We start from the raw sequence: 114789 nt of genomic DNA, 5'->3' as shown, positions 1-114789 counted from the left end.
GGTCCGTCCGATCGCGCTCGCTACGCGTTTTCGCACGCCGCACGCTCCGCAGTTCCGGTGTCGTCGCGTTTGCTTTTTTTCTTGTGTCGGTTCAATCGGTTTTTTTTCTCCATAAAACCAATACCGTCGCGGTCGCAGTGCGCCGATCGCCCGGACATCCGGCCCGTCCGGCGATGGCGCGGGTACAACGCGTTTTGGTTTTGTTCTCCGACGCCGCGACGACCTTGCAGCCGCCAGCGAGCGAAAACCTTTGCGGATACCGATCGCGTGACACGAGTTATATTTTAATTGATCCGGCGCGATATGAACGCAGCCATTAGTGTGTTGCTGCAGGTACCGCGCGCGACGGAAGTCAGTAATTTGCCCGTCGCCGCAAAAGAGTCGCGCAAGGAATTTATATAAAGTACCTGCCGGAAAAATGACGAGTCGAGCGTGGTCGATGAATCGCGTTACAAGTCGAAGAATGACTTCGTGTCGCGAACCGACGATGACCGCGACGGTCTTATAGGAAGTGTACGGTATAGTGCGTATAAGCTTTCGTATTTAAACCGTACGCTACATCTCGCTTTCGTATATTTTTCCGCACTCGCCGTTTTCAGTTTTTGTTCGTAGAATAGAAGTCGAAATAATTTCTTTTTAATGATTTCTAAGATATATTTGCGGTTTATTCTCGATAGGATCGTTCTGTAATATACGTATTTTCGTACACAAGTTTTCGATGTTAAAATCATTATTCGTCGTGTACCTACTACATGATATATGTACATATATGTGCATCTGTCAGACTTGTGATTCGGTGATCGTTTTCAGGCCGACGCTGGACACTTGGTGCACGTTTTCGACGTGTTCGACGTTTACGGGTACACGAGAAGACCGTTCGACAAAAAAGTAGATTGGGACGTCATATGGGCTCACGAGTATCCGTTCAAAACGTACGCCGACAAGATTACGTTTTCCGATTTGAAACCTCACCAAAAAGTAAGAGATTATTATTTATTTATTCGAGTTTTATCACGTCGCTTGCGTATCTACCTACAACCTACGATCTCTCATCAATAGAAAACGACGCGCGAAGTGTAGGTACATTCAAACTTTCTACACGCCGTGTTTACGCGCGTTTAACAGTGTTGTACAGTATAGTTTTTATTTAGATACAAATTATCATCCTCAAATATTATTTTTAATATATCCATCACAAGAGTATAAGGTAAATAAGTTTACTGAGTAAATAATTTTTTTTTTTTTGTGAGGCGAATGAGTGAGTTATATTTTCCTATGTTTAAAAAGTGGGTAATTTTTTAGTTTTTTAAAATTATTATAATAATTTTAGTTATTAATATTATACTAATTCTCAATAGTATACACAGTATGTATTTTATCATTGTAAAGATTTATGACATTTTTCAAAATATTTTTGTCAGATAGGTATATATTATTTTGTCGTTATCGAGAGATTGATACACGACATCATAATCAATTAATGAAATTCACGATTGTCTATTCTATCAATGTTTATTTCGAAACATGGAATTCGTCCCAAATAAGTTTTGCAAACTATTAACGATATATTATGTACGAAATTGTTTGTTTTTTTCATACTATTACGTTTTTTTTATGTTATAGTTCTTTTTTGTAAATTTTTATACATTGATAGTTATTTTTCTAACTTTGGATTTCAAAAAAACATTTTATTAACTTTACCCGTGTAAAAAAAAAAGTTGTAAAATACTACTAAAAATCATTAGTTATTGTTAAAAATATATAATGAAAAATTAAAAATAAACATTTTTTTAACGCATATTTTAATATCATATTTCATTATTGTTTTATTGATATAGGTACCTACTTTGAAATAATAACTGTTACTGTATACAATTTCAAAAGCTAAACTTAAGTTTTAAATATATTATAATCGATAGTTTATTTGCAATTTAATATTATATTATCTTTATCTACAACGTTTATTTGTTTTGTTTAAGGTCAACCATTTTCCTGGCGTAGGTTTTATAACCAACAAAATTGATTTGGCGATATCGGACATAAAATATGTACCTCCAGCTTTTCAAATGCCGCAAGAAAAATCAAAATTTTTCACATTTGTCAGTCATGTTTTAGATATTTGAGTATAAATGGATCCTTTAGACCGAAGGTCAGAAATTCAATTCTATGGCGATTGGCGGTTTAGATAATTTGAAAGACAATTTTTGAGGGCCAGAAAAAACCTAAATATTAGTTAATAACTATCGTGTATCGTGAATATTATGGTAAACAGCGATAATAAGCGACCAACGCTATCGAAATCTCCAAATACATTATGAAGATATAGGTCAAATGCAGGGGTGGATTTAACAATATGTCATCCCTATGTCAAAAAAAAAAAAAAAATTGCTGCCTTTATTTAAAAAAAATCACCATTGTACAACAAAATTTCCTTAACATAATAACAATTTCTACGTATGCAATTGTTTTTTTCATTTAACTAAAGTTCAATAAAAACGTTTTAATTCAAATACAATATTTTCTCTTTATTTTTATTAAATAAGAAAAAATAAATAAATTTATTAAATAATTATTTAGTTATGTAAGTAGTTTTAATGTTAATTATTTATTTTGAAATTGAAAAATTCAAGAAAAAAATATTAAGTATTTTTTTATACAAAAACAAAATAAATATTAAATACAATTTTGTTGCGCATAAAAAGCCACTCTCCAAAAATTTGCCGCCTAATGCGGCTGCATATTTTGTAGTATCTCAAATATCAAATGTCTATTGTGTGCAGAAAATCAACATTAAAAAAACAATATTAATTGATGGTTCGGTTTAGTATTTTCTTTTCACGGGCCGCCTATTGCCGACCTCTACATTAAACATGTATATGATAACGATATCATAATATTTTGATAGATAACAAAACCAATAACTTTTAAAATGTACAGTGTAGAGTTAGTAAACCTATTTTAATATATTTTTTTTTTCATTGAAATCAACTTCTAACAACTAACTATTATTAATTAATAAAATTTGTTTGTATATATTTTTCGACTTACATAGAGTTACATAAATGGCTACAAGAAAATAGTTATTTAATATACGGCAAATGTTTTTTTAAGATCTATAAGTAATTAAAAATAATATATAAGTAAATAATAATAATAGGTAATAATAATAATAAAAAAAAAAATGAATAATTGAAGAGATCGACCAAAAAGCGGGGCATATAATATTATAATAGTTATTGATTTCTCCGCATTTACATTTATGTTGATTAACTGACGTTATGCATGTGTTTAATATATTTATTGAGCGCTATTATCTCCGATAATAATTAGGCTCGATTGTTTTACTATTGTTTCAGGTCAAAAAAAATCCTCATAAATTGTTCGTTCAAAAGCAAAACAACCACCGCGGCATAAAAATTAAATCAATCGGAGGATTGGACTTCAATTCATCTGGGACATTTATTCAGGAGTATATTGATAATCCCCTGTTGATTGATGGATATAAATTTGATATCGGAGTGTATACAATCATTACGTCCATAGATCCTCTTAGGGTTTACATGTACAACGGGGATATTTTATTCAGGTACATAGTATTACGTTTCGGATTGTTTTATTTAACTAATAATGTGTTCGACGTTTGCAGTATTACATACGGACTTACAGATTATAAAATGTACAATGCGTTTATTATTACCTGTACGTGCGAGCGTCGCGTTCGTTTCGAAAAGCGTTTGTTTCCATCGACTTTAGTACTTAAATTAACTTGAAGTGTTCGATCGCATTTGTCGTGCTTTTTGTTTTCTTGGAACATGACAGTGACATAATATTTTGTCGTGTATCACGCCGTCACCTAAAGAAAACGGCAATTCACGCAAAAAAGAAAAAAAAGAAAAAAATTTAAATTTAAATTATAATTTCATAATGTTTGAAAATTTGTTGTTTTCCAGACAATTTAATTTAAATTTTAAATCAGTTTGAATGCTCTTTTTGTGTCATAAAAAGCTTGTTGGATCACCAGTTGAGTTTGGCTGTTGTATTATAGTGCTACGGTTTTTTTTTTCGATTAATCAAATTAATATTTATTATTTATTTATTTTTTTTTTTATATTTAATTACCAAATTACTGAAAAAATACAAGCTATCAAAAAAAAAAAAAAAAAAAAAAAAATCTACATAAAAAGATTACAAAACTCTGTCCAATAAATAAACTTTTTAAATAAATATAATTAAGTGATCATGTTCGCAAGACTAATATTAAACAATTCAAATTAAAAAATATACTTTCACCAATTTCTATAAAATAATAATGTAATGATATAATATGATCAAATTACATTGAACTATAGTATATTATACCAATACTTACGTTTCTTATGACAAAATTTATCATTTTATAATGGAAAACTTTGTATTTAATTTAGGTGATACAAAAAAACACTTACATATTTTTAATTAATTTAATTTATTATTTTTTTTCCAATGAGTAAATTTTTAATAGATTCAACTACAGTAAAATATTTTAAGCATCAAATAAAATACATATACTATTTATAATTAAATAATAAACTTAAGATTAAAAACTACAATGCAAATAAAAAATAAACTATAGGTAAATATTGTATTTTAAACTATTAAACAAACATCAATATAACTTATCATAAAATACTCTAATAACATAATTAATTTTATAAACTTAATGGTAATTCTATAGGTATAGGGTATTTGATCGGACGATGTTTCCTGTTCAAAATAGGTACTATCTCTGATTTGAACTGATGTTCAGTCTCATTCTAAACATAGTCGGCTGTTGCCACCCTAGAGTTATAATAAAGCAATAATATAGAATAATTGGCTAATACGAATAAAATTAAATCTATTAAAATATGAACTATGTACTATAAACTATATTATATTATATACTAATTATAGCTATTATTAATCACGCAACATAATATAACTCCGAGTAATTTATAATATAGTTTTATACGAAATAAATATAATATTTGGTCCTTCGCAGTTGAACCGTAAGCTTAATAATTATTATAATATGTATAGGCGAAGCAAAAAAAAAAAAAAAGTAAATTTCCACAATAACATCATGATCCGTATGTGAGGTTGATTTTTTAGTTTACCTATACATGTCAATTTTAAAAGTGATCATAAATTATTTAATTTTACACCACAATCAAGATCAGTAAACTATTTATGATTAATATACTATTATTCATCTCGACATCTCGAAGGACATCTAGTATTTACTGTTTTCACTTCAATCGTTTCTTAATGCACGTATTTTGTAATCTCTTAGATGAGTTGTGGAATTCAAAACTAAATATGATACCTTGAACGATATGGATCATGTGTGGTTATTTGCAAGATTAATTTTTATTTTAATTATAACGAGTAAAAAAAAACGTATACGCAAGAACGTTTTTTGTATTGTTTGTAACAAAAGTGGTTATTGATTTGAAAACTAAAAATAAAAGTTTTCTGTTGATTTTTCGTATGTATAGTAGGAAACGCAACTTAAAATTAATTTTAAATTAAATTATTATGTAAGAATTTATACGTTCAAATAGATGGCAAAATAAAATATCTTACTCTCAGCTAGAATTTCTATGTACCTATTAATCGAGTATCTGCTACCTATTTCATAAATCCATTTATTTAATGTAAATGAAGTTTTGTATACTCCCAGTAAGTCAACGAATAATTATCATTCCAGTTTAATTATGATATATTAATTAAAATAAATCATGAATTGTTTTACTTATCATATTTAAGAAGTTTTTAAAAATTCAATTTATTCACTTAAAACAGATGATGGAGTTTAGATGCCCTAAAATAATGTAATTTGAAAAAAATTATAAATCTGACTTTTTTTAGTGTGATTTAAAGTTTAGGAAACTTGATCGCTTTCTACTTTGTTTATAATTATTTATGTGTTTTTAATGTAACTATACGTATGTGGGACGTAGCGCAGTTTGTTGCAAAATTTATATTTTTAAATGTATTTTTAGATTTTGCCCAGAAAAATATCATCCATTTAATCCCGACAATATAGACAAATACGTAATAGGAGATGACTATTTACCAACGTGGGAAGTTCCGTCTCTAAAAAAATACTACGTCGACCAAGGCGCTTCTATGAAAGCTTCTGTTGAATCTCATTTGAAAGCTCAAGGTGACCAACATCGTTCTATGAAACTATATACTGTTGAATTGGATTGATTATTGAAATATCGCTTTTTTACTGTTTAAAGGAAGAGATGCCACAAAAATATGGGACCAACTGGAAGATGCCATACGAGTTGTATGTTTAGAAAAAGAATCAAAGATAAGAAATCTAATGAGAAATTACAAGTCGAAAACTAATTTTTTTGAAATGGCACGTTTTGATTTTGTTGTTGATAATGATCTAAAAGTGTATATAATGGAGGTGAGTAGTTAATAGGATTCAAGTTAATCTAACGATAATTTGTTTTGAAATTCAAATAAATGACCAACTATGCATTATTTTAATTTGTTTTTTAGGTCAACATGTCGCCAAATTTGTCATCGGCTCATTACCGACCAAATCGTTTGCTTTACGAACAAGTGTTATTCAATCTATTTGCTATTGTTGGCTTGACTTATTTTGAACGGTAATAATGGTTATTTTTTTCTGTTATTAAATCGATAACTACTCATTAATACCACTAAAAGATTCTATTGGAACAGCGACATTTTTTAATCACGTATTAAGCATACAATTGTTACAGTTATTTAGAACAATTATTAATTATTATTTTTGTAAAAATGTGAGCAAGTCGGGTTTAGAGTAAATTTTAATTAGGCATATAGAAATAATACTTAATATATTTAAATACTTAAAGAAGATATAATTACTCGATAAAAGTAGTAAAAACGATATTATATAATTAAGTGGATTGGTACATTAATGATCTACCTGTAAAATGTCTCAAGCCTTAATAATTGTAACAAGCCGGTCGGGTTAAATAATTAGAGAAAATTTTAGTGTAGAGATTGCAAACAAGGTCGATGCGTGTTCACTGCTCACGCCTCACTTGGTTGTATGTATTTTAATAATAAATGGTTGAACATATTTATTCCTAGGAAAAGTTTAGAATAAATAAAATGTGGTATCATTTTCGTTTTACGCACTTAATAATTATAACGAATGATGAAATCATTATTGTATTTTGTATATTATTATGACGCGTTATACTACGGCTTATCGTTTAAATAATATAAACAATAATATTTTAATTTTTTCATCGACATTGCGTTTTAATCTTAGATATTTTCTAATATATTGTATGCACTATTTGTATGTTTAGTAGAGAAGACAGTATTAATATGGCAGTGTCCACGAAAAATATCGTGGCGTATCCGGAAACGTGCGCTAAAATGAATTGTAATTCGTGCAATTCGGAAGACTGTCTGCTATGCAGTCCTTGCATGGACAGTTACACGAAAGTTCAACTGACAAACGCTTATCGGGAACATATTGATAGGCACGACTGCAAAAGAGTATTTCCGCCGAAATTTGTAAGTTACAATGATAATAATAATTATTATAAATAGGATTTATAAACTACGATAGATTTGTTGCATCGTCATCGGCTATATTATATTATATTCGTACATTTTACGCCAAACATTGATCAATAAAATGTTATGAATTGATATTAATTAGCTACGCGAAAAAAAAATTATAAAATACAAAGCATAAATGAAATGGTAGTCATAGAAAGTTACATTGAAATCGAGTGTCTGAAATGTGTATTTATAATATTAGATTATATAGATTATATTATAGCATTTAAATTGATTAATAAACGAACAATTAATTTTTGTTTCAGGACCCGAACTTTTTGAACAATTCTGTAGACCTTAGCGGTTATAGTTTGAATACGCGTTTGATGTATAAATGGTTTAAAGGAAAATGCATCGCAGATAGAGAATGGTGTTAATAATTAAAAAAAAAGTGTTTCCTAAGAAACCACGTCAAGAGACCAGTCAGTTATACTTTTAATCAAAAAAAAAGCCATATTTATTTTTATATATTACTATGTTTTTTTTTTTATTGTTTTTTATATTATTATGTAATATTTTAATTTAAATTTACAAAAAGCTAATTTATTTACGTGACCTAGTTGGTTTTACCAAGTAAAATTGAATTATTAAATTCAGTCTGTATCGTCATAAAATATTTAATATTCGCGATCATGGAATTTCTAATAGTTTAATGTTACATATAAATTTTAAAACTATAATATTACAGTATAAAGGTAGAGGTAGACCTAAGCTAAAATAGTTTTAGGAATTTGTAATCCTCTACAACAATAAAATATATCATTCGCGCTCTATATATGATATATGTATGTGTGGTAAATTTAACTCATAAATTATAATGTAATCTTAAAATCAATTTTATATTATTTATTATTTCGTAATAATATAATATTTAAAAAACATCAATAGTTCGAATAATAGTTCTAACAAGTCTAGGACACTTATCAATAAATATCAAGAATTACGGGTTAAATATAATATAGTGATTTGTTTTAATATAAACGTGTTAATAAGATAGAATTCTTTCGATAACTAATATGGTGTTTAAGACTATGGAAATGTTTCAAAGATTTGAAGTAAATATTCCGTTATGGCAAGGGCATATGGAACTATGGAACTGAGATTTCCGATGTATACAGAGCCCGTCGAGCGGACGAACCGTTTGTAAATATAAATAAATATAGTGTATTTGTATTGGTTCAGTATAATTTCTAGTAATACAACCGTGAAAACTTTGATAATGTTATTATGTAATAGAATATTTGTTAATGATTATGAATTATTATTAATAATAAATAGTTTTTTATGATTAATTTAAAACAGACAGCGTTTCCCGATGGTCACGCCTAGTGGATTTCAATCGGGTCGATATTTTGTAAACTAGAATTATATTAAAATCAAAAACAGTAGTGACGTAGCTCAACGTTGTATCGTGCCCGACTAGCACGCGTTTCGTTGCAGATCATTTATAATATTATGCGCGTATATTAGCTCTAACGGCTCATACGTTTATACGTATTATTACGTCGTGTGTTGTACAATATGATACAATATTATTGTGGTGTTGCTATCAGTGGCGCACTCGCGTGTGTTTGGACGGCACCCGTTGGGACCAGAGTGACGAATTTTGTCTTATAAGCGATTATCTATCTACAATATTATTGTTTGCAACAGACAGTGGCAGCTCACGGCTGTTCAAAAACCGTCGAAAAAGCTCACGTAGACCGCTGTGTGGATTACCCATCGAATGTCGATATTCGATAGTTGTAATAACGTTGGCATTCGACGAAACGTCTGGTTTCGAATTTTTGAGATTAATTTAAAGTGATCCGCGGACAGAAGGATACAGTAGTCAATACAGATACACTTGACACAAATACTTATAGTTATCACTATATCGTTAAACAAAATATACATACTTGAGTTCAAAATCGGTATCGTATTGTGTAATAGACGGGCCACGCGAATTCAAAACGGATCCATTTCGATCACTCGGTCAGCGCGAGATCATAATAAATGCGCCCTCAGACTCGGCCCACGACATGGAATTATAATAATATAATACGAAACACGATCAAACGGGCGTGCATTATAATTAGTTAATTCCAACGAAATTGGGGAAAGGGGGAAATCGTTAGATCCTAAACACAGCATTGATCATTATGATACACAGCTATAATGTGTACAAACTAATATTATAATATAATATAATATTATTGTCGTAAAGGTTAAACACGCGTCGCAATATTACGCGTTTACGATTCGATTTGAATTGATCTTAACGCAAGCAAATCGATTTAGCGATTGACTGAAGCGAATTATTCGCGTTGAAAACTCTTAAAGATTTTCGATTGTTGTTTAATCTCAATAAAATAATTGTAATAATATTTAAAAAAAAGTGTAAAAACACAGCACAATATTGCGGTTTGTGTGACGATGATGTCGGTAAACGTACCGGTGATATAAAATAAATAATAATAAATTAATATAATAATAAAAATAATAATAAAAAGAAGAAGAATATGACGATGAATTAGTATTGTATTAATAACAGGTAGGTACGTGTATTATATAATCGAATAATGATGGTTTAAGAACTTTAACAAGAATTATTAGCTGATGTTTTCATGAATTTATTTTTGTTTGTTTCTGTCGAATCGCTTGGTTTTGTATGATAAATTATGTGGAGCATGAACACGTCATAATAAATTATGTTGTACGTCACGTGTTTTATGGAGTGATAAAAGATCCGAAGTCAGACTGTGTGTGTTTGTGAAGCGGGGAGGAAGGAAGAAGATCTATTAGCTATACACACACATACACACACACACACACACACATATATATAAACAATATAATATGGAAAAAATAGAGTGGGTGCAAGTAATGAAACATTACATGTCATAATGATCGATAGAAAATGGGAAAACTAAAATTAAGAAATCGATAATAACATAAATAACGCGTAATTAATATGTTAAAATTTTGACGGGGGAGGGGGTGCATTGCGAAATGTATATTATATGACACGCCAGATAATGCGGATAGCGTATGATTATCGGAGACGCACACGTGGGATAATGATATTATTATATAGCTAATGCATGTTATGCGAGCGAAACTGAAATTTAAAGGCGTAAGTATAAATAATAATATATTGTTTAGGTGCTGATTTATTTTTATGTGAATATTATATTTTACGATAACTAGAGGTTTTAGACGATTCGGATAATAATTACGCGTTTCTAATTGTTTGTGAACCGATCGCCGGTGATGATTCGGATCGATAGTACCTAGTCTGTTGGAAAATATAACACACAATGTTATATTGTTATATTATACAATCATACCGATTGTTGAATCGACGCCGACGATTGCAGTAATATTTAGCTATGTAATATATAATAAGTGTAATGCGATAACTGTAAATAATAATAATAATAAAAATAATAATAATGATAAAAATGATAATGATAATAATAATAATAATAATAGTAGATTATTGTCGGATGTTTTTCAATCAGGGCTGTGGCAACGTCAACGACAATGTGTGTTTGTGCATCGGAGTTAAACGTTGGGTGTTGTTGGTTTGCGTTGAATAAATCACTTTATATTCTTTCTCATTCTCCAAACAGAGACCGAACCTATAGTGGAGTAAAAAAAAAAAACAGAAACAAAACACAGCAGAGGTATAATAAACATCATAGCAACAATACAATATTAAACTTATTGTAACGTGCAAGTCTTACATATCTAATGCTTAGTTATTATTTTACGTATATATATATATATATACGTATATTATGGTTAAGTAGTATACATAATACATAAACGAATACCTAAGAGGCGGTTAGTAACAAGCAATATTAGATATGTTGTAAAAGTTTTACCAACGATTCTCGGAGAAGAATAAAAAATGGCATGCAATGTACGCGTGCATATAAGTAAATAGTGCAGATGCACTGAATGGCGAATGATACGTAGGTATATTATATTATGCACGTTAAGCATTGGCGTGTACAGCGGAAGTGTTGCGGGTTCTCGAAGTCTTATGACGAGCCATCGCTAAAAGTTTTTTTGTTTTATAAAATTACACAAAATATGCATTTATTCATTTAGTAGAATTTTTTTGATTAATTCAACATTAAATAGCATCGCTGTTATAATACTTAGCTAAACTTAAAGCACCACGTCAACGAATGTGCACTTAGTCGTGTTAAATAATACAAAGCGAATAATCATGATATTTATGCCATCGTCATTCCATTATAATAATTCGTAGTGCACTACGACCGAAACTTAAAGTATAGTTTTGTGGGATGATTTTATCTTTGTATAAGTGTGTAGGAAGGATTTGACATCTCCCGTCGGAATAGTCGGTGGTCGGATGTTTGTCATTTCACGTCACTACCGAGAGTATTATTTTAAGTAATACTTATTGCAGGTAGACAGGACGGGAAATAGGGTCAGAAAGAATTTTTCAAGTCAATACAATTTTTCAAACTATATTATATTATACCCGCGTGGTTCACGCATAGACAAACGACTCGGGCGTATTACCAACGGTAATTTATGGTGAAATAAATCAAAATTGCTCTCGTAATAATCGAGTTTCATGCGTACCAACGAGTTGTCGGATTATTATGCGTGGTAACATTTGTTTAATAAACTAAATACGCGCTTAAAACAAAAACCCGCGTAATTCCCGGACCTTGCATGTTCAATGAACGTATTTAAAAACAATGCACACACCTCAATATTAATTATTAACCATGAATGTTTATATTCATAGAAAGTTCACCATGTGCTGACGACAATAGCTCCGACGACAAATAGATGGAAAAAATCAATATTACATTATTATTCGAATTCCTCGAAAGTACCGTACCCGGATCGATTCCATGTGTAATTTATCCAAAAATTTGGGACAGTCCATCTCGGGTAATCCGATAGTTGTATACACAATACATATCACGATATTATTACATACGCCATATATAATATTTATGTAATCTAGTTCTCGAGTTTATGGGTCACACACTCATACATACTAAGGGAATTATTGTTTGGGTCCTTTTGTAGATTATTACTCGGTAGTATAAGAAACGATAGCTTTAATTATTCATCAGCAGAGAAAAGATACATATGAATTAAACGAAAATCAAAAATTTCTTGAAATGTATAATGTAGACACACATCTTTTATTATATTATTATTATGGTGAAATAATAATAATATTATGTTCGTTGTAAATTACTATTCATTTGTGCATAAAAATCGATCGGCTGACAGAATTGAGAGTGTACATGGTATACTGGTATTTTATCGGTAAAATCGGTTCGAGCGTGGGAAAATATTGAAATAGCTGATGATTAGAAGAATTAAAACGACGAAGTTTCGCGATTAGTATTATTTATGAAAAAAATATAGATAACAATTATTAAAAAATCTGGCAAAAGCGTTTATGATGGTATGTGGGGGCAATAGTTCCTGTGCGTATCCCACCTTTTCATAGATTATAAGTTTTGTTTTGTACATTGAGATCGAGTTAATTTCTTAGGATAACTGACAGAGTTGAGCATATTATTGAAATTTGAATGAGATTTTTAGTTAATAATTGTCTATATTATTTGAACGTGGACGATTTAAAAGCGGAAAAATTCATCATTATTGTCCCTCGACAGCTATACGCAACAGTTAATGCGTCCTGCGAAAAATGGCTCGGATGACAAACCGACGCGACAAAAACAGCATAGAAGACGATTTACAAACAGGCGCGTCGTGACAATTATTTCAAAACATTTAACTTTGCCAAATAAATTAATTGTGCTGTATGTACGCACTCGAATAAATTAACTTAAATGTGCGGGACGCATAATAAAAATAAATTACGTTTGGAAATATAAATGGTAATATCACCTGTATATGGAAAATTGATATATATCTGCAGTTATGTATACATGGATCCTAAGTCATAATAATGTTATGAAAATCTAAAACATGGAAAACACCTTAAACACCTCACATACATGTGGCAGTAAACGAAATGTATAAATATTGGTATGAAAGCTTGGTTTAAGTTAGGTTACATAAACAAAGAGTGAAAATATTGATTAAAATTTTTATTTTCCAAACTTAACACAACCATACTGACGTCTGTTGAATTATTTGAGCTGAAAACTCTGAGGAGAGAATTAGTATAGATATCGTTCCATATGATATTATTATTATTTGAAATATTTTACAACTGAACTGTATGGTGTAGTTATTTATTTATCCATGTTTTAACGGACGATGTAATTTTTAACATAATTAATAATACTGTGTACAATTTTAGTTAATTAAATTAACATTATTATAGTATGCCTTTAAGTTACAATACATATAATATATATTCAAATTAATATTGTTAAAATATAAGTATTGATCAACTAAATCATTTTACATATCAATCATAAATGTAAGGAAAAATATAAATTTAAATTGGAAAACCTAATATGTTTATGCGATATATTGTTTTAACAGGTGATATGCGTCATTTGATTGATACAATCGTTTTGTACAGGTCAGTAAGGTGCAAATTATACCTGTGGGACATAGTTAAAAAATTTCTAGTTTGATTTCATACAACGTCATCAAAAGTGTTAACCAGCAGGTTATTGACTCGTGGCGGTGTATTGTCGTTTAAATGCTGTCCTATAAAATTCTATAAATACGCGTGTCTCGACGGTTTTGTGAAAATTAATTATGAATAAAAAAAAATATGTCAAAAGCAATTTTATTATTTTCACAAAATTATTGATTTAATTATAATTTACTTTTATAAATAAATATTAAAATTGGTAAAATATAATGTAGTGTTATAATAAATATTTCGCACACGTTGTTATAATTATAATAGTTCTATGAAGCAGTCGCGCGAGCGCCGTAAAGCCATTGAAATGTTTTACGTTAAAATATTCAATTTAATATACTCATGTAATAAATTATTATAAATTCAACATTTTTTTGAATAATTACACCGATATTAATAATATAGTCGCAAATAACACGTCGAACTATGTCTTTTAGTGTTTCTCGAAAATATCTTATAGTGTTTCTCGAAAAAATAAAACCGTCTGGATGCAAAAATTCAAGTTAAAGAAAAAGAAAATATCTGATTAAAATTAATATTACAAAACTCGTTGTGAACACTGATATCACGTACTTTGCTTAAATTTAGTGGTATACCATAATTTTTTTATTGATTACGTTAAAAAAGACTAGGGTTATATGAAAATAAAATACAGAACTTTCAAATAATCAAAACATGGTAGTTCAATTGTCTGTCATCCTTCAATATCGCCGTGATTTTAGTTTAATAAATTTGGTAGCGTTCCACTCAATAATATTATATTTTATTATGTTCGGACTTATCACTGGTCTGCGTTTTGATGTGCAGTGTAATTCGATATACGATCGTTCGAATTATTGTACTTGATGTTTTATTAGGATTTTTTTTCGCGGAATTCAAAGAAGAAGCGTGGAAGGTTTTTTCGAAATCAATAAAAACTGTATATTATGTTATATATAACAGCGAAGTGCCCAAGCCGCGACTATCTAACTTAGTAGCTCGTTATATGTCTTATTTCTAAAATTAAAAACGAACATTTAAAAAATTAATATTAACTAACTAATATGTATTTATGTGCACAATGTGCATTGTTTCAATAGGACACTGATAAAATTAAGCAACTACGATTTGCGTATATTTTCCAATTGAAATAAAAGATAATAAAAACAGGACAAGTCTAATATGATTTTCTAATAAACATGGGAAGAATTGTGATTATTCGTATTTTTATATTTGGTGGCTTGTTCATTGATAATTTTGAACTAAAGTGGCGGTCCACAAATAAAAAAAAAATGAGCATCACTGTCATTATATAATATTATGTATCAATTATCAAATTAGAATATTATATCACTGTAATGATAACATATGCATATAGGTATATCTATATCATTTGTAGCATCACCTACAGATTTTCTAGTGGAGATTTTAATGGATGTTTATTGACGTCATAGGTAATTTAAGATTAGGAATTAGGAATATGGCATTGAAATAATACGGATTAAGCAACTGTTATTTTAATTATATATTTTTTTTATTTTTTTTTGGAAGATATTTAATGCTTGCTGTAGCGTTGTAATAATAGGATTGATTGATCTGTTTGAAACTTTTTATCGATACGAGCACATAATTTAATAAATTGAGTATAAAAATTGATCTACTACTTTAGGTGAATTATTATGAACACAATTTCTCCCTTATGTCTCCGAATCGATCTTACCTATCGCGCAAATGTTCAGCTTAAATTGTCAGAAAGTCATTATTATTATGTGGAATGCTTTAAATATATATGTGTATGGTTAAACCTTATGGAGAGATTGCGATAGTACTGGTGGTTTTTGGTTTTAGAGATGGTTTTGTTTTTCAAGAATGAAATTGTTCTCTAATGGAGACGACATAAGAGAGAACGTAATTTTCAGAAATGTTAAATATACCTATATAGTAGACTATTGAAAACAAAATAAGATAATTTCACGACATATCCGCACTAGTACCTAAATTATAGTTTTATGGTTAGGTCGGGTCGAACGTCTGTAGTCAGTCTACTCCACTTCATCTTATTTTTATGAATAAATATTGTCTATATTGAAAAACTCGAAAAAATAAACTACAGGTACTTCAGTGTATGAGATAAAAAATTTTAACCGTTATTCTAACTAATAGAAAACTTATAAAATTAATAGCTATAAAAATATAGTTCTTGTTTGACCAATGAATATGGAAATTGTAAAAAAAAATCTTTTCCAAATAGTAATTATTTTCAAAAAAATCTAGTGGCTTGTTAAGAAAAGAATCACCTTTTGAATAATATATTATATATTTTGAACAACACTTGTGTAACAGACGATTAGTGTATAACAAATTACAACGATGTTTTCTGTGATTGTGCGCGAGTGGATATAATGGTGTTAGTCGTATATTAAATTGCAGATATAATTCGCGTGCTTGAATAGCAATAATCGATCACGCGTGAGGTTTTCCAAAGACAAAGAATGTCAATTCGCATTCTAAATCGGCGACGGAATAACACCTACTTGTTGTCGCGTCACTCAGATTTGATAATGTGATATCAATACAAAGATCCGCAACAGAGACAATATATGTATAAACATATATGTAGAGAAAATGATTAACCAAGCATGCTCGTCCCCTTTTTCATTAAACCAATTGAAAGGACAATGGCCGGAGTCAAACGAAAACAGTTTTCATTTAATTTTCATTTGCTTGTATCGTAGTACAATTTCCTAGCAATAACAATACACAGACTCGAAAGAGGAAACGCCATAATGTTAAAGATGTTGTTTTATATTGAAAATAAATAAATAGGTATGGAAACCACAGAAGATTCAAATGTTTTTCCATATCCATTACTGGAAAGTGATCGCACCTATTGTATTTTAATTAATAAATTGAGCAAGATGAGTACATATACTCGTATTATTGTAATATCAAGTGTAATATGTTAATACTGTTATTAGTATCATTATGATTAATATTGAAGTTTAGTGTCATCAGTTAGTTATTAACTTATCCAGAAGAATACAATATATATATATTCATATAGTATATAGAGTAATTAACCAAGCATACTTGCTTCTGTTTTCTTCTTCAATAATGCAATTATTTAAAATTTTATGTAAGGAATTTTTAAATACACTTAAATTCTTGAGTTTTTTTTATACTACTCGAGGAGTATCCTGCGGAGTCACAAATTTTATTTTTCAATTGACAACTCTCTTTTGATACAATAAATTATTTAGCGGATAATTTTTAAAAACTTTGGCATATCATAATCATGATTCGAACGAGTAGTTTTTGAATTATTTCACTTTATATATCCATGATAATAACCATATAATTATAAGTTTAAAGAAATGGCGAGTTAAAAATTTTAGTAAATTTATTTATTATCGTTTTCAATTTTTAAAAGTGGTCAGAGAATAATAAGCAGTAGATCCAATATATAACATATTCATATTATATTTATATATGATATTCATACTTTTGCAAAACCATTTTCAAAAACAATTATATTTTGAATATGTATATATTATTAAATGAAAATGGGGGTGATCATAGTTGGTAAATCATGTTATAGGTAGGTAGGTGGATAGCCATTACTGGGAAGTAATTGCTCGAACTGTTTAATGCTTAGTCGCATTCCTCATACGACACTCCTTCGTGTTGGATCCAATTTTTACACGGTGACTGGGTTTGTTTGCGTCACACATTCACTTAGTCAATTTTCCCAGTGTGTTATGCATTATTAGAATTCTACAATGGATCCACAATTTCACCATTATACTCGCACGAATTTATACTATATAGTGCTATACTACACCCGATTATAATCTGTCATACTCGACCTTTTAGATTTTGCAGAATAGTTTTCATGTATATTTGTGTATGTGTATTTCATATGCGTCTGACGAGATGTTTGCTTCGATTTTCAATTTATATTGTAGATAGGTTAAGTTAGGTAGAAAATTGTAACTAGTACTTTGAATAAATTTCCATTACTTTTCTTATTATACTTGAGTAAAATTTAGTTAAAACGAAAATATCTACATATTACCTGTAGTTTTTGATAAAATTAATTTTTATTTTTTACAATAATCTCAGCAATAATAAATTATCATAATAACTTGAAATTTTCACAAAATGTTTGTTTTATCGTATTACATCATTCAAAATATACATAGACTATTTTTAAGCTATTCGTACAGGTTTAATTTTTTATCTTTAAGAAAAATATATTATTTAATCAAATTTTTATTTCTTGAGCTAATATATTAAACATTTAATACAAGCTTCTTTATAAGTAATTAATGGCTATTATAGATTTAAAAATTTTCTGAAATAAAAGGCATTTTTTTATTTTTTATGAAGCGCTTAAAATTATTTATCACATTTACATTTATAATTATACAATAAATTTCTAAAACCGAAATGATAAGTTATAAATAATGATTCCACAAAAGCATAAGTAGAATTAAGATTTGAATGCCTTAAAAATTGCAAAAACGTTTTACAAATGTTATTGGAAACTACAATTTATTCTTTTTCGTCATACAAAATTATTTGATAACACGGCGTTATGTATAGGCAATATAGGTACTTAGCGGTCATGAGAGATGTTTTTTCCATATTTTAGAAGTACGGTATATAAAAATAACTTTATTGTGTATGTAAGTAAAATGAAAAATATTAATCTACATTGTTAAGTATTATTAAAATACCATAAAAAACCATATTATGTAACCTTATATGACCAATAATGAAATAACTATCGATGACTTACATTTTTTAGCACAATCTGCAATTTAGATTGGTAAAAAAATAAGAAGTTTTATTAAAATATACGCTATACGTCTATAACTAAGCTTAAATTGTAGTGAACTTGATTAAGGGATAGTGTACATATAATAAGTTCTATACAAACTAATTACCGCGGTTTGGGTTTTTAATTAAAGGATAGTGTACATGTAATAAATACTATACAAACTAATTACCACAGTTAGTTATCTAAAATATATGTTATTTCTGAGTACTAACCAATGAATTTTCACACAAATAATATTATTCTTTCGTTTAAAAATAAAAACAAAAGATGTAATTTAAGAAGTATTGCAAAGACCTTTATTGAATTCAACGATATAACTATAGGTTATATAGAAATAAATCGATACGCACGATTATCGTACAGAGTACTCACATATGTCTTCTCTTTTTGAAAGTGATTCCTCCTCACTCAAAAAAATAATCAAGTAAGTATTTTATAATACTCGTATTATAATAATATTACTATCATTATTTTTACTATAAGTAATTAAATAATTTTACCATTTAATTATTTTAATAATATAATACAAATTTCTATATTAAATAATAAATACTTAATTTTATTAAATAAAAAGATTATTTTAAAATTTAAATCAATTTCTTATTTTCCTATTGTTATTAGTTTTGGACAGTGACCCAATTTTGGGTCACGACTCATGGAAAACATTGATCTATGTTATGTTCCTATCTATTTTTATCAATGGTTACATATACACAAGGATCATTTAGTTTGAAAAAAACTACGCCACCACAAAAAATTATATGTACCAGCTGCCTAAACCCTACACGGTAACTGGCAGTACTTGCGGCGCCGAAAATGAGTGTATGCATCATTATTATATATTACACCGTATGCCTATAAACGCTTAAATGTTTAAGATAATATTATTTCAAGTGTGGGCAGACAACAAGCTGTACGCACTTATTTCTCGAAAGAAATTGGCTCCTTTCACAAAACGTTCTGCCATTTAACGTGTATATTATCATAACCAAGTCCACAGTTCGTTGATCACAACGGTCGCATTAGCCACTATACCGTTATATTCAATTACGCAATAAAGCCTTGAAAAATAACCATCAGAAGGACTTAAAGGAATTGTTATTATTGTTTAAATCTATCTTTTCGTGAAGCATATTGTAATTATTGTTATTGTTTCCATCGTCATCATTGATCTCGCTGGCCACCCAACGGCTTACAAATGTTTTTCAATAGTCAAACAGTTGTTCAAACAGTTGGTACATGTAATATATGTGTAAAATGTGGTATCGCGTATCTTATGAGATAGGTTTAATGGTAGTGTTGTTATAATTAAGCTACGATCAAAAGCTTGTGTTCCTATGTTTTATTTTTTTAACAAGGATTTTTTAGGTCATCATAATAAACCATATCTTATACTACAAGGCAAACCATTGATGTGTCATTATTTCAAAAAGTTTTATTTTATGTAATAAAAAAAGCAACTTTGTCGAAAAAATATAATTTTTTATAGTTATCATTTAAAATAAAAATTTATATTTTTAATATATTTTTTAAAACAAAATATCTTTCACAGTGCTTTGATATATAAAAACTAAGTTTAATTTCTGAGTAGTTAACTGATGATAATAGTTAATGAGTAGTGGGTTAACATTTTTTGAGGTAGACTTGTTTTGTTCGTTTGAATTTTAAATACCTAATGAAAAACTTGTTATAAATTTTATTTTAATAAGTATTAAGTAAGAATATGATAGTATTCTGCTTTTAAACATAAATTAAAAATGTTTGTTAATTACTGGGCCATTTAAAACAGTAAAAACTAAAAAATGATAGCAACAACAAATTGAATAAATATAGTTTTGTCAGGAAATTAAATTATGCAACTTTATAAAAAAAACATTTAAACAGTTAAATTTGAGTTTTTTCTAATTTAAAACAGTGTAATTTTATCCAAAATCGAATAATTAAAAAAATCGTTCGCAAAACCTAAACTAAAACAGTAAAATATAATAATGGCTTTAACCAATATTTTATAGTCTTCAATTCTCGTTATAGTCCTCCATATTAGTTATTAGAGTAGGGTTGTATTTAGAATTTAAAAATAAATATTAAGTTAATAAATTTTAATGAACTAAGTCTATTTTTATACGAAGTGCACATGTTTAAATTTATCAATAATTTTAACTGTGGGACTGTAAGAATTAAATTTATTAAAAACTGTATAATACATATCAATAGAATGATAAGAATATATGACAAATTAACTATTGAAATTATTTTAAATATTAAATTATTCTATAAGGTAACATTCACAGCCAACAAATTATTATTTTAGATTTAAATTAAATATTATATTGTTTATATTATACCTAATAAAATAAAATTGAAATTTAATTATATTATTATTGTAAAAAAAAAAAAAAAAACAAACATTCAAATAATAATATTTCTTATTTTTTTTTTTTCTTGTTGTCTATAATAATGTGTATTTAAATTAAAATATGAAATTAAAAATTATCTAAATAATATGGAACTTAATATTTTTTATTAGAATAAAAATCATAATTTTTCATTTTAATAATGTTAAATAATATAAAATATTATATTTAATGATTTTAGGATATAATAAAACATTTCAACAGTGCTTTCAAATAAATGTTTTTTATTATACTAAATAACGGTTAATTAAACTCGAACTACTTGAAGAGACGATGACCCAAGCCGAAGGAAAACAATTTTCATTTAATTTATATTTATATCGTAGTACAATTTTTTTCAATTAATAATAATAAAACACAGGCTTCATTGAGGAAATGCCATAGCACTAAAAATGTTATTTTTTTTTTTTTGAAAATAATATGTTAAAAGGTTTGAAAATCGTTAAAAATTTAAATGGTTTTCCGTAACCATGATTGGAAAACGGTCGTATCTTATTTTAATCAAGAAGTCAAACTAGATGTATACATATTATATTATGTGTTGATAATGCTATTACGGTGTATATCAAAGTTTACTGCCATCGGTCAGCTATTAACCTGATCAGCTAATATTTCTGGAGTTTGTTATTATCATTGTCGTCTGACAGAAAAGTAACAACTTTTGAGAAATAGTTCAAAAAACGAGAACATAATAATACCTATTATTATTATTAAAAGAGTCATTAAACTGATTAGAGGAATAGAGAAAAAGTATTAATAATGTATTCTGACATATAATTTGGCAAATGGATTTTTTTTAATCAGACATTCATTAAGTATTTAGTTATTTTAAAAGAAACAAACGTATTTGTCAAATTGATGTAAAAATACATCATATTGTAAATTTACTAGGTTAAACTAAATAAATATATATATATATATATATATAAATATACATATTTGTGTAATTTTAATATAGATTAATAAAAAAAAAAAAAAAAAAATGATTTCTATAACTTATAAGTTTAAGAATATATTTTAAATTGGCATGTTTTCCACTCTATATTTGCCCTCAAAAACCTTAAATTATGGGTTATAGTATATTTACTAGATATAAAATATTGTTATATTAATTGTGTGTGAAATTATAGAAGAATAGACCATACTATTAATGCCAAGTGAACAATTTTTCAGAATAATTGATAGTGTACTAAAACGATATTACACATAATATTATGAAGTATGCATGTCCTAAAATATTTGAGATCATGCAAATTCGTAGCTCAGTCTCGCACCCTCAGATTTTTGTTAATAAATTCTAACAGGTTATAAATTATCATATTTATTTTATAGCTATAATATTGTTTAATTTATGCTTAAAAGTATTCATTTAATTTAAAATATCAATAAAAAATACAATCAAATACGATTAAATCATATTTAAGTAACGACATCAAAAATAATAATAACTTTAGAAATAATATTCATATATTATATTTATAATTATATTTATTACAACACGTTTCAAACATTTCCCATCTCAAAAATCATAACGGTCAGCATTTTTACGAAAACATAGATAGATTTGTGGTTTTTACATAGATGTTTAATAATTCCAGATATTTAACCAAATTATATTTATCAAAAACTGCTTCGAAGGTATCTAACCTAACCTACCTAAAGACCTAAAGTGTATACAAAGTCTTAGAGTCAAAAATAATTTTTAATAAAAATTAAAGATGATGATCAAGTTATATTTTGCACTAGTGATGGAGATAAAATTATTATCATAAATATATAAAATATAATATGTAATAAACTTATAAAGTTATAACTTTTTTGAGAGCTGTCGAACAATTAGGTTAAAATAATTATTATTATCAAGGATAACAATATTATAGTGTGTTGCACCATGAAATTACAATATTATATTATAAAGTTTACTGTCAATATAGATACTTGGTGTCGTCCTGTAAGTTCATAGTTGTGAATAATAGTAATAATTATAATAATAATAATACTCATTTGTTAATAATTTATATTTAAGTGTCACGTTTGGTGTGAAAAAATTAATTATTTAATATTTATGCATTAAACACTTTAATACTGTCATGTAACTATATCCAATAATCAATTACATATCACTAAACATGTTGAAAAATAATGATAAAATAATTTTTTTTTAAACATGTTGATTTGAAAGTTTTTATTGTATTTTGTTTTCATTTAATTCATTTTTTTTCTCAAAATTCATAATAAAATCAAGTTTCTTTGTTTTTTTAAATAAATTTAAAATTTAAATTTTTTAAATTTTTCTTAAAGAAATTTAAGTACAAATGCCCATGCTGCAATACTACGTACTAAACCTAAGTGCTACGCTACCTTTTTTAAAATTTCAACAATGATTTTCTAAATTTGTTAAAAATACAATCTTTAATTTTGATTTTTAACGAATCAACATAACATTGACAGATTTTTACAACGCCAATCGGAACAGTTTAATTTAAGCTATTAAATTAATGAAACATGTGCAACAGTGTCATATAAAAGTGAGTGAATTTTTTAATATAAAAATCAACAATGCTTTATATTTGTTGACTTTTATGACGATTTAATGCTTTTACAAAAAGAATGTTTGAATTTTGAACACATTAAAAAAACAAAAATAAAATAAAAATATTTGAAACATAAATCATACTAAAGTATTGAATTTATTTTTGCAAAATTAGATCAGGAATTCAAAAGAAATATTTTCAAGGGTATTTTATTTACTGACTAGACGATTCTGTGTATGTTGTTGATTTTCTTATAATGTTTGTTTTTTGCTTAGTGTAAGGGAAAAACTTTCCAAAGAAATAGAATAGAGAAAAATATTTTTGAAAACAAACAAAAGCCATGAATTATAACATGTAATGAAAGAAAAATGGATGCTGCGTATAGAATAATGCCTGAAACCAAAGTTCTGTTTTATAACATAAATGTTTAATATTTGAGCAATTATTAGGATAAAATTGATAGATTTTCAGACATTTTAAATAAAAACCAAACCATCGTAAATAATAACAACGTAATAAAATGTAAGTTATTTAATTATTTTGAACATTTTTTGTATTTTACGCATTCATTCCATACAAATTTAAATAATACCAAAACGTACTAAGAAAAAGATAAATATTATCTGCACAATAGATAAAATTATATGAAATCTGGCGATAAATAGTAAACGTATGATGAGCAAGTATATCGCTTCACTATCGTTTTGGCACAAGACAGTGATAGTGATGAATATAGTAATTATTATTTATTGGTATATGTATAATGGATATTGCACTATACCCCTATAACAAATCGAAATAATTTGCGGCGAAAATCAATTTATTATAATATTTAGAGGTTAAACGTTTTTAAATTATCTATTATCTATTAACTAACAATACTAGTTTATGTTTAAAGACTATATTTAGTACTATTTATTAGGTACTACATTTTTTTATACGATTACGGACTAATATTAGTTATTTAAGAATCTTATAATTTACAAATTTATTCAAAAAAAATAAAAATAAAAATATATATCAACAAATAACACCATTAGGTATAAATAATATAAACGTAAAAATTGAAAATATTTTTAATCTTTGAATTTCTAAACAAAACATTGGTTGATATATAGTTTTTTGAATAATTATAATGATTTAAAATCGTTATTATTTATAAATTTATTGAAACTTGTAATTAAATTGTATAATATCTAAAGATTCTATAAATTTTAAACCACATAAATTAAATACCTAATTATAATTCATATTCAAATTTAATAATGTATAGCTATTAATTGTTATTTATTAATAACCTTTCAATAATTTATATAGATAATCTCGTAAAAATTTGATCATTATACCTTGGTAAAAGTAATATAATAATTTTTTTAATTTTTTCTTTAATCCATATATATATCATTTATTAGAAAGATTTTATTGTTATTATTATTTATATTCTTCAAACAGTTCAAACTATGTCCGCTATAATTTTTAAAACACTAATCAAGTATTGAAAGCAAACATTAAATATTGGTATCATTATAATATAATACCTACCTATATTACTATGTTAATATCTTTTTCATTAGGATTGCATACCTATAATGTAATTTATAAACAGGGCTTTAGAAAAAAAAGAATTAAAACCATGACATATATGTTATGTATATACATTTTTATGCTAATAACATATGGGAATATGCACCCCGATAATTTTAAAATTTTCAAAATAAAATTTTAGTTGAATAAATACTAACTGTTATTATGCTCATGTATTAAAATATATTAATGAAAAATATATATAAAATATTAAAATTAAATTTTTACTTCTATTAGTATACCTATATATTTTCTACTCAATTATTTTTGAAAACTTTATGAACAATAAAAAATAATACTCGTATGTATCGACGACAGTGAAATAATTAGTAAATCGTATAAATGTATGTAGAAAATTTATTGGTATACTTAAGCACAAATCAAACAGACCATAGGTTTTAGACTTAAACACGTATTGGAGTGATTTTTAGATAGTGCGAATTGCAAGTTACGACGGTGCACGAGTAACCAGAGATGGACTGCTAAACCGTGTACTACATATATAGTATATATAATACTCACGAAACACTATTGTAGAATCGTTTACCTAACCTAACAATGGAGAAACGAGTCTACGAATATACGAAATCGAATACATTATGAAATATTACTCTCGTACATAAATTATTGTTCGAGCACATGCATAGCTTTACCAAAGTACCTATTATGTATATTATCATCGTTTTTGAAGATTTTGTAATGCTTGTGCGCCGTTATTAAAATATTCAAACGAGGGCGTGTGGAAAGTAAAATAAATAACACTTCAACAGCAAACAGAGTATTTGATTTTGGTCGACACCATCGACAACAACATAATGGTGGCGTTTATCATATTTTCGTTTATTTTTGGCAGCTGTAGCGGTGGTGTCGCGACAGTTCGGTTATGCCGGGTATAATTGAATATGTGAAATTAAAACCAAACGAAATACATTAAATCGCTCGAAACGAAATGGCGGAAATACACCGCAAATAATGCACGTGCTCGCAAATGTATACTATATTATAGTGTACAGTTTAGGAGAACGAGAATATTAATTAATTAGAAAATTAAAGGTTCCGCTCGTGTATATTTAATAAGGGACAATATGCAATCTCGTCATCGTCGCTGCCCGTGGCCTTTGTTTTGGTCGTCGATGTTATAATTAATGCGAATACGGTTGTATTATTATACGGGTACACGGCTATCTATGCACGCGTTGCAGACAAGCACAATATGTCAACAGCACCGCCGACCAAAAATAAAGAACATGATTTTTTACTCGAAACAAAGTCTACAGGAAATGCTTACTCTCGCGTCTTCTAAAAGTAGTGATCTGATTTCGTCACTTATTCATTTTTTGCTTTTAAAAAGAGAAAAATGTTCTACAGGTAAATTGGATTTTGATTCTTGATTATGTTGTTTAAAACAAAAACAATAAAAAAGTAGACAAGTAGATACCACTCTGCTGTACGTTGTATGTCAATAATACGTATATCGTTGTAAAACGAAAACGATTCTGAGCGGTCAGAAACAATATTCATGAATATTTTTATATGAACCCTTGTATATTCATAGCTAAAGTAATTTATTTTAGTTTTTATATTACAGTATACCTAGGTTGTTATAATTTTTTCGCGAAAATATTGAATTTATCACAGTATATTAGTATTTAATTATTATAAAAATATACGAGTATATTTTTACCATATTATATTAATTTGCATAACTAAAAATTTAATACAACTTTTCTATATTTTTCGTAAAACAGTAAAAAAATAATTGATAATATAATAAAATAAATCAAAAATATCATTGTGTATATTTAAGTTCATAATAAAATAATATTCATAAAAGTTGTATCTTGCCACGAATATTTTTTTAAAATAATTATAACAAAATAATTAACATCGTCGTTTATCTTTTAATAAGGAATTTAGTCCAATTTTAATTTAAAATGTTTATATAAAATAATTATATTTTTATATTCTTTAAATTTTATGGTTTCAACATGAACTATTTATGAGAAATGTATTAAATTTAAATTTTCAAAACTTAAAAATAAAATGAAAAAACTTTATGAATTTTAACTATAAAATAGTTTGCAGTTGTTTGTTATTTTGACGAATTTCATTAAAATTTCAACTCCAAATATATTTATATAAACATTTTATAAAAATGTAATAATTTTTTATATATATAAGACCCACTTATATAGAACCTTCTATTAAAATTTCAAAATTTTAGATCCAACAAATAATTTTTTATCGATATTTATAAAAAAAAAACTAAATTCAATTAAAAATTTGGCATGCCTGAAACTGTTAAAATATTTTGAAAATTATACCATACATAAAAAAAAAAATAGTATAAATACGTAGTAAAAATTTTGAGTTTCTGTGATTAATTATTTTTGAATTAAAGCAAAATAAAGAAATCAATTTAGTCAAATACTGGTTTGGCGTAAAAATTCCCGTTTCCCCTTAATTTTTGTTTATTTTTCCTGATTATGAAAAAGTTTAAGCATTTTTAATTATGATGCTTTTTAAATTCAAACAAGATCTAATTATCTATACAATACCACCCAAAAGTTAAAAATCGAAGTATTTTATTGTCAACGTATCTTGTGTTCATTCACACACAGCAACACAAAATCATTGTAGAATAAATATATTAATTGCTCCGCTTAGAATTTAAAATTGTGAAAATTAGTCATATTCATAATCAAATTATTTTGTTTACTAATAGAATTTTGAAAACCAAAGTTCAAAATCGGATCGTTCTACAATAAGGCGTGATGATTTTTTTTCTATATATCTATATGGCACCTTTTTGAACAAAAAAAAAAAAAACAAGTTACGTGCAGGCCTTTCAAATGTTCGTTATTTTATTGCGACTCATTTACTCATATTGAACACAACAAGATTGCCTATATTTTTCTAATCAAATAAATATAATAAACTATAAACTTGATGGTTTTCTTAACATAATATTTTATATTTTTATAGTTGAATTATGAAAGTTATTAAGATTTTAATTTTAGAATTTATTTTTAATGTGCCTTCTATTTATGAATATTTCAAACAAAAACGAATGTGTTGGCATAATGCGTGTATGAATAAAAAGTAATATGATTCACCGAGTGAAGAACCTCTTGTTAAGCAACTATGACTTTTCAGTTTTCAGAAAATTTAATTTCTTATCTTAAACGCTCTATTGCTGTTTTCAATAAAATTATATTCCCTGCATTAGAGTCACTAACGAGACTATGTTCTTTAACACAAATTATTGGCCTACGAACAGAGGTCAGAATTCGATTGAGCAATAATAGTTACGCGTCCTCAGTATAAAATTCTGCTAGAAATATTATATACGCCCCGCCGATACTTTGTTCAAAAGACTTTTCATACGAAATACGTAGGTGAGGTAGAGATTTTACATTTTCACTTCAAGGCTGTAGAGCAATAGACGGCGGCGGTTCAATAATTCTTACGTTTTCTTACCGTCGAGTTATTTTTGGCAATTGAACTGTTATGAAATAATATTATACTCGTGCTTTGAAAGCGAAAAATCAATTTGAATATTTTATTATTCTTTATTACACACACGCACTGATTTTTTTTTCAACGACAGAATTATTGCAAACCATCCAAACCCTGAATTTATAGTTTATTTACAGACAACAAATTTTACTACGTATACCACCCGAGGGAAGAGCCATTGATTTAGTGTGCTCGCATGCAAGGGATACAGGTGTGGGATTGCGACAAGACGATTGACGACCATTCGTCTTACGGGATTCTCTGGGTATTTATTATATATATATACGTATATATACATAATAAAAATTTATTATTTTCTTTTTGGGATTGACAGGGCTGTGGGCTATGGCGGACAAAAGTTACGCAAATATAAATACGATGAGTATATATAATATATCCACGAATATACAACTTGAATATATTATATTTAAATGCGAATTTCTATAAATAAACGTATAACATAATATGTTTACCTATGTGTATTAGGGTCCTGCAAGTTTGGTGAGTTTTTTTTTCGCAACAAAACTGATGGTTTGAGTACGATGAAATAAAATACCCAACAACTGATATTGGGATAATTTCGATTATATATAGTATTCAATCGTATATATTTTATACGCTGTATTATCCAGGGTGACAAAAATATTATTCGCAACGTAAATACACTACTTTCATCATAACGCACTGAAAGAAAAATTTCCATTCCGACGTTCGAAGACCGTACACAATTAAATGTTCTTGACGCTATCGGCTATCGCGAGTAAGTAATAAAATAAGTTTCGTATGCATTGTCCGCTCTCGGAAAAGACGACAAATAATAAAGCGAAATAATAATGGATTAACGACTATATTATTACACGATATATTGTTCATATTAGTTTTTATAATTTTGTTTTTTTGGCTTTATATTTACAAATCCCCAAACACAGCATTCTGCAGGACCGTATTTTATGATAGTACAAAAAATTGCACTGCTGTTTTCAGCAGAAAAAAAATATTTTATTAACTATCATTCGCATCTTAGTTCTTTTAAATTGAAAATTTTATCTCGTATGTATGAATGTATGTATGTATCATATTGATAAGTTAAAAAGTATTTTAAGAATTATCTTATTATTTTATAAGATACCTAAGTTCTATGAATGTAATAAATTATTAAAGAATAATATTATACATAGGTAAGCAATTATACAGAGTTATCAGATGGAGGAAATTGAACTTCTTTAGGGATGGTAGATTGTGTGACAATAATTTGTTTTAATTTTACTTGAATATCTCAAATATGGCTCAGAAAATGTGAGAATACAAGGGTTGGTACATCGTACAAAACGGGAGGTCAATAGCGATTGAGAAAATAACCTATAATATAATAAATAAGATGAAGCGTCATTTAGATAGGGCGTAGATATGTGTATGACCAATATTATTGTTAAACAGAATTTAACTACCTTATTTTAAAATTCATCAAACATTTCCATGTTTGGTATTGACGATTGAGCGTTGATTAATATAGTCTACATGGCGTGAACATCAATTTGCATCTTACATATTTGTTAGTATATTTTTAATTATTTAAAAATAATATTTAAAAAAATATTTTTATCCGTAATTTTTTTTCTTTAGGAGTTGGTATATAAAATTGCATTTTTTAAATTATTATTTTTTTATGTTTTTAAACTTAAATAAAAATTATTTTTGTAATATAAAAAAAAACACACACACACACTGCAATATTACAATAAATTTTGTTATCTATAATATATTATCATGTATAAATTTGGTTTCTTAACTACTTCTTTATTTGAGCAGTCTTTTTATTGAAAAACTAATTTTCTTTAGAGAAATTTATGATTACGTAACAGCTAAAAATAGTATTGACATGAAGCCACTTATAAATAACCTTAAATGAGTAGTATTTTTTAAAATTATATTATTGAATATTTAAAATTTTAATTTTTCTAAAAATGTCAACAACACTGTTTAAACGGAATCCCATAAATATAAAAATACTTTAACTACGGGCTACGATCTGGGTCATTTAAAGTTAAAATAATTGATTATGTATAAATTATGTTAATAATTAGTTCATTCGTTATTTGTTTTTTTTCTGGAAAACACCCTTAATAATTACTAAATATAGACATAACTGCAGTGTAAAAATGGTAAAATACTTTTGAAAATCATTTGGAATAAATACCAAAATATTTATGAAACACAGTAGTCAGAATATATATTGGAATATTTTATAAATATAACATTCAAAATAAACTATTTAAAATACTACAAACATAATCCAAATACTTTTAAACTCGTTTTTGTTTCATGTGTATTGTTTGGTAAATATTTTAAATCATAGCTAATTCAGCTAACGTTAAAATATTACTTTGTATATTGTAGTACGTAACCGCGTTAATTTAGTAGATAGTATATTTTTAACAAATATTTCAAATACTACTTGGTGGTCTACCAACGAGTACATATTATTTATGCATATGCGCGTAAATACAGGGTTATTCAAAGCTAATAAATGACGATCAGGTGACTAATTTCATCGATCACGTGGTCACAGTGTAACAATTATAAACTACAACGAATAAATATGCTCGTAGGTATTATGAAATGCTAATTGAGTCGTTCATGCAATCAAGAGGGGAAGTGACGCATATGACGTTAAAAAATTGTATTATAACTTATAATTATAACAGGTTGTGTGATAATCAAATCGAATCAAAATATATTGTTGCGTTTTATTTGGTTGTAAACGTATAATAACTAAAAAATAAGAAACGTTTAAGCACTTAGAACCGGAATTCGTTTTGGACGGTACATATAGTCCAATGCGTATTAAAATAGTTAGTAATAATTATGGCTGGGATTTTGATGCAAAGGTATCTTTTTTCTGGTGTTTCGAAACGTTGGTTCATAAGTATAAAATGTGTTTTCAGTGATACTGATTATTTTAAAGTATTTATTTTTTTTTTTGCATCTTTTGACTAAATCAATCTTAAATGCATTTTTTAATGATTTTAGGGCATTTCTTATTTTTCAGAGTATTTTTCACAATTTGTTTATAAAATGAACAAAGATTGTCGCGATAAACAAGACATTTTTAACGAACTACTGGAAGTACAAATAATAAATTATGCCTACAGAACGACAAATATTTGATCATAGGTCTTTTTGCTAATGATTAAGAAAAAACAGAAAAACATCAAATAAGTATTTTTTTTTTCAGCAGCATTTTTTGAGATTTTTTTATTACATTAAAATCCCAGCCCTAATAATAACGTTTAAGTTACATCCGTATACTGCAGTGCAAGGGACGTGTACGCAATAATAATAATAATAATAATAAAAATAATATCGTGACGTTAGTCGAACTCACTTGGTGACGGTGGAGAAGGCTTCGCGTCTGAAACTGGCCGTGAGTATGGTGTAGAGGAATGGGTTGGCGCAGGAGTTGATGGGGTAGAAGAAGACGAGCAGTATTTTAGACTTGGTGACGTCGATGAGCGGATAGCCTAGAAGTGCGGTGAAGCCGAAGAAGATGACGGGGGCGGTGCACGCGAAGTTCGTGCCGATCAACACGGATATCTTGCGGGCCACGGACGCTTCGCCCTTGGCCGCGTGTCGGGTCTCGTAGCTCAGGGACATGTAGATCTGCACGTAACAAAACAGCATCAGCAGGAACGCGGCCGCAGCGAACGACAACAGAGTGAATACGTAGCACATGCCGCTCGGGCGCGCGGTGTCCATCGGCAGGCAGATGCTGTGCACGGGAAAAACACATAATGTAGATATTACAAACGACGACAACAAACTGTGTACCTATACAATAGTATTATGTCGATGACGATTTAATTTGTCTTACGTATCGGTACATTTAAACATTATGGTATACCGTAGTTGGTATATCATACGTATATACCTGTATAATATATGATGTACAGGTACGATAATAATATGATTATAATATGCGTGTAGGTAATATGATGGAGACGAAAAAATTCACCCTAGCAAATAATCAACCATCGTAAGGCACTTAAGAGATTTCAAGCGAATCGATGTAATGATTTGCGTGTGTGTGTTTATTTTGAAAAACTTCGTATTTTATTGCTAGACAAAAAAGATGTTAAAAAAAAAAATCACTTTTGTTTTTTGCTGTAACTAAAAAACAAATGACCGGGCAGATACTTAAAATTTTCATTGAATGTTTTAAATTATCATTTTATACACACGGTATAATTACGACTCTGTTACAGAGTTATTAATAGATACTTGAAATATGAAATTTTTTTCAAAGGTACAATGTGTTGATTTAAATTTTTTCGCTGAATCAAAAATCTTGAAAATATGATAACAATAGGATCTTTATAAATTTTTATTATAGCTATTTAAAAATATTTAGAATACACAGTCATTTTAAACAAAAATTTCGGAAAAATTCGTTATAATTAGGGTTCAGATTTAAAGGAAATTTTTTTTTTCTAATATTTATAATAGAAAAATAGTTTTTAAATAAAAATGTGTTTCATTTAATATCTAACACAGTGGATGTATTTTATTTTTGCCTTTTTTGTTTTTTTCCTTTTTTTTAACTTATAAATGCATTTTTGTTTTTATTTTGCCTACGGTACAAATATATTATGAGCTATGAAGACAGTGCATTGTTGATGTTATGTTTAAAATTATTTAGAATGGATTAACAATTAGAATGGAGAAACAACAAGTGAAGACGATTCAATAAGCAGTAATCATAATTTAGATAATTATTACCTAATGTATAAAATACACCCAAATAACTTCGATGGACGTAGGAAGATCATTTTCTATGTACAAAAATATTTTGAACCCAAACCGTCAACGTTTTATTGAAAATAGTTTATCTGAGTACATGGTAATGAATTTTTTTTTATACGCACATTTGTGATTATCACATGTCCAGGTCTACCCCTATACCTACAATAATTTAGCTTTAAATTGTGCATCAAACAACGGTGTAACTAGGATTTTTTTTGATTTTTTAGGAGGGAGAGAGTTAATAATTTGCTGTAATGAGGAGGTTTAACTATGATCCCTCATAATTTATATCCGATTATACTTTGAGTACCTACATAATATTTTAATCTTTCACAGCAAATTTCATACAAATCATATTTTTAATATATATAATTAAATACGATGTACCTAATCGTGATATGTTTAAAGAATATGATACACAAAAATATTTTTAAATTTTCCTAGCATTTCAAAGAGGACTGCATCTATCTCCCCTCACCCATATTACCCATATACACAGATATATTTTAGGCTATAAAAAACATAATGTTTATTTTCTGTAATATCTTGAATTGGCCCGTAGATAAAATATTTGAATTTTTGTAATGTTATTGGTTGATAACGACCTTGAACACAGCTTTCAATATTTTTCGGTAAGGTATTTTCGTCAATGCCGGTCAATGGTCGTACTACGGAGTGGATACCGGCTGATAAATATAAGCTCGGTGGCATGTACGTAACAGTTGTGTTAAATACATGATCACTGTACACACAGATGCGAAAGTAAAATCAAGGAGTATAATATTATGTTGAATGGAAAACAAAATCAATTTTTATAAAAATGGCATTAAATTTAACTTCAATTTCGGTGAATTTGTTGTTCCCGTCGCTCTGTGTAAGTGTTTTTTCACTTAACTCACAATAATGTAATTTTGAAAAATTTTAGTGATCATAATCATGAAAAGTGTTATGAAAAAATGATTGATAGACAAATAATATACAACTGAGTAAAGAAAAGCTATATAGGACATTAGAGGATAAACCAAAATATACATTGATTCCATCACAAAGAGCAACAGTATAAAATTATAACTATACATTATTCAATTAGTGCATATCTAAAATTATTCAGACTGAACACTTGAATTTTGATTAAATAATAAAATTAGAAGAAACTGACATGACTAAAAATACGGTAGGTAACTGAATAGATATAAATTATTTATAAAACTACTTGTACTTTAGTAACCAGTGGCTTATTTACGGGGGAGGGGAGTCAAGGGGATAAATACTCCCTCATAGACTGTACACACACAAATAATTATAGTCATCATATTATTCACATTTATTTAAGCATTCGATTTTGTATCAATAAAACATTTAATCTCAAGTAATGTGTAACATATATTATAATTTTGGCAATATATTTAAACATAGAACATATTATATTTAATAGCTACTAATTTATTATAAAAAGCTATTATAATTCCTGGAAATTTAAGAAAGTGAGGGGGGCATAGCTCCCTTCGAGTTGGTAATTGCCGTATAAAGTTATACCCCCCCCCCATAACAAAAACTTAAATACGCCACAGTCAGTAACCCTGCAGAAGAACAAGGAATATGATGGATTTGATGCTATATTTGCAAAATCAATAAGTCCTCTCGCATAGTTGCATCTATAGCAATATGATAATTAATACTTTTGCAACAGCAGTAATAACAACATTGTATTATTGTTTATATACGTTTATATATAAGGTTATACACAAGTACTTGCTACACCACAGACCGTTCGGTTGGACCGCAAATTTTTAACCACCATGGTGGTTTTCTCTGGAAAACTAACCATTTTCAATCCTAACCCGCTTTAAACTCCAACAACCCCTTCAATCAACTCTCAGAATTCACTCTCGACAAATTCCATCAATATCAGAAACAATACACTATTACAGAGTGCCTATATATATATTATGTATTTATACCTTCGAGTAGATGTGTACATAGTATTTATTTATGCGATGTAGGTACCTACTATTAAAGTGTTATACACTCGTGCGCGCGCCTATCTCTACACGACTACACGTATATTGTATAAGTTTATTGATACTCGACACGGTAATATTATCAGCTAACCGTTCGTACAGTCTAGTTTTAAATACCTTATACATTATTATTACAATGTACGATACACTGGCATTTGGCAATGTTATTGTTGTGGATGTTGTTACTGTAATACTGTTATTGTTACATGTGTGATCGATGACAGATTTGTGCTTTAAGATTGTTTAATAATAATAAAATACTAATGTTAGATGAATAAGTTTTAAATAATAAAATATTAAAATACTAGTTTTAATTAGACTAAATTTTAATTTTATGAGATGGATAAAATTGCTTTTTATTAATACAAATATTCTTAATATTGGGCTTATTGATGAAAGTTGTAGAAACATTTTTTTTTTCCTAATAGCCGCTACTAATCTTCAATTAGATATTTTAAAATAAATTTCTTGAAAATTTTGAAAAAAATTACTTAAGCTCCACAGAACCTTGGGGTTAGGTTAAAAAACGCTGGTATACACTATATATAGTGCCTAGTGCCTTAGAGTTTATTACATATACCTACAAATAAATTTTATGAATTAAACAGTTATAATTTCACGAAAACTTAAATGATATTATTATTATAGCTACTATTCGCACAAATCTGAATTCTAACAATGCAATAATATTATAGGTTCTTATTTGACACTCAGATATTAGATGAGATACAAACTCTAAGATTACTAACAGGTATATAACTGCACAGTAATTTGCATACTCGCGGACGAGGACTTATAAACACTTCGGTTTTTAAAGTGATTTTTTTTTTAATTTATCATACTATAATATCGGTATAGAATCGGAAATTACTTATGTAGCTATTATACAGTTCATTACAACGTTTTTTATTGTACCTATAAATGAAATATGTATTTTACAATAAAAAAACGTTTTGACTGATATTTTTAATGCTTGATTAAGAACTAATAATTATTATCTAACAATATTTTGAACACGATAGTTTCTTTCTTTTTTTTTTATTTCAACTCCATGTATTATCATAAAAGACTTAATTAATAATTTTCTCTTACGTGTTCAATATTGATGACTATTATAAATATGCAATATATTTTTTTATGACTTATGCCACGAAAACATTATTTTTACGGTAGGCATTAAAAGAGTTATGTTTAGTCTATCTATAAAAATATTAAACAGATTTCATAGCTATTTAGTATTTATACATAAATATAATATGATAAATTATATTTAATATGAAATTTAATAAATTATTTGGTATTTTTTTTCTGCAACTCGTTTAAAATATTGGCGTATAGTTAATATGTGAAAAATGTTCCTTTTTAAAACATTTGATTATTTTTAATTTATAAACATCAATGTTCAGTACACAATTAAGGTTTGAATCTTACTTAAATAATATTAACCTTAATATCATTTAAAGTGGATACATATTCATATTTTTTCGTTTAATAACAACAAAAATAAAAAATAAAAACGCATCCTTCGTTTTTTATTAATAGTTATAATTTTAATTTTTTTTTTTTTTTTTTATTGTTTCATACCAATTATTTTGGAAATATTAATTACGAAAAAAAATTTAATAGTTATCATTGGTTGTATCAGGTACCTAAAGGCTAAGGTACATCAGATTAAGTTACCTAAAATGTTTACTGGTTCGTTCATTATTTAATACGTCTTCATATACCTACTCATAAATTATCTAAAAAATACTAAATGTTTGACACAATTATGAAATCATTACATACTTTAGATTGTATAGGTGCAATATATTGTAACGTAAACTGAAATAACTTTTAAGATTATGTCAAACAATATATTATGAACGCTTGAATTGCCTTTGACGTCAAATCCATTGACATGAGACATCATTTTCATATTCAAATCACGTTTTGAAAATAACTAACTAAAATTAATTTTGAATAAATTATGATATTATAATCCTTATGAAAATTGAAAATAAGCCGATTTTAAATATTTACAATTTTAATTTAGATATTTTGGGTCATTTTGTCAGTTATATGATATTTAATATACTACTTTCAAAAATTTATCGTAATAGAATATTAGCATGTTTAAAAGTATAGCATTACTAAAACTGTTTGCATTTACTTATAAATAGAAAACTATACGTGTAAATGCTGTGGTAATATTTTTAAAACTATGTGTTGTAACTCAATTGATTTAGTTAAATAATAATGGCATTTTGCTCCGTACTCTAAGATTTGTATTTTATTTTATTTGAAATCTCAAACGTATTTGCTTACTTATAATCTCTATAATAATATATTTATTTAAAATTATTAATACACGATTTCGATAGAGCGCCTTGTGTTTACCTGGTAGTAGAATAACTTGAAATGCCCAACAACGGCATGGTTGCCATTACAATTGAATACACCCAACCAAAAGCCATTATTCTCACAGTTGAAGCGAACGTCATTTTGTTTGTGTACAGTGCCCTGCGTATTGAGTACCACCGTTCAAGCGTTAACAAGCATAACGCGAAAACCGATAGTTGAGACGAAAAAACCGTCAAGAAACCTCCGATTTTACATCCAACGCCTGTGTAAAAATATCATAACCTTTATAATTTAGTATAGCTAAATAGGTATGTATAATTATTATCTACAATGAAAAATACACAATAATATTATGTGTACATTACACCATATATAATAATAATTCTATTTTCATTAAATATTTAATCGTTCTTGATGATATTATTTATAACTATTATTAATATTTAAATTAATTAGCACGTTAAATTATACACGTTTTTTAATCCAATCATATAATAATAGTATTATTTATCACACATAACAACTCTTGAAATCACTCAAAAAATTAAAATTTTAATAGGTATTTATAATATATATATCACATAATATGTGAAATTAAACCAATTATTATAATTGTTATGATACTAAATTACATTTAAAGATGGTCCATTTTATATAGACATATTATACCTATGGTTGGTTATCAATGTGAACACATAATATCTTTAATGATTTATTTTATTGTAATTGACCCAAAAGCATTTTGATTAAAATAGGTTATTACTTTTTTTAATTGGGTTGAATTATGAATTATAATTATAGCACATATATCTAAATTTAGTGTATTGTTACATGTGACTTTCAATAAAAAAAATATACGCATAATCATACGCTGATCACATTATTACTGTATACGCGCATAGTGACTTTACAAATTATTATTAGGTACAAGTTAACTAAAATATAGTAAAATAGCTGATGAAAATTAGAATAAATAATACTTAATAAAAACGTAATTAATTTTACATGAATAATTTAATATCATAAATAATAATTTATTCTTCTATAATATATTCATCGAACCCTGCAACATAACGTAATTCCTATAAGACTATTCAATCGGTTTGTAATAACAGGCAGATTATTATTGTAATAATTAGGCGTAAATTATAAACAATTATGAAGTATTTTTTTTAAATCATATATTATTTTCCAAAGTTGTTTGTACATTCATACTGCAAAACATCTAGAGTTTAACATAATAACAAGAAATATTTATAAAATTAAATTTTATATTTGGTATCGAAAATTTTAGTTGAAAATATTTTAGTGCGATCATGGAAAAATCCAAATATTTCAATTAGACACGACAATTGTATCAGTCGGAAGGAGGCAAAATAATTAGAATCTACACCTAAGATGACTTTACTCTACAAAATAATATTTTTAATTATTCCATAAAATATTTGAATAATGCTATTATTAAACGATACAATGACTAACTCTGTATGAAAATATTGTTTTTAAATTTAATCTGTAATTTTAAAATTATGACTTGATATTTTTATATAAGATTGATAGTATATTATTCAAAGTACAAAATGTCAAAAATTAGAAAATATGCAGAATTTTTATTTATAAGCTCTTTTAAAAATAACGTATATTATGTAATATGTATACATCTATAAAACTATTGAACTATTGAAAATCTGTTAAAAAAAAAAAAAAAAAAAATCACTAACAAATTTATTACTAAAAGCATTTTCCTTCGTGGCCCATTGAACACAGTGGAGTATTTGAAAACACGTGAAGAGATTATTTTTTCATAAATGCAAACAAAAGGACTATCATCCCGCGTTTATCCTACCATTTACGCGTAACTATAAATATATTCATATAACGTATATGATAATTAGGGACTTGTATACTTAATTTACATAAATAATATCATAGATAAAAATATATATTATATCAATAATCCGGCATGAGTACTTAGATCCCACCATAATGGCGAAAATATTATTCACACTGTCTACTTATACATAAAGAAATATTTGACATGCAATAATTACCGTTTTGCCATGAATAAGCGTAGTTGAAATATTTTTCACTGGACACCAAATCCTCATAGGCTAATAGCAACAAATAAATGGCAGTACAAAAGTCGGCAAAAGCTAAATTGCTCATCAAAAATCTGGGCACGGAGTAATTAAACTTTTTACGGAAAGCCACCAACAGTACAACTACATTTGCCAGTAATGCTGCGATTCCCACTAGCCAAACGCACACTCTAAGCCAATAGAAACCCATTATATCTTCGCAAGGATTTAATGCGTTTGGTTGTGGCCAACATTTGACATCAGATCTCCTGGAACAGAACAAAACTCTATAATCAGAGTTTGAAGTCGGTATCGAAAATTAAGTTTTTGTCCAATTTAATATGTTCAATTAAGTCTACACGTAGTAAAAGTTACATTAAAATTGTATTACAGTTCGTGTGATTCATATAATGAGTGTTTTTCGTTATTATATTCTTAAATATTGAAAAAAAATTAAGCTCATCATTTATTTTATGAATGACTTAGATACTTAGATGTAATCAAATATACGTTCTTATTATAAACAATAAATTTGTAACTTTAATTCGAACTTGCTTGAAAATATATATTTAGTACCTATATATTTATATCATTATTTAAAAATACAGTTTTCATTGAATGATGCGCAAATTAAATTTGATGGTTATCGTGAACGATTTATTTCGGATTTATTTCCTAACTTAATTTAACCACAATAGGCATGAATAACTTTAATTTAAAATGCAAATAACATTATGTCATGGATAATAAAAACAACTATTGAAATCGGTTACAACGTCTAAATATACGCACTTACATACCTCCTGTCAAGTGTCAATACCTATGTAATCTATAAAATAATAAATCTATTATTTTCCAATTTTTATTTCTTATCACATGGCTATTACGTAAAAAATTGTAGCAGTCTTAAATTATTAAAATTTAATGGAATATTAGCGTCATGGTTATAATAATAATATTTAAAGATTGTCTTAGTATAAAAGTACTGTGTTATAACTGCATAGCAGAGGTATTAATTTTATTGTTCTATTTTGATATACAAATTATATAAATAACGTATGTGTTCTTAAATCTTGGTAAATAACACATCAATTAAATCGTAATTTGAATTCATGGTGCATTGATATTCAGGACGTAAATTTGATATAAAAATGTTGCAGTTCAACAAAAATATATATACATTATAATATATATATATATATCAAAAGCACGCATATTTTGAGTTTAAGCTGTAACTCAATAGATAAACTATGAAAATACTATACACACTACAGCGCTACTTACATGGTAGGTGGAGTAATATTGCCGCATATAATGTTCTGAGTACTATTTGTTATGGCCGGCTCGTTAAAAAACTCTTCTTCGCTATCGTTTGCATAGTCTATATAACCGTTTTCAATAAAATCACTGGAAACCACATGAAAGTCGTAATTTTTTTTCGTTTGTGCGCATTCACTCGGAGATTGTGAGTCTTCCTAAAATATATAACGTATATTTTACTAAGAAATAGAATAATTGAAATAAATAAATAAATAAATTATGAGAGGTTTATCTTCAAACTGCAACAAATACATTTGGCACTCAAATGAATAGACAAGTAAATAGACATATACATAAAGATTCACGTTTCAAACATTTAACGTACGAATTAGATTTATATTGTAATTAATTTGATGATTTTTTTTTCTATTATTAATTGCTGAAATGCAGTGGCTGTTTAATTTACAAATATTTACAAAGTATAATTGATATCGAAAATCTAGATTATACGATGAAATTATATTATTATATAATCATATATGATATTTTTTGAAAATAACATGTAGGTAATGAACTAATTTTGTATTGTCAAAATTCTATTGCATAATAATATAATATATTACCTAGTTTTGTAATTAGTAATGTTTCAAGTATCTTCATGTAAACAATTTTGTGTTTGAATAAATATAAATAAATAGAGATGATTTTGTTTGAACAGTAATAAACGAAAATATTTAGAAAATATTGTCAACAAGATTTTTGTAGGTGTCTATTTTAAAAACGTTTAATCAAAATGCGTTTTTCAGTATGAGGAATAAATTAACACCTACTTTATGAAACTCATAAGATGAATAATCATGTTTAGCTGGAAACTGAAAACTGCAACAATGAAATGAATAAGTGAGATAAGCTTCTTTTAAATTCTGAAACCAAAAAAAAATATGTATTTATTATTGATTATATGACATATATAAATGAACATGAAGCCAAAAGTATAAAATAATATTATAGTTGGTACATACACCAAATAAATAAACTGATGGAATTACTGTCATTGAAGGAGTATTTTCTATGCGAAGTACCTCTAAGCTTTTCAATCCCGATGTTGGTAATACTTTCATTGAGGAATGTGATAAATCTCTAAAATACAATAATTTATAACACGAATTCTAAACACAAATGACAATAAGTTATAATAAATTGCACGAAACAATTAAATATTTATGTAATAAAAATATATAAATAATGTGTAAATAATAATTAGTTCTAAAAATACACATCATACTAATTATAAAAATGTATGTTAATTACGAATTAAGAACGCTTCAATTTTAATAAATAAAAGAACAACAAATATTACATATTGTGCAGATAAAAGTAGTTTTAGATAAATAGTTAATTGATCATTTATAAATAACAAAAATAAATTAAGTTTATATGAAATTCTGAGCACATTTCAAAATGATTTATTTTTAGATTTGTAAAAAAAATTTAATGTTTTTAGAGCTTATCTATTAATTTAGATTTAAAAGAAACGATACTTTAAAAGCGTCTGGAATAAAGTACCCATTACTTATTAGTATATTTTAGTTTTCTAAACTGGCATAACCCGAATCTCAGCAGAAGAGAAAAATATCCTGATCAACCGTCTCCGAATAAGTCACACAAGACTGACTCACAGGCCAAAGAGGAGCCCACTAAATGTACAGCCTGTGGGGTCACTTTAACAGTAAAGCATATAATAATAGAGTGCTATCTATACTTCGACGAACTCAGAAAATACAACATTCCACCCAACATGAGCAAAGCATTAGGGCTAGATATTGAAAACATATTTTAGTTTTCAAAAAAATTGGAAAAAATAAAATGATATTCTAAGAATAATCTTAGGCCTTTAAGGTTAAATCTTGAGAATTTTTTTCCATCAAAAAAAAAAAATATATGATGATAATTTTACTAATTTATCTACACAGATAATTTATGTTTTTTAAAAAACTTACAGTGTCCGTAAGTTCAAAATTCCATCAAAACTGTGTTCAGACAAAAAGTCTAAATAATTTCCTCTCAAACTTCTGTAATAAATTTAATGAATTATGATGGTGATTATAATAATAAAATAATTAATGTAAACATTTGAGCTTATTTTCAAAATAATAAAAAAATAATAATTTTATAGTTTGCAATTACTTACAGTTTTGCTATTTCAGAACCATTGAACGCCCAATTTTCTACTTCACTTATTTTATTATATTCCAATAACCTAAAAATGAATTTTTAAACAAAAAAGTAAATATATTTTTTATTAAAATATTTTTATAAATATTATAAATATTATATTATAAGCAAAAGACGTATAATTTATAGCAGTATGTTCGTTTCCTCGTAAACTTGTTTATAAGAAATATTATGCCAAAAATGAATTATATTTCAGGTAATACAATGAAAACTTTTTAGTTTTTACGGTTTAAAAATAAAAATTGCAAAGTATAATTTATGTAACAAATTCAATGTTAAATGAAATAATGTATTCTGTAAATTCTGTTATTGATATTTCTCTAAACCAAGAGGAAAATATTGATAAAAAAATAATATTTATAAAGTATATTAAGTATGATGTCTATTTTCTTAACAATTCAACAAAAACCTCTTTTGTAGAAAACACAAAATAAAATTCTAGAAATCATTAACGAATTTATTGTTTACAATAATCTTAGTTCTGTTTGTTACTAATTTTTTGGATTAAACAAGTACGTACTCTAAATATTTTATATAGTTTGAATATAAAGATTATTTTTTTCTTATTTATAAATTAAACACAATAGGTGCTTACGATAACACTTTTTGACATTGTTTACTAGTTTTCAGAAAACTATCAAAAAAACTAATGATATAAGCAAAGCAATTTATGTCGAAGCCATACAACAAAATCTATTTTGATTACGTTGATGTAATTAAAAATTAATTTATTTTAACAAAATGTGTTATTTTGGGTTTTAGGATTTAACATTTAATTTTAAATTTTCTCTCATATATAATTTAAATATATCCTACCTTTTCTTTCCAAAATATCATAAAAAATTCTTAAATGTATATTATCGGAAAAAAATTTTAATAGATTTATCAAATATTTTAATGATAACTATTTAAAACGTGATTTCTTAATATATTATTTTTATTTAACAATTGATTGAATTTAAATGTCAACATTTTTATAAAATAATAAAATTTGAAATGTTGAGTACTATTGTTAGATATATAAATATTTGTTCATAAATATAATATATCGTATATACTATTAAAAGCTTTGTAAACAAAAAAAAAATGGATATTATTTTTAAATTGTACACATTTTAGATTATATGTACAAAATAATATTATTATCTCATATTTTTCAATAAATTATGCACTTATGTTTTCTCTATGAAAAAAAAAAAATTGAAGCTGTATTTCTTTATTATTTTAGGTTAATTAAATTAACGACAAAAGTTAACTCACAATGATACAACATATTATAACTACGTTGTATGATGACGTATTATTAATTAAAAGGTTTTTAAGTTGATAATTAAAGACATTAATATCATTAAGTGTTGATTTAATTATTATGGTATACTTTTTTATTAACATTATACCAGAATTTAAAATAAATGCTAATAAAATAAAAATATTGTATTTACTTCATTAGGCACTTAAAAATTATAATCGATACATTTTTGTTAAAATATCCCTATTTCATATTATTATTAAACCAATATAGTGGAAAAAATAAATGATTGTTTTTACACATAAATATTAAAACCATTTAAGACTAGACACTTCTTAAAGTGATTTGTCATTTGATTTAATCCGATAACAATGTAGCCTCGTCAACATATCCAATATCTAATTCCTCGTCAATAAAATAACTGGACTTATACTAAAGCACCCAAAAACAAAGTAATAATGTAAGTGTAAGTAAAATGCACACAACAAAATAATGATATACCCGTATTATTAATTATTAAGGGCTTTATTATAATTATTTACATTAATACCATGTATGCTTGCTATATCCTAATTAAATTATACTAAATATTATTTTTTAGAACAACCACTAAGTCAACCAATACAGTTGAAACAATAGGTATATAAATTGAAATTTTGAATTAATACATTTAAGTCTGAAATTGTCTAGATTAAAAATAGTCTACGTTTTAAACCAGCATAGCACGCACCTATTATAATAATTGTTAATTGTTATTCCATCTTACTATTTTAAATTATAATACATAAATGTAGGTTTATACTACAGATATTAGATGAAAATTAAATTAATACAAAATTTTGTATTAATCAGAGCACGAATAATTTATTATAACATTTTAAAAATTAATAAAAATCTTTAGAAAATATAAAGTTAGATTTTGACTGTAAATAAAAAAAAACTTTATTTAATAATTAATAGTACTTACAATTGTTCTGCTCGAGTTTTAATTCCATTCGTTGGTAATGTGTCCAATTGATTCCCTTCAAATTCACTAAAAATAAATTGAATGTAAAATGTCGTTGATTGTTATAATTTAACTTATAAAATGTCTATAATTTTAAATTACATTATGTGCATTGCAGTCGGAGTTCCAAGGTCTGAAAGATCAGGAATGACCTTAAGATTTGCTTTACTTATACGACTATAGAGGAAAAATCATAAATATTAAATTTTTTTTCTTAGAATAATTAAAACATCAAATAATTTTGGTTTTACGTATTATGTTCAAAATGTAGCAAAAGAAACCCAATTTTATATCATTTTTAATTTTTCTTCTACTTAATAAAATTAATGATAAGTTTAATAAAAATAAATCTTTTAAAGTTTATATAAAATAATGTTAATATTTATAAAATTGAAAATTTAAGTTATTATTCAAAAATATTTGATCATATTATTGTTAATTACTTAAAATTTATTAAAGTTAGGTGCAATACAAAAAAATTAATACGATTAATAATTAGTAATTGTCTAATTCTAATACATTATATATCAATAGAGATATAATGTATAATGTATACATATGCTAATACATTAAAATTATTACTATAACTAGATCTTTTACTACATCTTTTCTATTGTTTGAATTTATCTACTTTATAAACTCACAGTACTAAAAAAGTTTTTGAAAGACCATGAAATATATCGGTAGATAGTTCTTTCAAAGCACTAGCTCGCAATATATACCTAGAAATGTAATAAAAACATCAATCACTATTAGTTCGAATATAATATATATTTAAGTATAATTTGTTAATATTATAAGAAAAACATACAATGATTGCAATTTATTTAAGTTTTTGAAAGTTGATGGATCCAAATATTCTAAATTTTTCATGTTGCTTAATATTCTATAAAACAAAATTTGATTTATCCATTTTAAGAAATTAAGAGTCATGATAGACATAAGGTATATATTATTATTTATTATAGTATTATTTGACTTACATATCTGTAAGGTTATTGTATGGGCTAATCGATTTTTCTGTTAACTCTTTAATATCGTCTGAATCGTCAATAGTTCTAAAATAAAAATCAAGTTTGTCAATACTAAGCAAAACAATGTTTATTCTATCACTCTATGTTTGATACATTAATATTAATAATATTATATCATAGAATTATAATGTATGCGTGCATTAACCTCTACAAGTTTTAAGTTTATTAAATACTAACTAGTTTTAATAATATATGTGTTATCTATATCAATAAAATACAATTTTTGTATTTTTGTATTATTTAGATAAAAAAAAAAAATAAATATTTTTTGGCTTATATTTAAAAATTTTTTTTTTAACTAACTTATTAACTTCCAAATTATATTTGCAATACATTTTTACTTTAAATTCTGAGCGATTCAAAACGATTTGAGTTTTAAAGACATATATTTAAGTAAAAAAAAAATACTTTGATTATCAATTTCAAAATTTCAATGAAAATTGCTTTTTAAAAGTTTAATCTATAGTTAATACTTTTGGAAAGTCGAAATTGTAATATTATTAACATAATTATTTAGCAGCAAATGTTAGACCAACTTTGCTCAGAATTTATTGTATATAATGATTTATCATTTAATTGAAATATTGAAATTGTATAGGTCATCCAATACAGTACTTATTATAATACTTTTTATTTAATTTTCACAAATGAATTTCTGGACATTCTAATATCATAGAAAATAAGCCCGCTAATCTAGCAGCTAAAACCACAATCACCTCTCCACTATCATCGCTTACAAAAATAATTTCGTTCAGAGACATATAAATGCTTATAATAAATAAATGTCAACTATGATGGCATAATAAATCACTCCGCTGAACTGAATCATATCAAACAAAACATTGAAAATTGGACATTAGTTATATAAATAATTGTTGAAAAACATATTATTGTATGTATAACACCATAAAGTATTCAGGCTTAAAGCAATTATATAACTTGTTTATATAAATCCCTGAGCATTTTATTGTTTCGGTCTCTGCATAATAAGAAAATGAGTAAAAACTCAAAAACTTTCATGGTACACCGAGTGTCATACCCATTTTATTAATTGAAAATCAAATTTATATCGTATTTTATGTAGGTATGTCAATATTATAAATTCTAAAGATTTTTTTTAAAAAATTAGGTAAATATAAAATAAGTATAATGTCATAAAAACTTTTAATAAAACGGTGTTAAACTAGATTAATAACGTTTGTTTTACTGACTCTTCATAACTTGGATCATTTCAAGTTCAAAGAAAGTTTTTACTAAATTGTTATTGCAACCCAATATTGTTACATATTTAGGTAGCTAAGACGCTAAGTACAAACAATCACGAGATATGTATGATATAATGTACTGCTTTTGCTATACGAACTTTTAATGTTAATAAATATTGTTATTTATAAAATTATTTATCAATGTTCAATAATTACATTTTAATGTAAGTATATGCAAGTATAAACTTAAAATTACAGCTGTATAATTGGATATTTTATTCTATTGTATAATATGTTCAACGATATAATTAATAGTTTACAATTATATATATATATATATATATATCTTAAATAGTTAGCTTATTTAATTTATTGATAAATGTTTTGTGTATAGATTACATTATACAGTGCAATGATACGTTATACAACATAATATTCATGGTGATTTGTAATGTTATAATAACTCACAAATTATACGGTTGAACATTTAACGAATAAAAACTTTTATTGTTACATTTGTATGCGATGATAATAATAATTATATTAAAATCATATACTAACATTTGATTTGATTTTTTAATAATATAGTAAGTATTAATTATATATAAGTTTGAATTTTTTATTTTCATAGTACTTATTGTATAAGCAATTAAATTATATATAAATTACTAGATACATACTACCTAATCGCCATTAATTTTAATCCGTACAATTAGTATTAAAACTTAACAGTACACTATGATACAGACATATTTTAATATTACACTATACTTGAATTTATGGTAATACTATTTTTAATTTCTATATAATATTATATAAGTAATCAGTGTTCAGTAGCCGGTTCCACACGCAATAGATAGCAACCGTGGAAGCTAATATCATGTTAATATAGAGCAGTATAAGTATAGGCGTACTAAGGCCTTTGAATTGAAGGAGGACTTTAATCTTACCTTAAGTTATTATTTTTCTACATAACTGACTGTTTTTAAGGCATTATTAATAATTAAAAAGAAACTTGTTTTTCTTACATAGGTTAGGTTTTTTTCAACTTACTCTCCCGAACCGTTACATTAAAATAAATATACATGCTACTGAATCACAATTATTATTCTTTAATATTGAATGGTAATTATACTATTATTTTTAGAAAGTTCTAGATTTGAGAATTAATTTAAACAATTTAAGTATTGATGAAGATCGTTATATTATATAATGTTAACCCAAATCAAATAATTAATTAAGGTTGTTAGTGAAAATATTGTACTATTATTCTAACTTAACTATTGTCTAAAGTTAAACAAATATTATTAACTGAAGATAATGTTTAAAACCATGATAATACTTAAGAATTATATTTATTTTTAAGTTAATTTATAGTAGTTAAAAACTCATTGTTGTTTTAAATAAAGTAGATATCGATGAGAGGTGTAGTTATATGGCTTAAAATAAAAAAATGTATCGAAATGTCATTACAAGGGATGTTTTCATTTTTATGGCATTATGAAATGTTGTCCAATAACAAAAAAACTGCTCTTATTCACCCCATTTATTTATACCTATGTATACATAGATTAATGCTATAAATAACAGTTATTCAATATATTCAATAACGTCTGACGTATTCTTCCTGCAACGTTTAATTATTCTTGGTATAATATTAGTTAATAAAGTTATTTATGAGTGAATGATTCTCATCATATATGCAGTTTCTTTATTAATTTATAAATATGAAAACATTTTTGTTTAAATATGAGCTTTTAAATTTTATCATATTAGTTATTAAAAAAAATTGAGTGCTATTTACACAGAAAATAATTTAATTTACAAACACATTCACTTTGAAGTCAACACACTCAATTATTCTATTTAAATTTTAACTTCTAAATGAAAATTATAGCTGTTAATAATTTTAATAAATACTTATACTTATATAAGAGAATATCGTATTCTAATTGTTACCAAAAGGTTAAAAAAAAAAAATTATGTTATTTATTTATTATTTACATTAATTGTCCTACTAATAGGTGGGTGAGTAAGAAGACTATTTTGATGATTATTTTATTGTATTTCAAAATATAATAATAAAAATTTGACTTCCTTATAAATTATTTAGAATACATCTAAAAATATTAATAATTTTTATTTATGCTATAAAAAAATGTAAGTATAAAACATGTTAAGATGATAAAAATGGATCTGAGACAAATCGACGCGACCATTTCGGCGAGGCTTATTATTTAGTTATCGGATATTCTATGTTCTTATACATTACCATTATCAAAAAAAATATCAAATACTCCAAGTAAAACAATTAATATAATTTAATAAGAGATAAAACAGTTGGTTAATGTTCAATCCGATAAATTTTCACAATAGACAAGGTATTATTTCGTTATAAATACACAGAAATTAAATATTAATTGTATATAATTGTGAGTTAATATAATTATCAAAACTCAATTAATTATTAAAAGAAAATCATAAATAACATTTAATTAATATAAAACTACCTATACAATAATTTATCATTTTTTAAATTTATTTTTATTTTATTTTATTTTATACGTATATAATTTAGTCAAATATTATTTTGTAGCATAATATAGCTATTTTTAAATGATTTAACAATTTATTGTAAATAATTATATAATTAAGCAATACTAATAAATTAGACTACAATATAATATAAATCCATTCTTATCCGTATTTTGTGTTTAAAAAGCAAAAAACTCCGGGCCGAAATAACTTCGCGCCAAAGTATCTTCACGTCTAAACGGCAACATCAAATTGTCCGTGCCGAAACGTCTCCGCCAAAATGTCTCATTTCCAATTAAAATAAACCTTTAAAATTGATCTAAATGTTACTCACAGCACGTGTATTATCTCATCAACAACCGGTATATGTTGAATCCTCGAACAATGCAACTCAGTTTTATGTTTCCAAAAGTTGGTCATGTTGCGAACACAGCAGTTATCAATAGTAATACACTGTGTGTTCATAACTGTACCTTTCGCTGATAGCTGTGCAATGCAAATGCACAAAATCATCAAAAAATCGAAAACCGACCACATTGAGATCCAACTGTAACATAAAAAATTATAAAAATTAAGAATCAATTTTTAAATAATTAGGGACATTCACAAAATGTTAATATCGCATTTATTATATTATATCATATTAGATTATAATTATAGGTTTAAACTTTAAACGTATTATTTTCAAATATTAGAATAAATCTAAAAATAAAAATAAAAATTTTATATTAACAAAACAGCACAAAAAACCATAAATATGGATAACATTTTGTACGTAATGGAGCCAATGAAGGGCAGTGTAAATCAACAAAAATGTATTTTACTTAAGATATTCTAATACTTATCAAAAATATATTATATATATATAATGTATTTTTGATAAAAAAAGATACAAATGATACAATTTATAAATAAGTTCCTAATTATTAAACAATAAAACTAAGCAGTTGAAAAAATGCACATGCTTATTCATAAACTGTGAAAAAAATTATATATGTACTTAAAACAGTTGTCTAAAAATGATATATGATTTACGTATTTCAATTATAGTTTTCAAACTATTGTTTTTTTTTAAAAAAAAAAATCTTAACAATTTACAATTTACAAGATAAACTGGATTAACTGGTTATAAATACCTACAAATTAAAAAAAGTTACGTGTGTTAATTCTTCTATATCGGAAAAAAACAATATGGTATTTTGGTTCTTTCAAAGATATAAGGATATTAATGATACAAACCCATACAATGCAAATTTAGTTTAATTAAAAATTCATATTTATTCTTAATAATGTAAAAATGTATTTAACTTAAAAAAATAATAGTATCTGTTAAAAATTTCAAGTACCCACAAAGTATTTCTAATACCAGAAAGGTATAGCCAAAACAAAAAAAAACACATATCACTATAAAATCAATACATTCATAATCGCTTCTCTCAAAATGTAGTACTTGAATGATATAATATTCAAAAATTGTTTACTTATTTAAATGAATAAATTTTCAAATATTATCGAGGCTCATTGAAAAAAAATTTAAAAAAAGTATTCAAAGAGTATTTAAAGAGTCAAAGTATTTTTTAAATTATACTATATTATGTAGAAAATGTTAACATGAAAATATCAAGTATTATGTTATTTGTTTTTGAATTATAACAAAATTAAATAATCAATTTTTGTCAAAAGTCTATTTTGTATAAAAACTAGTGTTTTCAATATTGTCTCTCCCTCTAATTATTAAGAAAAGTACTAACTAGATTTACTTTCCCGACAAAAAATATATTGTAGTTAAAATTTAGGTATTTTATAGTTCCACAAGGTGATAACACGAATACAAAAAAAAAACTCAGTTCATTGTATAATCATTATAACTTATATTTCATGTATTGAAATATTGTCATTTGTATTTTATGAGTTGTTAAAAAAAAAAGAGTTTGTACAACACTTAAGATCTATATAATTTTCCAATATTTATTTTTAAAGATTCTCCTAAATTATCAATATTTTTGATGTCATAGAGAAGATTACTAACCCAAGACAATTTATTTTTATTTACTTGCTATTATTAAATATTATATAGGTACATACTTATAAAATATATAGATAATTATAAAGGTTTTAGATTAATAGATTAAACTTTAAAATATCCAATATAATATCGTATACCGAGGATTTAAGTTTTCGTCAAACAATGTATTAAATTTTATGGGACCCAAATTAAAATGTAATCACTTGTCTACTCATTGTATCTAAAATATCAGAATTAGGAAAGTATTAATTACAATAAAAAATTATAGTTAAATATATTATTATGTAAACAATTTCAAAATTTTTGTGAAAAAATACGAGTATCATCATTATTTATAATTATTAAAAGCATCGACCAAATAATAAATATGATTTAAAAATTTAAATTAATACTACGTAGATTAGTATTACTAAGAGCTTAATTTATTTATTTAAATATGTGAATCTTATTTTCTTAATTTAATTAACACTATATAATCTTGATAAAATAAAATTTTTATTTTTTTCATAAAAATCGATAAATATTATTTTTTTAAACTTGAATATTTAATACAAATTCCTCATGAATTTTTACTATAGCCGTTAAAAAAAATGCAAAATACTTATACACAATTTTATTTTAAAGCATTTAAAATTCAAATATTAATAAATTTAACCAAAATCATACAAATATTATCAAAATCATTTATTGTATACAGTGTTTTATCATTTAGTTTAAATTTAACACATACATTATAGTAGCCTATTCAATCACAAGCTTTACTCAATTTCTTGTGTACAGCAGAACGCTAACCTATTTCTTACTTTTCCCAAAAATAAAGTGAAAAATTGATTTAATACGTACAATGATTTACTGGACATCTCAATGATTAGCACTTAGGTATTATATGGCAAGATGATAACCTACAACCAACTCATTTTTTTTGTATAAAATAGACAAAAATTCTTTGAATTATACCTATTTCCTATATATTTGTTTAATTTTGGTAGTGCGAGTTCGTTCAAATACTTTATTATTATTACTATACTTTCACATTGATCATTATTTTGCTATCTTCAATTTTTTAAATAAGTTTTTTTATTATTGTTATATAAAATAATAAATAGTTATATTTTTTAAGTGTGACACATTATAATATTTTTCCTTAAATCAAACTAATCCAGAGTATAATATGTGTATTAATTTTCAAAATCATAACTTGTTTTTTCTTTCTTATGTGCTCCTTATAAAGAGTCTAAGAGTACGATAAACCTTATACAGTCTCGCAGCAAAACTAATACAAGAATACGTGCTACGTAAATGCGTTATGCATAGGTACTATAGAACTAATTTTAGAAAATTAAATATTAAAAATGAGCCTGTATCTAAGAATGCGGGTCTAAAGTCACATAACCTACATCTATATTCGGCCATGTAAATAAAAATAAATAAAATACTCGCAGTTTAAAAAGTGAAAAACTATTAACATAATATAAAGTGCTGCTAGTACCTACTGTTAAATCAGCGGTTCTTAACTTTTTTTATCATTAGAGTTTAACATACATATTTTGAAATTATTTACATGTCATCTACTTGGTCTCATAACTTTTTTTTGCTTAATAAAAAATACATGCGTAAATTTAAACATTTTTGTATAAAAGTAAAATTAAATAGGTGCAGATATTATTTTTATTATTATGATTTAAATAATTTAATAGGTGTTTTATATGTTATGTTCTACAATCAATTAATTTTTATGTATTTCATTTTTTGTATATAATAAATTGAAAAATGTATTTTTCGCACAGATATCTCAACATAAATAAGTTTAGAAACTGAAAAACTTGTCTGGACAACGCATTAATATTCATAATAATTACAATTGTTTTTATATAGCGAGACTTTTCCTTCACTTATCAACTATGTTCTTTCCATGTATAAAAATTTGAAATACGTTGCAATAGACTACTAGATATATTAAGCATCATACCTATTTTTAAATAAACTAATAAATATAAGAAAAAATCTTTTAAAAATATCCAACGAAGTTTATTTCAACCCTCATAACCTCCCCGCATCACTATATTCATCCCTGAATACAGAATCAATTATAGTAACTGTCGCTAAGAAAATCAATTAGTATCAATATTTAACTATATTCAACAACACAGTCAAACTAAATTTATACACATTTTTCTATTATCGCCGTCTTGGCTTCGATTCATAATAAACGGTAAATGAGAATTTCTAAAATGGGATGTCACACATGTTCACTAACGTTGCACTTAAATCCTGTCAACATACAATGAAGAGAGCATTAAAGTAAATTTGTGAAAATAAGCATTTTTTTTTTTTTTTTTTATTAGACTGGATTTAGTCAAATTGGGTTATGTGTCACTTTATTATTCCTATAAAAAACTTGCAAGAATTTTAAATCTATAATCAAATAAAAATAGTAAAAAACAAGCTTATTGAATAATATTATTAGATCTCAATAATAACAAATTATATTAATAATCATTTACCTTTGAATCTAAAGGTTTATAATAATTTAATAATCATATAATTCATAATTATAGCCTATATAAATAATTTTTTTTTAAATAAAAATTCAGATGTATATCTTATATAAAAATAAAAAAATAAGAAATACGTGACTCTATATATTATATAGTTATGATAAAGATAACTAAGTAGTGAATCGTAGCTTTATGTTACAATATCCTAAATATTATATATATTATCCAATAAGTAGTGTTAACAAAAGACGTCAAAAGTTCGTAGTGTTAAAAAAATATTTTAAAACTCTCCTATAAGTATTATTAACATAAATAATTTTAAAATTACAACAATTTATATTTTTTGAATTAACTTTTAATTATTTAATACAATTTTGCATTATATTTTGCTATTAGATATTGAAAGAATCTCTATATAGGTATCGATAGTTTCATTTTATTATATTTATTACACAATAAATGTTGTTTAAATAACTCAAGTTAATAAATAAACTAATAAAGTCCTTTAAATTTTTTTTTTCACTCAAAATCGTATTAAATAAATAATATATTTGAATAAAGGGGTTTCAAAGTTTTGCTCATTTATTAATTGCAATATTACACAACAATACTATACAAAATTATGTATCTTGTATGAGAACGTAATATATTTCATTAGATTTAACTAAAAATATCCTAATGCCATTTGTTTATACTGAGAAATGATATCTTTTTTCAACAAAATATTTTTAGATTTATTGATCTATTTTAGACCACGTGCGTTAAAAAAATATTGTTTTCAATTTAAACTATACATATGTATAAACCCTAAAAAGAAGACTAGAATATTAAGAAGAGAAATACTAAGAAAATAAATCAATATTATGTTAAATATATTTAGTTAAATGTTTTTTCTATTATCAAAAAATAATGAAAATTTTTATTTTTAATATAATTTTTAAGGTATATTTAACCATATTTCAAGGCTTACATATACACAAGGATCAGTCATACATATTTTTTTTATAAATATAATTACTGTGTGGGTAACAATATCTAACTATTATCAGTAATTTTATTGTTTATTTATACTTAGAAATAGAAAACTAATTATAAATAAACTATTTTTAATAAAAAGAGTTTAACTTAAAATGTATTTAAAATTGGTTGATAATTAAATTATCGATTGTATAATTATAGTAAGAACTAAGAAGTAATACTCTTAATAAAATTAAGAAAATAGATTAACAAATGTTGTAAGAATGTATAATATTCTTACTAATACATTGGAAGTGTATATCAGTACACACTTAAGTTACCTGAAAAATAATTTGATTAGTTAATAATTAATTAAAATATGTTCTTTTAAATAAAAATATAATAATATCATGAAATACAAAACCTAGGAATGTAACGTTAGCGACGAAATTATGTATTTATACTTAAAATAATATTACATATGAAACACTAATATTAATAATAAATTATTATTATTATGTGGATTAGCTAATATTTTATATTAGTACTTAACAGATTATAAATTATTTTGAACTTTATCTTTCCTTGTTATAGCTATTTAATGTGCATTCATATGAAATTGACAAAATATTAGTTGATAGCTGTCAGCCGTTAAAAATTTCTGTATATTTTTAATTTTATATCAATATTGGATTTTTATCCTATGCACACTTTTTTAACCCAGTTTACTTAACTCTTAAGTTAATTTACTTGTCCTTATTAAGCTTCCACTATTTTTGTAGATTCCATAAAATACAATTGATTATTTATATACGTTTTTCTTAAAAAAAATCGTTTTTACTATTACAGACAATCAAAATATATATTATTGTGCATTAATTGTGCTTTAAGGTATATTTATACCTACTCTATATATATTCACCTAACTGCCTATTATACTGTTATAGCTTACAACTTCTGTAAGTGAATCGTGTTGTATTGTATCAATATAGTAAAATGTAAATAGTTAGATTTAATTTTATACAATAAAAAAGCTTAAATTAAATCAAAGTCATTCAAAGTATAATTTATTTATAATTAAAATAACTATTAACAATTAAAAGATATTACATGTTGATATATTATTATATTAAATAATTAGCGTAAAATTGATTTAATAGTCTTGATTAATGAGCAATATGATATTTTATAACTTTAAATAGTTTAGAAAATATTAACTCTCAAGAATTTAGACAATACTGAATTATTTAATAAACCTCTTAAAATACATTTACTATTTCGTAACAATTATTTGTCTTTGAATTATGAAAGTAAATTTTTTGTTTATTTCTATATTTTTCATTTTTCATTACTTTTTCGATTTTCGTTGTATACAATATTTGATAAAATCAAATAGTTTAATTATTAAATAAAACATTTTATTTCAATGTTTTTAATTTTTTTTTGTTAGCTTAAAATACTATTATAGATAGACTTTAAGTGTTTAACATTATTTAATACGTGTTTAACAATCAACTAAATATATGATGTTATTCATAAATGTATTATATCATTGTCACAGTTTGTATTTTATCTAATTTTTTCAAAATTAAATTATTTTCAATAATATCTATTAAATGTAAATTATACATTTTCTTAACTTAAAAAAAATATAATAAACAATAATCTGTTCATAAGTAATCATAAATACGATATAAAATAATAAATAGTAAAATAGTTAAATAATTATTATTGTTGTGTAATACTTATGTAAAAATACAAATATCATTAAATAAATAACAAAAAGTTAACTTTATAAAAAATCATATTCTAATAATTAATAATTATCTTGAAAATTTAGTGTTCTTATTAGTTTAAGTATAGTGAAAATCAAATACCAGTTTTAAAAAGTTTAGTATTAAAGAGACATTAATAGAAATTTAGTTAATGAAAAATTAAAATTGTTTTATTGGGTACTCTTCTTTTAAAATACTAGGTCATCATTGTCCAATGCATTAACCTATTTACCTTTTCATAAGAAAAATCAAATTGACGTTTCATATATATAAATATATATATATATATATATATATATAAAATCAGTAGTCAAACGATCATTTATGCGTGAAGCGTTTTAATTTTGGAATAAAAGCTAAATCCAACTCAAGCCGTGCTTAGAGAATTTTTTCATCTCATTAGTTTTTGGCGATAATAAAATAAAAAATGACAATTTTAAATGAAAGGGGTATTAAAAACAAAAAACAAAACATTAAAAAAAAAAAACGAATGTAATAACTTATTTTACCAATGCATAATAATCAATAACTAATATTGGTTAAATCACCCAGTAACTAATTGTATTTATCCAAACCTAACCTTATATTGTTATTCATTATCAATGTAAATATTATTGAAAATATAATAAACTCATTCATGAAATTTATTCTTATAATTAAACTAAATTTATATTTATTAAATCGAAACAACTATTTACTCAAGTTTTAAGTATTAGATCAAAAACTTTCAAATTAAATTTATAATTGCAATTAAAAATTTGTCGTAAAATATATTACAAAAATAAAAACCGTAAATACTTGAAAAAACTTTGTTTTAATATTATCTAGTCTTGATATAACTTTCAAAACATTTGAGTTGTTTTGAAATATTTATAGATATTTTAAATTATCTAAAAAAATTATATTTTATTTTCGATGTAAAATAATTTCATTCAATCAAAAAAAAAAAAATGATGCAAGTAAAGGTTAAAAATTTAATTCAAATATACGAGTATTCACTCATTTTTTTGTACTTATAAGTATTTAAAGTTTAAATTTAAAAAATCATGAAAATCACAAAAGTTCACAAAATATTTAATAGTTAAAAATTCACAACATTTTCTATTTTAATAAAATAAGTTTAAAAATAAAATATGAGATTGGTTGATAGTTCCAAAAATATAATAATACATAATATGGACATTTAAATGATTAATATTTGAAGATTTAATTTCAACAAAAAATAACAATTTTTTTCTCAAATAATTTTTGTTATTATTTTATTGCTTAAAAAAGATTGAATTTCAAGGATTAAACTTTTATTATTTCTTAAACTATAAAATTTCTAAAATATTTAGATTCAATTTAAATTATTTGTACCATGCACCTACTCTATCTCATAACTTATAAGTTAATATTAATATGTAGTATTTAAACAAAAATATTATATTATCAATATTATACTAATAAAAAAATTAATTAATAATAATTATATAAATAAGCTATAAATAGACTAAGAAATGAAAACCGACAATTTTCGCTCAAAATCGTTTATTGATTACAATGATTTTCTTGTTAAATTTAAATTTAATATTTCCTCTTAAGTGACCTTTTCAATAACGAGTTATACTTAAAACCTACTATATATCAGAACGGCATCCCCGATTTTTCACTTAAAATCTAGAAACCCGTTAAGATATTATCATCAATCTGTTATAATGAGTCAGTCAATCAAATTGACAGGATAACAAAATTGATTTTCATATTATCACACAAATTCTATCATATTTATAGCTTTATTATTAATAATATAAAATAACTGCTTCTTAATTTAAATTATTTTTAAAAAATTAAATTATTAAGAACCCGAATTATATAAATTTTTTGTCACTTACACAATTACCATAAAAAATCAAATATTTGAAACATATTTTATTCCTTACGTAAACAAACATTTGATTCGCTTCAGTAATTTCCATAATACTCGTAATTTAATTATGACCTTTTAATCATAATATGCAAAATATATGGAAAGCAATTTTACTATATTTTCTATAATATGTTTAATGTAGATTTCATCATATGTATTAGATGAAGTTAAAATGTCGATGACGATATGAAATTTTCAGTTTCGTATTTAAAAATGTCTGAAATTATTTTCAAGTAGATATTATAAATTTAAAATTTTAATTAATAATTTAATGCATACCTAATACCTATACGACTTAGACACGTAATTATAGTATTCATAATAATTTTTTTTATTTAATTTTTATTTCTATATCATCTCATAGCTTGTATATATATTTAAATCATTAATATAAGTACCTAAAGTTATTTTCACACTAAACTAGTGTAAAAATACTTTAATTATCGAGTCAATAAGGTTGAAAATAATGCTCAGTTTGAATCAGTCAACTAGTCTCACACACTAATGATAAATAAATACGCAATCAAGTATGAAAAAAATAAAATCAAATTATAACTATTGATTTATGTTGGCTGTTTAATTTTAGGTATAGTGTATAATATTATTTTATAATATTAATTTGGTAAATTATATTTAAGTATAATATCAATAATTATTAAGAGATATAATTATTAGATACATTTTATGTTCTCATATATTATTATAATTGTATAAAATCACGTTAGATAAAATATAATTAATTATAAGTTATACGTATAATTATAATGATAGTTAATTTAGGATGATTTAGAAACCTCTATTTAAAATGAATAAATTTCAACAAAATCGTATTTAATAAACTATAATACCTAATATAATACATTTTAAATTACAAATATTTTATCAAAATATTAACTCTTTTTTAACAAACTCAAGTACAATGCATTATATACCTAGCTAAATTAAAAAATTTCTAAATGAAGTAATCAAGTGGTTTATAAATTATATTATTCTATGTAAAAATGATATTGATATGAGCTTATAACTAATAAGGTTTAAATATTGAAATTAATAGGTAGGTAGTAATTATTATTTTTATTATAATGGTAACATAATTGCTTGATAAGTATTAAAAAATCCTATATATAAAAATAAATATGAAAATTCGTTATTATTTCTTTTTAAAAAAACTTTCTCGCCATGATTTAAATGTAATTAATATTATTTATTTAAATAATTTTATGTAGGTTTTAATGAAATCATAAATGGTTATATTTAGTTTTTCGTACATATACATATACATGCTTATATATATTTTTGGTAGCTCATCTACTATCTATATGAAATACTAAGTTAACTACATAATATTTTATTCTCAACCCTTTCACGGCTTCATTTATAAGTTTATTTATATGTTTAGATCAAATAAGTTAAAATTATTTTCATAAACTCAAAAGAAAATAATTTGATTATTTAAAATGAATTAATTAATATTTGATTCTTTTATGAAACTAAATAAAGTAAAACAGATTAAAAACATTCACATAAGTACTTAAATATTATGCACGCACAATTCAATACAATATTAAAATGATCAATCAACTAATTGCTTTTGTTTATATGCATAATGTATGTTATAATTAATAGTCTACATAATAATAAAAACTGTAATCTATTAAAGTAAAAAAAATATTTGAAAAAATTTTGTTAAAAATAATACAATTTTAATTTCTTGGGTCTAAAATATTATAAAAATCCCAACAAAATTTAAATTCCATTTGAATTTTGGTTACCTGTGTAACTAAAGTAAAGTATAGTGCTCTCATGCAATATCGTGTATTTAATTGTACGTTATTTATATTTAGAGCAAGGTTTTTTATGCATTTGCATATTTTTTCTAATAAACTTTATCATATGCTTAGTAAGTATACAATACATATCACAACGTTTATAATCTAACATTTATAGTTTTTAGCACATATTCTTGCATATTTTAGAATTTTTGGGCAAAGAACATATTTTTAATTTTAAGGGCACATTTTAATTATTTATCCACAAATAAGCAGTTTGGTAAATATTTTTTATTAATTAAACTCAAAATTTTCTATTAAACTGTGAATTTCTCATAAAGACAATGGAGATTTATTTATCATAATAGTTAGTGGGTAAATTAGATTTGATCTGTATTAACTGTATTATTATTTTTTATACATAATATAATAACATAGAAAAAATAAAATTGAATACAACAATTTAATTAAAATAAATAAAATATTTAAAGAAAAAATGTAGTTTTTACTGTTATTCGAGCGAATAATATTTTTAAGGCATATTTAACTATATATTTTTATTTTTTTGATTCATATATCCATACTTATTTTTTAAACGAATATTTGATAATTTTTATGTGCATAAAAATCCCTTCTCTATTTGTAATACAGAGTATATACTTACAAGTTACAATAAACACAAGTTATAAATCTTAATAAGTAGGTTCCTGCCGGATTCTATATATATTAAAATTATAGATACGTATGACATTTACTTTTTGAAAAGAAAGTTTTTAACATTTAGGTATAAAACAAATATTATTCCTTATTTTTATAGTTGTTGTTAAGTATAATAAGCCTATTTTCACAAAATTCGACTGTCATCAAAATGTTAAGTGTAATGTTTAATGTATGGTGGACAATTTTAACGTTACGAGTTAAGCTTTTTGTGTACAGAACTTAAAATATTATGGTACTTCATTATCTAGTGTTTTCCAATATTATATTTGTTAGTTTTTAAACAGACGTCGGTGGTAATAGGGTACTAAATAACCTCACTAATAAAACAAATAAAATATAGATCTGCATGATGCGTTAAAGTTTCGAACAATTTTGCTAAGTATACGAAATAATAGTGGACGGGTTTATTTTATATTAGATCGTAGATACTTTATATTTGTTGATATTATGAGAACGAAGCAAGAGTATGGTTTATAAGTTGTTCCTCCAGGGATGTTTAAAAAAAAATAGATACCTAAAGATATTGGTTTCTAATTTTCATTGAAGACGTGACAGGAAATCTTTTTACAAATTCAATAAACGAAATGTTTTATTAAAAAGTAATAATATAATCTTGTTATTATTTCAATGATTATATGAAAAAAAATGAACGGTTACATAAAAAATAAATAAATAAGTGGATTTAATGCATGTAAATATTTGTTAAGCAACAGAATATATTAGTTTAACATGATATCCGTTTGTGTAATAAAACATTTAAACACAAGAAAAATCATTTCATTTTTGAAAAATACTTTTTAGAGTAAAATTTGCATTGTATTAGTTTTATTTAAAACGGCAAGTGTCAAGTATTCATAAAATATATTGAAATCGGTTGAAAAATAGCCTAACAAAAATAAATAAAACTTTATAACATATCAACATTAATTTAATATTGATACAATGAATAAAATATATATGAGAAGTCAGTATTTATAGAAAACCAAAAAGATAAATTCATGGTATGTTAAAAAAACAATAAAAGATACCTAGTACTTATCGCAAAAGATCTTCTAAATTCCCCTAAAGAGTAGAATACTAATAATATAAAGAAAAAAAGCTCAATCAAAAAAATATTTAAATTATATACACTAAAAAACACAATTTATATAATATATTAATATTATTATGTATCTATAAAAAAATAAATAAATTTTAAAATCTTAAGAAAAGTTAATTTTATTAGTATATCATTCAAACATAGTAGGTACACGCTAATTTGGTTTCAGTGAGTCTTATAGAAATTTTTTTTACCCTCAATTATAGCATTTATTTCGTGAATTTTATTCATTTGCCAAACAGTTTCTCACTGACATATTTAATACATTTAATCTATGTTTTAATATAAAAGGTGATTATTTTATTGAACAAACTCAATATTTCAAAAAATTTTAATGTTATTAAAAATATTTTTTTTACATCATTACCAGTCGATACAAGATACAAGACAATTTTTTTTTATTATTATATTTTTTTATAGATATAATATTTTAATATTTATTTTTTTTTTTTTTTGAATGAAAACATGTATTTTTAATTACATATTTTGAAGTAGAATATAATTCTAAGTATTTAAATGCATAAAAACTGAAATCTGGACGAGTAGTTTATGTGTTGTAAGTATTAAAAGTTCATTTAAGTGGATTGGTGAGATACGGAGATACCCCGCAAAATCATACTACTCCGCTTAACTTAACTTTAAATACTCCGAACAATATTCTGCTTCAGAAAATGAAATTTAAAATATATGTGGTCATTCAAAAAAGTTAAAAAACTAAAACTATAAAATATTAAAAAATATAAATATTTTTTAAATGTTAATAGATTTTAAAAAATAAGTATCTTTTCATAAATAAATCACCCAGTTTACTTAAGAAAGTAGGTTAGAGTTGATTAAAGTCACGATCCAATTTTGACTATTTTGGATCTACATACTTAAAATAATTTAAAACCTTAATAGTTAATATTATCTTAAGTGAAAATGTATAAATATAATAAAACGTATTACTTTAATAATAAATTGTACGAGTATACTAAATACACTAATAATAAACAGTATTGTAAGGAATTTCTAGTTTAATATACTTAATTTTTGGTGAGATTGTTGAATAATATTAAATCCTACATGAATCACTACTAAAAATATAATAAAAAAATTCGAAAACCACTATAGCTGTAGAGTGTAGATATTTATTACAATCGTTATAACAAATTCGGTGAATCAAAAATCAAGTCGCATTCATCAATAATGACCGTGATACGGGGGAAAAAATTGTGGAAAAAAAGTTATAAGTACGCTTAAGACTTGAATACTATTAATTATATATGGCCGGTATTACGTTATTTATATTAAATATTATAAATCATTATATGTCCTTATATGCTATGTGTATAATATACATACTCTTACGACTTACTAAGAAAATAAAACTACCAAATACTAATCCATAACTATCTTGAATCATGCTTTAATATTATAAACTGCCGTTTATAGTGCATAATATATACAGGCCCTAAAATTCTTTGTACTACGATACACTTTGTGCAGTACAAAAAATGAAACGTGTACTACAAAATTCAAAAATGTGTAGCAAATAATAATGTTTTTTTGTTTTTTATATTATTACTATTCATTTTACATCACTTGTTATAAACGTTTAATAAAAATATAGTGTGTAGTACGAAAAATAGAAAATTTTAGGCCCTGATAATATATATTGCTAATACCCGCTAATTATAATTATTGTTAATCGAAATCATATTATAATTATCATTACACGTCAAATTGCGTTTCGGTACGTACATGGATCCGTTATAAGATCGTAATTTTATTATTACGTACACAATTATTTCTTGTACAATATAATATAATATTATGATAAAATTTATTCGTGTAAATTAATTTTATGTACCTGTTGGACGAGGACCGATGACGGCGCAAGTTGACGACGACGGATTTTCGTCTGTCGTTGGCTGATACCAGTAAAACGGTGGTCACGTTCACGTCGTCCATCCGCGAAGAATCGCAGCTGACAATGCACGACATGGCGTGTGCGATGCGACAGAAACGGCGAGCAACGCGTCCGGTGCGTTTAAATAGATGAGTGTGGACCTCCTCCGCGACGCGCCGTCAGTCATCGCCGCCGCCACCACCGATGGCGATGGCGTTCGACGGCGGCGCGATGCCTGTGGGCGCGCGGGCAGGGGCGGGAGGATTTGGCGTTTGGGTCCGACGACGACGACGCGCGACGCGGCGGATGAAACGGACGGAATGGCATAATAATAATATAATATAATATTAATAAATAATAATAATAATGCTACTTGTACGGTAGGTAGGTAATGCGCGTAACTTGCGCTCCACAGATTACGCGCACGAAAAATAATTTTTATATTATTGTTCTATATTGTTATTAAAACGACGATTTTAATTTTCGCACCCCATCGTAATAATACTAATAATAACAATAATAATAATAAAACGTGTCGGTGCCGCGTTTCGGCGAGACCGTAAACGTCAACGATATAATTAATATTGAGAATATAAATAATATAATATATTACTAATAATTGCGATATTGAATCATACCTGCAGTAGTCGATGTGAATAAAACAACACAACAGTAATAATAAGTAATAGGTAATTATAATATTTAGGAGTGTGCGCGCACGAAACGGGTTGAAGACTGGCAGCGGTGCTTCGCCGCCGTCTTCTCGAGTACCTATCTACGGCAATAATAATAATATTTTAATCTGGTTAATGGTACTTGTGCGTATGAATTTTTTTTCTATTTACCGCGGTACATAACGGGCGTGCATATAGATGTATAGCGGGTACGAGCTGTATTGTGAACGCGTTAACCGTACCTATATTTTTATACCTACCTATTCTACCTATACGTTATCCTGGGCTCACGTGTCGCGTGTTTGCTCGTAGTTAATCCAAGATAACGTTCGGTGTAATATTACGCGTTATTACTTATTATATACATTCCGCCGTTATCAATAATATACTATGCGACGGTTGTCATTATATAATATATTAGGTATATTCAAGGCTGAGCAAGTTGACTGGGTACTTTTTTTCTGCTTGTTAAGTTAAGTTTATACACAAAATGTAAGTTAAATTTATTGGTAAAAGTCGAAAGTTAAACAGAAAAATAATAACTCGACTTCCTTAAAAATCAGTTTATATTTTTTATTTTTTTTAATCAAATACCGACTTACAATCCATCACGCCAGAGATGCCAGAGAACAATTGATATAATTCGATGAAATCATATCCAGGTACATAAAAACGAAAATATTTATTAAAAAATAATACTTACTAGTTAAATCAATAAAAAATTAGGCTACCCATTAGATCCCATAAACAGAAGTTTCAATTATTTAATAAGTTAATTTATTAAGAGATCACGGCACTAACTCACGTTAAACGCCAAACTTATAGTTATCACTAATCACTTATCTAATAGTGTTAGTTATTAGTTTATTGCTGAAGAGTGATTTGAAATTAATGTGTTAATTGTGACCAGGTAAACTGTAGTTTTCTCTAGAAATTTTTATAAAGTTTTATTCATATACATTATTTTGATCTTTATTGAAATCCAAAAATAGTGCATTTAACACTTCAACAATTTATTATTTATATTTATATTATAACATTAAATAAACATAATTAACATTTACTATTATTTTTTTTTTTTTTTTTAATAAATTAATTTCCATAGGTATATTAGAAAAAAAACTTAATAAGACGAAACAATTAATTAGATGATTATTAATTGCATATCATGGATAAAATTTAATACATTAAATTAAAATTTATAAAAAAAGAAAAGTAATTTGTTATGCAACTTTGTTAAAAGTAACTAAGCTTTAATTTTTCAACTCGTTAATATTCGCCTTTATTATACTATATTAGGTACCAGTCTCTAGTCTGCAAATATTAATAATATAGTAGGTTTACAAAAGGCACAAAATTAATATTATTATTATTATTCTCATAAATTATTCTTCGTCTTATGCGAACTAATAAATGATAACATACTTCTGTGACCATTCGTTGAAATATCTTAGATCACTATAGGATTATAGATAGTATAATATACTATACACGAGGGATGGTAAACCTATGACGACGTTAACCAAATTTTAATTGCGCACAAAATATTTTTAATTCATTGTTAAATCATCCTTTAATAAAAAATAGTTGTAAAAAAAAATGTTTATTATTTATAAATAATATAGTTACTAATTTAAAATTCAAAAATTTTGAAATTCATATACATATAGAAATAAATAATAATAGTTTCTTAAACACTAAATTTATACATTTTTTTAATTCAGTTTTATGACTCCTCGATTAATCCAAAAAAAAAAAAGTTTGTAGATAAAAACATATTACTGGTACGTGAATTTTTTTTTTTTAAACTTTGATTATAGAATATTATTGTCCTTGACTTGAAAAAGGTTCGCCAGTCCTGCCTGCAAATACCATGTATCCACAATAAAATATATAATATTCCTATAACTATATATTATTATACATAACCATTGCCTAAAATTGTTTAATACGTACTTCACATTCATACGCCATACTAGATGAATATTATGTTATTCACATACCAAGTCCGTACTATACTACACATACACTAATAATTATTATTGAACTTGAGATTTTAAATTAAAATTTTTTTTTATCAATAGCATTTTAAATAATTTTTTATAGATTTCCTTTTTCAAATTCTACGAAATTTTAGATATTTTCTCGGGGGTCTATATTATAGCTATCTAGAGAGAAGTTCATCCGAGAATAAAGTAAGTTAACTGTTCTTTAATATTAATTATCAATGACTAAAAATTTTAGAAATTATCAGTAAGACAAAAATTTAACTGGAAGGGCTATTTCACATAAAAAAGAAAAAGATTTAAAACCCATTTTTAAATATTCATGGAGTTATACTTTTCCTTAATAAACTGTATCACATTAATATCTATTAAACATATGCGGTAACCATGATTATCAATTTATAGATATACTATTTAGGTAGATACTAGATATTAACAATAACGTATTATACAACACGTTCAATAAATTTTAATTTGAGACCAGTCTTATAAAGAAAATCTCTTATTTATTATATTATAATATCTAAACAAAATTTAATTTTTATAGCAAATTATTAATACGTTTGAATTTTCAAAAATATCTTGAAAATAATTATATCTAGACAGCTTATTAAGTTGCTAATAATAATTTTACTCAAAATATATTGCAAAGAGATAAAATAAAAACTTGATTTACAAAATCGTTTTAATCTCAGTAGTTATACACTATTATACTTTAAGCTAAGAAGTTTATACACATGCGTGTATATTATTTTAGATGTTGTCACATATTTTTATTTTTTTGTTTTAATATTTCAATATAAGGTAACATAACGCCAACAGTCCTTTACCTCTATTTTAAGCATATCAATATATTATTAATTAATAATTAAAACTACTTTGATCATTATATATTGTGTGTAGAATGTAAATAATATTTTACTATGAAACCACGTTTATTTAAAAAAAATATCCAAAATCACATTAAAAATAAATCAAATTACTCCTAATAAATCCTTTAAATTAACTATGAAAAAAAATATATATTTTTTATATAACGTATAGTATATATAGTGCTGTAAGTAGCATATCAAACATACATTAGCCAAACATTATAGTAAATATAAATTAATTTAAAATTTGAATAATTATCTGCGCTATATAATGTTTACCCATTTATTAAGATATTATTGCAATAATAATTTATTATCTTAACTGATAATTATAAAATATAAGCATATTTCATATTAATTTGTTCAAATCACTATTATTTATAATTTACTAATAATAAAAATTACATTTTAAAATAGGTACTTTATAATAATGTATTATATTATAATATTATGCAAGCTATATATTTTATGTGAAATGGTATAATATATGTTTATATCTATAGTTCTTGTTAAATTTTCAATAGATAAAAAATTTAAATAAAAAATAATAAATACCTGTATATAACATTACCTAACAAAAATTTGAAGCAGACAACCGCAGTATTAGAAAATTAGGATTTTCAATTTCATAATACAGGAACCAATTATTTTCACAAAGTATTGTAGTAGGTATACTTATGTATGTCTAAATATTAAATTGTTAAATAAACAGTCAAAATTATAAATTTACTCAGTACTTTAAAAAACAAACAAAATATTCAAAAACAACCAATAGATAATACGCATAGATATAATATGTTTAGTTTATTTTATTCAATTATTAATAATTAGTATTCATATTAAAACAATATTATAATTCTAAAAGTTATTTTTTTGAATTTGAAAGTAAAAAGCTTCACATAGTAAAATAAAATAAATAAAAGAAGTTAATTTTTTTAAATCTTAGATATAATATGAGAGTTTACATTTTGTGAAGTATCAATACAATAAATTTAGTTATAAAACAAATACAACCTATTTAATTTTACTAAAATATCTCGTAAACTCTTAGTTTTTTTTTTTTCATATTTATTTTATTTAGTGATTTTGTTTTATTCTATTCATGTTTATCACTTATTCAAAAGCTACCAAAAGAATATAAAATGTACTAATAGTAAATTATTTTTTAAAGTATATTTGGTATTGGAAAACTAATTTTATTGACAATTTAAAAGATTTTTCAATACCTAGTCAATAATTTAGTTGAATAATGTATACTCATTTTCATCAATATATAAATTATTTAATGTATTAAGATTATAATATTAAATAATCAACACTCGTAATTTTATTAAATCTTTATATTTTTATTATCATTAATTTATTGTAAGTATACGATTATATCAAACACTAATAAAAAATAATTTCATCAAAAACAAAAGGTATAAGTAGGTAAGTAACCGATCTACAAATTTCAGTATATAGTAAGGTTATTGTACCTTGTGAATGAAGAGTTGATCATTAGCTATAATAATATATTTGTTAAGTATGAATTAAATAACAAATTAATATATTTATATAAAAACAATTTTAAGCGAATATGAACAAGTTATAATATCATCCTATACTATTAAGTACATTTTATGGAATATTTGAATTACTATTAAAGTAATTTATTTAGCTATAAGTAAAAAGATAGAATGAATGAAATTTTGCCAAAAACATTGCATTTAAAAAATACATTGTTGTGTGTATAAAATAAAATAAGCAACGTTAAAAGTTCAAAGTGCCCACGCAATATTTTTAAATTACAACAAAATAACTAAAATCGTTCTTTATTTAAATATCTAATTTCGACAGGATATTAATTTAAACTATCTTTAGAAAAAAAATTTACTGATATTTTTTTAAATTTTTTTTTTATAATACATGATTTATCTATAAGAAATCTCGCTTTACATTTTCAAACATTTTGATCCAGCGAAAAATATTTAGTTTTGAATTTTTTATGACATCAAAGGTTTAAAATCAATTGAGTAATTGGAAATATTTTATACCATTAAATACCACTATTTTTAATTTTGTTTAAATTTCATTATTTTTTTGATTTATCCAAAAAACGCTTAAGTGAAAAAAAACCTCTAATAATTTATAAGTTTATATTTGTAAACAAATTATATTTCATACTTGTATTTTAAAAATACTTTTTAGTTATAAGTTGCTATACGGCGACAAATTGATGTTTATGTTTATACTATAGTTGTTTTCAACTTGTGACATTTTGATAAAGGACTGACGTTACTGGACATCATAGAAAGTAATAATAGTAATTAGTAATTAGTGATAGTTCAGAGATATAAAGTTACTCTTTTCGTGCCTTTGTGGTTATAATTTTAGACTTCTAGATGTCACTAAATTTTGAATATGTTTAACTTATTTTATTGCTATATATTATTTTAAAGTAATATAATTAGTATCCTATTTATAGAAGTATAAATTGAATTTCTAGATATTTCTTAAAAAAAATACATTACATTAAAATTTTTCATAAATGTGAAAATAATGATTAACTATTAAATATAAATGTAATTAAAATACCTTTGTGATTCTTCATTCTAAAATAATCGAACGATTTAATATATACAGCTAGTGACTAGTATACATTTAGTTTATTTTATATTTAAAGATGATTTCAGTAAAACAATTATTGTTTAATGATTATTATTAGCAATCAGTGGCAAATTAGGTCTATCTGGATCATGGTATATACTTATCACTTATGTTTCTGGTTTTGTTCAAATGTATAAAATATACTAAAACTAGATTTTGGGTTACAATATTAATATAGTATTATTAAGCATTAGTAGTGACTAGTGACTCATTTCAATAAAAAAGTGAGTTTAATATTAAGTAATATATCTATAATTATGGTAAAAATATGGAGATTTTTTTTAATATTTTATTTAAGTAAAAAAATTTTATTTCTCGGAGTCTATTTATTTTTAATTTTTTGTAATATAGACTATTTCATACAGTCATGACAAATTGTTATCTAATGACTAAAACATTCTATATTTGTGGTATTTTATCCAGCCAAATTCGCACCTTACCCAATTAATACTATTGTCAGCATTCTGCAAAAATAAAAACAAAATAAAGTTCCAAACATGGTTTATGTGATTTATATGATTAATTGTAACCTGAAATATTTTTTTAATCATTCAAAACTAAATAAAATAATTTATAATGTATTTAATTTGTAGTTGATTCAATCTAAATCATTAAATACCTTTGGAAATATTTTAGTAAATTAAAAAAATATTAATTTATTTGAAAATAAAATATTCAATGCAAGATTCTATACAGATTGTACATTGGAAACAAATTTTGTTACTTAATGATAATAGTTAGATCCGTTTTTCGTTTTTATTAATTATTAAATAACTTTAATAACAAAAACTATACATTTTCTTACTATTTGTTTTTCTTTAAACATAATATATTATAACCATTATTTATATACAATAAAAAAAAAGATGGTCAAGTGAGTACTATCCTGCTATACAATAGTTGTTGAATAAGTAACTGAAATATATATGCTAAATTTGAATTCAATGATATTGAATTAGCGTATATTTCTAAGTATATTTTATGATAAGTTTCTTGACTTAGCTATTTATGCTATTTATTTTTTCTATTATTTATTAATATTTGTAAGATTCTTCATAAATATTTCATATTTTAATTAAAAATATAATATGATACAGTTATAATACCTCGAAATGAAATGACGAAAAAACACGTATGATATATATTTCAATACAATGTTTTATATTTTATTTACTTTGTCAATTGGCTTAAAAAATGTTAACAATCGTTTATCAAACCAACCAATTCCATTACTCTGAAGAGGGCGTAATAAATAACGAACGCAGAACTTTTGAACCCCCTCCTTTACCCACTCCACAATAAGGATACTTTTAGTCACACGCGGTAGATGTCAGGGACAGGAATATATATGATAACCATCACTCCTGTCTACCAGTACAATTATACGGGTCAGTACACGTGGACCAACATCCGGACACCGTAAAATCGAAACTATCGGCCAGGACACTTCGCTCAAAATTTCAAAAGCCTATCCAGCTAATTCCGGATTCGCTATGAACACATGGCCAAAAAAACCTTAGCCAATTCAATAATGAATTAGAAGGTAACAAACCGACGATGTCAGCAAGACAGAAGCCGCTCACAATACGGTCACCCTCAAAATCAGCAACAAAAACGGACCCTGCACATATACAATCTCACAATAATTCAAAATATTGTATTTAATATATCTATAGTTAGTTGATAAACAATTGTATAATTGTCACAACTAAAAATTAACTAGTCGGTCGATCTTAAAAACAGCGCTTATGTTGCTAGGCCTTATGTTTGGAGAGGAAGGAATCAGATATTAAGAATATAGCCGATCATACAAACGAGGTCGGTATCAGTATTATAGCTAGTACTCACCGTATCGCAAGTAACTAGTCTTTAAGGTACTCAGACTTATGGTGACGGTGTCGTTTGGTATTATGTTGACCTACTATTTATTATGATATAGTTGTTATCGCTGCTCGTTGTATTTCCTCTTACACATGCTGGTCGTAAAAGATTGTACACATAGAACATTTGTTGTTGTGGCTTGTTTTGAGAGTGGACAATTATTCTTGTCTCCTCAATCACGTGGTATACCTATTGATGTCATTGACATATGTTACCCTGCGATCCATTGCAGTACGGACTTAGGCCCCTTTAGCTATGTGTTTATGGTAGATTAGGAATAAGTAAAATAGACTGACGACTTTTGAAGTGTTTAAGTTATAAGAAATAACTTATTTTTACCACAGTCTACAAATATCTTTTGTAGTGTAGGTAGAAGTTTATGGAGTAATTCAAAAGTTTCAAGTCCTGTTTATGCCCTTTCCAGAATAATATAATACTAGCTGGTTTAAAAATTATAATGTATAAAAATTAAAGATAATAAAACTTCCTAAAATAAATATTATACAGATAAAACAATTTAAAAATAATAACCTTTAAATTTGGTCAATATCGATGCATCGTAAGAGGATTTTTTTTTTTTGTCAATATATTTACTTCTTAAAACAATTGTATATATTTTCTCTCAGTTCATCAAAAAATATAAGATAGTTTATTTGAGTAATGTTTATAAAAATTGTCGAATAGGTTTAATATTTTATGATATTGTTTTCATTTATTAGTTTCGATCTTTCACATTATTTTGCCTGTCTTCAGCAACTATATTAATAAAATAAAATGAAAAAACTTAACTGTTTGTAATATCGATTTTTAACTATAAAATAATAATATGTGTATAAACATTTCCGTTTTTCATAATGTTTTTATTCCCTTACTCTTGCCAAGTCCTTTATTTGAAAGTACAAAGCTGTATATTATCATTAAGGATTATTAATAAGGATATGCTAATATTCGAAAGTGTAATGCCTTGATATCTATAGATCAAAAATTTGAAATACTTATTTCTGTTACGTATTTAAATCTTATGTATCCCATTTTACCCTAACTATATTTAAACAGCATATTGTACTCAGTACTTGAATAATAAAAAAAAAAAACGTAATATATTGATACCGAATTAAGTTTATAATTAAACACTCAAACATTTTAAGCTTTAAAATTTCTGCAAGATTAGAAATTATAAGCTATTTTTAAGTTTACTAGTTAGGCTGGTACCAAAATGAATATTATTTTTAAATCAAATTAATATAGAAATATGTTTATTGTGATCAACAGGTTGCTATACAAAAATGTTTGTTAAGTTGAATAAAAAGGTTATACAAATATTTAAAGCACACCTTAATTTAAAAAAAAAAATTTTCAAATTAACAAATTGGTTAATAGTAAAAACACTATAATAATTTTATTATTATGTTGTATTTAATTATCATAACATTAAGTCAAATTTTCTTGAACACAATGTAACTTTTACCATCTCTAGTTTAATGTCCTGATGAATTTACATCATTTCTAAACCATTCAACCGAATTTAATCATGTGTGATGAGTGATGACTACGATAACCACATATTATACACTATAAATGCACTATAGAACTAAATGGAATATTTTTATTTATCTTTTTGATAATTATAAATTAAATATTAACACCTATACATTATTGTGCTATAATTTAAAATGTATGTATAAAAAAGATTTTACAAGATTTCAACTAAGCCAAAAATTTAAAATTTTGTGTTACATTTGGTTACAAAACAATTACAAAATGATTTAAAAATTTCAAATAAAAAAACAACACCAGGATACTATAAAGGTGACTTCATCTTATCGTTATGTATTTAAAATTTTAATTATGAACTTATTAGTAAATTACTAAAAAGTTATGGTAGTTAAATTATATAAAAAAAAAATGGTGAAATCTTATAAAAGCTTTGTATAAAAAATTAAAACTTAAATTGAGGTAATGTACCTAAAAGATCCATTAATTCAATACTGGCGTATGACTTTACAGGGTACATAAACCTACATGTAATATAACACAAAATAGGATATTAAAAACATCGTCTTACTTGCATTACCAATATACATTAATATGATCAACAACTTAGATGGTAGTCGCTATACCGCGTTAAGCCTAGTTTGAATTTCTGAATGTACATGGTATACGAATTTATAGACCCTCATTATAGAAAAATTCACGGACAGACGCGTTCAGAAAGTTGTTGCTAAAATATCTACCAGTGAAATTAGGTGAGTTTTCAAACCCGAATGGATTATATTATAGATCTTAATGTACAATAAGTATGAAGTATACAAAAGATGCATGGGGATAACCATGATATTATCCATCGGTCAGCCCTACTAGTATACAATCTTCGCTGTCGTTTTCTGAATCCGTCTACGCTTTTGGTTTTTGATTACATAGTTTTTCGAATTTTTATGAGTGTGTTTAAATGTATAATATATTAATACGAAATAATAGTTTTCAGTAGTGCAGCGAAATTTCAAATTTGAATCTACAATTAGCCATTATCATAGCATATTTTGCAAGATAGTATTTTATTATGTATTTATATAAAGTTGTGTAATGATGAAACAAGTTTAAATCATCTCCAGGCTTGGACGATGACATATTCTCTGAAGTTTATGTACCAGACGTGACGTCTAAGTAAGACGTATAAAATGTCAAAATGTCAAAGTCGTTCGTTAGTCACTTATATAATATATTATTTAGATACAGATTGCTTGTGGGAAAAACAATATAATATGTATATAAATATGTTTCTAAAACTATTATTTCAAAATTATAATTTATTATATTTACATTATTATAGTCAATATAATAGTTATATACATAATATCAATAGGGTGAAAAATTATGAACACATGAATACTATATAGTAAAATTTAAATAACTACATAACAATTAACAACTTATAGCCTGTGTGAAATTGCATACTTAAATAAATATGTAAGATGTATATAATGTTAAGATATTTAAGAGATTTTTTAAGTATCTTTACAATATTATAAATTATTATCAGTTTGTTTATAAATTATTATTAATTAGTTAACCGTATTAAAAAATATTTTTATTATATACTTTATATTTATTACTAAACAAAATTTTTAAAAAAAACATATAATTTTACTATTTTTATCGTTTTATTTTTAAAACGTGCAAAAATATAATTTGTTTATTTTAATATAACTGAAACATTTAACGTTTTTCATTAAGATTCGATAAGTTAAGTGTTAAAAAAATTAAAAAACCAAAAACTCATTAATTACACAATAATAGATAAGTACCTATAATATTGAATATTATTTTTAATAAAAATATTAATTATTAATTTAAATGAAAAATGCTATCTAGATCCTAGACCATCCAAAAATAAATAGATCTTTTCTTCAAAGCTTCAGCATATCAGCAAAGAAGAATAATATTTTCCCTTGTTATTGTTTTATAACATTTTTATATTATAAAATATAATATTTATTCAATGTAGCAAATATCAATATATATTTTACTATTTTTCTCAAATTAAGTCAACTAAAGTAAAATCTTTTAATTTAAAGAAAAAAAATTCAAAATTCAATGTTAATTTTGCTTAAAAAAATATTAGCACTAATACATATTTAAGACACAAAAAATACCTACGTAAAATAATTGAATACATTTAAAGTACGTACACATAATAAAAGTAAAACGTGGACAATTTTTTAATATGCATAAAAATTATAAAAAATTCAGAAAAATGTGATTTCTTCAAAGACCTACGAAATATAAAAAAATATACATTTCTAATTTTCATATTAAACTAATCATTGTATAGAATATACCTACATTTTATAGCTTGGACTACTGATTTAATAGTAATAAATCAAAAATATAGTATTACACATATTATGCATAAACTAAAATATGCAACTTCTACAACTTCCTAGTTGTAGTGAATAGTGATGACTGTGTCAAATGATTAATGGATAACAGTGATGTCGTTCTAAAGTAAAAAATTCTTTTTCAAAAATTTATAAGGCTGTAAATATTTAAAAATGCACATAATTAATAAGTTATAAATGTTAATAAATTTAAATCTTACTAGACTAATTTAAGGTAGTAGGTACAAGCAATAAAGTAACCATATATTAAATATATAAAAAAATTGATTTTCAAAACTTAAAAACAAATTTTTTAATAATTTTTATGTTTTTAAAGATATTTTTGAAATGATATAATTTTCTGTTATATAAAATGTGTTTTTTTAAAGAGTTACAGTTGTGTGGGTTCATATAACGCTCTAAAATACGCCAATAAAATATGTTATGGGTCTGTCGCTGACAATTATTTTTTTTTACTTTATTATACAAAGAAATTTATAACTTTGTAGGTTTCAAAAATATTCAATATAAAACTAAAAATATTGTTTTTATTCGTTTCATGTACATATAATATAACATTATGACAATTTTATTACTGAATTAAAATGGCACAAGGGGACAATGATGCTAAAAAAAAACAATCTAGTTTTAAATACTGGACAAATGGTTACACTATAATTTAATATATCTCTCGAACAACGTGGAACTCAATTCATCCTAAAAGGATTTTTGGGACTAAGATCATATATTATGTGATAAGTTTGATAAATATATTTTTTCGACACAAAATTTTCAAAAAACCATTCTTTAGATCAGTCAAGGTAAGTCAATGATTAGAGTTCTATACTTAATTTTAGGTTAGTTTAACTATATTAAGTATTTTCAATGATGTAAATTATATAATATTGTATAATACAAACATGTTATACGTCATGTATAAAAAAAAAATAAAATACAAATTGTATAATATATAAAACAAAAAAAGTGGCTTGGCGTGGCGCGTTGTCTGCTACCAGTCACGGAATGCGACTGAGAGTAAGTAACGGCCACAGCTACTAATTCCCGGATGGGTGACCACTCGGGATCATAGTGGTTAAAAACCTTGCCACGCATACACGTGTTTGCTATCAACCGTAACAATCGTAAAAATACAACCTACCGTACCAACCTTACCCCTTACCATAATTCATAACCCCTACAAACAGCTAATAGCCCTAGTTGCCGGGCTTAAGTTCAATAAAAAAAAAAAAACAACAAAAAAACAAAAAAAAAATAGTAAAAAATGATATGCTGATAGTGAAGATAAATTATTTTTTTATGTTTTGTGTTAAAAACATATATTAATTAGAACTAAGTGCTTGGGGTCTAGACTTTTTAGTTATGTAGCTGCAGTAAATACTCAAAAATTAAAAAAACTGCTTACTAATTATTAAAGTCACTACAAATATTAAAACCTTATGTTCAAAACTTAAAAACAATAAACTTTTATGTTTTTACAATGTACCTACCAGAAAATAGGAGAAATTTAGAGTACACCGATTGATGGTTTAATCATAGCGATAATATCCTCCTAAAAAAAATATATTGTAATCATGAACATATTAATCGATATTATAGATTTAACTTATTAGTTGAATTTTGACCCCACGACTTCAACTATCAATTTTTTAGTTTTAATAATATAAAGGTAGCTAAAATTCAATCAATATTATACACCTATTTAGCTATTTGTTGGCATTTTGTTTTACATTTATTCTACTTTACAATTATTTAATGTTATCCAGGAATAAATAAAGGCCGGAACTAATACGTTTAAATTGAACCTAATGAAAAATCAAGTACATTTTCTTCGAATTTGATACCGCTAAACTGAAATAATGTGACAAGTGGTTGCTACGTTTTTTTTTTTTTTTTAATAAAACACTTTATCACTGTGTATATGTGTTTTTATATATACTGTGAAATGTATAAAAAACAATGTTTGAATGTATATGTCCTAATAATTTTAAATGCAATTTATTTATTTATTATCACAACGATTCGAACTCATTAAATACAAAATATAAATAAAATATAAGTAAACAATAATACAACGATAAACTAAAGACAAATAATTTAAAATGTTCCTCCAATATCTAGATAGGTAATGAGTGTACAATTAATTACTGCAATAATCATTAAAACTATTCTAAAAATATTCGAAAAAATTAAATAAAAAAAAAAAGGTCATACCATATTATTCGAAAAGATGTGATTGAAATTATAAGCATAATTTTATTAATCGTTAATTTTGAAAACATATTTTAAATAAATCATATTATTTAATTATTATCTTCTATTTCGATATTTAAAACATTGTAAAAAATAAAATATTATTTTTAAAGTACTAAAACAATAAAATAAAAATATTAGTACCTAAATTTAAATTAAATAAAAATCTCGTATATAATTTTTAAATATGTATTTTTTAAATCTACTGGGGTAAGCGTAATATAATACTAACGTAATATAAATGAACTTACATTACTTATTATTTATTATAAATATATTTTATATTTTATTTGAATCGCTGTCAAAGTAACATATTTTACTGTTAATGATACGGTAAATTTCAAAAAACATAAAAATATACGTTAAAAGTTGCATTTCTAATGAATAATATTTTTAAATAAAACAATAAATTAAAAATGTATTTTAATAACAAGATAACTAAAATCGTTATTCATTGTTTAAATATTTGATTTTCTCCAAATTAGAACTTAAATGTGTATAGCAAAAAATATTATTATAAGAAGATACCTTTTTATACATTTTAAAATCTTAGATTATTAATACTAAATATTTTTTATGAATTTTTATTTACAAAATTCAATGAACATTTTCATGGTTTTTATCCAGCAAAGTTTTTTTCAACATGAATAGAAAAAAAATACATATAAATGTTGATAAAAAAAACTTTGCTGGATCAAAATTGTAAAAATATTTATAGCATTTTGTAAATAAAAATTTAAAAGAAAATACATTTAATGGTTTAAAAATAGTCAAAGTATTAAATATTTAAATATTTAGTGAGAATTACAAGATTAAAAAAAATACAGTATCTATAATTTACCCTAAAAAGTGATAACAGTGCATCATAAAATCAATATGTTCATCGTTCTGCTAAAGAGCTAAAATAAAAATAATTACAATTTTTAAATTTAATCATAAACATTTATGTATACATGCTTATAAATTTATAATCATTCATAATAATTATTGACGATCGCTTTACAAATGTCAAGAATAATGTTTTAAAACTCAATGCTTAAACATCATAATATACCATATGAGTTTATTTTTTATACATACAACCTATTAGCTAAAATTATCTTAAAATTAACTTACTCAAAAATAATAAAATTTTATATTTTCCTCTGACATTTCTAAGGTTATAATTCATAAATACAAAAGTCAGTTTAATATAATAGTCAATTAATCCAGGCATATTAATACATAATATAATTTATGTCATATCATCTTGATTAAATTTTAGTTGTTATAAACTTTTAAAAATAATAATATTTAAATTATTTGAAATGTAATCATAAAATAATTTTAGTTTATTTAAGGGTCCTAGGTCCTTGGACTTTCTACAGCTAGGAACAAAAACATACATAATAAGTTTCATCGATGTGTGTGCGATTGCGTGAAACGAAAATAAATATGAAAACAGATTTGAATTCTTACTTAAGTCTTCTTTGTACATTATAGCATCTTGTTTTCAATTTTGTTTTATACGAGTATTTTATAAACTACTTTATAGAATAGTAAAAATACAAATTGTGAAGTAAAATTTCATTTTCAAAAATGTGAAAAATATATAACACAGATAATGTTAAATTTTATAATCGGTTTTAAACATTTATAATAAATCATTTTTTTAATTGCACTACTAATAATAGCAAAAGCTTTTAAAGTACATATAATTTAATTTAAGGGATTTTAATAGATAATTTCACTATAACTTATAGATGTGTAGTGTGACAAGTGTGCTCAAATAATCCATAAAATCCATATAATCCGTTTAATCCGTAGCATCTCTGTGATGGTTTTCTGGTTATATCATCTTATTGCTTTCTCCTTAATAAAATATCTCTATACAGAATCCCCTTTGTTCGTAATTATTATTTTATAATATTTTGTGTAAATTAAACTGGTGTTGCTATACAGAGAAAAAACGTTTCAATGATTGTAATCACCAATTTTTTCGATACAAAATAACATAAATTTTAGTATAGATAAGAGCATAAGACAGTATTTTCCATCGTCACCAAGTCATGCAAGTGTAAACAAATTTAAGCTAAGAACTCTTTTTAAGAGGTTCAATATTTAGATAAAGTATAATAACTGTTAAAAGTTCTTTGATTTTTAAATTTTAAAATCAAATTTAAAGAGAAGATAAGAATTGAATGTGAAAAAGTGATCGATCTCAAGTAAACTTCACGATGAAGTTTTTGATTTCACTTAGGTACTATTAGCATACATAGCATTAAATATTTATTACAATATAAAAAATAAATTACAACAAATTTTTGATAAAAATATATTATTAATAATTACATTAACATTTAATTATAAATAGGTACATAATCTTTTTTTCCAAATCTGTCATATTTTTGCCAATTGCATTAACCTATTTATCAAATATTATTTCTAAAATTATAATAATTGAATTTATCATAAATGTTACTCAAAAACAACTTTCTTACATCTTTTAAATTCTTTTTTTTTTTTTTATAAATATAATTAATTTTCAAAATTTAAAAATAAAATTTTTGAAGATTTTAAAGTTTAATTTCAAAATAGTAAACAAGTACGACAAGTACGTAGTGTTATAGAAAAATACTTGACAAATCCAAATATGTCTTCAAAAATTGTATTCAATTATTTCTATAGAATAGCTAGTAAAATTGACATAACCCGACCAGCATCAAGTTTTCTGGATTTAGTATCTGATATTTCCAATTATAGAAGTAATATATTATTTAACCCGTCATCACAAAAATAAAATTAAGAACTTACCTTTATGTTTTATCCTTTGAGTCTGGTCTTTGACATTTCGCTGACATCAAATTATACATCAAATTTACAAGACAAAAGAAAATATATTCAGAGTATTATCATTACATCCTTTTGAAATATCTACTTAATTATTTATTTTGTACTTAGTGTTTGATCTTTTCGTAATTCTTGAGTTAAGAGTTTACACATGCAATAGTCCGGTTTTTGTTTATACCTTAGCATAAACTTAAAATGGATAAAGACGTAGGATTTAATGTTTAAAGGTAAATAATTCATAAACAAAATTATTAAAATATCAAACATTTAAAATAAATTGTCATAAATAATTTAACATCTAGGGTAGTTCATAGAATATTATATTTATAGTATTATAGAGATGTAAGATTAGCTTACACAATTTAATAATAACATAATACCTACCTATTACATAAAATTTAATTTAATTTTCTGTAGAGGCACTAATCTTAATTTTATTTCAAGAATTTAATATGACAAAAAACCTTTAGAAGTTTCTCTCCATTATGATTATAAAAAATAATATAATACCCATTCTACTCATTAATCATTATAGCTAGTAGTATAATATTTATAATTTATATAACTACGTAAATATAAATATGTTGTCAAACTTTAACTGTATTTATCACAAAATAATATGGTACTACAAATGTATAAAAATAAATATTAGTTAGAAGTTAATTTTTAAAAATATTTTGCTGAGTAAATGGCTTTAAATTTAAAAACAATAGACGCATTAAATTATACCAAACATATATGATATTTTTAAACCTACTAGTATTTGAACGGTTGATACATAGAATAGATTTTACACACTCAATATTTATACATTTTTTTTAGGAAATTCATTTATTTGATAATTTAACTGATGATTTAGATTCATTTAGAGAGTAAAACAATCAAAATCGACTAAAACTCAAGTTATAATATGAATTTAAAATTGTAAGTAGGTATACTCTTATGTTTAAAGACATGCTTGAAGTCGAAGATTTAAGTATTACACACTTTTTAATTCATACACTTTAGATAGGTATCCCTCGAGGGTTTAATAATTAACATTTGAATCGTGTACCCAAGAACAGTGAGTACACCTACACATTTATATTTATATAGGTAATATGTTAACGATAATGTAGTCTTTAAGTAGCCATGTACACATCTTATTTTCAATTCTCAAAGGATATCAAATGTGAGTGATAAAGTATTTATTAATAAATACACTATACACATATTATATAAAATACACATATATGCATATTATTATAATATCATATTATATATAAATTTAATGGAACCGATATAAAAATATTTATGAAAAAAATAAATATATAATAAATATTTATTAGTTATATTATAAACTTTTCAAGTATAATACATTATATACAATTTGAATAAATTGGAAGCAAACGTTGATGTATTTATGGAGTGTCTAATATCTGTCTAATTATTTATTTAAATATTACTACATAGGTTCTTGGTAATTTTATCCATGGCTGTATTTATGTACATAACCGTCCACTAGTTAAAACCTATATTAGCTATATTCATATTGATCATATGTCAAAATTAAAGTACGATTTTTTATATTGTTTTAAAATTCACAAGCTAAAAACTTATAATTAATTACTTAATGAGAAATTGTCGCTTTAATATTCAATACATTTCAAATTCTCCAAAAATATGCAAAATAATATGCAGAAATATGAAAAAAAAATTTTCCCCATAAATTCAAATTATTATAATTCGTAAAGATAACTAACAAAAATCCAAAAAAGTGAAAAGGAAAAAAAATGATTTTATAAAAATCTGCGCTCCTGTAGTCTCGTCTCAAGATTATAAGTTATCAAATAAATTGAAAATGTAATAAAAATAAGTAATTCAACTTTTGAAACATCTGCTTTGAAAATTAGAATCAATCATTAAAATACTACCTAATTAGAAACAAATATATATTAATTTTAAACTTATACAAAATACCCAAAAAGTAAAAAAAAATTATGGCTATTAATATATGATATGATTATCTTTTAATTGTTACTTTAAAACTTTAAGTTACAAAATAGTTTTATTTAGAGAACAAAAATAATCAGGCATTGCTGATAAGTATACAAATGTAAAGTTGAATTAATAAATAAATAGAATTTTCTATTATGATTATCTATAAAATATAAATTTAATTTTTTTTAATTTACTGAAAAATCGGCTGATAACAATTATAATAAGTAATAGAAAAACTATAGTTTACAAGTTATAGTTGATTTTATGTCGTTTATTTATCAAAAATTACTATTTTTAAATATTTTCTTCTTATTCAACCACTTAAAAATATTATATTTTCATACTGTATCCTAACATTTAGTAGTTTAGTACCTACTACTACCTACTAATTCTGAGAAAAATAAACCATTTCTCCGCTATATACTGTAAATAAAATTAGACTGTTCCTTTTTTTTTTTCCATAAATACCTACAATATTTTAACTATACTCTCTATTTCAATAAAATGTATTATCACTGTCATTAGTCATCACTAATAATTTTGTTGTTATTTATGGCGGATTCCCATAAATTTGTTAACAAGGTAAATAATTCATTAAATAAAATATATGATAATTGCCTACCAAAAAAAAATTTTGAAAAAAATATAATCAGTTGATGTAAATGTATTGTTTATAGTTTTAAATAATTATTTATAATATATATATTATTAAAAAAAAAAAAAAGTAAAATTATAAAAATGAAAATTGACAATTTGTTCAATGATATTATAATACCTGTAGTAATAAATTATAGTACACATAACAATATATTAAGTCAATAGTAACTTGAAAGTATTTGGATATTATTATACTTAAAATGAAAAATTTAACTAAAACCATAGGTACAAAATGATTACACACTTGTATAATAAGAATTAAATATTATTATTAACTTTATTGAAAAAACAATGTATATATAAAATTTTATAGTAACATAGGTACAATAAAATTCAGACAACTTAATATTATCATCTAATACAAGGGTCTTCAAACTTTTTAATATCGCAACCCACTTAGTTGTGACTTATGTTTTATAAATATTACCTAATTTTTTTACTATGCGTTTACAAACAGACTAAACAGACTTTTAATTCATGTAGTAATGTAATAATAACTATTATTATTATTGTCTTTACTTTGTACTACTAATGAAACATATTTATATTATTTATTTATATTTATTAACGGGCGAGCCCTTTACAGCAAATTAGCACAAAACAATAATAATTAAGATACATATAAAAGTTTAACATGATAATAATTCAATAAAAGTAATTATAACAATACTATAAAAACTTCAATATTAAAATAAATTATTATTATTATTATTATTATTATTAATCAATACATGTACAAATTTACTTAATTTTGAAACTCAAAAAATCCACTGGTTGAAAATGGACTTAAAACTTTATAAAATAAATAACCTATATTTAAGAAATAATAAACAAATTCTAAAATATTTTTTTATTGATAAAGTAAACTTAAAATATAAAAATATATGAATAAATATTATTTTAAATATTTTAAGGTAGTATTATTGTATTGCTCACCACATTAGGAACGGTATATTGATTGCAAATGATATACATATACATAATCTATTTAAATAGTATTATTTATATAATTCTTGAACTATAATTACTTAAACTGTAAAAATTTGATGATTATTTTTACACTATAAATGGATTTGCTGGAATATACTTTTGGTTAATGTGGTGCCTGCAAGCTCCTTATTGCCTTGGATTGCATACTGCACTTTTTCACGTATTTCTGATCTACTTAAATCACCTCTTAAACCTAATAATCTTGTCATTTGGTCTTCGGTAATATCTGGATACATCTTTACAAGTGTGTGCAAGTCCAATGATAATATTTCAGAATCTTCGCTCTTTAATACTTCAGATAATTTTACAACAGCATCAAAAGGAGAATCTTTATCACGTGTCACTAAAGGTGCCACACGCATAAAAAACGATTTCAATTGATCTACTTCATTTGTCATTTTATCTGCTGCTGATCTACGCTCTTCGTATGTTTTGAAATTTAATTTTTTTTGCAGAATAGCCATTATGTATCGTCGCACTATTATATCTTCAGCTTCTAATATTATATACTCTAAATTTTTGGGTTTTAGATGAGTATAATCTTGAAAATAATCTTCTAATGTCACACAAATTGTTTCAATAGATATAAAGCTGGTAAGCCATTTAGTAGTTATCAAGTCTTGAAAATGGGAGTCAAGATCAAGGAAGGCTTCTTCTAAAAGAAATTGCGCTGCCTCATCCCTGAGGTTTTGGAAGGTCTTAATTAATTTTTCATAGGCACTACTTGACTGATCTTTAAAATCACTACTCCAATAGTGCTGCTTCATTTCTAATGCTAATTCAATAAACTGTAAGCAATTATTGAGCACAGTAATTATGCAGTGTGTAAAAAATGGTACTTTGCTTCTATCCTCAAAGTGCTTTTTCTTGAACTCTATAACAGCCTCTTTATAAGATAAACCATATAGACTGACACTATCTACACTCAATAATAAAGCTTTGTGTGTTAAATGCTGGCTTATAGTTTTTGTGACTTGCAAATTTTGATCGATCATCTGAAATATAATAACTGGAGCAGCTGTATGAAAACATCCATCTGGGCCAACCTCAGGTGAAGCACCTGCATACCAATCATTTTTTTCAGTATCCAATGTTTTTAACATCCATTCTTTATAATTAGCTTTAATGTATTCTAAATATTTTGATTGTAAATCAAAAATAATTGATGATTTTAGTAACGGACCAACTTTACCAATGTCTATATTCAATTCAGGATGTAACATTAACTCTTTACCAGGATAAGTGTTAGTTACCCATGAAATAATTGTAACATATTCATTGCCTTCTAATCCATCTGATATTATATCATTTAAATTAGCTGAGAGACTAGAATGATACATAAAAACAAATTTATCAAAAATATCATATTGTGGTGGAAAACATGGCACACAGAGAGTTTTAACCACTCGTAAATCCTCAAGAATTAATTGCCGACAAAGTTCTAAATATGTTACAAGCCACATTTTATTATCAGATCGTTCATTCACTTGAGTACCTTCTATTCGTTGATCAACTGACTTTTGAAGCACATCAAACGCCATTTCTTTCCATTTTTTTGGACGACTAGGAGGCATAAATCCAGATTGTTTATGACGCTGTAATGCAAATATATCAGCACGCTCTTCTCGTTCTATAATTCTCAGAACAGTAACAATTACCATAGGTTCTTTCCTAACAGTATTTAGTGTTCTGCTCAATACTAATTTTATTTGTTTTTTTAACATATCGGACATAACTTCAACATCTTCAAAATATGCTTTAAGTAGTATTTTATCACTTGGTGCTTGATTAGGCAGTTTATGCACTTCAAATAAAAGATCATCTCTAGAGTTTTCAAGGTCTATTAAACATTGATGAGCGTGTAAAAACTTTCCATCATTGATCCACTGTTTAGTTTTTTCAATGCTCTCGGGTACAGTGAATAGGTGCTTCATATTTTCATTAGCTGTCAAGTACTGAGAATGTTGCATTTGCTTGGTGCGTACATCTTGCAACTTGTATCCAAGAGATGGTAAATTTATAAATGAACGTTTTGTTTGACTGAGATATATCTTTACTTTGCTTATGTCATCCAGAGCATCTTTCAGTTGTTCCATCCCAATTGTAACCCCATCTAATTGACTTTGCATGGCTGTTTTTAACATTGCTTCGGTAGAAGTTTTTTTACGTGATATTCGGTTCTTTAGTTGTTCAACTTTTTCCAATTGTCCTGGTTTTTTTAGCATATTTGTAAAGTATTTTGTTGCTGCCAACTTAGCATCATTACCCAACTGATCAATGTCCATATTTACAATTCAATACACCAAATCTCTGAAATAAAAATAACATAAATTAAATAAATATTTATTTTTGAACTTTAATTTAATTTATATAGATACATGAGTTATAAATTATAATAAAATATTGAATATTGGTTGCAATTAGGATAACATAATTCTATGATTTACAAATAGGAGTATGATGGTAAATGGAAAAGTAAATAGTACAGTTTTATACTGAAAAAGTAGACAAGTGTAAACATAAATACATTTTAAATGTAAAAAGGTAGATATTTAACAACTTACAATAATATATCGGAGTAACAAAATAGGAAGCACGTACAATATGCTATTTACTGCTCGTTTGGTAATATAGTATGGCTTTAGTACTACCTGAAAAAATATAGTAATCAATCAAAATCTGCTAATCAAAACAAATTTCATAATAAAATATTTAATATACTTTATAATTTTGTGACTAGAATTAGGTTAATTACAAAAAAATAAAATAAAATTAGTCTGTTAGTCTATGTTTGTAGGTTTTGTAGATTAAATGTTATTTAACTGAGGTTATTTGTATAAAAATGTCTTAATTATTAATAAAAATGTTTTAACTATAAGCTATTTTTATCAACATATCATTCAAAATGAAGAGATATGTGGATATTTTTTAAAATCATGTGATTTATTACTAAAAAAAACAATCATGTACTAAAATGTAAAAAAAAAAATTCTTAAAAATAGTAAAAAGGAAGATGTAAATAGTTTAAAAAAAAAGAATATATTTGCAATGTAATAAAAAAGTGCCAAATATTTTACTAGATACGATACACACAAAAGTAAACATATTTCATTTTTAAGGATATATTATACAAATGTTAAGTGCAATAGTGATTTAAACTTATTAAATATACTGTAAAACTTGCCTTGTAGTTGGTCTATCAAATAAATGTAAGAATTATAAATGCATAATTAAATAATTTACACATTATAAATGAAAAAATTAACAAAGTAGAAATGTTACAATATAAAAGTAAGATAATTTTTGTTTGTGGATGTAACAACAATAAAACCAACATGAAATTATGGTAGATAAAATATTAACAATAGATAGCATACTATACAAGTACCAAAAGTAGGTAGTTTAGTAAAAAGAAAATTATTTTAAAAGTCTGCAATTTGTAGGTATTACTTACTAAATGTAATATAATAATTGGATACAAAAATATAACCACAAATCAATTAAATACCTACGTAAAATAATTTATCTAATTGCATAATAGTAACAATAGTATCAGAAAAACTTAATCCCTGTGCAATACTGCATCAGACAGAACTATAGAATCATAATAACAATTTTTAAACTAACAAAAAAAATAAATATATAATGATTGACAGTTATCAAGTGTTTGATGTAAGAACAATTTGGCATAAAATAAAACAATTGATAAGTTGATAGTTTATGAAATTATCATTTTTACTTGAATAGGTTAATAAATTAAAATTTTAAAATAGATAGTTATGTGATATCAATATAATTTACAAAAACTTCACAAATAAATCTATCCAGTCCATACATCGGTATTATATTAGAAAATAAAATGAACAAGTACATGATTAAAAAATAAAAAAAAAGTTTTCCATACCTTTTGCTAATCTTAGCTAACGTATACAAACTGGATTGTAAATATTCAAAACAAAATTGAAATCGAATTTCACATAATTTAAATAAAATTAATTACTATTAATTTACAATGTACAATTCACACGAATATAAGTAAAAAGATTAATTAACAAGACACCTAATATTTTTGATTCATTTTCTCGGTATCTCACTAGTGATTAAAGTGATAACGTTTATCGTCGACACGATAGACTGGAGGTAAATTAATATTAAAACAAAATAGGTAGCGTCATATTGACCGGTGTATGAATTGTACCCCAATTTTCTAATACTAGGTAAATGCTCATGATAAAAAAAAAAATCAATAATCGCAGTTTTACGCAGAAATTCTGCGAATCACTACTCAAATCTTTATTCATCTGCATAATGCTGTGTAGAATTTATTAAAAAAAAATTTAATGCACACACCTTCACGCGATAAATCTTATTGATAATATTATTATGAGTAAATGTGTATAGCCGGTATAGGGCGTATGTAAACTTATCTCATCAAAATAATTGATTGACGAAGATAACACACGATAATACTTAAAGATAGTGTTCGGTGTTCGGTGAACAGTGGAAAGGACGAACAGGTATTAATGAATCAACTAATGTAGGACTTTGTTTAAAAAAATTTACGCCGGTGTCAATGACGCTTTAAATGACCACAATTTGAAAAATTCAACCTCACACCATCGCGAAACAAACGCTGTTCACAAAGTAAACTATCCAGGTAAATTGTCTGAACATTAAATCAACTACTTACCTATGTATCTGTGTATGTGTTAAACTATTAACGGCTGTTGGCTGTGTAAGTTCATAATTTGGCAATTATTAAACCATTTGACCGTAACGAGTCGTATTTTAAAACCATTACACTTAATTACAAATTAATTTCATGAATTGTTGTGTGGCTGTTATTTCGATACAACAAAGTTTGGGATCATTAAGTATTTAATGACGTACAGCCTATATATATATATATATATATATATTAATCACCATTTAAAAATTCAACTCATTTTGGAAATGAATTCACTGTGCTCAATTAAGTACAAAATGTATTTAATTTATCTATTGTTGTTGCGAAAATTTCAGAAAAGATCCTACATAATATGCTTTGACCACACTTATTTTAAATTTTTGGTCTTAGTTATTTCAAATTTAACATATTTACAAAAATATACCACATTCTCAACAATGGCCAATACATTTTTATATCAATATCATTTTTTTTTTTTTTGTTTTATAGTGTGTATTATATATTGACTTAAAACAAAATGTCTTGCAACTATGCTAATGGTTTATCTCCGTATGAGTATAAAGGAGAAGTTGGTATGAATGAAGTAAGTAAAATAATTATCAATAACAGTTAAAATATCCATAGTTATACATTTTTATATTTATTTTAGATTTTTGATACTCCTGAAGTTTTAAAACAAAAAATTTCACTTCTCGCTGAGTGGATCAAAGATTCTAGATATACAGTTTTTCATACAGGTGCTGGTATAAGTACATCGGCGGGTATACCAGATTTTAGGTAAATAAGTATAATGAAAATTTCTAATAATTAAGAAATTGTTTAAGTGTAAATTAAAAACATAATATTTCAGATATTTTAGTTTTAAAATCTACATACAATTTTTTTAAAGTAAAAATGTATTATTAACACAAAATAAAATACAAGACTATTTATTATAATAATATATTTAAGAGCTTTATATTAGTAAAATAATCATTTATCAATAATAGTTATTTGTATTTAGTATATATTTATTATGTCTTGAAAAATTGTTAGTTTATTATTTGATTAAAAAGTGTATATACAGTAGTTACAGTTTATTGGACTTTCTCCTGTTAAATAGACTCATTCACCTATTAAACCTAAACAGGCTAGCCCCAATTTACGCGTGTACTAATATACTAGAAAAATTCATATATTAGACTCGCTACATTGTACTGTCAATGTATATTTTTAAAAGTATGTTTCTACATTTTTTTTATTCATATCTGCAATTTTATTGTATATATTTTAATAATTTATACCAGCAGTCACCAACCTTTTTGATCTCACATACCACTTAATCCATAACTCTAAATTCTACAAACCACTTATACCCATAAGTCTTAAACACCAAACTAAAAAAAAAATAAATTAACACATATTTTATAAAATATCAATAAAGGGTTTTTTTATTTATAACAAAATTATTTAAATTAGTTTAATTACTATTGATTACAAAAAGAAAAAAAAGTTTAAATGAAAACTGAATTTGAATCATTAATGTTCTTAGAACATATTGTGATAACGACACGTGTACCTATAATATACGATATTAGATCTATTTATTTTATAACATTTGATAATAATAACTATATTATTACTTGCTTATCCTTATAAGTTGTAAATTGGACCTACATACATTGTACAATACTTTTGGATATTACGATTTTGTACACAACATTACAAATAATGTTCACATTTTTTGTGGACCACCAAATTTTTACCGTGGACCACTCGTTGGTGACCATTGATTTATACTATTTTCTCAATTTAACACATTGAAAAATATTAAAGTATTAATTATTTTCTAGTAATAATTTTAATGTTATTTATTTATAATTTATTCTATATCTTTGAAATTATTAAATACATAATAAATAATAATACATATTTAATAGTACTTACACATATTATGTAGCCAAATTTAAATTTTGTATAAAATTTTCTTATATTTTTTTTTATTGAAACATTTGGCTTATTGACTGATTAATAGACATAATTACTCTGGTCACACGATCTTTGTTAATATTCCCCTTTATTTGTTTTGAATTGCTCTGTTTAGCTTTTAAGAGTCACATTAATTATTTCTCTTTGAGGCAAAAATTCAATAAAAATGATCCCTTATATGTTCCAAAACTTGGTAGCCATGAGTTTTTTCCTCAAATTTGAGGTTTTGAATTATTTTGATTTATCAGGAATTAATATACTACCTACTATTGTGACAATTGTCTTTTATCTCAAGAGTATAATGAGCTACTCGTGTTTCATCTTCTGTTACAATCAAGCTTGAGCAATCCTCAACTTTAATTCAAACTGCTCAAGGAACTCACACTTGGTGAGATTTTTTATAGACATTTATCAAATACACAAATCAGATTTATTAAATTGTTGTCTGAAGTATTAATGGACAATTAAAATTTCTTTTTTAGTTAGAGGTCAAATAAATTTGTTTATTCCATATTAAGTTTTGACATGTTTCTCCTTTACAATTAATCATATTTGTTTGTGTACCTAATGTAGGAGCTTAATTTATTTACTAATGCCCATTTGGGCAAAGAGTGTACATAAATATTACAGTAAACAAAACGGAAAAGAACAATTTTAGAATATTAAGAATAATAATTATGAATATTTAGAACAGTAATTATAGAGTATTAAAATTAAATTTTACATTACAGTTATTTATCCAACACCTAGGCACAAACAGCAAAGTTAAACTTCATTATCAAAATTAAAGTCAAAAGCAACACTGTTGCATTCTCTTAGTATACAACTTAAAGGCTCGTTAAAACTATATGATTAAGAGTGGAAAGGCATGTTAAAAATAGTCATAAAACGAGCATTAAATGTGGAGCCAGCATACCTTTTTAAGTATTTCAGGACAACTTATTTTGTAATTTAATAGTTTATAGATAAATTATATATTATTGTGTTTTCATTTAGATGTTAGAGAGTGTAAACCAAATTCAAGTCCTAAGTTATCAACCGACATGTTTAATTCTAACTTCTATTATACATACATTAAAAATAGGATTGAATGTTATTCAAACCTGGTAAGGAATTCATATTATGAATCCATACTCAACACCTAAACAAACAAATGAACATTACAAAGTTTTCTAGCAAATAATGTTAAAATCTCAACATTGCCGTCTAATAAATTCCAGCATACTCATAGTTTTTGAGTAAATATGTGTTTGTTAAATGAAAGATCAGCAGGAAGAATAATATCTTTGTTAAAAGAAACTGGTTTAATCATATGTTTGTTCATAGAATAGTTAAAGATTAGACAGTTTTATACCTGGTGAATGATGTAAACTCACATTTATCTGTATTTATTTTTAATCTGTTCATGGTACACCAATTTGAAAAATGTACAAGATCTAACTGTAGTTTTTCCCAATCTTGTACAGAGTTAACCTGAAAACACATTTTCGAGTCATCAACAAACAGAAAAATTTTAAAGAAATTGAATATAATGTTTTACATAATTTATAAATAATAGAAAGAGCAAAGATAATAGGTATCCTCCTTGGGAGACACTAGAAGTTATAACGAATGGAGTTGAGACTTTGCTTAAAATGATAACCTATTAAACCCTCCCTGTCAAATATGAGCTTAATCAGGATAATAACAAGCCACTAATAGCAAAAATATTACGCTTATCAACTAAAAGTATGTAGTTCATTTGAGTCAAATGCCTTACTAAAGTCTGTATAAATAGCATCTACCTCCTGTTCCTTTTTTTTTTTTAGCAACATTAAGAATAATAAAAATAAAAAATTCCAGTATAATATATTAATAAATAAATGTGTGTAGGTTTTTGAGATTGAAAACCGTGTTCTTCATTTATTAGAATGTCTTTAAATAATTTAGATAATTTAGGTTCAAATAACTTTTCAAAAAGTTTTGACACTGTGCTTAAATTTAGATATTGGATGACAATCTTTATAGAAGCCTGATTATTTAACTTAAAAATTAGTAATACAAAATTAGATTTTCAGTTATTTGAAAAACCCCCATCAAACAGATTTATTAAAAACAAAGGACAGTTAGTGCATACCGACATTTGAATTATGTTATTGAAGGCAGTTAATTAGGTCTACATGTATCATCTAAACTTAAACTACTGAGACCATACAAATTTTCAGTTATAGAAATATGTACAAAAGATGTATTAATTGGCGATTCATTATTTAAGTTAATTTGATTAGAAGTACTTATACAATTCTGCATAGTATATACTAAAGAAAAATAATCAGCAAAAGCATTGCATATATCTTCATTACTATCATATTTTTCCTTGTTTTAATTCATAGATGAAGATAATTCATTATTGTTTCTTTTATTTTTATATATTTCCAAAAACTTTAAGGATTGGTAGACAGATAGGTTGTTTGTATATTATAAATATTGATAATGAAATCGCTAAGAAAAATATTTACACATTACTCGTAATTCAGAAAATTTAATGTAAAATATTTGAAGGTTCTATATTTTTATCATTAATCTATATTCTATGTTATTACTTATGCATAAATAGTATAAGAACATGACAGATACATCATATATTTTCCTATAAGTAACTATTTACTGGTAGGAAACACATTTTAACTGCACTAGTGTTTATTGTTCCTGTTTCAATGAATATTTTGTTTTTTTTTTAACATATAAAATAACAGTCTTAAGTTAATTATAAAGTATGATAATTTAAAAATAAATTGAATATTGAAGTGAAAAATAAACAATTTTTTTTTTTTTCTAATTATTCAAAATTGATCATTCCAAACATAATTACTCTATTGTTTGTTTATCATTAAATATTCCTTTCTGTTTACTTTCATGCTACTAGCATTAGCCTTCTTTCTTCAATAGCTTGTTCAATATTCTAGTCCTATTCTTTTCAATTTTAAATTATATAGCAGCAATTATGTTAAATTGTATATTCTACTATTCAAATATTAGCTCTAAAGTCTCAATTGTTCCGCTTAGTTGTATGACCTTATATCTTTCTTGAATCGAAGTATATAATCATTATGTTACTGTAGTTATAACTAATTATTAAATTGTTAAATTAATACATTTTGTCTGTTATAGAGGACCAAAAGGAGTATGGACTTTAGAAAAAGAAGGAAAGAAACCAGAAATAAGCTTAGATTTCAATGATGCCAAACCAACAGTTACACATATGGCAATCAAAAGCTTGGTCAAAAAAGGTCTGATTCTTGAATTATTGTTTAGATATGATATTTTTTGAAATAATTTTGAAGTTTATATTGTATAATATACACAAAATATTTGTATATAAATGTTAGGTGTTGTCTTGAATATTATGGTGCTTGTTGATTGTAAGACTCATTTAATTTTCTTTGTATGATATAGCTGAGAGCAATAACAGCAATTATTTTCAGATCTATATATTTTACACAATTAAAAAACTCTGAGATAGTGATATTATTATTTATTAGGTTAAATTAGATCAACCAGAAGTTGTTTCTGAGAAAAACTGGTGAATTATGAAGTAAAAACGTAAAATATTTTATAAAGTAAACATAATTTGATTAATATTGGTGATACCTAGCCTACTTTTTATATAAGATAGGTAGCTGTTATTAAAATTATTTATAAAACAGGATAATTCAGTGTAAATAAATAATAATAGTAGTATAGTACTGTAATTTCTTTACATATTATTTTGGAATATTTTTATTTAACAAATGTGAAGATAAAATTTAATTTTGAGAAACACCTTTATATATTTTTTCAATTATTATTTAAAATTATTGTTTTTTACAATAAGGCTTTATTTTTTAATAAAAAAAAATGTTGATGTGTTATAATTAATTAACTTAACTTTTTTTAGTTAATAGTAGTTTTTATTTTCTTGAAACAAATAAAAATTAAAATGCATATTAAAGCATATTTTGATGTTTATTGGTTATTTTTCTCATTTTTAAAAGAGAATTATCATAGGTTTTTTAGAAAATATATTAGTATCATATTTCAACTTTTTTTGGGGCAAAAGTTCAGACTCCAGTACTAATAAATAATAATTACAAAATATCACAGTGGAATATATTAATATGTAATAATAATAACTTTTTATTAGTTGAATACTTAATCCAATAATGTATTACAAGTAATTATAATTTTTAGTTGGTTTAAAATTTGGCTTTAATTGGTACATGAAAACACATTTTGTTAACAAATAATTTGAGATTGAATTTATTAAATATTTATGAATTATAAGTAATCCAAACTAAAATTTAAAAAAAAAAACTATGAGGAATTTAATATTTTTATTTTACCACTATGCAGTTGAAACAAATATCATAGATAAAATTTTGTTTAAATTCAAGTACAAGAAAACAAAAAAAACATTTTATGCAACTATAATTATTTAATATCATATAAACAGTATGTTATATTTTTTTTAGCATGAGTATTTGTTTTACACACCAGTAAATGAGGGTAACTTCTAATTGTTAACAATATTCTTGTATATTGTATTAGGTTATGCAAAATATGTTGTCAGTCAGAATATAGATGGTTTACATTTGAAGTCAGGATTACTTCGTCAACATGTTTCTGAAGTTCATGGAAACATGTTTACTATGAAATGTAATAAATGCAAAAGGTAAATTAAAATATTTTAATTTACTTAAGGTACATATTTTTAATAGTTAATGTAATTTTTAAAATAATTAAAAATAAATGAATTATCAGTGTATTGAATGATATTACTTTAAATATAAAATATTATACAGGGTAGGCTATCATATTTTTTTTCACAGAGCTAAAATAAGAAAACTTGTTTTATCTAGTAAGGCGCTTTTTAAAATATTTTTCATCCCTAATATAATGTTAGGGATAATATTTATAAAACTTCTATTTTTAATTCTATTGTTGAATTATTTCTAAAACTGTTGAACTATTTTTATCTTCACTAAAAAAGAAAGATTTTTATCTTCACTAAATATACACTTTGAGGCCAACACAACGGGAAACTTAATGATAGCTTCTGAGTGATAAAATAACTAACATTTAAACAAGAGGTAAAAGAGGTATAATTGAGTTACAGTTAACAATAGTTATCAGTTGTATTGACTTAAAGATTATTTTTATACAATGCTGTATTCATAAGTTCAATAGCAATGATGCAAGTATAAAACAGTATTGTTTTACAAGCATTTAAACTACATTTTTTATTTATTTTTGCTTTTGAGTATGGTTAATGTTGAATTGGAAAAACCTAAGTATTTTCATGAACAGTTATAACTGCACTTTTTTTTAAGCCTTAATTTAAAGTAAACTACTAATTAATGTTTAAAATTGTTTTGTTTCAACTGTATTATTTATTACTTATTTTTCTTATATTCTAAGGTTTGAAAATAATTATTTTAAACTGTTTATTATTTAATTAGCTATATTACTAGAGATGATTTAGCTCAATTATTTTGTTTAAATACTAGGAGCTATGTGAGTAAAAGTGCTGTAAAAACAGTTGGACAGCGATGCTTAAACATCAAATGTTTAGGAAAAAACAAGAATGGCCATCAATGTCGAGGTGTTTTATATGATACAATATTAGACTGGGAACATCAATTACCAATCGAAGAGTTAGAGTTATCGGAGTTACATTCCAAGTAACTATATCATAGTTCGCTTTATATATTATGATTTAATTTTAATACATGTTTTTACATATTATCAATGACCATTAATTGGTTGACATTATATTTATCTGACAGTCCACTGAGATGGTATAAAAAAAAATCAACTGCCTTTTAAGATCTGTAAACCTTTTTTAGAACTAAAATAATCATAGTATAATAAAATTATTTATCATTTAAGTGCAGTTGATAGATACTTGACTGGTGTATAATATAATTTATAAATACCAAAGCATAATCCAAGCACATTTGACCTATAAAAGGTACTTAATCTAAAAAGATGTTACTCACACATGTAATCTTTAACTTACAGACATGCAACATAACAAATTTATGTTTAATAGAATGGATTTTATGTTGTTAGCTAGCTTTAATATTAATGAATTGACCTATAACTAAACTTAAAGGTAACAACTGTAATCTCTTATTAGTTTTTATGATATTTGAATTTTTAAGCGAGGCATATTTTAGAATTTTATATTCTTATACTTACTTAAATATTAAATTATAGTAAGAAACTTATGAAAGTTAACAGGTTATTATTCTTAATTTTGATCATAGGTCAATTATATTTAAACCTAATTTTTTAAAATTGATTCTACAGAATTCAAATTTACCATATTGTATACTAGTAAGACAGAAACAACTCAGCAAGTATAGCACCCTGTTAATTGCAGTTTAAATAATGCCCTCGTTTTAAGTGTTATGTGAAATAATATATAAATTATTAATATTTTAAAGTTAAACAATATATATATATTTGTAATTAAACAATTTAATTATATTTATTAATTTATTTTTAAAATTTAACTTGAGTATTTATGTTTAATCAGAATGGCTGATTTATGCATTTGTCTTGGAACTTCATTACAAATTCAACCAATCAATCTGGTTCCATTTAACGCAAAAAAGAACAAAGGAAAAGTTGTTATTTGTAATTTACAAAAAACAAACTGTGTAAGTATTTTATAGTCATTATATATAATATATTAAACTGTTTTTTTTTTTCATGTTTGTTCTAATTGTGTTATATATTTTATTAAGGATCGTAAAGCAGATTTAGTTATTCATACTTATGTAGACAATTTGATGAAGTCTTTAATGGATATCCTTGGAGTAAATATTGACAAATACAATGAGATTGAAGATCCAACAAATATAAATCATGAAATAACTGATTGGACGATTTATGATGTAGATTTAAGGATTGTACGAGAAATTAAAAAAAACACAGCTAAGTTAAGAAAACGAAAAAAGTCTGAAGCTAAATTTTCTGATCCAAAATCAGAAACAGAATCACCTCATAATAATCAAATCCTTAAACCTTCAAAAATTTCTAAACTCAATAATAATGATAATATTATAAAATAATGACAAAATAATTAGGTTTTTGTATTACATTTGTAATATGTTTTCAATAAAAATCGTCTAATATAGTGTTTCCTAACACTTTCCAAAAATAATTCACATTGAAAATTCTATGCTTTTAAATATGATAATGAGTTAATTATAAAAATGGCATGAAATTAAAAATATTATAATATATCTAGAGATTACAACCGACCCTATTTTACGATATTGGGATATTTAGCCATTATTATTTCCGAGGTCCTAGAATTATCCTGAAATTTAGTAACAAAAAATTTAAAAGATTATGCAAAAAAAAATATTTTAATTTTTGTTAATGAATCAAAATGTTATTACAAATTACAATTTTATGCTCTTCTTATTTTGAAAATATGAACAAAGGCATAGTATAGCGCAGCGTTTCTCAAACTGTGGGTCAATTTTTGGGGGGTCGTGGAGAAGTAGTATTATATTATTATTATAAGAATATTATTAAAATTATTATTATTATAAGTATATTATTACAATTATTATTATTATAAAGTAGTAAATAAGTTATAAAAAAATTTATTTTTTGAAATTACTTTTTTGATTCTGTAAATGTAAAACTGTGGGAGTCACGATAGATTTTTGGAAAAAAAATTGGGTAGCGGTCCTAAAAAGATTGAGAATCACTGGTATAGCATCTAATGTTCCATCTCTGTCAGCTTCTCAGCTTATTTTGTATATTAGCTGTTACTAAAAATGCACGCTTTGACTCGATACTAGTAGGAGGAGTAAGACAATAAATAATTAAAGGCTTGCCTCTAAGTGATGACTGTAAGTTCTTCAATTTTCAAATAGATTCATTTCTTTTTGATTATTTTAACCAAATCAGTTTCTTTTTGTGTTTTAGGATCAATTAGGAACTTTTACCTATTTCTAGCAGCAACTTTTCTTGTAATGTCAATTGAATGAGTGTAATAGATTCACCTTTTGTTTGTTCAAAACATTATTCTTCTTTATTTTGATAAAGATTATGTACCCTTTCAATCAATTTTATGATTGATTTTTAAATAAAATCATTTTTGAGGAGTGAAAATAAATCTTTGAAATATTTTATTTGATTATAGTCATCATGAGGATTCTGTCAATATGCCAGATAACTTTCAGCATCATTTTTTTTTTTTTATATACGACCACTCAATCATGTCCTCACTTTATTAGCAAGTATTGAATTTTTTTCAAACAATTCCCATCAATAGTGCACAAATTGGCATTATGATGACTGCTTTCAGTGTCAATTTAACAAAGGAAAATACATCGATAATCTCAGTAATTAAGTTATAATCAAAATCTTCTAAACAAACCATTTTACTTCACCTTGAAAAAAATATTTCTCTAAAATTGAAGATTGTTCTGTTAAAAATACATTTTCTGTCTGTTTCATAGTGTTTCACAATATTACAATAGTGCAATATATTTATTTTTTATTATTTTTTTTTGATAACAGCATTTAACAAACTAAATAATACCATAAATAGTGTTGCGCGTTATCACTTCAAAGTTCAAACACTACTTTTTACAAGCATTTTTAATTTTTAACTTATAAAACATTTCTAATTTATCCTAAACTAGATAAAAAAAAATTTTAAAAAATGAAAGTAAATATTATTTTATTTTAATATGTATAATTAAAAAAAAAAAATCATTCTAACTCATTAAAAGCAAAATATATATTTTAAGCTAGGAACTTCATGCTCTAAAAATACTAAAATATATTTTATTTTTCATTAATAAACCAAAAATTATAAATTTACTTATTATTAACTAAGGCATATTTAATTTAATTTTCACAAGAAATAACTGTACCTAATCTAGAATATTATGTTAACTATATTAATGCAAGATGAAAACACTTATGAAACAAACGAATAAAGTGACATCAACTGCCCATATTTGACGTCTTCCTAACCGACCAATTTTATGATTTGCATAATGCAAATAATTGGAAAAACACGATAGATAGATTATTCAATAATACTTGTTAAATAATTTTAATCTAAATTTTTCCTTTTAGGAAATGTATGTTAAATATTGTATAGTATGTATAAATGATTATTCTCTATGTCACATATTATTTTAATTTTTTTTTTTTAATAAACATGTTTAATATGTACTTAAAATAAAAATGCAACAAGATATGTACTTAAAAGTGAAAAAAGAGCTGAATATGCAAAATAAAAACGATTGCATAAACTTCTAGTTTTTGAAACAAATTTCTGTTTTACTTTACTATGTTTTGAATAATTATTGAAAAATATGCAAACTCTTATAAGTCCCTACCCTAATAACATCTTACGAAAATATAAGTTAGGAAGGGAAAAGGATGAATTTATTATCTGAATATTCAATGTTTTTAAATTAAAGAAGCGTACAATTCTAAAATTCACCATAAATGTGAGGTGCGTTCATAAAATTACCATTAGAGTTTATACTTCAATGTGAATTATTTTTTGAGTGCTCTAGGAAAATACATTTTAAATGCCTAATTTGTTTCACAAATTTTTATTTTGCATTTTTTAATGTCTTTTTCTATTTTTAGAGAAATTTTAGTGTTTTTAGGTCATTTATTAACTTATAGTGTATACCTATATTCATAATAATTGTATAAGCTTTTATTATAGATTGGGTAATTCATAATATTTTATCAACAAATATTGATTCTGTAATATTTGTTTTAATATATAGTTTTTAAGTATTTTTTATCTGTACCAAATGTTTTTTTTCCCCCCCCAATATTATTTTGTTCCTAAGAAGTAAGAGTTAGAATAACTCAAATCAAATTTTCTGTTTATAAGTTTTAAAAAAATTAAGATAAAAATGTCATTTTAAAACATCAAAAGTGAACAGATAAAAGCCATTTAGGTTTTTGCATCGTGATAGGTCCCATACATTCAGTTCTTATAATAATGTAATTTTTAACATCTAAAAATATATTAGTGGTGGCGTATACACCATATTTACTTGACTTAGCCTTCTTGCAACTGGTTTCGTAAACTAAAAACTATATAATTTTATTGCGTATATTTAGCATGTTTTTACCAAAATTTGATGAAAATGCAATAATTTGTATTTTTGTACTGCATAAAATGTTCGTAACGTTAAATTATTAAAAATTAGTGTGTAAAAAAAATAAAGTGCGTACAAACGTATATGTAGCCCACTTAAAGCAATTAGTTGCAAACATGTTGTATGAAATGGTCTTATCTTCTTAATACTAGACTAACTGGATGTTTATTTTATTAGATTATTATTGAATATTTTTAATTTATTTTTTGGAATTACATTTAAACAAACAAAGCATTACTTTTATAAGTATGAATGAAATTTTTTTGTTATTCCAAAAATTACCAATATTTTTTTCATTTTTTTTAATCTGTATATTTTTAGTCTATATAAATAATACATATTTCTGAATTTTTTAAGGTATATTTTACTAGTTTTTAGTACATAACTGTATACTTTTAAGGCATAAATGCATGAGCCCTGGTTGTTATAATATTTAAATATATTATTAGTAGTCAATAATTTCATTTATTTTTAAGCTGTTATAAAAAAATAAAAAAGAGCAAGTTAATATTACTGAATTTTTTTTTAAATTCTTAGTATTTCTTTTGCTTTCTTTATGATGCATTTTTATGAATCAATGTATAAATATTATTTTAATTTAACAAGTATAATATAATTGTATTTTATAATGTTTAAATTAAATGTTAATACTTTATTTAATTAAGATATAGGTAGGTACATCATTGGAGAATAAAGATACTACATTATTTCTCATTGTAATTTTATTTAGTTTAACAACACTGAATTAATTATTTTAAATAATAAATTTAAATAGTTTATAAGCATCTACTATAGTTTATTATAAAATTAATCTTGAATTAATTGTTTAAGAGTGTGCTATACCTACATGCAGTGTCTCTGTCTTATTAAATCTAAATTGTACATTTTAATACGCTCATAACTCACTTTAAAATAAAAATATAAATTTTCTATGAGGGTCACTAGTTTATATTCTTACTTTTAAATTTTATAATTGGTAAATTTGCTATAATTTTAAACATGACAGAGTTTAATAAATTATTCAGATCAATGTGCACAATGTGCTATGCTATGTGTTTTTAAAATGGTGATACCATATGTGGGTGTAGCTTTCTCTTAGTAAATATTTAAATATAATAAACCTAAAATTGAAAAAATATGATCTTAATATGTATAATTCAATTGAATTTATAAAAAAAAAGTCATGACTAATAAATTACAAGAATGTACAAGAGCCAAGAATCCTTTGTATTGTATTCAATTTATTCAATGTATGTACTTTTTAGTTTTAATTTAAATTAAGTTTCAATATTGGTAATAAAAATAAGTAAAAAAAAAAATGTTATTACATGTATTTTATTCACAAACTAAATAATAATAAAATGTTAGAATTAGAAACATTTAATATTTTTATGAGATAAATTTTTTAGTTATGGCTAAATATAGGTATAGTTAATATTATTGTAATTTCATATACTATTTATAATATTCTATTTGGTACACCTGTACTATAGTATCAAATACTAAAAAAAAAAATATTTTAAGACTAATATATTGTACTCCATTGATTTCTTTTATTTAATTAAATGTCAAGCAAATTTAGAAAAGTGTTATTATTTATGGTCCTTTTATATAATGTTTTAGACCTTAAAATTTTACTGTTTAGTGCTTACCTGTCTATATTAATGAATCTTTCATAGCAAATGATTACTGATCATATAATCATTATTTATAGGTAATATCCCATTCAGAACATTTGATACTGTATATCATGGTATTTTAATAAATGTTTTTGACTACTAGAGGTTGATAAGCCAGCCACAGCTTTTATGGTTTCATATTTTGTACCTGTTTAGTAAATAAAAATGATATGGGTTTGTTGAATTATTTGGTCATTCTTTTAGTAACTTTCTAATTAAATTTGTCTACCTCAAGGAGGTAATTTGTCCCCGCCCTACTATTTAATATTTTAATTAGTATACAACATAATATTTTTCTAAATTTTTTTTTTTTTTTTTTATGTAGTTTACTCATGAGCAATGATAAAAAATTATTCTTTACTATAGCTTATCTTTTCAATTCATTACATTTTTACAAATGGGCAATGGCTCATTGAATAATATATTGATGTCTCAAATAATTTGTAATTTGTTAAAAAAAAAATTAGGTTTTATTTTGAATTTATCTTTATGTTTTTGGTGTTTTTGCCTACATATTAATATAATGCGATATCTCAGATTTAATCTCTGAAAAAATTATGAATTTTTACATTGTCTTGCTTAGTGATGTTATTCAGTTCTTTAGTAGAATTTGATTTCTGTGTATCTAATAATATGTACCTACCATATTAGATATAAACGTAACCATATATCCATAACCGACTTTTACAGAAAAATACTTAGGTACCTACTTAATATTGTATATTTTTGTGAAAATAAATAAAGCAAGACTGGTGTAAAAATTAGCTTCAAGTCTAAAACATAATTGATAATGCTTGATATTGGTTAAAATTGTATACATGTTTGGATCTTAAAATAATAAATCTTGCTAAGCAATTTTAATCTTATGTAGGTACCTATATTAATATATATTTATTTATTTATTGATCACCTAGATACCTTTAATATACTTATAAATTCCATTGACAAAATTCCTATACCTAATTCCGTATACAAGGATCTAGTTACAGCAATTATTCGTTTTAATTTTGCACTTGATAGTTAAAAATGTTAAATCAATTTGGCTTGAAATTTATTATAGTAAATTATTTCAATTGTACAAAATCAAAATAAATTAAATAATTATTTGATATGAAAATATTTTTTTTAAAAGATTGGTATTGAGTACATTTTTTTACACTTGGACTAGTTCATAGGAATACAAAACATATATAATGTTTAAAGTATTAAACATAGTCATAGGTAGGTACTATAATTACAAAATGTTGTGTTATGTATATGTATGTACATTGTATAACGCCATTGTCTTGATGTTAAAATGTTTAAGTTAATTCATAATTAATAATTGATAATTTGGTACTAATATTCATTATTAGGGCTAAATAAAATGCAGCTAATTTTTTGAATTTTTCTTTTGTAGGTAAAAGAAAATGAAAACTTGATAAAATTTCAACATGATAAAGAAATCTAGATTTTAATTGATTAATGAAAGAATCTATAAGTACTTACCTATCGAATAAACACCGATGTATAGAAATATTCTTCAAGATAATTATAGTTGAAACGTTTGTTTTTATGTTTCGGATTTTTTTACTCAGACGTTTTTTTTTCTAGAATTTATTTAACTCGGAATTTTTGATAATCTACCAATGTTTAGAAGGACACAACAATTAGCAATTAAAAATTAAATTTTTGCAATTCGATTTAGTAGATAGGTGATTTATAATTATTACTGGCTAAATAATAAAAATCGTGGAGAAGTAGACGAAACCAAAAAAAGTGACAAACGAATTATATAATATGTATACAAATATAACATAACATGCTATATATATAGGCACTAAAATTTCGGAAAAACTATCAACCGTTATATTTAATAGGTATAATGATTGTGAACGTCAGATAATTTCTGTTTGATACCAACGATGATGGGCATTATTGTTTATATTGCTAATTTAGGAATTTATCTATTTTATTAATGAATATTAACAAATATTTTTAAGATTTTTGCCGGTGCTTTTGAGACAAAAATAAAAAAATATTTAAAATCAGTTTACTGACGACTTATCTTGCTTGTTTTAATATTTTTCGTCTTAATCAAATATTATATAGTTAGTAAAGTATAAAATGAAAAACTCAACACAATAAATGTTTTCTTGAAAGACACAAATATTTTTAACTTCTAATATAAATTATTTTTTTTTAGATAGCTTGTTCTAAGTCCTGAAAAAGTGGTGAAGTGAAATATTTGTAAATCCATAATTCACGTGGTTTTTATTAACTTGATGTCGGCAATTAGTATTTTGATATCGAAAACACATGTCTGCAATTATTAGACATGTTATAAATTATAATATTGGTCTGAACAATTTGTCCTCAACTAACTTTAAAATCGTACGTACTTATGTTATTTAATTTTACCATTATTTCTTTTAACAGTAAATACCGTTCTTTACCGAAATTACCGAATTTGTTTAAACAAAGTAACATAGGTAGGTAGTTCTGAAAAGTCAGAATCATTAAAATTTAACTGATCTTCAGGAGAAATCATATTGTTTTTAGAGTTAATTCAAAAACTAATGGATATGCAATTATATAAAAAAAAAGTCAGATTAAATTAGTAGGTATATATTTGTCACGGATAATTTAAATACTTTTCAGATAAATAGATCAATTTTCATGATAAATATAAATGTACTTACATATATGTAATTTTATACCAAGATAGTATAGGAACCTACCATTATTTATAATTTAATAAAATTTATTATAAATTAATTTTAATTTAGAAATAGGTACCTACATAATTGATTCTAATAATAAAGGAGTAAATACTCAACGAAATCATCGTTAATTAAACGTATGTCAAGTTGCATAAAAAATTGATTAATTGAATTATTGTTCATTAAAATTTAATGGAACAATAATGGGCCACTAAATCATGTTTTATTCATTAAATGTTTATATAGTGATCGTTTATGCGAACCTTTACGTTATTATCTTGGAACATTTTAATAGTCATTGTATGGGTAGTTATTAAAATAATTATTATGTTTGAAAATGTAGTGAATTAAAGACATCTATGCATATATGACAGAAATCGATGAATCTATCAGTATATTACAAAATCATAAATTACTACCCGAAACATATAATATTTAATACATTTTACTTTTATGCTAATAATTTATTACCTATTTTCTTGAATAATACTTAGAAAATTTGTATTTAAAACGTTCAAAATGTCAATAGATTAAATAAAAATAATTTTTCATGAGTAGGTATGTTAAATAACTAGGTATATATTATACTTAAAGACTACTGTGTTGAATTCGGTACTTTTAAAAATAATTAAGTTATTTTAATCGTTACCTACTCGTTACCTACCTTACATGACGTGATAAAATTACTTAAATTTTTAATAAGAAAATTAACTATAGTTACTTTCACGTACCTACTCACGTTACAATAAAATGTAAGTATAGGTATATAGGTAGTATTTATGTAGGTAGTTATACGAGGAAGTATAAATTTACTCAGTAAATTTCGATAAAACTATGAATACTTATACAAGATGTTCAACAAGTTTGAAAACGGTTATTAGATTAATTGGGATTAATAAATAATACTTACTACGATATAATTAATGAGGTTATCAAGTGTTTTACATTATTGACGTACAGCACTGTTATGTATTATTTATTGCATGTAGATAGTAGGTATTGAAATATGCATACCTACAGTGATTAAGAGTTTACGAACTTATTGAACTATTGATATATTCACATAGAATTATAATAATAATATAATAATAATATGGTCTAGAAAAACAATTTTATATTAATTTATAAGTATAGGTACCTAGTCCTCGACTCTTGGGCTCCAGAATTAATAATTTGTTTTTTTTTGAGATAGGCACTAATGCACTATATGTAATATACTCGATTATAACCTATATCTATTTAGAGGTTATACGTCATTTCGTCGCGGTAATTTTGGATATGACGTACGTACCTATACTTGCCTTTATTTACCTAATATATTTACTATTTCCTTGTACCTATATAACGTTATACCTATATGGTAAAATGAAAATATAATATATATATGGATATCAATAAATTAGTTTTTAAAACAAATGTTCCAAAACTATATTTAAATTTATTTATAAGTCAATTAAACTTAAAACTATGTTTCTGATGTATTGTTAAATTTCATTAAGATTTTAACATACTTCTTACCTACGTAAAAAAATTGTTAACTTTTTTTAATTGTAATATCTATATTAGGTATTATAGAATAATTAAATTATAAATAAAAAGTAATTTTCGTTTTATTGTTGTTACGTAGGTATAGTAAACAAATGTAACGAACTTATGTAACACGTTACAAGAAAAGTAAAGGTGTTAAATTCCATAACGTTACTATAAGTACACACTTAGTACTAGTTAGATGCCCTGTAGCCTGCAGGTGTATCTATTACACATAAATTGCCACATAATATTGTTATACTTTTACCTATGGATAATTATATTGTCAGAGAAAGATTACCAAAATATTTAATATTCTTATCAAACTAAGCAAATATAATTCATTTATAAAAACGAGTTGTTTTATCTTGACACATTAAATACCTAGTTAACCAAATAAATTAAAAAGTAGGTACCTATTTAGGTACTGAGTTGCTAACCAAAAATTATACTTCTTATGTTTTTAGCAGGTGAGAAGAAAAATAATTTTATAAAACCATTATTAAAAAAAAAATTTCTCCTACATTAATTTTTTATAACATTTTAAATATATTTTGTTTCGCCAGACAACAGTGATGACTAGACCATGGTCCATGAGCCGAAAGACGGCACCTACCTAAATCAATAATGTAATGTGTACCTATCTATGTGGATAATTCAATAAAATGCTAACTAAATTGTGTCTATATTATTTCTTTCACTACCAAAATTAATTATGGGTGAAATATGTTTCTTCCAAAATGATAATAACTGTTTCCGTCAAAAATTAAAAAGATTAGATTTCTGAATCTTGTTTCCACCAAAATAATTTTGATAACTAATGATTTTAATTTTTAGGTAATATTTTGTGTGACAACTTAGAAGTAATAATATAGTCACTAAGTATATAATAAATTGGTAATACTATATAATAGTATTGCATTAAAATTTATAAAAATATCATCAAACATTGTAAACGCAATTACACAGACACACAACTGTCGATAAATATAGGATTATCTATAATAATTTATAAGTAACCAGTAATCGGTTTCTTTTAGTTACCTAACTAGTGACTAAGTGTTTAAAAAAAAAAAAAAAAACTATAATTAAATCAACTAGTATACCTATAATACAGTCTTATCATTTTCTACTCATTTTAATGATCTTGATCTACTTGTGATTTGTAATTGGTAAAGACTTTTTAAAACCAATAATTTGATTGAACGGTTTATATTATTATAAAATGCAACTGTAAAAAACTACACCGTAGATTTATATTACAAGTTATTAGTTATTACTATTATTTTTATACTGTTAAATATTAATACTTCACTGTGATGTTAGTAATGCATTTTTTAAGTTCTATTATATTTTATTAATACAAATATTTTCTGTTAATTTATTATGTGTTATGCAATTACATAATAATATATAATGATTATAAAATGTTTTTTATCACACACGATATTATTGTAATTTTTTTAAGTTATTAAGTGATGGTTTTCAAATAATATTTATCAGAAACCATTAATTTTCAAACATTTTTTTTTAGCAAAAACTAGAATTGAATCGATTTTGTTTTTGGAGGAAATGGCGAATTATATATATATGTAAATCTAGAAACCAGATTTTCGGAGAAAAATAATAATTATTCTGACTTTGTATTTACAAAATACTCACACATTGAAATGGGTAAAAAAATGTGTATTAATCGTTTATATTTTATAAAAAATATTTACTTAGTAATTTTGATGTTTAAGTAAATAATATGTTATACTATATACATATATAGTTATTTATCCTAATTATTGGTTCTTAACGTTATTAACACACATACACACATATCTAATACTCAATATTATTAATAGTTCTTAATCAATTGATACAAATTTATTTTCTACTGAAAATGTATATAAATAAAAATTTGAATCCAATTGTCAATACCTATATGAGTATGATTTAATTTATAATAAAATAGTTGTAGGTATAAACCTAAATAGATATACTATAACTTTATAAATATAAATCCAGAATCATTTCTCATTAAACCGTTATTTTTTAAAAATTTTATACATAGTATAAACTATATTATATTATGCTTAGATTTGATAACTAAAAATATTTGCAAATAGGTACTATATTAAATAACTTGCTATGCTTTTATAAAATGTACGTGGTACCAACTAAATATAATGGAAGCTATTTGCATTTGAGGCTTCTTTGCAAAGCTTCTTTTTGACTGAAAACATTAAAATGTACCTAAACCTGTTGCGATGATACCCTGACGGCAAACTCCAAGTCCTAGGTATAAGAGAAAAAAAACACTGCTTGTTACATTGTAGTATTAACAGTTAACTGCAGTGTTAACACACAGTGTTATGTGGCACCGTATATTTCGATTTCAGTGATTTTCACAAATCGATTCATTAGCCAAGATACTGCACGAATATAGATAGGTATACTTGGGGAGCGTCGTAGAAACTCGCAAAATAGCTGATAAAATTATCACAGTGAATGCTGAAGTAAAAAAATTCGGAAGGTTACACCCTTCCGTTTATTGTTACGTAATAATGAACCTATGGTTTATGTTTTATATATAAATGATTCTCCAGTTGGAGTCTTGGAGGAAGCAAAATTCTCAGGGTCTCATAATAAACCTATACTAGCTATTAAACAGTGGAAGTGCAGGCTCAGTATATTATATACATTTGAAATATACAAATTATTTTATTTTATACTCATAATTCGATCATATTAACAAGATCTATAAATAAATACAATCAAATGATAACTATTATTATAAGTTTGATACCTATTCAAATATTCAAGTGTTAGAAACGCGATTGGTCACGTAGGTATTACAAGTCGCGATAGGTACCTACGACCAAAATTTTGTTTGAGTATCAAAAAACTCGATTTTTGTTTTTCCTGCGAGTGAATTTTGGAAATCATTTATACTAATCACTAATCAATAATTGTATTTGACCAACGCGAGATTCAAATGATTTGGTTTTAAAAGTACCTAGGTACCGCGAGTCAATTCTCGAACACGATGTTCGCTCAAACCCAGACGTGGGAATAGAATACGACGTATAACTACGTAATAATTGATAATGTATCGGATGTTATGAATAATTAAGTGTGGGACTGTAGCGCGCCGGTTAACGACGACGGATTAAAAACCAAATATGTCTCGTTGTGGGTAGGTACCTGCCCCACCGTGTAACGATTTCTGTCCGACCGGCCGTCCGGCTACCGGGCAATCGGTCACGAAAACGGAAGCGCCCGAGACTGTTTATCATGACACGGTGGGCTACCAGTCACGGACGATACGTGCGCGTAATGGCAGTAGCGCTGACGGGCGGCGGACACGACATTGGTAAAAACTAAAAATATGTCGTTGCAGATATAACTGGTCGACGGCGCCATTAACCATTACGTTTAAAGTTTAAAGGTTTGCGATATAATTTGCGGCGGCGTTGGACCATATCGCGCGCGCCACTATCAGACATCCATCGGTTGTGAGCCACGCGCGCTAATCTAACTGATAACAACTCGCGCGCTCGCCGCCACCGCCGCCGCCGGCAGACGACGCGCCATCTCGGCCGCCCGCCGCGGGGGGCGATGACAACAGCTGCTGCCGGCCGCCGCCGCCGCCGACGATTCAGTCCGGTCGCCCCCTGTTGTACTTCGTTCGGTGCATGCTAATTTACAGCTACAGTTCATCTGGAGGAGGTTCTGTAATGGTTTGGGGCTGTATGAGTGCTCAGGGTGTCGAGCTTGCACTTTATTGATGGCAGGTATGATCAAGATATTTAGTTTAAATATTTGAAGACACATTAATACTAGTGCTGAAAAATAGGATATCAAAGATGATTTGTGTTTACACAGGATAATGATCCCGAACTCTGCAAAAAGTCAAGCTTGGATTGTCTAATAATGTACCAGAATACCTTGTTATACCGATCTCCAGACATAAATCCTATTGAGGAACTTATGGGACCATTTGGATAAAAATTCGGAAAATTAATATTTCAACAAGGAGAATCAAAAATTGCTCTACAAGAGCAATGGAACAATATCACAACAGAAACAACATCTAATCTGGTTGATTCAATTCTAGAAGGTCTGAGGCTATAATAAGTCCAGAGGCTATCTACAAAATATTAATTATTTAATTTACTACTATAATAAATTCTTTCTATAAAACTATCGTGAAAATACTTTAAGTTTGTCATTTGTTTAATAATTGATTACTAATTGTACTATTTTATTATTGTATAGTATTTTGGGTTTTTATAATATATTTATAAATCATAAAGGAATAATAGAATGTTGTGTATCGAAAAATAAAATATGGTTAAAAATGAATATGTATTTAAAAACATAGGAGTATGAATACTTTACACTCACTGTAAGATTATTATGGTTTTAGGTTCATAGTTTTATATTGGACAGTGAGTACATAATATATCAGAGAAATAACTATAGTTCATCGATGAGTAGTAAACAAATTGGCAGATAATGAGTTGAGTTATTAAATTAATGACGGTTACATACCTATTTTAATGTGATATCTACCTTCTATATTCAATTTCAAATAATTGATATTGTTCAAAATAAGTTTTAGACCAAAATAATATATCATTTACAAATAAATTATGGATAGGCATCTGCCTACTGAATTTATAGCTCAATTTTATATTTATTATACTGATACTTTTACATATAAACTACGAGTATCATCATAATATTAACATTTCTAATAACTGTGTATTCATAAATACACAATAACTATTACCTATCAAGTTAGTAAACCAGAAATTAAAAACAAATAATTCAAGTATTTTACAACCTGTTAAACTGCAAGTAAAAATACATAGGTAATACACAGGTAATCCTACTAATCCAAAATATAGATACATATTAAATTTTAAGTCTACGTAGAATTAGTAAAATCAATATATTCTTTGTATAAATAATATTCTGCAACTGAATAATCAATTTGTTTCTGTCGATACATACCCTAGTACATAGCTACTAGGGATTGATGATTATAAAGTAAACTACCTGTTTGAAAATATGGTTATCAGAATCAATGTTTTTCATCGGATGGTTTTTGTAACACTCAGAACCACGTAAAGCAACTCTAGAGGTAGGCCTGATTTTATGTTTGCGTTGGTATGTCCATACGAACTGTCATAACGTCAAATCTCTGGTTTCATCCTGGATGAGTACATGATCGATCGACTTCCTAACTTACAAACGAACCACCGAACGATGCAGACACAACTAATCCGTCACACAACACCAACAACACAATAAACGCTAACGTTCTTTTCGGGCTGCACGCAGCCATCGTTGCTGTCAAACGGTTCAAACGGGCGCTAAGGATTATTCGACGTTTAACGTGAAAAATAGTAAAAACAGACCAACGTGCAGGTACACGACCTGAGGAGTTAACTGTGTGTGCGCACAGTGAGCTCGGGCAGTAATGCAACGTGCATTGCGGTTACGAATCGAACGCGACGCCGAAGGTCGAAGCAGTGAAAGTGTTCTTTGATATTTGTTTTTCCTTTATTTTACAATTTAATTCGTTAGCGCCAAACGTCGTTCGGAACGGGAAAATTCAAATCGTATCGGTTTGAAACGCACACGCCGGACGGACACGCGTCGGACTGCGAACGGCGCGCGACTGTTGGTCGTTCGACTCGTTCGGGACTAAGCCGAGACGGGAAAACGACGAGGGAAAAATAAATAAAACCGGCGGCCGCCTGGAAACTGGAAACGCGCGCGCGGGGCCGATGCAGCGGTGGCAGTGGACGTCGAGTGCGCGCGACGATGTTGCGACGAGTGCGCGGCGTGGCGGGAGCAC

At 25.0% G+C, this 114789-nt stretch overlaps 4 protein-coding genes across 5 annotated transcripts; 2 read left to right on the top strand and 2 right to left on the bottom strand.

Annotated features, from left to right (window-relative positions):
* Nucleotides 1-810: 810 nt before the first annotated feature.
* On the top strand, nucleotides 811-8375 carry LOC112602119 (tubulin polyglutamylase ttll6; the record flags this gene model as incomplete). Of its 2 annotated transcripts, none has more annotated exon segments than XM_025350055.1 (8): nucleotides 811-978; nucleotides 1980-2099; nucleotides 3357-3586; nucleotides 6024-6187; nucleotides 6267-6442; nucleotides 6538-6647; nucleotides 7347-7554; nucleotides 7869-8375. In XM_025350055.1, coding segments are annotated over 8 exon segments (1287 nt in total), but the record flags the coding sequence as incomplete, so codon positions are not given.
* A 2723-nt stretch (nucleotides 8376-11098) lies between these two features.
* On the bottom strand, nucleotides 11099-65639 carry LOC112602118 (lutropin-choriogonadotropic hormone receptor-like). The gene is made up of 16 exons (XM_025350053.1): nucleotides 65460-65639; nucleotides 51189-51401; nucleotides 47064-47138; nucleotides 46892-46966; nucleotides 46725-46802; nucleotides 46183-46257; nucleotides 46042-46107; nucleotides 43782-43850; nucleotides 43591-43662; nucleotides 42613-42730; nucleotides 42421-42513; nucleotides 41615-41805; nucleotides 40304-40599; nucleotides 38289-38514; nucleotides 32474-32857; nucleotides 11099-11225 (listed from the first exon to the last, which is right to left on the bottom strand). Exons 1-16 carry the CDS (start codon nucleotides 65591-65593, stop codon nucleotides 11102-11104), a joined length of 2289 nt encoding a protein of 762 aa, XP_025205838.1. The 5' UTR covers nucleotides 65594-65639; the 3' UTR covers nucleotides 11099-11101.
* A 20475-nt stretch (nucleotides 65640-86114) lies between these two features.
* Nucleotides 86115-90198, bottom strand: LOC112602110 (exocyst complex component 3). Its single transcript, XM_025350043.1, has 3 exons — nucleotides 90090-90198; nucleotides 88750-88836; nucleotides 86115-88495 (listed from the first exon to the last, which is right to left on the bottom strand). The coding sequence occupies exon 3, from the start codon at nucleotides 88468-88470 to the stop codon at nucleotides 86257-86259; it is 2214 nt and encodes a 737-aa protein (XP_025205828.1). The 5' UTR covers nucleotides 88471-88495; nucleotides 88750-88836; nucleotides 90090-90198; the 3' UTR covers nucleotides 86115-86256.
* A 26-nt stretch (nucleotides 90199-90224) lies between these two features.
* LOC112602111 (NAD-dependent protein deacetylase Sirt6) lies at nucleotides 90225-101345 on the top strand. The gene is made up of 8 exons (XM_025350044.1): nucleotides 90225-90842; nucleotides 91362-91455; nucleotides 91522-91649; nucleotides 95991-96109; nucleotides 97407-97530; nucleotides 98366-98539; nucleotides 99400-99523; nucleotides 99611-101345. The coding sequence occupies exons 2-8, from the start codon at nucleotides 91390-91392 to the stop codon at nucleotides 99935-99937; spliced, it is 1062 nt and encodes a 353-aa protein (XP_025205829.1). The 5' UTR covers nucleotides 90225-90842; nucleotides 91362-91389; the 3' UTR covers nucleotides 99938-101345.
* The last annotated feature ends 13444 nt before the right edge of the window (nucleotides 101346-114789 follow it).

The sequence above is a fragment of the Melanaphis sacchari genome, unplaced genomic scaffold (assembly GCF_002803265.2).
Source record: "Melanaphis sacchari strain LSU unplaced genomic scaffold, SCAv2.0 Contig82_pilon_pilon, whole genome shotgun sequence".
NCBI classification, from domain to species: Eukaryota; Metazoa; Arthropoda; class Insecta; order Hemiptera; family Aphididae; genus Melanaphis; species Melanaphis sacchari.
This window is presented reverse-complemented; position numbering and strand designations above follow the sequence as displayed.

Coding starts and splice junctions, on each gene's coding strand:
- LOC112602118 (XM_025350053.1), bottom strand. CDS start 65,593: ATGTCGTGCATTGTCAGCTGCGATTCTTCGCGGATGGACGACGTGAAC. Junction 51,402..65,459: donor CATCGGTCCTCGTCCAACAG/GTACATAAAATT, acceptor TTTATGTTACAG/TTGGATCTCAATGTGGTCGG. Junction 43,851..46,041: donor AAAACTCGAGCAGAACAATT/GTAAGTACTATT, acceptor ATTCATTTTTAG/GTTATTGGAATATAATAAAA.
- LOC112602110 (XM_025350043.1), bottom strand. CDS start 88,470: ATGGACATTGATCAGTTGGGTAATGATGCTAAGTTGGCAGCAACAAAA.
- LOC112602111 (XM_025350044.1), top strand. CDS start 91,390: ATGTCTTGCAACTATGCTAATGGTTTATCTCCGTATGAGTATAAAGGA. Junction 91,650..95,990: donor GCGGGTATACCAGATTTTAG/GTAAATAAGTAT, acceptor TGTCTGTTATAG/AGGACCAAAAGGAGTATGGA. Junction 97,531..98,365: donor AAATGTAATAAATGCAAAAG/GTAAATTAAAAT, acceptor TTTAAATACTAG/GAGCTATGTGAGTAAAAGTG.